Raw genomic sequence first — 141186 nt, forward strand, 5'->3', positions numbered from 1 at the left:
TATATAAACCTGGGAGAACAGGCCAAGTGTGGAAGAGCAATGGGAGCCACTGGGACCTTCTTGGACACTCACAGAGGTGCTGGTCCAGGCTTGGAGGGAGCAGATGGGTGAAAAAATGGGTTCACCTGGAGCTTGAATCATCATGGAGATAAATGTATATGGTGGCTTCTCCTGACAATTTTTAAATTGCTTCTTAGGAATCGTTGGCTCTCCATGAAGCATTTTTCCATGGAAAAAACTGCTCTTCTGGACCTTCGTTTCACAAAACTGATATTTGTGGCCCTCACAGTATGTATCATTTCAACTTTCAGAATACATATCCAGACAGGTAAGTTAGAAGCTGGGATTTGATTTGAAAATATTTTAAATTTTAAAACTTTTCTAACTTATACAAGAAAACTGTGTGTGAATTCAAAGTAAAAACCCTTGACCCTGTAAACAATAATAGCAGCTCTTTGGGGATATTGAATATGATGAGAAGGTGAACCCAAGGTCTAGAACCATGCTGTGTGCTGCTGTGTGGAAGGTGAGGGGAGTCGGGAGGGGGAGGGGAGTGGGCCACATGAACAATAATGGGGGTTTGACCTGTTTTCAGGAGTCTCTCTTTCCCTCACTAGGGATAAAAGAAATAATGCAGAATTTTAGTAAGGTCTTTTTTTGCCTTTAATATATTTCAGTATGTTGTTTTTTTGTTTTTGTTTTTAAAATTTTTTGGGGCTACAGCCGTGTGGCTTGTGGGATCTTGTGGGATCTTAGTTTCCTCACCAGGGATTGAACCTGCGCCCTCTGCAATGAAAGTGAGGAGTCCTAACCACTGGACTGCCAAGGAATTCCCACTGTGTTTCTTTTTGATACTGCCTCTCCCTCTCCCTTACTGAAATACTGCATTTGAAAATGAATCTTTCCTGCCTTATTTTATCTTACTTTCCACGGCTGCTCTCTGCCCTCTGTTGGCAAGTTGTTTTGGACCTGTCTTGTGTGCAGGAGACATTCACATATAAGTCAAAACCTTTTTCTGCAAGTCAGGTTGGTTAAGCAGAGAGAAGACTGGAAGGTGTTTTGTTTCTCTGGAATCCTATAGGCTTGTCAGTCTTGGTGTAGAGGCACAGTCTTGGTGTAGAGCAAACCGGAGGGTCCAGAGTTAGCTGTGAAATCAGGGAGGTTACAAGTTCAGTACTGAACTGGGAGTTTGTTTGGGGCATCAGGGCTTGACATGGAGATTGGCATGAGCCTGAATCCCATGTCAATCTCAGAACTCAGCAAGGGTCTTGAGGCTCCTTTGGCCTGAGTGTGACAGGCCTCAGGACTTCTTTGCACTAAGGAAGAGGGCAACTTGGAAACTACCATAGCTTCTAGCAGCTAGCTAACTGATGCTCCACAGTTTAGTTCCGGATCAGATATGAGGTGTTTGGGCTGGCCCTGTCCCAGAAGAAATTATTGATGGTGTCTGTGAAGTAGTGGGAGGCATTACCAACTCTACAGAGATAAAGTTGGCTCCTAGCTGGGTGCTGCTCAGGCCAGCAGGACCTTTAGGTTTCCCAGGCTTTGTATGGGTAGCAGTAGGGCCACCAAATTCAGACAAAATCTTATTGTCCATATCAGTGAGGATAATTAGATAGTTGGAATATATAGATAATCAATCTCATTTATCTAATATTTTCAGCCTCTCCCTACAAATAAACCAACAAAACAAAAAACTTTCATTGGATGTTAATAAGAAACAGCATTAAGTGATTAACTTTTATTTCCCTGACCTTTCCCACTTTCTAGTCTTAGTGGCCAGTTGGAAGGAAGAGGGAAGGGGCAAGATGCTTGAAATGACATGTCATGCATTTAAACTTATCTGGGGAGTCTGGGCAACAGTGGTGTCTGGTCCTCACTTGGGTCTGCAGGTGTTCCAGAGAGACTTTTCTGGGTCTTTAGTGGCCATTACACTCTAAGCACAGCCTCACATGGTAAATTCCTTGAGTCAGCAGAATATCTGTACAGAGCCCCACCTTAGAGACCAGGAAACCTGGATTCTAGTCTCTGCTCTGCTATTAAAAAGCCATGTAGGATTGGGGGACAGGGGCGGGGGAGGACGCTTATGGGACTTCCCTCTCTGAGACTCAGTTTTCAATTATCTTTAAATGAGGGGAGTGAACAATATTACTTATAAGATTCCTCCTAGCCCTGAAATTCTGTGATTCTGGCAGAGATTGTGTCATTTGGATTTGCTTCTCTCATTAAACTGTGTGTAGTTGCTTGAAAAGTATTATTTGGTGGATTGGGTCTGAAGTTAGAGCCATGTCTTTTTCAGGTTGTCCCATCACCCTTTTGACTGGTCTATATCCTTCTTTTCCTTGCTCAGATAGGACGAAATTTCTTTACATTAACAGTGTCAGGAGCTGGAACTGGAGTTAATCCATCTGTGTTAAAGAAAGAGCTGCCCTAAGGTTTCCATTTCTACCAGGTTGAGGGCAAGAGACGTTGTTGGGGGGCTGGCCTTTGGCCTCTGTGCCCCAGGGATTCCAATTGTATGCTCCTCAAAGGTAAGTCTGTATCATTCAGCTTTTTGTATTCACCCCCATAGCTTGTGCAAGGCAGCCAGTGTTCAATAAAGAAGTATCGTACCTAAGAATAAAATGGCATTGTCCTTAATTTCCCCCAAAACCACTAGGTGTCGCCTTCATCTCAGAGAAATTACGCCCCTCCACTCCCTGCCCGCCCACCCTCCTCCCTCTACTCCAGCTTTCTCAGCTTCTTGGCACTCTGATTTCTGGAGAAGTGGCTTGAAGCAGGAGACAAACTGTGGCTCTTGGCAGGGGGAGGAGAATGGGTTTATGTGCATCTCCTTTATGACAATTTGAGGAAAACTCCCTAAGGTCCCGTGCAGCCCCTCCCAGCAACCATGAGATCATCCCTCACGAGCTGTTCCTCGGGATCAGATCAGCACTCCAGATATGGGGTGTCTGGGGTGAGCCTTCTAGGATGGAAACTTGGGAGTGGGGTGAAACCCAAGGGGGCCACAATGGGCTTCCACTGCTGGGGAAACGTTTTGCTTAATCAGTCTTTGAGCCTTTATCAGGTGCAAGCCCAGGCTGTGCAGGAAGACAAAAGAGAGAAGAGGCTGCTCTGGGCTCCCACCCTGGAGCAGATGGTGTGGTGGGAGCCCAGTGGGCTATGGTGGCCTCTGAGGACACGGAAGGGCACAGAGGGGGCGTGGGGACAGGAAGAGGGAGATTGGAGGGTTGAGTCCTAAGGAAGAAGGAGACTCATGGACTTCGTAAGGACTCAGGAAAAATCGGTCACCGGAGCGCCTTGGTCCCGGAGGGGCTTATCTTCCAGGGAGCAGGCATGTCTTACTGGTGAAGGACGGAGAGGTTCCCGTCAATGAGAGGGGTGGTATCGTTTACTAGGTGGAGGACAAGTGAGGATACCAAATATGTGGGGATCCCTGACTGTTTCCTGGAGGCTGGAGTGTTTGAGGGATTCAGGGGAGTTAAGAAAGGATACGCGAGGGGTGGGTAGGGAGGCCCTGGGCTCGTGGGAGTGTGTGAGATGGAGAGCGCGCGGCGGGGTGGCCCAGGGGCCTGGGGGAGACGGGGTAGGCCTTAAAGTGAGGGGACGCCCGGAACCTCGCCGGCCTGAGAGGCCCTTGCGCGGAGCCCCCGGGCTGTCGCCGGGTGGGTTGGAGACCTGGGAGGTCCCCGGGCGCCCGGGTGGGAGTGGGGAATCGGGAGCGGGGAAGACAGCAGGCGCCGGAGGGTGGGGCCGGGCGGGGGAGGAGGAGGGGCTGCGGGGAGGGGGCGGGGAAGGCGCGGGGCGGGGGCGGGGGCGGGCGGCCTGCCTGCCCGGGGAGTCACACTCTGCAGCCGCCGGCGCAGCGAGCGGAGACGGCCGGGCCGCGGCAACCTGACCTGGACGAGCGGCGCGCCCGGGGGCCCAGGCGGGGGGCGGGAGGAAGCGCGGGGCAGCGCCGGCCGCCCGGGCCCAGGAGAAGCGGAGCAGAGAGGAGCGGGGACACGGGCGGGGCCGCCGCAGCTCCGGATGGGACCAGCGCCCTGGGCCCGTTAGTCCAAGCAGGAGCTTCGGGAGAAGCCTTCACAGGGAGATTTACCCCTGCCTTGCCTTCTCCTCCGGCCCAGGCCTCGCTTCGCTGCCCGCCTGCCCATGGTCCCAGTCCTTCCGCCGCGCCGGCCCCCTCCCACCTTATCCCCTTGGTCCTTCTTTTCGCAGCTCTCTGCCCTCCTAGCCCTTTCAGCGGTGAGGTCCCCCCAGGCCTTCTCTTTGTACCAGCCTCCCCACCCCCTCCACCCCATCCCAGTCTCGGATCCCCTTTTCCTTCTCAGCTTTAGATTCATCAGACGACTTCACCTCTCACTCTCCCCATCCCAGTCACAGGCCCCCTTGGTCCCTCCCTCCTCCTGCCACCCTACTCTTAGCCCTCCTCCGTCCCTGCCCTAGGCTGGTGGACCCACTCCTTACCCACTCCCCGGGGCTTCCTCCCACCTCCTCCTCCCCGATTCCTGCCACTTTCTGTATCCCAGCCTACCTAGCTTATCCTCATTTCTCTCCCTGGCGGCCTTCCCCAGGTTCCAGGCTGGGCGGTGCTTGTGGCTCCCCCGTAGGCCAGAGTGGCCCCAGGTTCTGGGGGTGGTGGGGCCGCTGCTTTCTCCCCATGGCACTGCCATCACTCCTGCTGGTGGTGGCAGCCCTGGCAGGTGGGGTGCGTCCTCCAGGGGCGCGGAACCTGACGCTGGCGGTGGTGCTGCCAGAACACAACCTCAGCTATGCCTGGGCCTGGCCACGGGTGGGTCCCGCTGTGGCACTCGCTGTGGAGGCGCTGGGCCGGGCGCTGCCCGTGGACCTACGGTTCGTCAGCTCTGAACTAGATGGCGCCTGCTCTGAGTACCTGGCCCCGCTGCGCGCTGTGGACCTCAAGCTCTACCACGATCCCGACCTTCTGTTGGGCCCCGGTTGCGTGTACCCCGCTGCCTCTGTGGCCCGCTTTGCCTCACATTGGCGCCTTCCCCTGCTGACTGCGGGTGCTGTGGCCTCTGGTTTTGCGGCTAAGAATGAGCATTATCGTACCCTGGTGCGCACTGGTCCCTCTGCTCCCAAGCTGGGTGAGTTTGTAGTGACGCTACATGGGCACTTCAATTGGACTGCCCGTGCTGCCTTGCTGTATCTGGATGCTCGCACAGATGACCGGCCTCACTACTTCACCATCGAGGGCGTCTTTGAGGCCCTGCAGGGCAGCAACCTCAGTGTGCAGCACCAGGTGTATGCCCGTGAGCCGGGGGGCCCTGAGCAGGCCACCCACTTCATCCGGGCCAACGGGCGCAGTGAGTGTGGCCCGGGCTACTTAGGGTCAGGGGAGGAGGGTCGCTGTGTCCCTGGAGCTGAGCGCTGGGAAGCTGTAGATGGAGATAGCCGTGGAGGAGACGAATGTGGTGGTTGGGATCAAGAAACACGTGTGGATGGAGCCCCTGGGAGGGGCTAAGGCGCTATGTTGGGGGGCTTGTGGATGTCACAGACAGATGTGAACAAGGAGTAAGATGGCCTGAGGGGAGAAGCTTGTGTCGGGGAGAGTGTGGGATTGGGGGAAGTTGAATTTGGGGAGCAGTGTGAGTTCCCTGGAGTAGTGAATGTGGTTGATGGTCACTCCAAAATGTGTGCCTGTCTGTGAGCAGAGACTTCTCAGACTGGGCCGCCAATACCCCTTGGTGGCATAAAAAGCGTGAAGACTCCATAAATGGGCTTTGCGGTGCAGCTGATTAGGTTGGGAAAGACAGGTAAAGCTCACACTGAGAGAAATTCTGAGCAGTCAGTGCCTTTGAGCTTAGGGAAAGACAGGGCAGAGTGGGGGAGTGAGGAGGGCTGGGGGGCGAGCAGCAGGCAGGGCTCTGGGAAGAGGAGGGGCTTGAAGGATAGCTCCCTTCCTCTGGGGTCTGGAATCAGCCTCTGACTTCTGCCAGATGGTCCATACGGTCCCAGGGTACTTATGACACAGACTCCAAGGGGGGAGGGATGGGGAACATCTGCCGGGTGGTTGATAGATTAGGCCCTCTCTTCCTCGCTGAAGATGGAAATGCAGATGGTCAGAGAGGGGGCTGTTTAGGGTCCTGGATGCTTTCTCAGAGTGCCCCTCTGTCATGTACCTGCTCCCAGTTGTGTATATCTGTGGCCCTCTGGAGATGCTGCATGAGATCCTGCTTCAGGCCCAGAGGGAGAACCTGACCAACGGAGATTATGTCTTCTTTTACCTGGATGTCTTTGGGGAGAGTCTCCGTGCGGGCCCCACGCGCTCCACAGGCCGGCCCTGGCAGGACAATCGCACCTGGGAACAGGCTGAGGCCCTCAGAGAAGCTTTTCAGGTATCATTTGAGCAAAACTTGAAGGGAGGGGGGAGAGGAGCTTTTTTGGGAATTCTCTGTCTCTCACAAGACCCCACAGAAACCCCAGCAAGAGGGCAAGAATTGTGAACCCCAGGGGTGAAATGGATGGAGGCTTTCCAAGTCTAGTCTCACCTTTGTGGCTCCTTCTCAGTGTGTCTTCCAAGGCTACCTCCCAAGATCCTGGAACACTGACTTTTCCTAAGTACCAATGGTAGATATACCGTGGGGTTGGGGGAAAGTTCAGGAAAAGATCTAGACCCCGCCCCTGGGAGGGCTTCCACCCTTTCTGGAGAGGCGAGGCATGATTGTGGTGCAGTTAGATACAAGTACAAGAAAGGATGTGATGATGTGTCCTGGAACAGACACTAAGAACTTGAGTGGTTCAGAGGAGAGAGTCACTGTGGGCTGGGTTTAGGGAAAGCTTTTATAAAGGAAGCAAGACTCTATGGTGACTTTAAAGGTAGATGTCATATTCCTAGTCAGAGTGGGTGAGAGGATGCAGGCAGCTGGAGCAAAGAAAAAAAGATGGGAATGGACATGTTTGGGGATCCAAGAAGATACTGACCTGACAAGAAAGAATGGCTCACTTGGAGCAGATTATAGGAAATAATGCTGCAGAGGTAGATTCAGATTAAGGAGAGCTCTGAACCTAAGAATGAGGCGCTTGGACTTGAATGGTGGGGTCTTCGAGGTGTTTTTGTGACGAGAAATATACTGACAGAACTCAGGTTGGATTAGAAGAGGAGGAGACAGTGAGGCCACCTGCAATAGGTTAGAAGGCGGTACGGAGGTATGGACTTGAACTATGGTGATGATAGCAGGAATGAAAAGAGATGGATATGAGAAACAGTTTGTAGGGAAAATTGACATGACTGTCTTCACTTCTCTGCTCAAAACTTTCAATGACTTATTTCCTACAGAATAAAGTCCTGACTCCTTATCATGACATTTAAGATTTTATACAGTCCTCAACCCACTTTTAAAATCTTACCTCCCAGTACTGCTGAGTACTCCAGCCGGCTAGACCTCGCTCAGACCTGCTACCTCGGGCCTCCCTGCCCCCCTGCCTTTGGGGTCTTTGCTGCTTTTGTCCACAGTGGTCTTCCTCCCCTTACCCCAAATCTCTCCCTCTCAAAATCATACCCATGGATTGCTCCCCGATTCTCCCACCAATTTTTCACTTACTTATGTACATAAGTACTTTTTAAAACTTATTTACGCATACCCCCTTCTTATCCCAAAAAGGATTTGAGGTGGCATATAGGATAACCTTAAGGTCTTTTCAACCCTGAGATTCTTTGACTCTAAGTAGATGTGTATAAGGGCTGGACTTGGGTGGCCACCTTCTCCAATGAGTAAGGTTTTATGTGGCTGTGATTATGTATTTGGTAGTGTCTGACTGTGAATGACATATCTGTTTGCATGCCTGAGTATGAGTCTGTGACCGTCACACTTGAACATGGGCAGTGGCAGGACAGGTTTTGTTGCTGCTGAACTTTTGCCTTAAAACGACCTTCTCACCTTTGTGTGTCTGGATAATGCTTGTGTATTCTGTAATACTCAGATCAGTTATTTTCCCTTCTAGGAAACATCCCTGAATCCTCAGGTTGGACTGAATTTCGCACTCTTGTGCCTATCTCTATCTGCTCTAGAACTTACAACATTATTCAGTGAATGTTTGATTCATCTGAAGACTGACTCATTCTGTTAGTGTTTACTGAGCACCTGTTATGTCCTAGTCACTGTGCGAGGTGCTAGTATACAGCAGAGAACATACCAGATGTCCCTGCCTTTTGGAGCCTACATTTAGTAGAACAGACAGAGATAAACAAGCAATAGTTACAAACATAGAACAAACTGTGATGTGTTACTTTAAAAAAAAAAAAAAAGCATAGTGTGGTATGAGAGGAGAGTATCAGGGGGATTGTGCTTTAGCTAGTGTGGTCAAGCAGTGTCTCTCTAACCCTCCCAGATGGGAAGACTCCACAGTCTTCTGGGCCATACTCTCTTTGTGGAGGGAACACCTCTCTTCTTGTGGGAGAATTCCTACCAGCCAAGGGGCCCCAGCACTTAGGGTAGGAGGAGGAGGGATCTAGTCTGCTAACAATTAGTTACATACAGTTGACTCTTGTACACTGGGGGGGGTTAGGGGCACCCACCCTCCATGCAATCGAAAATCTGGGTATAACTTTACAGTCAGGCTTCCCTCTTGGAGGTTCCATCCACATCTGTGGATTCAACCAACCGTAGATCACATAGTACCATGGTCTGCGTTTATTGAAAAAAATCTGCATATCAGTGGACCCATGCAGTTCAAACCCAAGTTTTTCAAGGGTGAACTGTAAATTAATTCTCAGCTCTCCCACTCACTGTAGGCATTATTCAGACAGAAAAACAAAGAGGGAGATTTTGCTACAATATAAGAGAAGGGGCAGTCGAGAATATGCTGAGGGGAAAATCAAAGGGAAGTTGTGTGGTCAGCTCCAGACAAGGATGAAAGAGCAGAGAACCCACACCCCGGAGATACCTGGCCCACTGGGGTCCCAGACCAGGCCAGCCTGGAAAAGGTGGCAGCAGAGGTGAGGAGTCCCTGATATAGATGCCCACAGCCTTTCCAGGAGGGTGTCGTGCCCAAGGAAGGGGTCCCAGCTCATGTTGGATACTAGCTATTGGGGGAGAGGACTCTAAAATTAAGTATGTTGCTATGATTTTTCTCCCTCATTGAACCATAGCCGCTTGAGGGCAGGGATCATGCTTGTCTTTGTATTCTGTGTGCCTAGCACGTTTGCTGAGTTGAATCAAGGTGTGTGTTGGGAAGAGGGGGGACGGGGTTAGGAATTCATTTAGACAAGAGTAGAGCTGGCAGGTACTGTAAACCAAGATGATCAACCAGGAAAGGGAAGAATAAGTAGATACGGTGGAACTAACCAAATGACTAGGCTCTAAGGATCCAAAGTCTCTGTCTGGACATTTGAGGACATTCTACAGGGTCAGAAACCCAGGCAGAAGCCACAACCTAGGTGACCAGCATGAGACTGGGTTACAGATGGGGGACACCAGCGGCTAGAATGGAAGTAAGCAGTAAACCAAGGGCCGTGTAAGGCAGCATCTCTTGTGGAGACCATTCTGTTAATTTAGGCCACTGTTGACAGCGCCTCCTGCGGCAGCCAGAGTGGGTCTGGTTGTGGGTGGGCCCACAGGCAGAGCCAGGCATCTGCTGCCCTTGCACATTTCCCAGGTGCCCTCCTGGCTTCCACCCACTACTGTACCCATTTTGGCAGCCTTTGCTTTTTTTTTTTTTTTTTTCCGTCTGGGGTCCCCTGTGGAATGGGACACAGTTACCTACCTTTACCTTCTCTCTAGCCCCTGAGCAAGAACAGAAATTCTTTGGAAGTTCTTCTGCTTCTCTCTCTTTTTTTTAGTAGCTAGTAACCACAGCAAAACAGAGTCGAGCATAGCAGTTCTCAAAGTGTGGTCTTGGGATCCTGGGGCCCCCTGGAATCCTTTTAGGGGGACCATGAGGGCAAAACTATTTTTAAAATAATACTAAGGTGTTATTTGCCTCCGTCACTCTCATTCTTCCATGATTGTACAGTGGAGTTTTCCAGAGGTTATGTGACGTGTGATGATGTCATCATTCCGGCAGCTATAGGAGGTGTGCTTGTGTATTCTTGTGTTTTAAAACTTTGTCAGTTTTAATTTCTAATATGGTAAATATTGATAGATGTAATCCAAACAAACAAAAGCTCCTTGGGGTCCTCAATAATTTCTAGTAGCGTAAAGGGGTCATGAGACCAGAAAGATTGAGAACTGCTAGTCTAGCAAAGAAACAAACCTAGACCCACCGTGTGTGGCACCCCGACATATGTGGCCCCTGAAATCATTGCAGAGACTGGATATGGCCTCAAGGTGGACATCTGGGCAGCTGGTGTAATCACTTACATCCTGCTCTGTGGTTTCCCTCCATTCCGTGGAAGCGGTGATGACCAGGAGGTGCTTTTTGATCAGATTTTGATGGGGCAAGTGGACTTCCCTTCTCCGTACTGGGATAACGTTTCTGATTCTGCAAAGGAGCTCATTACCATGATGCTGATGGTGGATGTAGATCAGCGATTTTCAGCCGTGCAGGTCCTCGAACATCCCTGGGTTAATCCCCTAATTCAATCCTCCTTACCATCGTGTGACTTTCATTGTGGAAAAGATGACTCATTGCGTCCTTCCATTTCACAATTCTGGACCTCTTTTAGTAACCAATGCCCCTGATGCCCTTGACAATGCAATGCAGTGTGGTGGGAAGACCACAGAGTTCCAACCTATTTCAGGCCTGACTTAGCCATTTTCTAGCCTCGTGACCTTAAGCAAATTTTTTAACCTTGCAGAGCCTCAGTTTGCTCATCTTCAAAATGGGAAAAAATACTTTTTAAAAAGCATTGAAAACCTATTATCAACCTTTATAATGAAATAGAAATTGTGTGAAGCCTGATCTTTTCAAGTTTTTTTTTTTTTTTTTTTTTTGCGGTATGCGGGCCTCTCACTGTTGGTTCCTCTCCCGTTGCGGAGCACAGGCTCCGGACGTGCAGGCTCAGCGGCCATGGCTCATGGGCCTAGCCGCTCCGCGGCATGTGGGATCCTCCCGGACCGGGGCACAAACCCGTGTCCCCTGCATCAGCAGGCGGACTGTCAACCACTGCGCCACCAGGGAAGCCCCTCAAGTTTTTAAACTAACTTTTTACATTTTCTGTCAACCATATCCTACCCTTCTATTTTTCTTTTATTCTTTGAATAGGTGTTACTGAACGAACCCTTCCAGCCCCACCCTCAGTCTCCCTCTCCTTTTTAATTCTGCCTGACAGTGGGAGAGTATTAGCAGTGTGTGATCAAGCATCCAAATGCTCCAGTAAGAATAATTACATCATGAAGTAGACTCCAGTCTAATATAATCAATGTGTATTAGAAACTGACTTCATTATTTCCTACCTGGAATGAATTGATCTATAATAGATCGTAAGTGATATATCTAGTATGTCTATGGTACTTTCTGTGACAGGAATGAAAACAACTGGTAGAAACGGCTAGTTTTATTTTTTTAAATTTTTAAAATTTTTAATTTTTTTAAAGAATCCATTTTATTTATTATATTTATTTTTTGGTTGCATTGGGCCTTCGTTGCTGCACATGGGCTTTCTGTAGTTGTGGCGAGGGGGGGCTACTCCTCGTTGCGGTGTGCGGGTTTCTCATTGTGGTGGCTTCTCTTGTTGCGGAGCACGGGCTCTAGGCACATGGGCTTCAGTAGTTGTGGCATGCGGGCTCAGCAGTTGTGGCTCGCGGGATCTAGAGCACAGGCTCAGTAGTTGTGGTGCACGGGCTTAGTTGCTCCGCGGCATGTGGGATCTTCCCCGACCAGGGATCGAACCTGTGTCCCCGGCCTTGGCAGGTGGATTCCTAACCACTGCGCCACCAGGGAAGTCCCCAAATGACTGGTTTTAATCTCTCATTTCACAAAGTCACGTTTCACAAAATATATTGATCTGAAGTCTTTCCCCAAAGTTGCAGTGCCAGTTTCCTGACGAAGGCAGAGGCTGGTCTCAGTGATTGTGGAGGCCTGAGGTGGAGGCAGAGGCCAAGAAGCGGGAAGTGTGTGAGGCCAGTGGGCCAGTGGGAGCCAGTCAGGCATCCCAGTGAAAGACAGAGACTTGCTGACTGTGGCCAGTGAGAAGTGTGCATGACTGAGACCATGTGTGCCACTGGCTTATCTATGAGATGTCTGTGGGCATGTGACTGTTTGTTTTCCTTGTGACTCATGATGTGTGGGACTATGCCAGTATGCAGGACGGTGCTGCATATGGTGGGTGTTCCATGCACATTAAAGGAGCCGGCTCATGGCTTTTTACAGATGGAATCACTCTCTCAAAGTATTTCCCCCAGTTGTCATAGGACCTGAAATCTCTAATTCACTGGGAGTAGGCACCGTGCTCAAGTGGCCCAAATGAAAATGTAAACATTTTACTGATAACATTAGCAGTAATTAACACCAGGGAGAGGAGCTGTTGCTCAGTGTTGTCCTTGCCAGTAAACAGGTACCCAGAAAGGATGGGACAGAGGAACTGTGAGTGTCATGGCAGCCCTGCTGGGAGGCCTGGGTGGTAGTAGGGGCTTCAGGACGATGAGGAGCCCAGTTTGGGGGATGGAGTTGACTTCATCTATTTCCCAGTCTCCACCTTCCCAGAACCATCCTATCTATCTATCTTGTATGGAGGTGTGCCACCTGCTCTCCCCAGAGTATTAAACACACACACACACACACACACACACACACAGTTTAGTATCCTCTCGGCCTTCAGAGTCACCCATGTACATTTTATATCATGTATATTTCAGCAAGTTTCCCTGTCCTGCTTCCTCTCTTCCCCTAATGCCCATCTTGAATCATTTCCACTCTCCCATGTGCTGTTGGTACAGATGGTATTGGTCATCACATACCGAGAACCCCCGAATCCTGAGTATCAGGAATTCCAGAATCGTCTTCTGATAAGAGCTCGGGAAGACTTTGGTGTGGAGCTGGCCCCTTCCCTCGTAAGTAGATCTCTCTTTCCCCGAGAATCAGGCCAGGCTTTGAGGAAAGCCTCTTCTCCCTAACTCAGAGTCAAGCCTTGGCCATGGAGCCAGCCCTACTTTGGGGGCTGTCCACTTCCATTCAGGATTTTCTCTTCTACCTTAGTGTTCAGTGAGGTAGGGATGGCACCTTAGGAATGAGAGGAGGGAAGAAAGCAAACCAGAACGAGGAGAGGTAGAAGGAGACCCCAGAGATGGAAAAGGGGGCTGGGGAGGGGGCCTGGCAGGACCTTTGGAGAGCACTGCTGAAGTTAACCACCCCCAGATGAACCTCATTGCTGGCTGCTTCTACGATGGGATCCTGCTATATGCTGAAGTCCTGAATGAGACAATACAGGAAGGAGGCACCCGGGAAGATGGACTTCGAATTGTCGAGAAGATGCAAGGAAGAAGATACCATGGTAATGGAGAGGGTCAGTTGGAGGCCAGAGTGCTGCTGTCACGCTCAGGAGTGGAGTGGGCAGAAGAAAACACAGACACCAGGGGCAGGAGGGAGAGTTAGTAGGGGTCAGAGAACATGGCAGAGGTGGACACATGTTAAGAATGGGGGCAGGGTCAGACCGTGAGGTGACTGGAGGGATTGGGAGGATAGGAGAGGGGCCTAGGGTAGATCTCAAAGTAAGGGGTACTCCTTTCTGTCTTAGGTGTAACTGGACTGGTTGTTATGGACAAGAACAATGACCGGGAGACTGATTTTGTCCTGTGGGCCATGGGAGACCTGGATTCTGGGGACTTTCAGGTGATGGGGGACGAGGCAGGGAGGAGAGTGGGGGGCCTGCAAACCCAGCTTTCAGGGGGTCAACGGGGGCAGAATCACAGGTTCTAGAGGCAGGGACTTATTTCCTCTGCTGGAGCTGCATGGTGGGTGGGCGGTAGGATGGGGAGAAAAGCACCCAAATAGCTGGGTTTGGGGGGAGGAGGCTGGTGGGAGCAGGCCTGTGGGCCCTGTTTTCTCCTTCCTCACAGCCTGCAGCCCACTACTCGGGAGCCGAAAAGCAGATTTGGTGGACAGGACGGCCCATCCCCTGGGTGAAGGGAGCCCCCCCCTTGGACAATCCCCCCTGTGCCTTTGACTTGGACGACCCATCCTGTGATAAAAGTGGGTGTGTGCAGGGACTGGGAGCAATCCTTCCTCCCTTGACTTTCCATTCTTTCGCCTCCTCCTCACGGGCTCCCCCACCCTTAGCTCTATATCCCCTCTTCTCCTATGCCCCCTGCCTGCTTCTTTACCTCTAGAGATCTGTCTGCTCCCTGCACCTAAGAGCACCCCCGCTCCCCGTTCACAGCACCACACACAGTCTTTCTCAGGGCCCCCTCTCCCTTCAGCCCCACTTTCCACTCTGGCAATTGTGGCGCTGGGCACAGGAATCACCTTCATCATGTTTGGCGTTTCCAGCTTCCTCATTTTCCGGTGAGTTCTGGGCTTTCTGCTGACCTACTCCCTCCCTCCCGTTTCCACACAGCCTTCTGGCTGAGGCCAGGAGGCCCCTAGAACATGGGGGAGGGAATGCATCCCTCTCTCTCAGTCCTGTGTCTGGGGTGTGACAACTGCAGCTTCAGGAGCTGCCGGGAAGTCTCTGCAGCCCCGCTGTTGGCTTCTGGGGTGGTAGGATTGGGCTTGCCAGTCAACTGAGGTGTGCAGTCCTTACAGAAAACTGATGCTGGAGAAAGAGCTGGCTAGCATGTTGTGGCGCATTCGCTGGGAGGAGCTGCAATTTGGCAATTCAGAGCGATACCATAAAGGTGCAGGCAGTCGCCTCACACTGTCGCTGGTGAGCCCTCGTCTCAGCTGTCCCTCTGCTTCCCTCTGAGTGCCTGTCCTTTCGTACCCTGGACCTTTCCCAGCACATCAGCCTGTAATGATAGCACCTGCACTACCACCACCATCTAATGTTCCTTTCATCCTTCCGCCTCCATGTTGCCCTTGGCCCCAGCGGGGATCCAGTTACGGCTCGCTCATGACAGCCCATGGGAAATACCAGATCTTTGCCAACACCGGTCACTTCAAGGTGAACATTCGTCCACTTGTTCTGGTCCCCACCATTTCATCCTGTCTCATCCGCATCTGTCACCTCTTCCCGTGACCCTCTGCTCCTCATAACCCTCCTCTCTCTGTCCAGCTGAGATCCTGGTTGCTCCCACAGTTCTCCAGTCTTTCCCAGCACCCAGAGACCCTTTCTGATATTAATGTCCCTCTTCCCCTTTCACTCCCACCATCAGGGAAATGTTGTTGCCATCAAACATGTGAATAAGAAGCGCATTGAGCTGACCCGGCAGGTTCTGTTTGAACTCAAACATGTAAGTCGTGGTGTATGGGTTGAGGGCCAGGGGCAAATAAGAATGGGGAAGGGGAAGGCGAAGGGGAAGGGGAGGACTAGGGAATAGTAAAATTGGCTAGGAGGGCAATGGGTTTATTTATAAATGATTTCAAGTTGTAAGTACAATTAAGAGAAAGGTCCTCTCATGTAGTGGTAGATTTCTGTATCTAATTTTTAGCTCTTTCAATTCTCTTTTTCTTCCTTTTTTTTTTTTTTTTCTAGATGAGAGATGTTCAGTTCAACCATCTCACTCGCTTCATTGGCGCCTGCATAGACCCTCCCAACATTTGCATCGTCACCGAGTATTGTCCTCGTGGGAGTTTACAGGTGAGGGATATAGGTGGGGATTATAGGTGCAGGGGAGATAGGCCCAGAGTTACACTGACTGTGCAGGTAATAGTGGGGCTAGGAAAGTCACATAATCTATTCCATGTCACTTACCAGGATATTCTGGAAAATGATAGCATCAACTTGGATTGGATGTTTCGTTATTCACTCATTAATGACCTTGTTAAGGTGAGTCTTCCCCACTCCTCCCTGAGTTCATCCACTTTAAAATGCCTCCCTCTTTCTATCTTTGCTTATGGTTTCTCTTCCTAGTCTAAAAATTCCATCTCTCCATTTCCCCTTATTCTTAAGGTTGGATAATAATGGGTAAACAATGGATTTGGGGCTTTTAATTGGGGGGAATGAGTTTTATCTGCCACAAAGAGTCCTGTACTTGTAGAGAACTTTTGTCTTCCTGCCCAATCTCAAATCTCAGATCTCAAATATCTCAAATCTCTCTCCGTCATCTTTTCTTTTTCCTCCAAGAGTTTATATTAAAATCTCTTAGAAAGGAAAAATTAATGGGGTCTCCAAACATATTTATCTTCTGTTTTTTTTCCTCATCATTTACTCTCTAACCGATATTTGGCGTATCTGCTCTTTTGTTCAGAAAAACTGAAATTCGAAATGAACATTTATTAGTAAAACTAAGAGAAGCCAAGGAAAATTACACTAAATGTTTGGTATCTTCTAATATACTAGGTTTCAGCTATTTTCAAGTGACCCAGAGGTCTGTGGATTTGTGGAGGCATAAATTTGAATCTTGCACAGGTGGGACAGGTGTTTAGAAGCAAGTCCCCTAGCCAGTGAGCTAGCCTCGTGGATCACCTGTACCACACCTGGAGCTGGCTTTGGTTTTTCTGCATAGTTTTCAAGAGGTTATTTAAAAAATTTTGTGTGTGTGTGTTAAAGTTTGCCATCAAATCAGAGATAAAATATTAGGTAAAGTTGATGTGGTGCTCAGCTGGAGGTGTGATGATAAATGTAAGGAAAACATGACTCTTGAGAGAACAGTGATTTGATGGAAAGGTGATTTAGAACAAAGCCAGGAGCCTAATATCTGTATTCACGAGTTTGGAGATTCCCAGAGGTTTGTTGATATCAAGATGAAACGAATAAAAAGGAAGAGTTCACAGAGATTAGAGTTTTGAGTTGTTTAAGCCCAGAGCTAAACATTTAAAGGAGGTTAGCATACAGGACACTGTATCCTTTTTCTGTTCCACCTGAACTGACTTCCCAGGGGAAGCACCACTCTGCCTTCTTAGGACCTGCCTTAGAGTCCCTCACAGGCAAACTTTCTCTCCTCTCTGGCCCCAGGGGGGCCAGAAGTTTCAGGCTTCTGCATTGGCTTGGTAGCTACCTCCTACCTTTGTCCAGTTCCCAGGTTTTTCTAATTTACTATTTTCTCCACTTTCTCTCTGGCCCGACATCCCCTGTAGTAGATCGCTTTCCTCCTCCATCTCGACTTGCCTGCCTATACATGGTTGTATGTTAAAGTTTACAACTGGCTAGTCTTCCTTGGTGCATCCAGGTACTCTTGATACCTGGATCTCAAGCCATGTCTTCCTGAGTAGTGGCCAAGCATTTGAGGCCACCATGGGTGTTGTATTCTTGGAGTTCACCCTCAGAGTTCTGATCCCGTCATTACTCAGAAGACAGACCGCCCCTTTCCAGGGTAATAACTGATAGCTCCCCTTGTCCTTCTTCTTCTTTTTTTTTTTTTTTTGCGGTACGTGGGCCTCTCACTGTTGTGGCCTCTCCCGTTGCGGAGCACAGGCTCCGGACGCGCAGGCTCAGCGGCCATGGCTCACGGGCCCAGCCGCTCTGCAGCATGTGGGATCTTCCCGGACCGGGGCACGAACCCATGTCCCCTGCATCGGCAGGCGGACTCTCAACCACTGAGCCACCAGGGAAGCCCTGTCCTTCCTCTTAAGCATGTCTCCTATCCCTGGTGCCTGGGTGCCGATATACTGCTTAAGGTACCAGGAAGAGACGACTCTCCTATTTTGCCTGCTTCCTGGGGTGGAAACTGTACGAAGGATGCATTCCAAAATTAGCTTATTGTTTTTATGGTCTGAAGATCTTTAGACAGCTAGCTAATGCCCATCTCACGGAGAGGGGGTATCCCAAGCTAGATATGATCCAATCCCATGACTTGATCTGTATCCTGCAGGGCATGGCCTTTCTCCATAACAGCATTATTGCATCCCATGGGAGTCTCAAGTCCTCCAACTGTGTGGTGGATAGTCGTTTTGTGCTCAAAATCACAGACTATGGCCTGGCCAGCTTCCGATCAACTGCTGAACCTGATGACAACCACGCCCTCTATGCCAGTGAGGCCTTCCCCCACAACCTGCTTTTACATTGCCCCCCTGGCCCTGATCATTTCCACCTAGGGAGGGTGGGAGAGGGAGACGGAGTGACAGTAATATGGCGAGCATTATGGGAATGAGGCCAGGTGGGCTTGGGGATTCCCTTTTTGAGGACCTGGCCAGCCTGTTCCCTCTTTTCAGAGAAGCTGTGGACTGCCCCAGAACTGCTCATTGGGAACCCCTTGCCAACCACAGGCATGCAGAAGGCCGATGTCTATAGCTTTGGGATAATCTTACAGGAGATAGCACTTCGCAGTGGTCCTTTCTACTTGGAGGGCCTGGACCTAAGCCCCAAAGGTGAGAGTCAATCTACTACCCAGAGCCTCCTCTACTTGGGGGACCTGTTCTTCATCCAAACCCTTTATCACCCTCAGAGATTGTCCAGAAGGTCCGAAATGGTCAGCGGCCTTATTTCCGGCCAAGCATTGACCGGACCCAACTGAACGAAGAGCTGGTTTTGCTGATGGAGCGGTGTTGGGCCCAGGACGCAGCTGAGCGACCAGACTTTGGACAGATTAAGGGCTTCATTCGCCGCTTTAACAAGTGAGAGGGCACTACGGTGCAGGAGCTCCCCGGGGCTAGCAGACTCATCAGTCTTAGTGGATGAGGTGGGGTTGATGGGGCCGAGAGGGTGGGTTGGGTAGAAAGCCCTGGGAGTCTTGAGCATCTTGGAGCAGGTACCCTATCCTGGCCTCCTTCCAGGGAGGGTGGCACCAGCATACTGGACAACCTCCTATTGCGCATGGAGCAGTATGCCAACAACCTGGAGAAGCTGGTGGAGGAACGCACACAGGCCTACCTGGAGGAGAAACGCAAGGCTGAGGCTCTGCTCTACCAAATTCTACCCCAGTGAGACTTCTGTCCCCCTTCCTGAATTTTCCTTTGGTATCCTTCTGGTTTCTGCCTAATCAAGCTCCTGAGAACTCACTTCCCAACCCTTAGAATGCTGCTTTGTTACATCTTGCTACCATGAGCCCATTCTGGCTCTAGACCGTGTGTTTTCATTCTGTCTCCAAATGAGTTATGCTGCCTTCTTCCTGGCTTCCCATCCCTTCTTTTTAGGACACTGCTCTACCAGACCTTTGCTCCAGCAAGTGTATGTAGAACAATCCCAATTTGAGACGTTTAGCCCGCATCCCCAGGGATCCCCTTTCCAACCCCACACCACTTGTACACCTTACCTTGCCCTGGACTGTCATGCCTTCCCAGCCACCTTCCTTCTCCTCCACCAGGCTCAGCTTTCATGTTAGAACTCATCTCTGCTCCAGCCATACACTCCTTTCTTCTCTCTCGCCCTCCCACCCTCTTTCTCTGAGTTTGGCTCAAACTGTACCTTTGCTTCCTAGTTCAGTGGCAGAGCAGTTAAAACGGGGAGAGACCGTACAGGCCGAGGCCTTTGACAGCGTTACCATCTACTTCAGTGACATCGTTGGCTTCACAGCTTTGTCAGCAGAGAGCACCCCCATGCAGGTGAGAGCCAGGTGAGGGGCAGAGGGTGGGGTAGAGACTTGCTGGAGCTTCACTGGGGCATAGAGATCCTTGATAATAGGGAAGATTAGCTTGGTCTGTAGTTTCCATATCTTGTTATGGCTTGTGTGTTAAGAATTCTTAGAAAGTTGGACACGAGTCTTAAGGCCTCTACTTTCCCATCCCTGTTAGGTGGTGACACTTCTTAATGATCTGTATACCTGCTTTGATGCCATAATTGACAACTTTGACGTCTACAAGGTGAGAGCTGGGGCTGCCCTTACACTGACACACTTTTAAAACCCAGTCTCCCCGAATCCCACATGCCTTACCTGTTCCAGGGTCAGTTTTCCTGCCTGGGTCTCCAGTATCCTAGAGCTAGAGTACCCTTTGTAGACAAATGAGGCTCTGGCACTGTAATTGTACATTCCCGTCTAATCTCTTGTGAATCCTTAAGGCTTCCCTAATCGGAACCATCACAAGATCTAACCTGTCTGCCACTTTTTGCCTGGGGGTATAGGCATAGCCTAGTCATCTTTTCTCTTTTCTTCATCCACTCCAGACATGGAGGAATCATACAGGATGTGGGTATAGAATGATTTATTGGGGTGAGGGACAAGCTATGTAGTGAAAGCTTTTTGTTGAAGTCATTGAGTTGGCACAGGGTAGGCTTTATTGTGCTTGGGAGTAAAAATGATCAGGCTTTGTGACCAACCGTGTGGCCTTGGGCAAGTAACAGAAGCTCCCTGAGCCTCAGATGTTTTATCTGTATGATAGGAATGATAAATTTATTGTGGAAAATGCCTAATATTGTGCAGGTAATAATATTTATTACCCACTCCTGTCCCTTCCCTTTGGACTTACTCTGCCATCTCTGTTATTACTGTAACAAAGAACTCCCATAAACCCTTTACTTGCATTCACCAATTGTTTATATTTTCCCCCATTTGCTTTATTTTAAAAAAATCTATGTATCCATATATTATTTTCTGAACCTTTTGCAAGTAAGTTTCAGACACAGTGCCCCCTTTTTCAGAAAAATAAATTTATTTTATTTTTAGCTGCGTTGGGTCTTTGTTGCACGCGGGCTTTCTCTAGTTGTGGTGAGCGGGGGCTGCTCTTTGTTGTGGTGCACGTTGCAGTGGCTTCTCTTGTTGCGGAGCACGGGCTCTAGGCGCGTGGGCTTCAGTAGTTGTGGCTCATGGGCTCTAGAGCACAGGCTCAGTAGTTGTGGCGCGCGGGCTTAGTTGCTTCCCGGCATGTGGGATCTTCCCGCACCAGGGCTCGAACCCGTGTCCCCTGCATTGGCAGGCAGATTCTTAACCACTAGGCCACCAGGGAAGCCCCACAGTGCCCCTTTATCCCTAAACAGGTCAGTGTGTAGTTCCTAAAAACAAGGACCTTCTCTTACACAGCTTCAGTACAATTAACGAAGCCAAGTGCCTGCTTTCTTACCTTTTGACACTTTAGGCTGTCTGAGGCTCATTTCATTGGGCCTTGTTGACCTCCCCACCAGCTTCTGTGCCCTTCAGGGCAGCCCTGTTGTCTTGCTTCCCATTTCCTGACAGCAGAGCCTATTTGACCATGTCCTGTTGCAGACAGGGTGTCCATTCAGCAGACATTTGTAGAGTATTCGCCAGGTGCTGGGGTGGGCAGGAGGATTTACAGATTCCCTTGACTTCCCCTTCTCCCAGATTCTCAGGACCATGGCACTTATTTTCTAGTCAATGTTCTGGCCCCCAGGCTGTCAGGATGACTCATAGTGGTACCCAGCTTGTCTCCTTCTGCCCTTCCCCATCCCCACTGATACAGATAGAGGTGACCTTTTCATCCCCCTCTCAATCAGGTAGAGACGATTGGAGATGCCTACATGGTGGTATCTGGTCTCCCAGGCAGAAATGGTCAGCGCCATGCCCCGGAAATTGCTCGTATGGCCCTGGCATTACTGGATGCAGTTTCTTCCTTCCGCATCCGCCACCGACCCCATGACCAGCTGAGGCTACGCATAGGGGTCCACACGGGTAAGGCCGACTCTCACTCCTGTCCTCATATCAACTTTTCCCAGGCTCTCCCAACCTATTTCTTCTCATAGGGCCCGTCTGTGCTGGGGTCGTTGGCCTGAAGATGCCCCGCTACTGTCTTTTTGGAGACACAGTGAACACTGCTTCCCGAATGGAGTCTAATGGTCAAGGTGAGACATCAGCCCTCAACCCCAGCTTCAGCCTCAACCTGTGTTGGCCTTTTCTTCTTTTCAGAGTTCCTCCAGATCTCATTCTGAGAGACCACAGTTCCTGACTGCCCCATCCTTGGACATATTTTGGTTCTAGTGCATGTGCCCTGGGAAGACTGAGACCCTCCTGAGGGATGGTGGTTGGGTAAAGCTCTCTCCGATGCTGCCAGTTCTTTGGTTGCCTTTTCTTTGATTCTTCTTTCCATCATTTCCCCTATCCCACCCCAGCCCTTAAGATTCATGTCTCCTCTACCACCAAGGATGCCCTGGATGAGCTAGGATGCTTCCAGCTAGAGCTTCGAGGGGATGTGGAGATGAAGGTGATGGCAGGCCATGGGGAGGGAGTCATGGAATGGGAGATGAACACAAGTATGGGGTTTGCAGGGGGAAGGGAGGGAGATATGAGGAATAACATAGAAGAATCTGAATTATCTCTACTTCTCCGCTTCCAGGGAAAAGGAAAGATGCGAACTTACTGGCTCCTAGGAGAGCAGAAAGGACCTGCTGGGCTCCTGTAAACCCCACTTCTTCCCAACTCAGACAATCCCCTGCTGCTGGTACCCGGGTGGGCAGTGGCCATCATCTCTCCACATAGCAGAAGTGGACATTGTCACATGAGATGGAAACCAACATGCAAAAAACCCCCAATTTATATGGAAGTTGCTGCCCTTTGCAGCCCAGCCTTGTATATATACCTGTCCCTCTCTGGCCTGGTTCCCCTCCTCCCTACCTTCTGTAAATATCTGTATCTAAACCAGAATATTTTGGCCAAATATAAAACAAACAAAAACAGTCATGGTGACATAGCCTGTTAGGGGCAACTCCAAGGAAAGGTTATGGGGTATGGACACAGTAACTCACAGAATCACTGAATGAGCAGTCTCAGGATGAGAGAGAACCCTTTTTATGTAAAGAGCCCCTTCACCAAGTACAGACCGAATTCACTTCCTCCCCGTCTCTTCAGTACAGACAGAAGGAGATTCCATATTCCACATCTACTTCCCTCCTCGACCCTTAGACAGGAGTAGTTCTACCCCTTCCTCCACCACCCTGCCCTCCTCCCTGATGGCCAAGGGAAGATATTTTTCCCAATTGGTGGGAATAATTCTCGGGTTCATAGGGCAAGGGCTGCCCTAGAGACAAAGGTACTGGTGTTGAGAAGCTGCAGTTCTTCCGGAATGGCGTGTCCAGAGTCCTGATGTTACTGACACCCTGGAGGAGTGCCAGAATGAGGACAGAGCCCTCTCTCCACCAAGCCAGGACCGAACAGCCTCTTCCCGTCCTTCTCCCCCACTCCCAACACCTGGGCACCCTCACACACCTGTAGCTGTGGTGCCCTCTGTAGCCAGAAGGTTTCAGGCTGTTCCTTACGGTAGTCGTGAGGCTGTGAGGGACAGATACTGAATATCTTGCCCTGGAGCTCCCTCTCTCAACCTCTGGGCCTGCTGCTTTCCCACAGCCTGTCAGGGCTCAGCTGTACAAGTGGGGTGGGATGGGTTCTCACCTTTGTTGGGGCAGGAGGCCCTGATTGCACCAGCTCCTTTCCGTAGTCGTGGTGTGTCATAGACTCGACCTCAGAGTCCTTCCTTGTGGGTTCCTGCTCTGCCTGCACCTCTTTACTGCATTGGCCTGGGGGGCATCAAGGCCATATTCTCCCGACTTTTGTCCTCCCCCTCCCCTTTCCCCTTCACCCAGCCTCTCACCAGATCTGGTGGTGCAAGAACATCTCCAGCATGGCTTCACGCTTCCCTGTGGGAGGTCAGGGAATGGACAGAGTGGGGGAGTCTGGTTAAGAAACAGGCCCAGAAGAAAAAAAAATTGGGGAAAAGGAAGAAAAACTGAGCTTTGCCCTTACACTCATCAGACATTCCTCTCTTTTCTTCTCTGCTAGACTCACTCTGGCCCATTCTCTCATGTTTCATACCTCGAATTGGCTGAGAGTGTTTTCCTGGGGGCTGGTATGAGTCTTTCTGGGTGGTGCTGGAGCACATGGGTGACTGTGGCTCCAGGGTCAGCAGTCCCCGGTGTCCGTGCCGGAAAAACAAACTCTCAGAGCCATCCTGCATGCTTGGGACTTGATCCAGGTGGTTGGTGGCTCTCTGTGGGCCCCAAGTTGAGTGACCATGATATCCTTTCTGGTACCCACCCTCATCAACTGGGGGCAGCCTTCAAGAAAAGGGAGCAGGTTAAAACCTTAATACCTCCTCCTCCCAGTTGTAGAGATGGCACTGGCCCCGTGGCCGTGTTTCATTGAGAACCTTACTTGTCCCTTCAACCTCAGGGGGCTTCCACAGCCCTTGGGCACCAGGTTCTGAGACTTTCAAAAATTTCCAGGGTTGTTTCTGAGGCTCCCAGTGGCTGTGGTGACTCCAGGAGGCATAATTAGGGAGCAGATCTGCCCTGGGTTTTCTGAAGCCCGAAGGAGCAGAGAAGCTGAAACCAGGGCCCTGGCCAGAGCCTGGCCTATGCCTAGAATCAGCGGCAGGACCAGGACCAGTGCCTCGACCAGAGCCGTCGCCAGGACCTTGACCAGAGCCACTGCCAGAACCAGAACTGGAGCCAGGCCCAGGGTCAGAGCTGAAGCCAAGACCAGGGCTAGAGCTGGAGCCAGGAACAGGGCCAGAGCTGGAGCCAGGAACAGGACCACGGCTAGAACTAAGGTCATTTGCAGTATAGGGATTCCAAGCAATATGGGAAACAGAGACAGGCTCAAAGCCAAGTCTCCCGTGGCCTATCTTGTGGGTAAATCTGGGTCCAGTGTAGCGCTCCCCAAGAAGACTTTCAGAGGAGGGCTCCATGAGAAGGCTCCGTTCAGAGTAGGGCGCTGGGGTCTTTGTAGATAATGCAGCTGCTTTGGCAGTGGAGGCGGCTGCAGTGGCTGCAGCAGCTGCTGAAGCTTCTGCGGTTGCAGCTTCCAGGGCTGACCTATGACGGCCATCCCAAGAAGGAAAGGGATCCGAAATAGACCCTAGTCCTTCGGAGCTGGGCTGTACGTCTAAAGATCTGAAAAAAAGTGAAAGCGGCAAAGTTGTCAGAAGCGCAGCAAAGCGAGTCTATTAACCTTCCTTGTCCCCTAAGCCTGCAGCCAGAGCTGTGCCTCTCACCGCGACCGTGATCCCTCGGTAGACTCCGTGGTCTCCATCTTCAGACGCCAGCTACCGGGTTGCCATAGAGACGGCAAATCATTCCAGGAGACTGCGCAGAACCAGAGCTGGGCTGACGGGGAGGGTGGGGGTGGAGGCAAGGTCTCTGCGGGGCGGAAGTCTTGCACTTGGCGTAGTTTGGGAAGTCTGCCTTCCGTCCGGCCTCCCTTCCGCTTCAGCCCGGCTTTTACGGTTCCGCTGGCCTAAGGCCTCGCCCTCCATACCTAAGCAGGACTTACTGAGGCTTTCTAAAGGTGGTTCTTTGCATTGAACAGGCACAGAGCTGTTATATCAGATGAAAGCCTACTTGGTAGGTTTTTGCAGGGGCAACAGTAGTTCATTCTCAAAAGTGGGGGCATCTTTTCAAAAATTTTAAGGATGAAAAGACATCAGACAACAGCTTAAAAGCAAAATGGTGAGACATGGGAATTAGTCAAAGGGTAGCGATTTTTTTGGTGATTATTTCTCTTTCAATAAAAGGCCTTCACACTGACAATCCTCCTTCCAGCCCCCCTTAGAACATGGCTTGGCATCTGAATTGAGCAAGTCTTGGGATTCAGTCTCTTCCTATTCATTCAGGCTTATTCCTACTGCTACTTTTCTAGAGGCCTGACCCAGGTAGACCATGAGTCCTGAGCTCACAGATACATAGGCAAATGCTCCTTTAACTACAGGATGGGCCTCCTTAGTGTCTCAGACCATAGTCAAGGGTGATCATAGTCTTGAATCAGTTTTCTTTCCTATTTGTGGTATAAATCTTTATATATTTAAGACAGGGATCCAGAATTGAGGGAGAGCAAGTTTATTAGCATTACAGGGTGCCATTTTTCCCCACCCCCATCCAAGCATCCAAGTCTGAGGTCCTTGGTCATTTGGTAGGTTCAACCTGGAGGCCACTGGAGCTGTCGGCCCCCAAGTACGTGAATGTGAAGGTGATACACAGATTGTGCACCCAGCTTCCCATCGTTGATCACTGAAATGGAGCTTGGGTTAGGGGGTCAGGATCATGGGAAAGGTCAAAGAATGAAGATCATACCGAGGGGTAGGTATGAGAATTCATAGGTGAGGGGCTCAAGGGCCAAACGTCACTCACCAAGTCGGTATCCATCTCCCAGCCCCTCAGCCTTTGCTGTCTTCTTGGCCACAAGGAGAAGGTGTCCTAGAAGCTACAGGGAAAGGGGAAGGAGACATGTGGCTTCATTTACAGGGAGCAAACTTTCTAGCTGAGTACAGGGCTCCCCCAGCCAGACCCTGGCCCTTTTCTTCCCACCTGTTGGTCTTCTTCTTCAGCCTGGCTAATGCGAGGAATGGGCTTCTTAGGAATGACGAGAAAGTGCACAGGAGCCTGAGGAGCCACATCACGGAATACGAGACACTGGGAGCAGTGACAGGCCAGAGGCCACCATGTTATTTCAACAGGCTGGATGGTATTTATGAAATTCCTAAGGGGATGGGTCCTAAGGGCGCCCCACCTGCTGGTCCTCATATAGAATGTCAGCTGGGAGGCTTCGATCCAGGATCCGGGAGAAGATGGTTGGGGCTGCCCCCCCAGGAGCTGCCTGCTGGGCCTTGGCCACTTCATTCCCATCAGTCACAGCTGCAACTCCTCGGACCTGAAGGTGGGTCAGACACACCCAAGGGAGAAAGCTGGCAATACCTGTCTCATGTACTTAGTTGGGGCTGGCAGAGGCTGGCCATTAACTTCACCCTTCTAAGAACCTATTAGTGGTTCCCACTCAAAGGGAAAGTTCCTCAATTTCAGAGCATCAGCAGCAGAGAGTAGGGCCAGATAGTGCTGGGCCTGGTTAGATAACAGGCAGATTTCACTGTAGGATTCAGCAGTGCAATTGATTCCTGCTCCTAAAGCGCTGAGGAAATCTAGCACGGTTCAGGGGAAAGGATCCAGAATGAGAACCTGGAGGCTTAGGTCCAAGTTCCTATTTTACTATTGAATTACCTTAGATAAATCCCTTCTCTCGGCTTCAAATATAAACGGGGTGGTTTGCATCATCTCTTAAGACTACTTGGAGCTCTTTCCATTTACTCTCACCTTGTTAATGTTTCCATTTACTTCCATTACTTGTTTTCTGATCTTTAAGCCGTGTTAACTATCTTATCCAGGTTTTAATACAATTGCCCTGTTTGACACAAAGGTGTCTGGGTGTCACATCTGACCTCTTACTGTGAATTTTCACTCCAGTCCCCTGAATCGGTGGAGGGTGGAGTTCAGTTGAGTGAACACAACCCCAGCCCCTGGGGATTGAGGGTAGGTAAGTCCCAGTTTCCCAGGGACTGAGAGAAGGCTGAAGTCAGAGGTGTCACATTGTGGGGAAAAGGGACGGAATGAATCTGACCCCTTGAGTCGCTCTGGCAAACAGGAAGAAGAAGGGGAGTTAGCATTAGTGCTCAGTAGAAAGCCAGGAGTCTGACGGGGCAGAAGACTGGCTCCCAGGAGAAAAAGCTCATGTCCCGCAGGGGGCACTGAGGAGCTGCCCAGAGTAGGCGTTCGGTCGGCTGGGAGATAGCAGCAGACGCTGCACTGACCCTGTGTCGACCTCGGTGCCCGGGCCTGTGCAGGGCGTCGTTCATCGCCGGTTCGTTTCTCTCGCGGGGAGGCTTTAAGAGATGCTGCCGTGACCACCAGTCCGACCTCACCGCACAGCCCTGGAGCCTGCACTTCGGGAGGGGCAAGGTTCCCGGCCGGGCGCTCGGGCTCCGGCCCCGCGAGGCCGCAGGGCTGCGCAGGCCGGGGGTAGCCGGGGAGGAACGCGCCCCCCGGCCCTGGAGGGCGTCAGAGCCCGCGGGACCCCTTCCTCGCCCCACGGCCACCTCTCACCTGCGCCCCCCGCGGCCCCGCTACCGCCACCGCCCGGCGCGCCACGCAGAGACCGGCGGCCAGCACCGTGGCTGCCGCCATCTTCCCCTCGGCCGCGGGAACCGCCCACCCCGGCCAGCGCTCGGACTCTGCGGCCCGCTGAGGTGGGGAGGCGGGGAGCCGGTGAGCGGCGGCCATTGGCTCCGCCCGCGGCCGGGAGCGAATCCCATCATCCCATTGGGTCACGCTTCTGGGCCCGGCACGCCACTGGCTCCGCCGCCACGGTAGAGGCGGGATCTTTTCATTCCATTGGCTTCTTGTGCCAACTCGAGGGCGAATTTTCTACTCCTTTGGCTTCGTCCTCTAGTCAGAGTGAAAGTTCCTTTACGATTGGATCCCCTCGCTAGTTGCGCTGTGAGATAGTTTCTCACTCCATTGGAAGGATTGAGAGACCTGGAGGTGGGATTTTCCTCCAATTGGCTCACAAGACAAGGCCGGCCCAGCTCAGGTTGCGGCTCGGGGGGCGGGGGGTAGTGGGGCTTTTATCGTATTGGCTCCTCCTATTCGGGTCGGGCCCCTAATGGTGGGCTGGGAGGAAGGGGGCGGTGCTCCGTCACCTGCCGCGCCGAGGCTCGGAGGTTGTGGACCCTTTCATTGCCTTGGTCAGGAGGAGGGCGGGGTTCGGAGAGGGGCCGCTCCGCGCTTATTGGCCCCAGGAACCACCACTACCCCTGGAATTCCAGGCAGTAGGAGTCCCGGAAGAAAGAGGCGGGTGGAGGTCGCCGGGCGGTTGGCCTGAAGGTGAATGGGCACGGGTTTTGTTTTGTTTTTTAACTGGTGGGATAGATACGCAGCATTTTCCCCACAAGGACAGTTTCAGCCCCTTGACCATTTCAAAGATGTTAACTTACTCATCTGAGGGCAGTTCCTCCTTAGTTTATGTGCTTGTTAAAATATTCCAAGACTAAAGATTCTGCAGTTTGTTATCGGGGCGATTTTTGCATTTGTCTTTTCCTTTTTTTTTTTTTTTTTTTAACGGGCGGGGACAGGAGTGTCCTGTCTTTGCTGCACGACTAATAAGCAAAGGAATATGTGTCCAATGTTCTTTCCTAATCAGAAAAAGTATGGGATACGGTTAGCTCCGTGCCTGGCATTTTCAGTGAGCCGGGCGAGTTTGAAGGACAAGGGAAATGTATTACAGCTAGGTTACAAGTATATTTCGTTCTGCTGGAATATATATTTTTTGACATCAGAAACATAGGGTCACAAAATGCTAATGTACTCACACAAGGAAAGTTTTAGTCTGAGGTTTAACACAGGGGAAAAGTCACCACCGTATCGTTAGTTTTTTGTTTTTTGTTTTTTTTTTAGCACATGGCCTGACATATATAGGTGCTCAATAATTATTTGTGGAATGAATAACATTTGGCGTTTTCTTTCACTTCCTTTTCCATAATATATAATACATATGTATTATATATTCTTATTCTTCCATTTACAGTCAACTTCCTATATTATTACATAGTCTATGTAAATATACTTTGTAATGGCTGCATAATACTTTCTTGAATGAGTTTATCACAGTAACCATCCTTTATTGACTATTAGCTGAGTTGGTTTTAGTGAGTGGTCATCATGGTGCTAATTGCATAATAACCAGTAATGGGAAATTCTACTTCTGGAGATAGTAATGATTTCTTTTGAATAGCCATATTATTGTTAGAGAGTCCTTTCTCCTCCGAAGGACAGACATTTGACCCTGTGGTTTCCCCCAGGAGTTCTAGCAGTCAAAGTTGCATACCTTTCCTTGAAATAATAGAGGGCCTCCCTAAACGTGAGGAGATGTACACTGGCCTTTTCAGTGCCCTGGAGGCTGCCATTGTCCGTGTGCCTCTGGGACAGCAGCAGCCCCTAGAGCTGCCCTGGCGAAGGGCAAGAGATAAAAGGTGCTGGGAAGAGGAAACCAGCCAGGAGCGGTAGGTGAGTACAGAACACTTTGAAACTGGTTATTTCTTCGGATTCTCATAGAGGCAGGTAGCACAGAGGTTATCCTATTTTATAGATCCAGAAACAGAGGCCCTGAGAGGGAAAGTGACTTGTCTAAGATCACAGAGCTCATTAGTGTCAGAAACTCCTATTCCCCATAAGAATCACCAATGGGCTTCCTAGTCACTCCCCAACACTCACTGATTCTGGCCCCTAGCCCACAGTCTTCTCCACTCCAGGCTCTTGTGATCACTTGCAGCTGCTCTCATCTGAAAGCTGCAGCACTCTGTGCGTTCTGGCCACTGTCTCCTGTACTTTGATCCCTACCACTACGTCTGCTACTGGACTTAATGAGACTTCTGTTCCTTTGACTGTTCCATTTTTCAATCTGTCAATTGCTTCCTGGCTTCACTTTCCTATTTGTATGGTCAGCTCCCTCCACATCCTCAAGCCTTCTTTTGCATTATTTTCCTGATCATCCTCCCTGATACCCTTCCCGTCACCACCCATTAATCTAAATATTTTGCTTCTCTGCTTCTCTAACTAGGTTCCTGCTTCCAACTATACCTGAATCCCTAACTGCCCACCGATCAGGTTTTTCTCCAGTTTCCCTCATTAGCCTTCCCAAACCTTCACCTCTCTTCCTGTCTCCTACCCCCCACTCTTATCCCTCTCCTCCCCCACCAGCAACTGACCTTGTCTCCTACTTCACTGGGGAACTTCCACCAGATCCTACTCCGTGCAGCTCAGTGAAGGCCCCATCCTTCCTTCCATCCTTTCTTCCATCCTCCTTCCTCCTCCTCCTGGTCTCAAGAAGTGGTGTTTTTCCTGTCCAGAGTGAATCCCTTCACTTCCACCTTCACCCCATCCTCTCCTTCCATCTTTGGGATGTGGCTTCACCAGGCATCTCTCTTTCTCTTCTGTACCCTTCAAGGTCTTTTTCTCTACTGGCCCCTCCCTTTTTCCTAAATACAAAATGCTTCCTTGACCCCACATCCCCCTGTAGATATTGTCTGACTTCTTCCCTGCTCTTTTCATCTAAGTTTCTTAAAGAAATTCCTTCACACTCACTGCTGTTTGGTCCGCTGCACCACTGAAGCTGCACCCTCTGAAGTCACCAAAGACCTTCTGATCTCAAAATCCGATGGACACTCTTCAGTCTTTGTCTTACTGGAGCCCCTACCTGTGTCTAACGTCACTGCTCCTTCTTGAGATCCCCTCCCTCCTTGGCTTCCTTGAAGCCACTCTCTCCTCCTGATGCCAGAGCTAGCAGTTTGAACGTGGGTGCAGTGGAGGCAGATGGCTGGATCCAGCCTCTCTCCTGCCTGGTGGCTCTCTCTCACCCTCTGTGGGTGCCAACTCCAAGGTCCTACCTTGTGTCTACCCCGGGCCGGTCTCTATCTGCCTCATACAGAGCCAGCCAGATTCCAGTGGCTTTCCCTTTATTGCTGATCTGGGCCAGGCTCACAGAGGCCTGCACCTGGTGTTGACAGTGTCTGTCCCTGGAGGAGGGAAGAGCAGAGGTGAAAGGGTCAGGTACAGGGGTCAGATATGGGGCCAGGCTGGACACTGCATGGGCTAGGGAGCCCAGGGGGACTAGGGTGGGAGCTGGGATGGCCAGAGGGCCCCTTCTTGTGGAGGGCCTCGAAGTCAGAGTTGTTGATGATGGCTTCTCGGAGGGTAGGCATCTCTGCGAAAGGTACATAATCTGCTCCTGGGGGTGGAAACCAGTGCGGGTATGGGATGCAGGAGGGAGGGGTGAAGTAGTCCTGGATGGGATGGTGGAGGGCAGGAGTGCCGTCCTGCCTGGCCTTCTTATTACAGACCCTGGAGTGGGCCCCTACCCCAGGTTGCCCCCTCACCGTGAGGCCTCCCTCCTCGCTGCCGGGTCTCCTCAGTCTCAAAGTCTCATGTTCTTCCCAGCGCCAGTCTCAGGCCGCACAGAGGAAATTAGACTCAAAGCAGTTGCACCAACAGCCTGGGGCAAGGGGGCAGCCAAGAAAAGTATAGGGTATTGGGGCTTCCCCAGGGGCTGACTACATTCTCAGCTCTTCCTCACCAACCACAAGCCCAAGTCTCTCCTCCCAGCTCCCCATCTGCATCCCCAAACTATTTGCAACCTATCCCGATCCATGCCCACCCCTGCACTCCCCTTGCTCTGGAAGGTACCTTTGACCCTGCAGGAATGGGGCCTGGTAGCTGCGTGGTCTTCATGGCTGTGTTTGCAGTGACATTGGGCTCTCCAAGCCCTGGGGTCAAAGGTGGCCCGCCTCTTGAGCCAGAACTAACCCACCTCCTCTGGGCGTGATGGGATAAAGCAGAACATGAGGCAGCGGCACTGGCCCACATTGCAGGGCACGGATATGTCTGTGAGGAGGGGGATGGATGGTAGGGTTAGACCAGCACCTGACAGGGCCTGGCTTTCCCATGTCAACCCCCTCCCCCAAACGAACACACACACACACACACACGCACACACACACACTTGCTCTCATACATCCCAACACATGACAGAGGACGGTTATCACTCCACACCTGAGATGATCTGGTGCTCTCTCAACAAGTGTCCACAAAAGCACTTGGACTTATCCCCAATCCGGAAACAGTCCCATAGATAATGGGGGCAGCGCCAGCCAATATAGAGACCTGGGTGTGGAGGGATTGAGTAATAAGGAAAAGTAAGGAGAAAAAATAGCCTAAGCTCCCCCCAAGGCGTTCTCAGCTCTCCCCCCATGTGTATCTATCTCTACCCACGAGTCCTCATCCCTACCCCTTTAGACTTTTTTCTTCAACGTTTGCTCATCACCCCACAAGTGTCTTCAGATCCCTCCCCACCCTAGGATCCATTCCACCTGTGTCAGCCTGTCAGAGGGAACAGAAGATGGTCTTCAGTGCCGAGCAGGAAGATTATATGTAAAATTTTGTTTGACGATGAACATGTATCTCGCTGAGTTCTCTGTGACTGTGGGATTCTCATCTCCTCCCCTCCCAACATTAGAGTCCACCTTTGTTCTGTTTCATTGAAGTGTCTAAGGTGAGGGAAAGGGAAGATGATGGGCCAGGTGCAGAGTAGATGGTGGGGACTGGCTCCTAAGGAGCGTAGTATTGAAGGGACCTGAAGAGGAGGAGGAGGGTGGGCAGCCTTGGTGCCAGGAGGTAGGAGGAGGGCTTCTCTCACTTCTGCAGGTTGGCACCTTCATACTTCCCTTCTGCGCTCCTGGTGTTACTGAACTAATACCCTCTGTGAACTTGAGAAGGGCTGCCTATGGCTCTCCAAGGGTCAGGAGAAAGGGGGAGGCCAGAAGTCATGAGTGGTGAAAAGCAAAAATATAAGCTTGTGAGGCTAAGAAAGGAGGCATGGAAAGGAAGGTGAGGCTAAGACGTATCCCTGAGAGCAGGCACCAGCAAGAGGCCACCACCCTTGAGATCTGAAACTGTCTGGCTTCACGGTCAGTCTCACCACAAGGCAAGGGTGGTGCTGAGTAAATGTGGGAGGAGAACCAGAGCATTTCCCACTCAAGAGTTTCTCATCCTCTGTGAGAGCTGAGAGTATCCCAACTTCGAGCCAAGAGTCCTGAGTTCCCAAGGAGTGGGGCCTTTAGCTCTAGGACTCTTATCCCCATTTAAAGTTTCCAGTGAACTGTCACCTCCACCAGAAAGTTGTCCCTGACTTCCCCTGTCTGTCTAGGGGCCCTTCCTCTTGCCTTCTGTGGCTCTCATTCTACTCCTATCACAGTACAATGCATTATAATGGACTGTTCACTTGTATTCTCGTTAGACCGTGAGTTCCTCCAAGGAAGGGTCAGTCTTTTCATCGATGTCCTAACACAGGACCTGGCACAGAATAGGTGCTCAGAGAATATAGATGCTTGACTGAATAAGTGAGTGAGCAAATTCCTTTAGGAGGGAAGAGAGACTCCATATTCCAGGCAAAGCCCTGAAATTCCATAAGGAGAATGAGAAAGAGTTAGTGTCCTCTGGTCTTTGACTCTGGCCAGGACCACAATCCACAATTCTGTGCCTGTCAAACTAGATTTTCTTGTCTTTCCCCTGGTCTCTTAGGATCTTAAGCCTGTCCAGATGTGGCTTTTGGCTTTGATGCTTCTGACTTGATACTGCCAGCCTGTGGTATTAGTGCCCCATTACAACAGGGAAGCTTGGTTCAAAGGGCATATTTTAGGCCGAGTCACAATGCGGGTGGGCAGGGGCCAGGATTCCACTAGAGGAATTCTGAACTCTGTTCAGAGTAGCAGGATACAGTGCAGGAACAGGTGAGGTGCAGAGGTGAACAAGTGTTAGTGCCCATAGATCAAGGCCTAGCCTGAGGGCCTGGGAGAGTCAAATTTAAGCACTGATGTGGGAGTCATTGCCCACCTTTCAGGTGAAGAAGACTGAAGTTTGAACCAGGGGAATGGCAATTATACCTCAGACACTACTTGAGGGGCTGCAGTGATGACAGCCTTTTTTTTTTTTTTTTTTAACTTTTGGCCACACCATGCAGCATGCGGGATCTTAGTTCCCTGACCAGGGATTGAACCCGTGCCCCCTGCATTGGAAGTGCGGAGTCTTAACCACTGGACCACCAGTGGTGACAGCCACTGACAGCCTTTTAATGGAGTTCCACCAAGGGGACTAAGGCCTTTTGCCATATCAGAGCAACAAGTCACCTGGAAACTGTCCAGGGTCCTGGGCCATCTCTGCCTTAGGATCTGTTTGGTGCAGGGTATCTGAGCCTTCGTTCAGCCACCTGTTCCTGCCTGGCTTTATATGAATATCCCCACTTTTTGTCTGCATCCATCCTCATCTACCTTGGCCTACCTGCCTGCTCCCCTCCCAGATTCCAGGCAGGTGGCATTGCCATTTCCACAAGGGCTATCCATTGAACGGGCAGGTTCCTAGATCCTGTTGGATGGGAGGATGGCCATGGGCCTGTCACCAGCCCCTGAAAGGCTGCCTGGGCTCACCTGTTTGGATGGCATTCAGGGCTGCCTCCTTCTCCCACTGGAAAAGATAATTCACCTGAGCACCAAACTTCCCTTTGTGCATTGCCTTAGTCACTTCCACCAGGTCTGCCTGCTCAGCAGGGACCACTGGGTGGACGGTGTAACCTGGGGAGGAAGGGGCTGAGTAATTAAGGGGAAGTGAGGAGGCCCTAATACTAAGAGAAGGGGCCAGGTCAGAGAGTAACTCAATCTCCTCCTCCTGGGGCAGGTCAAAGACAGTGATGAGAAAGGGGGAAAGGGCAGGAGCAATTACGGCTGACTCCTTTCTTCCCTTTCTTCTTGCCCAGCTGGTGTTCAGGCTGAGCTGCGTGAGCGGTGCTGTCAGTGGCATCGACCCCTTTCTCTCCCTCTTCTTCCTCTTCCCCATCTTTTGCAGATGTGTCCAGGTGGACCTGGGCTGGAAGGCCCGAAAGGGAGTGCTTTGGAACGCTCTCAGATTCAGAGGTCTGGACAGACCTCCTTGTCCATGAGCCTTCACTGGAGGAAGACTCAGAGAAGGCTTCCTTCAGGTAATCAGAGGAAGACAGAAAGACACAGTTTAGTGATGAGGTCTGAAAAGTAAGGTGTTTCTCTGGGACCTTGGAGATGTGAGTCTCCAGCTGGGTCTCAGGGGTAGGGGTCTCCAAAGGGACCTCAGAGGCAGAGTGTTCTAAAGGAATCTCAGAGATGGAAGGCTCCAAAGGGGTTTCAGAGGTGTGGGTCTCTAAGGAATCTGGGAAATGGATGGCACCAGATGAGATTCAGAGGCAAGGAGCTCTAAAGGGGTTTCAGAGAGGGCAGGCTCTAAGGGGATTTCAGGGATAGTGGGCTCCTGTGAGTCCTCAGCAGAGGGGTCCTTTGAAGAAAGGCTCTCTTCCGCATCCATGGTGGTATGAGGCTCTTCTGTGACCTTGTCTGCTTCCATCTAGTGGTAGAATAGGGTACATGTTTCATTAGGTTGGGGTTGGAGGGTCTCAAGTCAGGATTCACAGGGGGCTATGGAATTAGGATAAAGTTTTCAGTGTACCTGAGATATAAGGGGGAAGCCAGATGAGCTCTGGGCCAGGGTATGGTGCTAGGAGCTTCACCCATGTGCCTAGACCCCATATCGCATACTGAAAGGCTGAAGCAGTCAGAATCCCATCAGTAGATGGTAGCAGAGGAGGGGTCCTAACATAGCATCTTGGCTGGTCCAAGAGCAGGGTTCTGGGCATAACTTAGGACCATGGAGGTCAGGCTGTGGAGTTCTAGAGACTGGGAAGACCAAGCCAAAGTGGGGGTTTGCTTCCAAGAGTGCAGGAGGATGCCATGACCACAGTCTAGTTTTGTCTAGGGACCCCTCCCCCACCCCTTGGTGATGTCATTAATGTTCAAGGCTTCAGCTACTTCCAGCTGTATGCTGATGACACCTGATGACTCCTAAATCCATATTTCCAGCTCAGACCTTTTTAAACCCCTGTACTTCACAGTCATACCCAACTGTCTGCTGGACATTGCTAAATGGATGTCCCACAGGGCATCAAAACTGAACTCTGAGAATTATCCTAGAATTCTCCTTTCCCCTCAGCCTACATCTTAAAATGGGCACCAAGGACTATATTTCCTATCTTCTAAATATTCCCCCAATCCATTCTCTCTTCTCCTTTCTCTCCAATTTTGTTCAAGTTCTCATCATTTTCTACCTGGATTATGTAATAACTTTGCCCCTCTGCTGCCTTCCCCAGCATATTAATCCACTTTCCCATTCTTTCATTGATTTAGGTAACTTTTACAAAGAGCCTAATCTTAACACTTTTACTCAGGTACTGGACTCAGTTGAAAGAACCTGGGAAGAAGACAGGTTAACCAAAATGACAATACCAACGAGTTGGTGTTGTGCTGGGGTAAGCCCAGGATGCTGTGGGGAGTGGGGTGTGCCTAATTTATCTTGGAAGGATGTCTAAAAGGGGTCAGTCCACCTTAATGACCCAGGCGAGACTTTTCTAAAATGCAAACCCAACAACGGCATTCCCTTGCTTAAAAATTAACACTCAGTGACTCAGCCTAAGTATTAGGTCCAAATTTCTTGGCCCTGACATTCAAGGCCTGTCATCATTTGCAACACTGCCTAAGGATTCCAGCCTTACCTTCCCCTGGTCTCTACCTTTGTCCATGCTCCAGAAATACTATATTTATCATTTCTTAAATTCATCAGGGCCTTTCCAAAGGGAAGTTTGTGTCAGAAAGCAGGGGGAGAGTAGGATGATGGCGAGGAAGATGGCCAGACATTCAGCAAGAGGATAAAGGGGCTTGAGGGTGAAGAACCAGAGGATAGGAGGAGAGGAAAGGGAAAAGGGGAGGAGGGAACTGAGTGGAGAAACATGGGGGAGGGAGAGGATAAGGATGAAAAGTAGAGAATGGGAGGGGGTTGGACTGAGGTGGGAAGGGACAGGAAGGTATTAGGAGGGAATGGAACGAGGATTTGGAAGAGGGGCCTTTTGAGAGACTACATACCTCTGGGCTTTGTCTCGGCTGTTACAAGTCCTTAGGTCAGGAACTTGTCTGTAGCCGGGAAGGGGAAGTATTGGCCCCGAGGGAGAGAAGGCGCTTGAGGTTGTGGACGAGCCCTGGCTGCAGGTGCTGTGTGCTGAGAGGCCTTGCCTGCAAGTCACAACTTGAGGAGGGGACTTGGACACCTGCAGAAAATCGCAAAGGAGCTCTGGCCAGTTCTGAAGAAGGGTGGGAGGGGTAGGGACGAGAGGATCCGGGGCCGATGAGGAAGGGGCTTGACTGAAGCCTCTGGAACCCTGGCCGGGAGTGGAGGATCCGTCACCAGGGCAACCGGAACGCCTAGTAGTCTCCGTGGCAACAGTAGTCTGGTCACCTCCTCGGTGAGTGAGGTCTCCTGAGGGGTCTGCATTTGACCCGGAGGGGACAAACCTAGAGGGTCACTTCTTTTAATGGGGTTTTGCCGGATCTCTGTGAGTGGTTTTGCGGGATCTTTGTAAGACTCTGTGAGGGTCTCTGGGTAGGGTCTGCAGACATCTGTGGGGACGTCCGTGGGTGTCTGGGTTTATGAAGGCCTCTGTAGGGTTCCTATGAGATGTCTGTGGGGTGGTCAGTGGGGGCTGTGAGAATCTGATGGGGGCATCTGGGCTCCGCGGTTGGGGAGAGAAAGGCGGGGACTCTGGTAGCTGGAGCTGGGGCGGAGTCTGTCGTCGAGCCCAGCAGGGCCAAGTTAGAGACCAATAGAATAGGGCCGGGGGCGGGCTTTAGTAAGAAGGACCAATCGAACTAATCGGGGGGCGGAGCGTCATACGACGTTAGGCTGAGGCCGCCGCCGCGGGGCCTGGTTATCGCCCGTCCAGCGCAGCCCGGAGTCGCCCAGGCCTGAACTCCTACCGAGGTCCCCGGCCTGGCCCCAGCAGGCTCGACCCCGGCCCCGGGCCCGCGAGGACACCGGAGGTCACCCCCCGGGGGTGGGAGCGGAGCCGCGGGTCAGCTCTGCGAGCGCCCGCGCTGGCCTGTCCGGCCCCGCCCCTGCCCCGGGCCATGGCCCAGTCCTTGTCCCGGTCCCTTTTCCTATCCCGATTCGGGCCTTGGCCCCCGACCCCGCCCTCGCCCCGCTTTCCACATAGGTTCCAGCTACGGCCTGGGTCCCAGCGAATGCCCAGATCCGGGTCCCAGCTCAGGCCCCCACTCCAGTCCCTGGCCTGGCCCCCATCCCAGCGCCTGCCCCTGTTTCACCTCCTTTCCCAAATCCCAGCCCAGCCCTTGTCCCAGACCCATTCTCAAAATTTGCTTAAGCCCGGGGCCCAACCCTTGCCCCTCGTCCAGTCCCCATCACAGTCCCTCCTTCTATCACATCCCCTACCCTTGCATAAGTCCCAATGCCCAGCCCAGCCCAACTCTTTATCCCAGTCTTTGCCCTCATCTCTGTGTTTACCCAGGTCTCTCCCACCACCCAGCCCTCTCTTTCATACCCTGCCCCTCTCGCAGCCTCGACTCAGGTCTGGGCTCCAGCTGCCGTCAGCCTTACTGCTGCTGTTGCTGTTGTCTTTCCTTGGCCCAGGGGCTGGTGAGTGCAGAAGCAGGAAAGACCGAGGCAGGGATGGGGTTCTGGCAGGGAGGGGTGGACTGGAGGGATTCAGGAGAGGTGGGACCTGGGCAACTAGATCACTGGGGAAGAAGTGGAGAGAAATAAGAAGTCTTGCATAATTGAGAGGAACTGGCAGGGTCAGAAGAGTGGTAGCTGTGGGCTTGAGGCTCAGCAGGTGGCTGACAGAGACTGCAAGGCTTCCTTTTTTGCGGTCCATCTGGACTCCACTCTGACTCTTGTTTTTCCAAGAAAGTCTTGAGTGCTTTGCACCTGCTCATGAAGTTTGGTGGGGGAGACATAGTCCCTCAGCAGAGAGCCTCTAGTCCAGTGTGGGAAGATTTGGCCTAAACCTTTGAGGAACTGGGCATGCCTTAAAACAGGGTTAAGAAAGCAGTTTTGAAAATAACATGCAGCAAATAACAAAAAAACATGGACATGGGTTAGTTGCCATTATAATGAGTTTTCTTCTTGTAACGAGTTTCATTCATTGGAGTTTCATTCCAAATAAGCTTGATTTGCTTAGGAATAATTCCTGACACTTTTAAAGCAGGGTTGAAACTCGGAGACTATCTTACAGATGGGGAAACTGAGGCTCAGCAAGAGATCAATTTGCCCAAGATCATACAGCTTGTCAGTGGCAGTGTGGGGCTAGAAAAAGATTTCCTCATTCCTACCCTATACTGGTGTTTTTTGTTTTAGTTTCTGTTTTTTATTTTCATTGCAGTATGTGCCCAATAGGAAAACAGATCCAAGTGCAGAAAGGCTCAAAGCACAACCTGTCCTCTCCCCTGTCTTCCCACAAGGGGGCTTCATCCACAAACTATCCTCACTTGTCAGTTGTCAGCCCAGGGCCACCATCCAGTGAGGGAGTGATTCAGACAGGAGAGGGAGATAGCCAACTTCCTAATGGGTGGAATGTGGGAGGGTGGGGGGTCCTGGCCATAGGATATGTGCTGTAAAGATGGCCCCATAATAAAGGGTCATCATGGCCCCAACCCCCAGCCATCTCTGGCGGGTGGCACTCTAGAGGTGATGGGGATGTGCTTGAGGAAGTCTTTGGCAATAACAAGTAGCAGAGCAGCTGGGGGTGGAGGGGCTGCGTTTCAGTGAGCTCTGGGGCCCTTGTTCAGTGTACAAGCTTGAGGAGATCAATGCACACCAAAGGTCACTTCCCCTGCAGAGATGTGCAAGCTCTATGTGGATGCACACTGGTATCTGGGCACTTATGCGTCTGTGTGTGTACCTGAGGGATCTGTGGGAATGCTGGGCATGTGCAGTGTGTGTATATGCTTGTGTGTTGGTAAGTGTAGGCGCATGTCTGCTGTGTGCATGTGAGCCTGTGTGTCCTTAGTGCCTGTGTTACTGTGGGAGGGGGAGGTACATGTTGTGGCCCATGCATGTTCCTCTTTAGCTCTTCTTGCCCCTCCTGCAGACAGATCACTGAAGCGTCACCTCCAAGGGGATAGTTCCCTGTTGGAGGCAGTGTTGGGTGCCTCCCACAACATACATGAGTAATCCATCTGCCCCCAGCCAGATTCCTTGAGGGGCTCAGTGTTGGTTACTGCTCAGTGTTGATTACTGCTGCTGGTAGATCAGGCACTCAGCAGAGGCAGAAGGCAGGTCAGTTTTTCAGTTTGAGTGAGGGGGAGTCCATTCTGTCAAGCCCAATTCATAGCTTCTGTCCCTGCCACCCCAGCATCTTTGTTTATGAGCCCATTGAGCAGACACTGGGCTGACTAAGAGAGGAGGGTGATTGACAGCCACAGAGCTGTAGAAAGTTGAAAGATGTGGATTAAAGCATGATTGCCCAGAAGCAGTTTCTGGTGCTTTGGGAGGATTATAATGAGGGTGAAAATGAGCACTGACTAGGTCCCACAGCAGGCAGGGCTGCCCTGAGTGCTGTTACTAGTCACTGGCCTGCAGGGGTGCTCTGTGACCTGGTGGTGATGAGAGGTTCCACCTGAGAGACTAGCACTGTCACAGGACCGTGATGGCACAGTCGGTCTCAACAAATCCTTGCGTCTTTTCCTTGGGCTTGTCTGACTGCAGTTGCATAACCCAGGCATGCCTTGCCATTACAAGAAATAGCCTTTTGTTCTACTGAGTGCTGTCACTAGAAGGGCCAGCCTCAGCCCGTGTGTATGCATGCATGCGTGTATGTGTGTGTGTGTGTGTGTTTTTCAGGAGGTGATGGAGAATCACTCTAGCCTCATCTGGAAGCACTGGCGCATCCAAGGCAGGTTCATCTGAGCTTGGTTAGGGCCTTACTTGTGCTTCCTCTGGGACACAGCTCCGTAGGTCCTGGTGAAACCCAAAACCAAAGCTTGGAGTGAATGGGGCTGTGGATGCTTTCTCAAACATCTGCCCTCTAGGCTCCTCCCAGCATCCCCAGCTTCTTTTACTCCCTTTTCCCACCAGGCTATTCTGTGACTTCTGTAGCCCCTAGCCACTTCAGGGTGGCTTAACTAGTCCCCCAGTTCTCCAGGCCATGCCCTGTTCCTTTAATCACAGGGCTCTTTGTGCACGTCTGTCTGTTGTTTCCTAAAGGTCATTAGCTGCTTTCATCACCAGCTCTCTGAGAATCTGCACTGGGGGCCTGGCCAGCATTTCTTCTAACAGTAGCAATGACCCATCTGATGACCCGTACCTGGTACCAGCTTTGAGGAGAAGGAGCCCTTCCCTAATTCCAGCAGCGGGTGCTCCACTGCTCTGCTTTCCTGTAACAATAGTATCCGGGCCATTCAGCTCTTAGCTTTCTGCCTCCCAGTTGTCACAGCCAGGGCTCCTAGGAAACCTTTCTTGCTCATCCCTTGGTTCATTTCCCTTCATCCCTCTTTGATACATCACCACTGCCCTGTGAGTGCTGCTCTGTGAGCCTCTCTGGTTCCTGAGCGGTGCTCAGCTTGCAAGGTGGCAGGCCTTCCTTGTTGACAGTTGAGAGTGACCATGTGGCCTGAACTGCACAGACTAGTCCTTGGGTATAACCGTAGCTTTTGAAGAGCACAGGCCAGTCTAGGGCTAGTGACCTCCACCTATATAGGACGGCTCTCTGCAGGGTGACTCAAGGTTGCTGAAGTTCAGTAGGGCCAACCTTGATCCGTGTTCCCTCCTTCAGCAGCCTCCTTTTCCAGATGCTTCTTTCTCTGTTATTTCAAATGCCTCATTTTTGGAGTCACATCTCCCATCTCCAGAGGGGGACACTCTCAGAATAGGCAAGGCCTGTGGGTATTTCCTACGGGGCTGAAAACTCTGCTTCAAGTTTTCCCCTACCCACTGCCCCTACTCTTGTTCTGAAGCTGCTTGAGTTCCCAACCTTCTCATCTGTCCTGGGGGCATCCTTCTGGGCTTCGCTGGGGCTGGTCTTAAGTCTCCAAAACAGTCAGATTCCCCAGAGCTTTGCCTGTCATTTGGGGCCCTCTTCTATCCGACTGAGCCGCTGGGTTCTTTGCATTGTTACGGCAGTCCTGGTCCCTATGTGTTTGCTTGGTAGCTGCTTACACCAGACTTTCCTGCTCACTGGGCTCTGCTCCTAACAGCCATGATCAGGTATCTTGGCATTTCGGCTACAGAGGGCCGCTTTCTCCCCACCTCCCACCCCAGCCTCGTCTGGATATGAATATTCCCAGGTGGTTTGAGATTCCACTGGCTTACCAGTTGACTGCCTCACTGGGCCTCCCTCCAGGAAGCGCCCCCAGCCCCTCCTTCTGAATCCCAGAGACCCTGCTGGCTCTCCTTTCCTCCTCTCCCTGGGGCTCTTGTGGTGGCCTGCCAGCTCCTGTCCTTGCCTCTGCCACCCAAGCAGGCCCCTTGCAGCCTCACCACATTTTCCCCTCCCCTCTGCCGCCCTGAGCCAGTATACAGACAGCTCTTGTGAAGCTTCTGAGAGTTTTTATTGCTCCTGACCACAGGGGAACAGAAAGGGGAAGAAAATAAACAAGGCAGTTTCACAGTTCCATGCTGACTCCCAAGCCCACAGGTGGAGTTCCAGGCTGCTCAGTAGCCTAAGAGTCCATGCCAGCACACACACACACACACACACACACACACACACACGCACGCACGCACGCACACACATGCACACAAACACATGCGCGTACACGCACGCACGCGTGTGCACCATCCACAGCCGTTTTGTTAGGCTTGGTAAGAGGAGAACAAAGGCTCCTAAGTGAGGGGCAGCTGTGGGGTCCTCAAAAGGGTCCTGGTTTTGCATGCAGACAGATCAAGGTTTGAATCCTCAGTTTGGTCTAGCGTTAAGCCTCAGTTTCCTTATCCGTAAAGAGAGGTCATTTTTCCCAAGGTCACTGTGAGGTTGAAAGCAAATGATGGCGAGGGCAGCATGAGACCCAGTTCCCGGGCAGAGGAGAGCCTTTGTTGAGTCGGTGCTGTGGGTGAGGCAGCTTGGTGTGCCTGGGGCTTGCTGGGAATGGCCTGTCCTACTTTGCTCCTTTCTCTTCCGCCTGCTCCCCAGGAGGCCTCTTCCTGACTGACTACTCCACCTGCTCACCCCGCAAGCTGAGTCCCTTCCGCTCCTTCGCCAGCACCGAGCTCTTCCACTTCCATGTTCCCGAAGACACATTCCTGGCCGTGTGGAACCTCATCATCTTCAAAGAGCAGGGGGGAACCTTTGGGGACCACTGCCCAGACCAAAGTGTGACTGTGTGAGCGTCTGAGTTAACCTCCTGACCCCCGCTTCCAACCCCAGGCCACTTTCCAAAGGAAAATGCCAGTTTAGGAGTATCTAAGCTGACCTCCTGACCCTGACCCCTGACCCTTGTCCGGATTGAAGTGTGACTGGCTGAGGGCCAAGACCTCTGTCTCCTGACCATTCCTGGCTACTGTGTGACTGTTTGAGCGCCCGAGCTGATCTTTTGCCCCTTATGTTCTGACCCCTGACCTGGAACCACTTTGTTGTGTGGGTCGGTAGAGGGAATCCACTTGTTTTACTGGTGATAAATGACAGTTCTCCTTTCTTTCCCCCGTTTTCCATGTCCCACCCCAATGCCTGCTTTCCTCTTCTCTTCATTCTGGTCCCCCAGGTATTTCCGTTCTGGGGCACCCCCTGTCATCAATCCCCTGCACACACACTTCCCAGGGGACACGGCTGTGCCTGGGGTTTTCTCACTGACTCTCAGCTGGACACTTCCCAACCGCACCTCTGGCATCTTTAACGTCAGCAGCCCCTTACCTGGGGACTGGTTCTTGGCTGCCCACCTGCCCCGGACCCACGGCCACATCTCTGTCAAGGTGGGTTGATACTGTCCAGGGTAGGAGGGGCCAGAGCTGCTTCTCCACCTCTGGGCTACCTGGCACACCAGGCTTGTGCCAGGGTGGGCAACAGCATAAGGGTGGCTGGCGTGGGGCATAGCTAGAGGTCAGCAGGTCACCTGGTGGGTCAAGACTAGTCTTGTTCTACGTTTTGGTTGGTGATAGCCCCGCGGACTCTTGTAGGCTTTAGCCCAGTCGTTAGTCCATTTGGGAGTATACGTTCCTCTTCTATCATAATTTTAGCTCCTGACACCTTATGGAAGACAGTAAGAGAATACTCTGGGGCAGGGAAGCCTTTTCCTGTTAAGAAGCGGCTTTGGGCGACTGGCATCCAACCTGAGTGTTGACGCTCTTTCCCCCAAACATCGGCAGTGATTTCATAGAGCAGAGTTTGTTAAAGTCTCCAGTGTTGTAGGGTTGAGGTCAAGCTGCTTCTCCATTCTGGTTTGGAGGGGAAGGAAATGCTGCAGAGTTTTCCTGCCACTCCCAGGCACTGGGCAGGCTAGACCTCTTCATTACTGTGAGAGGACCTGAAGGTTTCTTGCTCCTGTCCACTGGTGGGAAGGGGGGTGGGATGCGGTGGCCATGTCAGAGTGGGATGGCCACGGGTGTGGGGTCAGTGGTAACGGCAAAGGGCCAAGCGTGAGCTGAGCAGGATTTAAAGAACAGGACGTGAAAACAAGAAAGTGAGTAGGGTTTGGCCACTGAGAATTGGGAGGGGCAGAAATTCCCAGTCAGGTGAGGATTTGACCTGGCCATCTCTCTCCAGGGTGAGTTCCTTGAGGGCAGGGGCCCCGGACTGTGTCAGACTCCCCTCTCCTCCTCCTGCTGAGGCCCAGCATTCAGAGGTGTTATAATGCTTTTGAATGAGCTGAGAATTACACAGGGACAAGTGTATGGGCACTGCTGTTGTCAGAGATGGGAACTCAGGCTGAGGGAGCATCTCGAGGCCTCAGTGATAGGCCAGTTTTTCCTGAGAGTGATGTACGGGAGAACCTCCTCTGCAGGCCTGGGAGCCCTCTGGGTGAGAGCATGTTGTGAACTTGCCCGGAAGTGGCTCTGGGTTCTAGGTTCTTGACTCCCATCAGAACCAAGCGTTCTTCTATTAGGAGGAATGTCTTCTTAGGTCTTTGGCCAAATCCCAAAGAGCCTGTTCCTGGTCCCAGCTCTGATTCTTGACTCTCTTTGTGAGAAGAGAAAATCTTTCTGAAGCCCTGCTGTAGTTATCCAACAACCTTTCTGACTGAGCAGGAGGAACCTGGCGCCTAGGCCTGGGCTGGGATTATGGGAGCTGAAGCCTGGTTAGGAGAGGTCAGAACCAGGCTTGACGTGCCCATTTGCATCTAGATATAGTGAGTGGGGCCTGGGGAACTTGGTACTGCAAGCTGGAGCCCTACCCCGTAGAGATCCCTGGGGTGTGGTGAGATTAGAGAGAAGAGGGCACAGTTACCCCTTGCCTGTGACTGGCAGCCATGTGTGGACCCCATGAGGGATGGAGCTCTCCAGTCAGGCCTGTTCCAGAGGTTGGGGGGCAAGATCTTCTTTGTGTTTCCTCTAAGAATTTGATTATCTTCTGGAATCTTATATGGGGCTGTAGGAATTCTTAAGTTCTCTGGTTAATTCCCTAGAATCAAGCCTATGGCTGGGTTGTCCAGAGCATTTCTCCAGGGCTCCGTCTTCTCGGCTTGCCTCCTCCTCATCCCATCGTCCTGACTTCCTATAAGGCTTGGCCAACACAGGAAGTTATTGTGGGTTCAGGGATGTCCTTGGGTGGGGACTGAACGGTCCCAGCGTAAGAAGGCAGCAATGTTCCTCAGCTTTGGGGATGAGTTCAGGCCTCCCTTCAGACCTTAGTCTTTGAGCACCTGCTTTGTCCCAGGCCTTGGGTTGGATGCTAGGGACACAGATAAATAAGATGTATACTAGTGAGATACAGGAGGTATTTTAAGAGGACAAACTCAGGAGAGGTGGATAACTCAGCTTGGTAGTGTGGTGGGGAGTTGGTTTTAGGAAACTGTTAGGAAGTGAGACCTGCTGTTGAGAAAGCAGGGAAGGGCATTCCAGGTGGTGGGAGTAGCATGGGCTAAAGCTTAGAAGGGAGAACTGAAGTGGTTCAGTGTGGGGCAGTCGTTGGGGTGAGTGAGGGAGCTGGAGGGGTGAACAGAGGCCAGATCAGGAAGGGCCTAGAAGTTTGAACTTTATCCCGAGAGTGAGAGGGAGCCTTAAGAGGTTGTAAAAGGGAAGTGACTTATCTGGTCCAGGCCACTCTCCTGGGCTGTGGTCCCACACTTCTGCTGGCCTCTGTGTGTATTATTCACTACTGTATTCCTAGCGCCCAGCACAGAGCCTGGAACATGGTGGGGGCTTGGCAAATTTTTGTTGCCCTTCTGCCATCTTCTCAAACTCATGTTTCCAAAACTGATCTCATTTCTCCTCCTTTCCTTTTCTCCTTCTTTCTGTCAGCCTCTTCTGTCTTGACCTGTGCCCTCTATCTCCTTACCTTTCCTGTGTGGCGCATGTGTTCCTCCTGTGGTGTCCAGCTGCCAGTCTGCCCTGAAGGGCTGCCCTTTGGCTTGTGGGTAACATCTGGCACCCAAATGGCTTATTAGGGGAAGTTCTCCAAATGTCTGGGGCACAGTTCTCCTCGAATGCTTCCTCTTCCCAGCTCCAAGATTTGAAAGTAAGTGAAAGCAGATAAAAGAATGAAAACAACAATAAGGAAAGAAATGGAGCAGATTGTACAGAAGAAAGGATTCAGTTGAATCCACCCGCTAGGACCAAGTGTGGCTCAGTATCTCAGCTGAAGTGGTTCAAATCTGCTAACAGTCTTCCTTCTGTTCTTCATCCTCCTTCTAAATTATTATATTTGTATTTCAAATAGGTAATATATGCACCTGGTACAACATTCGAAAGGTACAAAAGGCATACAGTGAAAAGTAAGTCTTCCTCTTCCCTTTGTCCCCTTTCAGTCCCCACGTTTCCTCTCCAGAGCTAACTAGTAACTAGCTGTTACCTAGTTCCTTATATTACTCTTTCCTTCTTGAAACATTTTCTCCTCTTGTCCTTGGTGACTTTACAGAACTGTCCGGTTTTCCTCCTGCCCACCGCCCACTCCTCTGTCTCCTTTCCTGGCTTCTCCTCTGCTTGATCTCTTCACGTGTGGTACCCCAAAGCTTGGTCCTGGGACAACTCCTTTTTATTTCTTCATTCTCTTGCTAGGTGTCTCCAGCACAACAGTTTTAAATACCACCTATAAGTTCATGTCTTCCAGGTGTATTAAGTGAGTCCAAATTTCTTTGAATCTCAAACTTTATATCTAGTGACTTACTTGACATCTCTGATTGGATGTCTAAGACCAGTCTCAAACTTAGCAAGTACATATCCAAACAAAGCCTCAAGTCAAAATCTCTTTAATTCCTATTTCACTTCTCCCAGTCTAAGCCTCTTTGTTCTCTAATCTTCTTCTCAGTAAATGGCACTGCCATTCACCAGTTGCTCAAGCCCCAAATTTAGGTGTCATACTTGATTCTTCTTTTTCCCTTACTTCCCCACAACTAATCCATAAAGAAAAAGTATTGTTGACTCTACTTCTAAAGGATGCCCTGGATGCATCTACTTCTGTTTCCACTCTTAGCACACCTTCGCTTAGTCGTCTGCTGGGCCACCACAGTCATCTCCTAGGTGGTCTCCCTGCTTCCACTCTTGCCCCCTGCCGTCTCTCCAGTTCTCACCTACTTCCATGTTGATTGGTGCTAGCTAACTGTGGGCCGGGGCTGTGCTGAGTGCTGGAGTATTCCCACAGAGAAGGCCAAGATCTTTGGGCATCTTCAGTCTGCAGGCCTCACCCAGAGGCTCAGGCCTTACTAAAGAAACTCAGCCCACCTATACTAGGATAGTCTAGGCATCAATCTAAGGCCTTCCACCCCAGCTTCTTTCAGATTGCTTCTCACTCTCCTCCTCACGTTTGGCCCTCCTGGTCCCTCAAGCTGCCTTGCTTTGGCTCTGTTCCTTCCAAGACCGCTGATGTTGACTGAGTTTGGATTTTCTCACTTGGCTTCTGCCGTGGGAGCTCTTGAGGACCTGACTTCTGGTGCCCTTTCTGTGGTTCCATTACAGGATGAAGGTCCCTGCTGCACCTTCCCTGGTCTCCACTGACTGAATGCTCCCGTCCACAATAAGGGAGGTGTTAGACATGCACATTATACAGTTTAAGGAAGGAGCACATCTTAAATAGAGAGGTCATGTCCACTGATCTTTTAGTTAGGGCAACAGCAAGCAAAACGTGGAAGAAAGTGTTTCTTCCCTTTGGACTGTATAGTAAGGACAGGGGCTGTCTCCCGAGTGTGAGTCCCCACCCTTAGGACTTATTCATCACAAGATTATTGCGGTGGTGATTCCTACGTTAGGAAGTGGGGTTGATGAGATAACTCGTGAGACTATTTCTGGTCCTTAGGGCTTGACACGAAAGATGAGGGACATCTGCTTTGGATATCAGAGATGGAGGTCTCTGAGCAACGAGGTGGGTTCAGGAGCTCTTTGAAGGGACCTCTTTTTGACACCTGTTCTTTAACTCAACAGATATTTTCTAGCACCTAGTATGTGCCAGGTGGTGTGCTAGGTATTGGGGGTGCAGTGATGCAAAAGGTACAGGAAAATTCCAGGCAGAGGGTAAGGAGATATTCCAGCCTGGCATCCATCAAGGCCCCCTTCCAACCTTGTGGAGCTTTGCTACAAGTCAGCAAACAAACAAACAGACAAAACAAAAAAAAGTCAGCAAACAAGCCTTGGCTGGCTTTTTCCGTGGCATGGAACTCAGTGGGATGTCAAAGCCTGGAATTCTTGTCCCAGGTCAAGGCTAATGGTATGTCTCGGTCAGAATAACCACATAAGTGAACAGTGGCCTCTAGTTTATTGGGCCAGCATAAGACCATTTGTCCAGAAGATGAGAGAAGCCTAATCAGGAGCCCCCCTCCCCAGAACTGCTAGAATCGAGGGCCCAGAGAGCTGCAAATGCCACAGAAGAGGAGCCGGAATTAATGGGCCCATCCTCACTGGAGATGCTGCAGGGCCAGAGTGGTGTCCCCCCAAGTAGAGAAGTGTTAGGGATTTTATCCAGAAGAGTAGCTTGGGGAGATGTGGTGGTTCTCCTCCAGTGGCAGAGGAAACCCAGACTGAGGCAGGAGGAGCAGATGTATCTGTGGGCCCCTGAGGCAGAGCGGTGGTTGGGGGACAGAAGATAGGCTTTGGCTTCATACAGGTCAGAGCTGCCCCCAGCTGGGTTGATTCGCTTATTCATTCATTTATTCAGCAAACATTCATCTGTGAGGGGTGCACTTTACTTTAGGCTCTGTGTCTGGGGGAACAAAATAAGACCAGGTTCCTGTTCTCAAGTTACCTGTAGTCTGGAGGTCCCTTGGGAGGCAGAGTGGCTCTTCCCTGGGGGTGTTAAAGCAGAGGCTGGACAAGCACTTGGGAGGGGCAGGTGGACAATAAAGGAAATTAAAGATTCGGATGGCGGAAGCGGGGAGGTTTGGACTGGAAGCCTTTAAGGGGCTTTCTAGTGCCCTTCGAGTGCTAGTGTTCTACGTTCCTGAGGGCTTGGTGGGGGAATGAGGTGGTTTGAAATTACCTTGAGGGGCTGTCCAGGAATGCTCAGGAGGAGGGGTTACTGGAGGAGGGGTAGGGAAGGCCTGACTGTCAGGAGGGGCCCAGTTTTGAGTCCCTAAACCTCAGTCAATGCTGAGGATCCCAGCAGATCCTGCAGACCTAGGAGGGACCCAGAGCTTAGAGGACTGTGGTCACAGCCCCAGAAGCAGGAGGGCCAGAGGAGGTTTGTCCTCCGCCTCAGCAGGCTGTTCACCTTCTTTTAGTAGCACCTCGCTCTCCCCTCCTGCCACCCCTGCTTGTTTCTCAGGGTCTCCAGGATGAGTGTCAGTACCTCCTTCAGCCGCAGCTGATTGTCCGGCGTTTGTTGGACGTGGCTGTGCTGGTGCCTGGGCGACCCTCCGAGCAGACCCTCTCCCTCCACAATCGCTCAGCCCTGTACAAGTAAGTCAGATACTGCCCCACACCGGGCCCTTCCCGTGTGTCTTCCCCAGCCTCAGCCTACCTGCTGATCTTCCTCTCCCTCTGGCCAGCCTGGACTGCTGAGCCACCCAGACTCTCAGGGCGGCTCCCACCCCTGCCTCCCCCTCTCCCAGCACAGAGGGGAAGGCCCGAAAAGGCCTCCGGTTCTTCCGTCCCCCACCCCTCCCTTCTTCCCAGTGTCTCCCTCATCCTGTGTCCCTCTCACCTCTCTGTACCCTGTCTTTTCTCACCTCCAACCTCCCCCCTGCCCAGGGTCTTTGTGCCCAGCTTCACTTACAGGGTTTCAGCGCAGCTGGTATGCGTGGGGGGCCGTGGGGCATCCACCTGCCCCCTGACGCTGCGCCTACGTCCCAAGGCCCCACCCCTGCACAACTCAAGCTCTGTGGCCTGTGGAGGTGCCTCGGTATGCCAACTGGAGCTGGCACTGCCCCCCTGGGGGCACTGGGTCTACGTGCGTGTGGAGACACCATCCCGGGGCCCTGTCAGGACCGTCTGCTTCCAGCTGTGCGTGCGGTTGCAAGGTCAGAAGCCCCACACCGGCTCCAGCCACCCAGCTTGTGTCGACTTCTGTGGCTGGGAGGAGGCAGGCACAGTGGCTGTGTTCACTGGTCCTCGGCCACGTCCCTACGACCTCCCCGGCCCAGCCCAGGCTCCTTTACTCGCCAAAGCCCTCCCACTTGGAGCTTCAAGTCATTGGAAGACCTTCAGATCTCTTCTTGGTACCTGACTTGGGGCTCACTAAGGGACCTCATTACTCTCCTTGATTTAATCTCTCAGTGTCCTGGCGTAGGCAGGGGACAGCTAGGACTTCTGGGACATGGTCCTTGCCAAAGCCCTTGCAAGTCAGTGAGAGGGTCCATCACCTGTTTCAGCAGTGTCCTCACTGCCCTTGGGGCGGGAGAGATGACCTTGAGTCCCTCCAACATGACATTCCATTAGCTGTGACCACTAGGAAGCCCCTGGACCCTGTCCTGTGACCTTAGATGCCAGACGCCAAAGGGACATTCGATTCCAGTTCTTAGCCTCCCCACCCTTTGTTATACCCTGTGGGGCTTAAGATCCGGTGTGTGGTGGGGCTGCAGGGCTGTGAGGGCGGCAGGCCCCAGCTCTGATTTCCTCTGCCCCACAGAGTGCCCACAGCCCAGCCTGTCCCGTGCCCTGGTCCCCGGAGCTGCCATGAACATGCCCCAGTCACTGGGCAACCAGCCACTGCCCCCAGAGCTGTCATCCCTCGGGGCCCCTGCCGAGGGGCCCGGGGCCACATCCCCACCTGAGCACTGCTGGCCAGTGCGCCCGACGCTGCGCAATGAGCTGGACACCTTCTCCGTCCACTTCTACGTCTTCTTTGGCCCCAGCGTGGCCCTCCCCCCTGAACGCCCAGCCGTGTTTGCCCTGAGGCTGCTGCCAGTGCTGGACAGCGGAGGCGTCCTCAGCCTGGAGCTCCAGCTCAACGTGGTACTATTTGTGGAGAGCAGGGAGGTCGCCCTTTGGGGGAACCCGAAGGGGAAGGTGTCGGGGTGAAGGGGCCCTTACCTCCTCCAGGAAGCCTATCTAGGTTGCTTTCACCTTTCATGGTTAGAGACCATGCCTCAGCCCAATTCTGGTCAACAAACATGCCCTGAGGATTTACTACACATGGTCTGGGTCAGCCAGGGCAGCTGAGCGGTCTGGATTTTCCCAGTTTTATAGGCTTACCTGCCACTCACTAAGGGCCTCTCTCTATGGCAGGTGTTTACTTTTTCTTGCTTATCTCCTGTGATGGGGAGCTCACCACCTCTTGAGGCCACTCTGATTGCTAGAGGCATTCTTGGCATTCCATCAAAGTCTGCCTCCATGGATTTTTACCCACTGACCTTTGTTTTGCCCCAGAAGCTATATCCAGTAGTCTACCCCGTCCTTCTTTTTTTTTTTTAATAGACATTTTTCAGAGCAGTTTTAGGCTTACAGAAAATTGAGGAAAGTACAGAGAGTTCCCCTCTTTCCCCACACAGTGTCCCCTATTACTCACGTCTTGCATTAGTGTGGTACATTTGTTGCATCCCTATCCAATTTTAACAGCCCTTTGGATGCCTCTCAGCCTCGCCAAAGCTGAACAGCCTCAGCATCTTAGAGTTCTCATCCTCTGCTGTCTCCTCTGGTCATACTTCTGGTCATCATGCCTCTGAAATAAGTGATCCAAGGTGGTCTGACCTGGGTGGCAGGCAGCATTTGTGCAGCCTGAGATCAAGTTACCTCTTTCAGCTGCTGCCTCACACTGTGGGATCACCTGAGGCTTGTGGTGGACTAAGACCTCTGGATCTTTTTCCTTTTCTTCCTTTTTTTCCTTCAAAACAATTGTATACATTTACTTTTTTATTATAAAAATAATAGGATCACATATAAAGGCTTTGGAAAATAGAGGAAGACATCTCCATAACACAACTGCTTAGCTTTTTGGTATATGTCCTCCTAGTCCTTATCCACGTTAACTGATGTGTTTATCTAGTTGTAACCAAGGACCATGCACATTTTCATGCCCTGAGCTTGGTTCATGTGAACTGCTGCCAATTCCTATCTCAGATTTTTGCAGCACACTTTTTAACCTGAGTGGAAGAATTTATGTCCATCTTTGAGGCATTGCCTAACACTGGTTTGGACCTTGCCTCTTCACTGCTTTGTGTAATTCACACACTTGAAAAGCTGGCCTTCTAAACCTCTTGGTCATTATTTCCAGCACTGAACAAGACTGGGCTGAGGGCAGAGCCCCGTGTCAGGCCATTGGCAACTGTCTTGGGTTGGCGTTGATCTAATTATTTATCTACTGTTCCCTCAGTCAAAAATCCTTTTAACTTTACTATCCCTCAGCTCTGGGGCAGGGATCATTTTCCTATCACCCACCTGAGACCTGGTCTGTGTCTTAAGGTGGTATTTTATGGGACATGGCTCAGAACTTCCTAGTGATCCTGCTGGTCAGGACAGAGTTGACTCTTCAACCCCAAGATGTTCCTTATTTTCATACTCAAATTCTCTGACTGTGTTCTGGCTAAGACTGTATATGTTTTGTGTTTGCTTATTGCCATGCCTTTGGGCAATGACAGTGAAGTCTTGATTTGACCTTGAAACTATAGAGCCTATGTTACAGACCAGCCCCACCCATACTGATTCTTCCTCAGTATCCTGAGAGGAGAGGCCCACCTCCTTTGCTGCTTTGCCCTTTCTCTGCATTCTTGTCTATTTTCTCTAAAAGGCATCTGCTTACATTCCAGCCATCTGCATGCTATGACACTGCTGCACACCTCAGACAGCCTGTTCTATTTATTCTGAAAGGTATATTGGCACACCTATTCTGATCTTTTCCTCAAGTATTTTGATGTTTTCCCTTGGATCAAAAACTGGACATTTGGCTCAGAGAACTGCATACCTAGAGAACATTTTTTCTTTGGCTCCCACCAGAATGGCTTTTGCTGAAAAATACTTTGGCATATGGCCCTGGGCTTGCATTGAGGGAAGTTATGAACAAGTTGTATGAAATTCACTCTCGCAGCTAAGGATAGGGGGTGGGGCAGCACACAGTGCTTCTTTGATGTGAATTTAACTGAGAACCACCCTTTTGGGTGCAGTGCTTCTCCTGAGACTCTAACTTTTATCTTGTGGACTCACAAATGTGGTAACTCACGTTTCCTTCTTTGCTTTGGTTGCTTGGAAGTCAGCAAATACATGGCCCACATCTAGGGACAGATTTGTAAATTTCCCTCATGTATTTATTTTATCCTGTTATATGTATTTAATAAGCTGCCTCAAATCCTTCTTGAATGAGATGAGCTTATGGCATCCTGTTACCTTTATTCTTGTAGACAACCCTTTCCCTTTACTCCTGTGGATACCCAGTTTCTTTTAATCCCAGCCAGCTTGCTACATTTAATCCCGTAGGCCTTCTATTACCACTGCTCAGTACCTAGAATTATTTCAGCTGAGGAAGAGTGCATTTCTTTACATGCCTCCCGCCTTCAAGGCCCAGGTGAAGATGTGAAGATGACTGACGAACCTTACAATCACCTTTGTTTCCAACTAGTGTCTACATCCAGCAACAGTGGTCTTCCCCTTCCCCCCATCAAGCTAGATAGGACTGAAAAAGTGGGTGTTGTCTCTTGCCTGGACAGAATTTAAACAATTCTTCCCAAAGAAAGGATTCAGAAGTGGCCTTGCCTTCTCATCAGTCTTTGAAAGATCTCTGCTCTGGAAGATCTGGTGTTTCCCAGTTTTTCTGTTGTAAGAACGAGGAGGTGAGGGGTGGGGAGGGTGCTTCCGTGTGGAGAGCACCTGCAGGAACGGGGTGTCCAGTGAGGGCCTGGAGGGGTTTCTGGGGAGAGGTTAAGAGGTGGAGGAGTCTGGCGGGGGGCGCTGGTGGGAGGACTTAGAGGGTGTGGCCGCCTCATCTTTATACCCGCCCTGCCCAGAGCTCCCTGCGCCAGGAAAATGTGACAGTGTTCGGATGCCTGACCCACGAGGTGCCCTTGAGCCTGGGGGATGCAGCAATGACTTGTTCCAAAGGTGGAGTGAGGAACCGGGGAAGGAGGGGGCGCTGGAAGTCGGGGGCAGGGGGGTGGGTATGGAGGAAGGATGGGCTACGGCGTCTGGGAACTGGGGGCAGGCGGGTGAGGGTTCTTTAGGTCCTGACCCCACACTGACTCCTCCCTTCTCCCCTCAGAGTCCCTGGCCGGCTTCCTCCTCACGGTCAGTGCCACCTCCCGAGTGGCCAGGCTGCGAATCCCGTTCCCGCAGACGGGCACCTGGTTCCTGACCCTGCGCTCCCTGTGCGGGGTGGGGCCTCGGTGAGCGGGGCGGGGCGGGGCGCGGCCGGGCGCGGCGGGGCGGGGCGCGGCTGCGCCAGGGCCCGGTTGATTGGCAGTTTGTGCGCAGGTTCGTGAGGTGTCGGAACGCGACGGCCGAGGTGCGGTTGCGCACTTTCCTTTCCCCGTGCGTGGACGACTGCGGGCCCTACGGCCAGTGCAAGCTGCTGCGCACGCACAACTACCTGTACGCGGCCTGCGAGTGCAAGGCCGGTGAGCCGGCTGGGCTGGCGAGGGACCCCACACGGGGCGGTCGGGAGGGAGGCGGCAGCCTGAGTAGCCGGGTTTGAGGGGGGGCGGAGTCAGGGTGGGACCAGCCTCCTCTGGCATTGGCGTCGGGCTTGAGCAGAGGCCGCCAGCGGAAGTGTCCGCTGAAGCCCGGGCTGCCTTCTCATCTCTTCCACCCTGTGTCCCTCCCATCCGCAGGCTGGCGGGGATGGGGCTGCACCGACAGTGCGGATGCGCTCACCTACGGATTCCAGCTTCTGTCCACGTTACTGCTCTGCCTGAGCAACCTCATGTTTTTGCCCCCCGTGGTCCTGGCCATTCGGAGCCGATATGTGCTGGAAGCGGCTGTCTACACCTTCACCATGTTCTTCTCCACGGTATGCGGTGGCATCTGTGTCCTCACCGAGTCCTTATCCATGGTGGTGGGTGAGAGTCTACATGTCCACCACGGGGTATGGGGATGTCTACACCTTCATGGTAGAGAATGTCTCCTCTTCACTGTACAGCAGTGCTTCCTGACCGCTTCATATCATGGCATGCGAACATGATAATTTATATAAGGCACATTGGGATATATGAGCAAGGCTGTTTGCGACTTAAGATAACAGTCACTGGAGACAGTGTGGGGTCTCCAGCGACCCGCACCCTGCCTGTCCACTCTAAGGGCTGAGGGGACCTTTACCTCAACACACTGGCTGAGAAACTCTGACCTACAGTTTGGAATTGTGTCTGTACAATTCCCCTGAGATGCTACATCTAGGGATCTTTTCATCTCATCCCTGGGCTCTTGGTATCTTGTGATGTACAGTGCCTGCCTATGAGCACTGCAAACATCTTAGATGGATTTAGACTTTTCCACATGTCTTAGCAACAAGGATATCACAAAAACCAATACATGCCTCTCTGTTGTCCAGTATTAATAGATCAGACATATATCCAAATTACAAAAATCCTACTTATCATCTAGGAGAAAGTGGGGGGCAAATGTCCTGAAACTGAGTCATGTTCTAGGGTCCTGGTTGTTTCTCCACAGGTGAGGAACAGTGGGCTGTAACCGAGCCATGTAGCAGGACCTTGGCCACTTAAGCTGCATGAGAACAGCACACCTCAGTTTTGTTTGGTCCCCTTTTTAGACCTGCTCTGACAATGCCCCACTCTGTTTTTATATTCAACATTGTTTCTCTCTCTCTCTCTTTTTTTTAGTTTCCAGATCCTTTTTATATTGTTGCTCACCAAATCCTCTAGCAACAGCTCTTTCACCAGCGCACTCTTGGTTATGTGCAGATCTAATGTGGTTCGCAATTAGTAAGAACACCTAAGTGTGTCAGGAGCCTGGAGCGTGTGAGGAGAGCATATCCATTCTCCTGCACTTCACAAAGCATCCTAGGCATTGGCTCCAGGGTATTCAGTATCAGATGACGTCTTATCTTCTGGATTTGATGGCATATCACCCTGAAAAGAAAAGACCTTCCCCTAGTAGGAACACTGGGGGAGTCGAAAGTGCCTGGCACCACATGCAGTGCTTCCACTTTCTTAAATAAGGCAGTAAGCAAATGATCAAGGAGAAGGTACTGGCTCTGAGGTGTTGCCTAAAGTCCTGCTCTAACTCCTGTTCTTTTTCCACACGTGCCAAAGTGTAGAGCTACTTGTGATTCATTTTTCACAGGCAGGTTTCCTGTTGTCACTCTTTCCTGTTCTTTATTTAGTTTAGACTTATTTCATTCCTCAGCAGTCTCCATTTAAGGACCCATCGGTCATATTGCAGGTATCAGCACCAGCATAGTAGGCGACAGTCTTCTTCCTTGCCTTCAAATCCAGGACAGTCTACACCTGGGAGTAGTGTGTCAGTTCCTACCCAGGGCCTGGGAGCAGACAGTAGCTTTGTTCTTCAGGAGTTTAAAATGCAAAATGTAAATAAGTAAAAAAAAAAAAGCAAAACAGAGCAAGCCACAAACCCAGCACTTGATTTTGTATATAGCGGACAGTTCAGATAACTATAACAGAAAAACAACATCTACTGAATACATGCTGTGTGTCAGACACTGCTCATCGAATCCTCCCCATAGCACTGTAATAATAGGTATTGCTATTATTATTCCTTTTTTGCAGATGAGGAAAGTTTAAATACTTTGCCTAAGTCCTGAGGTGAGTGGTAGAACCAAACTTTTCACTCAGCCTGCCTCCAGATCCCTCTCATGTAATCACTGAGCTGTAGTGTTCCCCTTGCATAGGGCAGTGAGCGTGCATTGATACATTTCTAACCTGACTTCAGTTTCTCAGAAGTCCTGGAGTATGTAGAAATACTAACGACCTCACTTTAGTAGTTTTCAAATTCTTAAAAGATAAAAAGAGCCAATCAAAAGGTCAGGAAATATAACCAAACCAAATACAAGAAATCACAGGGAAAATATATCAGACATTGCGGTTGTGCACCTCTGACTCATACAGTTCAAGCCACATGTCCTTCACAGTGCTAGGGGAGTCCTCATAATTGGATCCCAAAAGACCCAGGCAGAGCTGACATCCTGGGGCCCCTGCAGCCTTCCTTGCTGATTGCTGAGATCCTGGCTGCAAGCCCACCTCCTCATTACCTCTTCAGTTCCTCACACCAGCACAAGTAATTCTCAGTGGCCCTTGGCAAAATCCCATGACTGTTCCCAAGAGGAAACGGAAGCAGAAAATAAGAGAACAGCAGGAAGTTTCATTCTATCCCGAGTACAAATATTCTAATCTTTGTATGGATTGAATATATTTGTATCTTCAATTTTAAATTCTGTAGTGCCAGGATTCTCTGTTTTGGAGTGTTAGACAAACTGTATAGTTACGTTATAAAAGTATAAAATTGCACAGAGAAAAACAATTTAGGATAATTTTCCAAAATTACCTTGTAAGTAAAGAAATGTCCAAAGCTGAGGAAGGTGTCAAATTAGATTATACTAATAGAAGCTAGTTAGTAGTCTGAATTTCTTTTCTTAAATCCCCTAATCTTTCTGTGTTATTTCTACCACTTCTATTTATTGCTGATGACAAAAGGAATACTAATCTAAAAATTAGTCCACAATTTTCAGTGAGACAACAATAGTGCAATATATATATATATAATTTTTTTTTGCATAAGGGAAAGTTTATTAGTGTGGGGATATTCTCCCATGAATATACATGGCATAAAGTATAAGATAACTATAAGGTGACTAAAATTTACTGGGCACATACTGTGTGCCAAACATATAGGAGAGTATTCCAGACTTTCAGGGTAGAGTTTCCCAGGTGCCACTATAACTCAGCCTTCAGTAGCCCACTCCAACTTTCGGTTGAGCCAGTTGCTTCTAGGTGATGGGTAAATGGTTACACCAGTGAAATCTATGGTGGTGAGCAATTTGCTTTACCTCATTTACTACAAATTGTGCCTCCTGGTTAAAGATGGTGCTGAATGGGTGCCATGGCAATCGATAATGGATCCTGCTCCATGAATAGTAAAGCAGGCTGAAGCACTGCAGGCAGAAGAGACAAACATATGCCTAGAATATATGATGACAAGATGCTGTCTCCTCCGGGTTGAGGAGTTTCAATGAAGCAAGCTGCCACAGGTTGTTGGCGGGTTTCCCTAGCAAAGTGTGCCCCGGGATGGACTTTACTGATGGCATTTTTGGACATTCAGCAGTGACAGTAGCCAGATCAGGATTGGTGAAATGTAGATTGTGTTGTTTACCTCCCACTGCAGTTTTATTTATTTTTATTTATTATTTATTTATTTATTTTGGCTGCACCAGGCCTTAGTTGCGGCATGCAGGATCTTTGTTGCGGCATGCGGACTTCTTAGTTGCGGCATGTATGTGGGATCTAGTTCCCTGACCAGGGATGGACCCAGGCGCCCCTGCACTGGGAGCACGGAGTCTTACCCACTGGACCACCAGGAAAGTCCCCACACTGCAGTTTTAATTTAACTCTACCCCTAAGGGTTTTCTACAACCTTAATCTCTTTGACCTTCTAGTATACTTGTAGAATAATCAGTCATAGAAGATTAGAGAGATGATATCCCCCAAAACCTCTCCACTCCAGAGATGATCTCTCCATTATTCCCCACTCTTTTTTTTCAATGTAGAAATTCCTAGGAGGAAATCAACCTTCAATTAATTATTTTCTTAGATGTGTCTTCAATGTTAGGTGATTCAGCGTTGCTTTTTTCTGCTGGTATTTATCCTCTCTTATCTGAGATTGAAAAATTTATTACAAATCCCTCTTCCAGAAGTGTTTCGGCATTTCCTTCTATATACCTGAAAGTCAGGCATATGAAACAAGCGCTTGGTGAAGTGTGAAAGGTAAAATTAATGCTTTAAAATAAAATCCAAATCATAAAACAGTATTGGGTAATTTAGTGAGCAGTAGTACATATATCCGGTCTTGGAGGTAGAGAAATAGAAAAAGGCCAAAATATTGATTTGTTTAGGAACCAAATTAGTTCCCAATTAATCACATATAAGAGAAAGAATTAAAAAATAAACCTTTGAGGCATATTCAAACATTAATTCTAATACTGATATGGACCCACATGAAAAGTCCAAGTTTCCCAGTAAGAACTCATTTTCTCTATTTAATGATATAAAAGAGGGATTTATGTCCCCAAACTTATTGAACGCTCTGAAAAGCCTGGGATACTCACTTAAAACATGATAATTCCAGAGCAGTCTCTTCCTGAAGGGACAACATTCTTTACCTCCAAAGTGAAGGGAAAGAAAGAGGATAGGTACACAAGTTTAAGACTTGGCAGTTTAAAATGCGAAGGAATCAAACCCAAGGTTTCCCAGTGTCAATTAATATCCCTGAGTTTTCTTTTTCATTTTTCGTTTTCTAAACTCCTAGCTTGTCCCTGCCGTTACGTTATTCACCCTTTCCCCTCTGTTGGTTGAAGTTACACATTTTGCAATTTGAATGACTGGATGAAATCTTCAACAGGTTCAAAAGAAACATTAGCAATTTCTTTCTCATCCTTTGTCTCTCAAGACTAAACTTTTGAGTCTGTTTTCCCATCCTGTTGGTGGCAGCTCTGCATCTGGGCTGGCTTCTGTCAGCTTTCACAGAAGACCTACTTCAGTTTCTCACCTGCTTTCCCTAAGGTCGCTGCTGTTTCAGTGAGGTTGGGGTGTCATGGTTTGTGCTATGAGTTCGGGATATAGTGCTCCTTTTCCCTGAACTCTTCCTCCTGACCTCGCCTCCACCTTCTCGTTCTCAGCTCTGACTCATTCAAACAGGAGACTAGGTACTCCCATTTTCATTTTCCCCAGAAGTTACTGAGACCCCATGCTGCCAGTGAGTGAAATTGTGATATTGCTCCGCTCTCTCTCTCCTCAGCTGTGGGCTGGATATCCCTGCCCTCTCCCTACCCACACCCAGAGCCATGCCTCTGGAGGCCTGGATACCTGTCTCACTGAGGTCTGTAAGGCTGTCTCTCTTTTGGGCTCAGAGCCCTTGTGACGTAGGGTTGCCTTTTGATAGAATGATGAAGAAACTGATGTGGGCTGAAAGTAGTGCCTAAAGGGTCCCTCCAGTCAGTGATCAAGCCACTTCAAAGGCTACCTTTGGATGGTACAGCACAACCTTCCTGCCCCAGCTTCGGTTCAGCCTGATGCATTTCAGCCCAATCCTGGCAACTACACTGAGTTGTTTCTCCTATCAAGAGGTGCTCTCAGTAGCCATGGCTCCCTGAGGACCTGGGGTAAAGTGCAGGGGACAGAGGTCAAACAGATTGATTCACAGAATCTTAAGAGACTTTTTTGATCCCCTAAAATCTGCTGGCGTGTCTCAAACTCAGCTCCAATGAGTAGACTTTGGTCAAGTTTACATAGGTCAAAACCTTTTTCTTTCGCATTATAGCTTCATAATTTTTCTTAACCCTGCTTTCATTACCATAATAACCCATTCTTCCTGACACGGAGCAGGGGCAATGTTGGGAGATGGGAGAAGTGAGCATGCCACTGTGATGGTTGTTCTCGGTCAGAGCTGTTAGTCTTCAGAGACCTTGCCCAGTCTCTTTTCTTTGGGTGGGCTCGTAAGGCACATGATATAGAAGGAAGCGTGTTCCTGCATCTCCGCACCAGATATTCTTGAAACCATCCATGGCCTTAGTGTTTAGCATCAATAAGTACTCAAATTACCTAAATTCTACACAGAAGTTCAAAGAAAGGTGACAGCAAATGTTCCAAGACAAAATAAACTTGAACTCAGGTAATCCCTGGGTCACTGTTTTCACAATAAGGGAATGCAGGCTGCCAGAGGTCCTGATAGCATTATCCAGCGGGGCACAGGGATTGCGACCACAGACCCAAGGGCTGATAGCAGAGCTTGGTTCCTTAATTGGAGTACCAGTATAGCTTGTTCCAGTTCCACTTGTGTCCCCTGCCCCCCACCTTTAAGCTCCTCAATACCCTATTCTTTACTGTGTTCCCCACAGTGTAGGGTAGGTGAGCACTGTCCCTTCCCTATGTTCTTCCCGTGCTGTAAGGTGCCATGCTCTTTTCCATGGCTTTAGGGACTGCCTTTTTTCTTACTGTCCCCCCGCCTTTCCCCCATGGCATTGGGTGGGAGAGGATGCAGAGGACCAATCAGTGCAAGGTCTGAAGGTGAAGCATAACTCAGAGTCTGAGCTAACAGACAGGGCTTGGGGTCTGGATTGGCCAAGAGGCCAGATTCCAGCCTCAGAGCTTGGGCCAGGATTACAGGTGGGACCCACACGAGCACAAGGGGATACAGGCAAGGATTGGCCTCAGCTTGAGAGACCTGGATCCCTTGGCTTGGTGCTCCCACAGCACATTCCAGAAGCAGGAAGATTAGGAAGGTGAGGACGAGGGTCAGGGCTGCCAGATACGTACAGCCTAAGACACAGACCGGGCCTCCCTACCACATTCTTTTCAGGGGTGGGGAGTTGGGCATTTCCCAGTTCTGCTCAGTCTGTGCCCTCTGACCTCCACTTTTCTGACAGCAGCACGCCACCCCTATGGCCTCTTTCTCCAGTTTTGTAGACCTGGACCTGCCTCAAGTTCTCTCAATGCCTGTCCTCTCTTCCTCCAGTTCTACCATGCCTGTGACCAGCCAGGCATTGTGGTTTTCTGCGTCATGGACTACGACGTGCTGCAGTTCTGTGACTTCCTGGGCTCTTTAATGTCCGTGTGGGTCACTGTCATTGCCATGGCTCGCTTACAGCCTGTGGTCAAGCAGGTCAGTCCAGAGTGGGCCCTGGGGGACAACCATAGCCAAAGTCTACTTGAAATCCACTTCCCGATCTCTCCTGGGGGCATTGCCAAGTGCCTCTCGCCATCCCGGCCCAGCCCCTGGAGACCTCTTTCTCTAGGTGCTGTACTTGCTGGGGGCTATGCTGCTGTCCATGGCTCTGCAGCTTGACCGGCATGGACTCTGGAACCTGCTTGGACCCAGTCTCTTTGCCCTGGGGATCTTGGCCACAGCCTGGGTAAGGTTGGGAGGGCTGGAGGTGGGGAGGTCCCAGCAGGACTTGGGTGCAGGGACTTGGGTATCTGGTTCCCAGTTTAAGGTGGGCTTGGACCATGTCGTCATCACTGTGCTGCTCACAGCGCTGCACTCCAGTCTTGGCAAATGCCTTCAGGTCACCACCAGGGCTCAGGGGAAGCCTGAGAGTGACCAGCAGTGGCTTGGGTTCCAAGGCCTCTCGTTTCTGAGCCCCACTTCTCTGCCTCCCCCAGACAGTACGCAGCGTCCGCCGCCGGCACTGCTACCCGCCCACGTGGCGCCGCTGGCTTTTCTACCTGTGCCCAGGCAGCCTTATCGCGGGCAGTGCCATCCTGCTCTATGCTTTTGTGGAGACCCGAGACAACTACTTCTACATTCACAGCATTTGGCATATGCTCATCGCTGGCAGTGTGGGCTTCTTGCTGCCCCCTCGTGCCAAGACTGACCGCCAGGTCCCATCTGGAGCCCGGGCCCGGGGCTGTGGTTACCAGCTGTGCATCAATGAGCAGGAGGAGCTGGGCCTTGTGGGCCCAGGAGGGGCCACTGTTAGCAGCATCTGTGCCAGCTGAGAGGGGCTTTGGGCTGCCCTTGGGGAACGTGAACTCTTGCCTGGGTCAGAGAGCCCTACCTTGGGTTCTTCCTGGGAGCATGGAGTCCTCCCAGGGATAAGAGACAAGTTGTATTTCTTGAGGACATGGAGTCTTTCTTAAGGACACGGAACTCTTTCAGGGACCTGGCACACTTCCCGAGGGCCTGGAGTCCTCCTGCATCTTCAGGACTGGAGCCCGTGCAGGGCCACAGAGCCCCCTCAGGACCAAGGAGTCCCTCCGAGGGGTGTGGAGCCCTTCCCAGGGTATGGAACCCTCCCGAGGACATGGATTCCTTCCCTGGGAGACCAGGCCCTCTTAGGACATGGCGTCGTTCCTAAGGAAACGGAGTCCATCCTGGGGAAGCTGAGTCTCCAGATCTTCCCAGCAGCTCAGCAACTCTGGGCTCAGGCTTCCTTCCCAGAGGCAGCATCTGGGCTGGGCTGTGCTGGGAGGGGGATGCAGGACAGATGGGGCTGGGACTGGGGCTGCGGTGGCTGGTATCCTGAGTTGATGCAGGTGGAGTCTGGTGTGTCTCCAATGAAGTATTTGCTGGTTCTGTGCTGCCTTTTTTTTCCTGAGGGAAAGGGTGTGGGGAGGGGAGGGAAAGAGGGACCCTGAGACAATCAACGGGTGACGGAGCCCAGCTGGCGTGAGCTGCTGGAGCTACTGTCTGAGGCTTTTGCCCCATTGTGTCAGGCTGCAGCAGCTGGGAGTAGGGAGTTGTGTGAGTGTGTGTGTGTGTGTGTACTTGCTGAGATGATTTCAATCAGTGAGACCTCCCTTGTGGTGCCCACACCCAATAGGGAAGGAGGCTAAGGGCTCAGGAAATTGGACTAGTGGGTACAAGTCTCAGGTGTGCAAGAAATATCACAAGAATGTAACTTCTGTTTTGAGTCTCCATTTTGCCTGAGTGCCAGAAACATAATCTTTTGTCATTTTGGGATTTCTTCTCTTTCCACAAAGGTCACAGCTGAGTCCCGAGGGTCTTATGTAACGCTGAGATATTGCGAGGATGTCCTCCCTGGTCACCAGGGTCCATGTGGCGCCCCTGAGATTTCCATCATCCCACCTGGTCCCCAGTCAGTGGTACAAGCAGGCCATCCCAGAGTGGTTTCTTGTCCCCATCTGTGTAACCCTTTCAGTCCTGAGGCTCTCCACCACTTCTGTGCTACATGCAAAGACATGTGAGACCTTGGCTACCCAGAAGCACCTTGAAGCCATTTCTACCCTGGGGTCCTGCTCTGCATTTTACTTGACCAACAATGCATGAGTTGCTCCAGTTTTCACACCCTGCAAACCTGTCCAGGGGCTTGGTCTGGGGAGTGGGGCTCAGGGCCCCTCCCTTTTGGGGCCCTCCTATGCCAGTGCTCTCACTACATCCCCTCCTCCTTGCTTTTTCCTTTCCCTAGCTTAGGGAATCTTTTATTAATCTGGAGGTGGGGACACCTACTTTTTCTTACATTTTTCTCCCAAATATTTTGTTTATGCCTTAAGTCTTTTATGTTCTCTTTAGAGCCTAGGCTTTTGAAACTCAGATGCCAGGAAAACATCTCTTTGTTCTCTGCTTTCTGCAATCACATCTCTCCCTTCGGGCACTGAGCAGAGTGTGATGTGAGAAGATCACGTCTCACATCACATTCACCAATTAAATGGTGAGAAGGAAGGAGAGGTGTGGGCTAGGTGTCTGTTCCTGTATCAGAAATATTATTCCACAGAAATCACTAGGACACATGAGCCCAAATAGCTGGAATTCAGGACACAGCAGAGTACAGAAGGCACTGAAGAGAGAGACAGAGCTAAGACAGACCCCACCCAGCTAGGAGGGATCAGAAGGGGTTTTCTGGAAGCCGGGTGGCATGGAGGGCAGTGAGTGAGAGTTGAATGAGTTTCCATAATGCCAAGATGTTGGGAGAGTGTTCTCTCTGGTCACCAGTGTCCATATCACATTCCTCCCCTGAGATTTCCATCATCCCATCTGGTCCCCAAGCAGGAAAGCACTTAGAACACTTAGTATAGTGCCTAGCCTGGTATGTGGTAAGTCTCCAATATATGTTAGCTAAAGGTCAGGTGTTTGGACATGGGAGGCAACAGCAAGGGGGAGACAGGGGCAGGAAAGACTGATCTCTACTGGGGAACTGGGACTAGTCAGGGTGTCGGGACCTGCAGAGTGTGTGTGTGTGTGGAGTTAGGGCAGAGGCAAGCAGCCAGTGATGAGGCTGGGCAGTGCTGGGCAACACTGAGGCTCACGGCCGGCTGGCGTGTGCAGCTGACAGGAGCGAGGCTGTGGGGCACAGGATGGGGAGGGGGTTTAGTCAGGGCCAGCTTGTGGGGTCCTCGAATGCCCCACTGAAGACCTCACAGTTCATCCTGAGAGCTCTGGGGAGCCATCCAGGGGTTTCAGTCGGGAGAGTGACAGGATCACATGTACTTTTCTAAAAGATCCCTCTGGATGCCCCTTGGAGGAGAGATTGGGAGGAACAAGACTGAAATCTTAAGGCCAGACAGGAGGCTGGTGTAAAGATGCAGGCAGTGATGCTGAGAGCGCCCCATGGCTCTGCCGGGGGGAGGAGCAGAGGGGTGATTGTGAGCTCGTCTGTGGCAGGATCAGTGGGACTTGGTGCTGAGTTTCTGAGCTGGAGATTCCAGACCCGCAGCCCTCACTGTAGGCTAATGAAGGCCTGGCCTGCTAGCCTGCAGAGCCCCGGCCTCCCTCACCTGGAGGTCCATCTCCTGCCCCACACCTTCCTGGTGGCCTCCGTCACTTCCTTGTTCCTCAGGCTGTAGATGACGGGGTTCAGCATGGGCGTGACCACAGCATAGAGGACCGTGGAGGCCTCATCAGAGATGCGGGCCTCCTTGCTCCTGCGTTTCATATACATGAAGATGACGGTGCCATAGAAAAGCAGCACCACAGCCAGGTGCGCCGAGCAGGTGGAGAAGGCTTTGTGGCGTCCAGCGGTTGAGGACACCCTCAGGATGGTGGCCAGGATAAGCATGTAGGACAGGCAGATGAACGCCAGGGGCACGGGCAGTAGCAGGATGGCACCCACCCACAGAAAGACCTCGTTGACTGACGTATCACCGCACGCCAGCTTCCGCACTGCCAGGATTTCGCAGGTGAAGTGACTGACCACACGGTGGCCACAGAAGGGCAGCCTCATGGTGATGACTGTCTCAGTCACTGACTTGAAGAAACAAGAGTACCCAGGCGGCTCCCGCCAGCAGCAAGCAGAGCCGGTGGCTCATCAGCACAGGGTACCTGAGTGGCCGGCAGATGGCCAGGTAGCGATCATAGGCCATGATGGCGAGCAGCAGACACTCTGGAGCCCGTGGACAGGCTCAGACACATCTGCATTGCGCAGCCAAGAAAGGAGATGGTCTTTTGGGCCGACAGGAGGTGGACCAGCATCAGGGGCACAAAGGTGGACTGTAGCAGATAAACAAGATGGAGAGGTTGCCCAGGAAGAAGTACATGGGCATGTACAGGTGGACGTCCAGCACGCTCACTGCCACGATGGCCGTATTCCCCAGCAGGGTCACCAGGTACATGGCTGAGCACAGAGGGAAGAGCAGGTGCTCCAAGGCTGGGTAGCCCAAAAATCCTTTCAGAAAGAAATCAGAAACCTCTGTCTGTTGACCAGCTCCATACTGCAGGGCCTTGGAGGGCACAGCTGGGAGGCAGGGAAAGAGGGTGCAGGGTGGCGGGGAGCCCACAAAGTCTCTTTAGGGATGAGGTGTATTGTTAGGGTCCTTTCCAGCTCTGACACACTCTCTCTCTGTGACTTTGGGCAGTCCCCATTCTTCTAGGCTGCGATTTATCCATGTGAAAAATGAGGATTGATGTGGATCAGAATTTCCCTAAGAGTATTCATGGAAATGTTAGTAGGCAATCTGAAAAATCAATTTGAAACAACGTTGGGTTAATCAAAAGTAAATAATATACTGCAGGACTTCTCAGAGCCTTTAATGCCCCACTGTGATTTGTGACTTTCTGAAAGCAGTGTAGAGTATGTAATTCCCAGACTTATTTGACCATAGATCCCCCTTCTACAGAACACCCATTAACCTCCTGCAAATAAGTATTCTACCAACATAGTCTGGGAAGCAACGGGCTGGATCAAAGGTCCTCAAATCTTAGGATCACTTGGAAAGTTTGTTAAAACAGATTTCTGGGCTCTGTCCCCAGAGTTTCTAACTCATTAAGTCTGAGTGATGCTGCTGCTGTTGGCCAAGGGACCACACTTTGAGAATCACTGGGCTAGGTGGTCTCTGAGGGTCCTCCTGGCTTTCAGGAAGCCTCTGAGCTACCTTACACCGTTCCCACTGTTGGGGATGCCCTTCTTTCTCCCTCAGCCTGCAGAAATCTGACTTATCTCTGCAGGTCATCTCTGGTCTCCACGCATGAAGCACACATTGTGCCTCGCATTGGAGAGGCTCCTGGCCTCTGAGCCTACCAGAGCGCTTGTCCACCTGTCCCCCCATAGGGCCTGCTTCATCGGCTACTGTGTGTGGATTGACCTTCAGAATCTGCCTCCATCGTGTGTTTTTGAGCAAAAATTTGATAGATCTTTTGGCCCTGCCCCAAACCTCCTGTTTTCTCTGAACCTGAGCCAGGCCTGCTTTGACTTCATGTACTTCTAGGCATCAGCGTGGAATATGCCCTGAGAGGTCAACTCGTTGGAGCTCCCATTGTGCAGGTAGGGAAACTGAGGCCACACAGCAGATCCCTGGCAAGGCGAGTCTAGAATCCAATCCTCCCAACAACATGACAGCTGTACCATGCTCAGAGCAGATGTTTTGCCTCTGTTAAAACCCAAATCTTGGTTGGTCTTTTACCGCACTGGATGGACATCTTTCTCCCAAGTTCCCAACCTTCCCCTAATCTTCTCACCAGCTAAGGAGCATGACTTAACCTTTCCTTGGTGTTTCGGGCACTTGGCACTATGTCACTAAACCCTGGGATGCACTGCCCAAGCCTGGGTCTGAGGCCCAGGGATACCTGGAGAGACTCCGTATCAGGAAGGATTTTGTGACGCTTCGAGTGGCCTGAAGGCACAAAGAAAAGAAGAAAAGTTATGTCTAAGGGAGTAATGCGCTTCCTGTCACCAGAGGCGTGCAAACAGAAGCAGGATGAGGCTCAGGTGGGAACTGGAGAGGAGTTCTGCCTGGGAATGTTCGGGATCCAGTGTCCTGGGGGCACACGTGTTCTCATTCATTCCCCTAATACCTAGCACAATGCCTGGCATATGGTAGGAACTCAATCACTTCTTGATTCTGAAAAATGGGAGGACTAAGAGAAGGAAATCATCTGCTACAAGGGAGGCGTGGACAGGAATTGGAGCTTAACCCAGCCAGCCCACAGGGGTGCCACCCCTCTCCCCTCTTCACCCAGATTCTGAAGGCCAAGTTGAAGGCCCCAGCCTGGCCACAAACAACTTCTTCCTGCCTTGCTGCCACTTCCTGGGGCTAAGACAACTTGGGAGTGAGCAACTGGCTGCCAGATACGAGCTGTTCCTAGCCTGGATGACACATGGCCGAGCTGGGAGGGGTCTTGCAGATCCGCAAGGCCACTCCCATGTTATATACGGGGGAAGTGAAGCTCAGAGAGGGAAAGAGGCTTGCCCAGCACTGCACAGTGAGTTAGAGGGGGAAGCCAAGGCTCCAGGAATTCCCCTGGGGCTCCTGACTCCCAGCCCCTTCCTCTGCCCCCATTTTCCCATTTTTTCACTTACCTTCAGGCTCTTCCAGATCCATGTCCCTTGTTCCCTGGAAAAAGTTGCAGAGACCAGGAACCTTCTCTGGCTGGAACTAGGAGAAAACAGGTCAAAGAAGCAGGTCTGAGCCTCCTGTATCCAGGGAACCCCGGTGGGCAGGACCCAGAGTTTCACACTGATTCAGCTTTCCAAACTAAGAAGACATGCCTAGGCTTTTGTAGAATTCAGCAAAGTGCTTGCAACTTGATAGACTAACGTGGAGCTTTTAGAATTTTGTGGAAGTAGACAAAGTACTTAGAATTCAGTGGAGTTCTTTGAAAATGTGTCAGGTTTGGTAGAATTAGGAAATTCTGGTGGGCTCAAGGCTGAACAGGGTGCCCGATAGTTTACTATGGGCAGCCAGGGACCGCCCGACCTGGGCAGCTCCCAGCCCATGCCAGCTGACAGCCTCCCGGGAAGCAGGCACCTTTCAAAGCTCCCTGCGCCAAGGGACTGCACCATCCCCAAGGCAATTTAGAGGGAGAAGAGGAAATGCGCCCAGCTTAGAAACTTTGGGGTGCTTCAGGGATGATGTCCCAAAGACCCAATTACACAGAGTCTACTTAGAAATCTTAATTGGTGTGGGAAAGTTGGAGAAGGTGGCTCAGGGCCAGGGATCCACCCTCAGAGGTCAGTCCCCAGCCAGCGCAGGCCAAGAATGTTTACAGGATCAATAAATGAATGAATGGATGGATGCACAATTAAAGCAATGCATAAGCAATTCTCAGGTGAATACATTTAAAGAGAAAGGAATGAGTGAGTGAACAAATGATAGGCAGGGTTGCTTTCCAGGAGGGTTAGAGGTTTTGGCTCAACTCTCATAGGGATCTTAAGAAAATGCAAAATCTGGAAAGAGTGTAACAGGGGAGGGAACTGGAGGGAGAGAGAATTACAGAAGAGCAGAGCAGGGGCGTCCTCACAGGCCATCCCGACCAGCCCTCTATGGACAGGAAAACTGCCCTAGAGTGAAGCAGCTGGCTCAGGTCACCTAATGAGGCAGAGACATGGCCCTGGATTTGTCTGCACTTGAATCGTTTGTCCCTCAGTCAATGCAAAACAGGTCATCCCGGGTCAGTTAGTGATCGGGTGCCTCTCACCTCCACCCACCCCTTTTCCCAACCCTCAAAACAGTCATCGTGGTGGATTCTCCTTGAGGTTCCTTCTAGTTTTCTGACTCCACGCCTCTGCGGGCTTAAGGACATCTTTATCAAATAGGGTAATTTTTATTTTGAAACTGGGTATTGTCATTGCTGTTGGATTTTTAACTATTTTAAAATTAATTTTATTAGCTTTTTATTTATTTGTACAAATTGTACATATAGAACATTCTCGTAAAAAATACAAAGAATGCAGAAGTATATAGTGTTAAAGTGACACTCCGTTTTCATGTCCCCTCCTCCCCACTCCCCAGAGGTGACCAGTGTTATTAGTTTTATGTATGTCTATCAGGTACTTTTCTGGTCTTTCATATCTGCATATCTACACATAGAAATAGATTTTGTGATCATGCGTAAGGTTGGCTTTTTAGCAGGCTCTTTTGTTGCAGTCTTACTGAAGATAAGTGATATACAACGGCACACATTTAAATCATATAATTTGATAAATTTTAACATATGTATACAGTCATGAAACCATCACCACAAACAAGATTGTGAGTTTATCTGTCATCAGCAAAGTTTCCTCACGCCCCTTGGTAATCCATTCCTCCCTCCCCCAAGCAGGCCATCACTGACCTGCTTTCTGTAAATATAGATCACTTGCATTTTCTAGCATTTTACATACATGGGATTATACAGAATGTACTCTTTTAAAATATGGCTTCCTTTAAAAAAATATGGCTTCCTTTACTCAGTGTAATTATCTTGAGGGTCATTCATGTTGTGTGTATCAATAGCTCTTTTCTAAAATAACATCTTTATTGAGCTATAATTCAAAGTCATACCGTTTCCCCATTTAAAGTGTACAATTCAATAGTTTTTGTTATGTTTACAGAGTTGTGCAACCATCATCACAATCAGTTTTAGCACATTTTTATCACTTCCAAGAGAAACTCTGTACCCATTAACAGTGACTCTCCGTTTCCCCTCAAGCTTCCTCTGGCCCTAGGCAACCACTAATCTACTTTCTCTCTCTATAATTCTATTCTGGTCATTTTATATAAATGGAATCATATGATATGTGTCCCTTCGTGACTGGTTTCTTTCACATAGCATGTTTTTAAGGTTGACCTATATTGTAGCATGTATCAGTACTGAATTTCTCTTAATTGCTAGATAAAATTCCACGGTATGTATGTCTTTTTCCATTTGGGCTGCTGTAACAGAATACCATAGACTGGGCAGGTTAATAAAGAACATAAATTTATTTTTCATAGTTTTAGAGGCTGGGAAGTTTAAAATCAAGGCTCAGGTAGATTTGGTGTCTGGTGAGAGCCCACTTCCTGGTTCTTGGACTACCGTGTTCTAGCTGTGTCCTCACATGACAGAAGGGGTGAGGGAGCTCTCGGGGGTCTATTTAATTTAATTTAATTTAAATTAAGTTAAATTTTATTTTTTGGCATTCTCTTATTGGTGTTCTTTCTTAAAAAATTTATTTGATTGAAGTATAGTTGATTTACAATGTTGTGTTAATTTCTACTGTATAGCAAAGTTGTGTTAGTGTCTGGTGTACAGCAAAGTGATTCAGTTATACATATATATAATAGTTTGCATCTGCTAATCCCAAGCTCCCACTCCATCCCTACCGCTCCCTCTCTTTGCAGTCACAAGTCTGTTCTCTATGTCTGTGAGTCTGTTTCTGTTTTGAAGATAAGTTCATTTGTGTCATATTTTAGATTCCACATATAAGTGATATTATATGGTATTTGTTTTTCTGGCTTACTTCTCTTAGTATGATAATCTCTAGGTCCATCCATGTTGCTGCAAATGGCATTATTTCATTCTTTTTTATGGCTGAGTAGTATTCCATTACATATATGTACCATATCTTCTTTATCCATTCATCTGTCTGTGGACATTTGGGTTATTTCCATATCTTGGCTATTGTAAATTGTGCTGCAATGAACATTGGGATCTTTTTGAATTATAGTTTTTTCCAGATATGTGCCCAGCAGTGGGATTGCAGGATCATATGGCAGCTCTGTTTTAAGTTTTTTGAGGAAACTGTTTTCCATAGTGGCTGTACCAGTTTACATTTCTGGGGTCTATTTTATAAGGGCACTAATCCCATTCGTGAGGGCTCAACCCTTACGACTTAATCATCTCCCAAAGACCCCACCTCCTAATATCACATTAGGGGTTAGGGTTTCAACATATGAATATTTGGGGGACACAAACATTGTCTATGGCAATGGATATTTTAATTTATGCATTCATCATTTGATGGACATTTGAGTTTCCACTTTTTTTTTTTTTTTAGAATAATTCTTTATTTATTTTATTTATTTTTGGCTGTGTTGAGTCTTCGTTTCTGTGCGAGGGCTTTCTCCAGTTGTGGCAAGCGGGGACCACTCTTCATCGCAGTGCGCGGGCCTCACTGTCACGGCCTCTCTTGTTGCGGAGCACAGGCTCCAGACATGCAGGCTCAGTAATTGTGGCTCACGGGCCTAGTTGCTCCGCGGCATGTGGGATCCTCCCAGACCAGGGCTCGAACCCGTGTCCTCTGCACTGGCAGGCAGATTCTCAACCACTGCGCCACCAGGGAAGCCCCTGAGTTTCCACTTTTTGACTGTTATGGATAATACTGCTATGAACATTCATGTACAAGTTTTTGTGGGGACATATGTTTTCACTTCCCTTGGGTACATACCTAAGAGTGGAATTGCTGGGTCATATGATAACTCTATGCTTAGCCTTTTGAGGAATTACCAGACTGTTTTCCAAAATGGCTGCACCATTTCATATTCCATCAGCAATGTATGAGGGTTCCAATTTCTCCGAAACCTAACCAACGCTTGTTATTATCTGCCTTTTTGATTATAGCCATCCTAGTGGATGTGATCTCATGGTGGTTTGCATTTTCTTTTTTTTTTTTTTTTTTTTTGCGGTACGCGGGCCTCTCACTGTTGTGGCCTCTCCCATTGTGGAGCACAGGCTCCGGACGCGCAGGCTCAGCGGCCATGGCTCACGGGTCCAGCCGCTCTGCGGCATGGGGGATCTTCCCGGACCGGGGCACGAACCCGTGTCCCCTGCATCGGCAGGCGGACTCCCAACCACTGCGCCACCAGGGAAGCCCCAACATTTTCTTGATGACAAGTGATACTGAGCATTTTTCGTGTGCTTATTGACCATTTATATATCTTTTTTGGAGAAATGGTTATTCAGATCCTTTGCTCATTTTAAAATTGGGTTATTTGTCTTTTCATTATTGTCTACTCTTTTCAAGAGCACGTTTAGGATTAACTTCTCCTCACTGTTTCAAATAGAGTCAGTTCCGTTGAGGGAGAGCTTTGAAATTTTCTCTTCTTATAGACTGCCTCTTCCCCTGAACTAAGTCTCTGAGCCACTGCTGGGTGAGGGGTAGTAGCCTCTGGTCTTCTCAACTTGTCTCTCCCAGTGCCCTGAAAGCTGGGGTGGGTGAGATTGGAGCAAGTATTCTCTGGCTGCTGCATCTGGGGTAGAGCCTCCACCCTATGAGTGGAGACTCAGGGGAGGAAGGGAGCCCCCAATTTCTCAGCTGCACTGACCATAAATTTAGCCTCTGTGACTCAGAGTTGGAGGGGATGAGAAATACTGGTGGCCTGCCTGCCCCAAGATAAATGTTTTCTATGCATTTTGAAAAAATGTGTATCCTGCTGTTATCGGGTGAAGTGTTCTATAAATATCAGTTATGTCAATTTTATTGAGAGTGTTGTTCAAATCTTCTGTATTTTTACTCATTTTCTCTTTACTTGTTTTTTCAATTATTGACGGAGAGGTGATGAAATCTATGGCTGCAGTTAGAGATTTGTCTATTCTCTTCTGTCAGTTTTTGCTTCATGTAGTTTGAAGCGCTGTCATTAAATACAGGAACTTTTACTATTGTTACAGCTTCTTGATGAATTGACCCCTTTGGCATTTTCAAATGATCCTCTTTATCACTGTTAATATTCTTTAAAATCTACTTCATATGCTATCACTATAGATTTGGGTCTTTAAAAATTTAATCTGACAACCTCTGCCTTTTAATTGGGATGTTTACACCATTTACATTTAAAATGACTATGGAAGATGTAGAGAACAAGCGCATGGATACCAAGGAGGAAAAGAGGGGTTGGGATGAATTGGGAGATTGGGATTGACGTACATACACTAATATGTATAAAATAACTAATGAGAACCTGCTGTATAGCACAGGGAACTCCACTGTACAGTAGAAACTAACACAACATTGCAAAACAACTATACTCCAGTTAAAAAAAAATAAAATGACTATGAATATGGTTGGGTTTAATCTTCCATCTTGCTGTTTATTTTCTATTGCCCCACCTGTTATTTTTTTCCATTTTAATTTTGTTCTGTATTCTTTTGGATTAATTGAGTATTCGTTATGATTTCATTTTATCACCTGTATTGGCATACTAGTTATTTATTTTTAGTGGTTGCTTTAAGTATAACCTATCAGTTTAGCTTTCATTAATATTGTACCTCTTCACCAACAGAGTATAAACCTTTTAACAGTACACTTTTATTTCCCCCCTCTTGGGCTTTGAGCTATTGTTGTCCTATATTTTCATTCCACTTATGTTATATATCCTGTAATACCTTATTACTTTTGCTTCAAATAGTGAACTATTTTTAAAAGAAGTTTAAAATTTAGAGGAGAAATTCTTTTATATTTATTCACATATTTTACTCTTTTTTTTTTTTTTTTTTTTTTTTTTTTGCGGTACGCGGGCCTCTCACTGTTGTGGCCTCTCCCGTTGCGGAGCACAGACTCCGGACGCGCAGGCTCAGCGGCCATGGCTCACGGGCCCAGCCGCTCCGCGGCATGCGGGATCTTCCCGGACCGGGGCACGAACCCGTGTCCCCTGCCTCGGCAGGCGGACTCTCAACCACTGCGCCACCAGGGAAGCCCCACATATTTTACTCTTAATTGCTTTGTGTAGATCTAGATTTCTTTCTGGTATCACTTTTCTTTTACCTGAAGGAATTCTTTTAACATTCTTGTAGATATGGTCTAATGGTGATAAAGTCTCTCAGCTTCTGTATGTCTGAAAACATTTTTATTTTGCCTTCATTTTTGAGAGGTAGTCTCACTTAGTATATGATTCTGACAGTATTCCCCCCACCCTCCTCCGTATTTTAAAGATGTTTCACTACTGTCTGGCTTGCATTATTTCTAACAAGAAATCTACCTCCATTCTTATGTTTGTTCCTCTGCATAATATGTCTTTTTCTTTGGCTGCTTTTAATATTTTTCTTTATCATTAGTTTTAAGCAATTTGACTATGATATGCCTTGGTGTAGTTGTTTTCATGTTTCTTCTACTTGAGGCTTGTTGAGATTTTTGGATCTGTGGATTTGTAGTTTTCATCATATTTGAAAATTTTTCAACCATTGTTTTCTCACATTATTTTTTCTGTCCACCATTCCTTTTCTTGGGATTCCAATTGTACTTATATTAGGGCACTTGAAGTTTTCCCAAAGCTCACTGATGCTCTGCTCTTTCTTTTCTTTTTCTTTTTTTTTTTTTTCGGTCGCACCACACAGCTTGTGGGATCTTAGTTCCCCAACCAGGGACTGAACCCTAGCCTTCGGCAGTGAGATCGTGGAGTCCTAACCACTGGACCACCAGGGAATTCCCAGTTCTTTCTTTTCTTTTTCAGTTTTTTCCCCTCTATGTTTCATTCTAGATAGTTTCTATTGCTCTCTCATCAAGTTTACCAATATTTTCTTCTGCAAGCTCTGGTCTGCCATTAATCCCATCCAATGTATTTTTATTTAAAAAAAAAACCTTTAAAATGTTTTAGGTTGGCAGGAGAATTCCAAGATAGTACATAGATTTCCTGTATACCCTTCACCAAGCTTTCTCTAATGTAAACACCTTATATAAATGTAGTGCATCTATGAAAACTAAGAAATTAGTATTTTTACAACACTATTAATTAAACTAAGGCTTTATTCAAATTTCACCAGTTTTCCCACTAATGTCATTTTTCTCTTTCTGGGGCCAATCAAGGGTACCTGTTGCACTTAGTCATCCAATGTATTTTTTAATCTCAGAAATTGTATTTTTCATCTTTAAAAGTTCTATTTGGGTCTTTAAAAAAATTCTGTCTTTCCTTAATGTGTGAAGCTTGCTTTTAAATAAATTACAATATAGACATTTACAGTGTAGACCTTTCAATATACTTGTTTCTTTTAAGATGGTACTTAATAGTCTACTGTATAAATATACTAAAGCTTATTTGACCATTTTCTGTTTTAAATATTTAGGTTATATTCTAATGTGTTTTTCTTTCGCCATGCAAACAATCTGCAAAGAATATGATTTTATGCAGCTCTTTGATACACACACAGATATTTCTCTAGGATAGCTGTCTTGATAGGGAATTAATTATTGGATCAAAAGTGTAATTACTTAAATTTTTGAAAGATGCAACCAAATTGCCCTCAGAAGTGCTGTCTTTTTTTTTTTTAACATCTTTATTGGAGTATAATTGTTTTACAGTGGTGTGTTAGTTTCTGCTTTATAACAAAGTGAATCAGCTATACATATACATATATCCCCATATCTCTTACCTCTTGCATCTCCCTCCCTCCCACCCTCCGTATCCCACCCCCGGTGGTCACAAAGCACCGAGCTGAGCTGATCTCCCTGTGCTATGCGGCTGCTTCCCACTAGCTATCTACTTTACGTTTGGTAGTGTATATATGTCCATGCCACTCTCTCACTTTGTCCCAGCTTACCCTTCCCCCTCCCTGTATCCTCAAGTCCATTCTCTAGTAGGTCTGCGTCTTTATTCCCGTCTTGCCCCTAGGTTCTTCATGACCCTTTTTTTTTTTTTAGATTCCATATATATGTGTTAGCATACGATATTTCTTTTTCTCTTTCTGACTTCACTCTGTATGGCAGACTCTATGTCCATCCACCTCACTACAAATAACTCGATTTTGTTTCTTTTTATGGCTGAGTAATATTCCATTGTATATACGTGCCACATCTTGTTTATCCATTCATCTGTTGATGGACACTTAGGTTGCTTCCATGTCCTGGCTATTGTAAATAGAGCTGCAATGAACATTGTGGTACATGTCTCTTTCTGAATTATGTTTTTCTCAGGGTATATGCCCAGGAGTGGGATTGCTGGGTCATAAGGTAATTCTATTTTTAGTTTTTTAAGGAACCTCCATACTGTTCTCCATAGTGGCTGTATAAATTTACATTACCACCAAAAGTGCAAGAGGGTTCCCTTTTCTCCACACCCTCTCCAGCATTTATTGTTTGTAGATTTTTTTGACGATGACCATTCTGACCGGTGTGAGATGATATCTCATTGTAGTTTTGATTTGCATTTCTCTACTGGTTAATGATGTTGAGCATTCTTTCATGTGTTTGTTGGCAATCTGTATATCTTCTTTGGAGAAATGTCTATTTAGGTCTTCTGCCCATTTTTGGAAGAAATGCTGTCTTAATTTAAATCTCCAAGTGTGCAACAGTACTAATTTCTCAATACCCTGACAGATGGTGTGTGTTATCAGCCTTTTATATTTTCTGTTACGATGGATGAAAATGGATACCATATTGTTTTATTTTGCCTTTATCTGATTACTAATAAGGTTAGGTATGATTTCATGCTTCAATTTTTGCTGTTAATTTTTTTCCTTTTGTTAATTGTCTTGATACTTTATGCCCATTCTTCTAATTTTGAAGAATACTGATTTTCTAAGAGTCCCTTATGTATTCTCTATGATATTCCTTTGCCTATTATATGTGTGGCAAATATTTCCTGTCATTTGGCCTTTTACAAAAAGGTGCCTTTTTGTTACATAGAAGTTTGTTTAGGGTGCCTTTTGTTACATAGAAGTTTAATGATTTGGGGTAATTAAATTTCTCTCTCCTTCATTTTTCCAAAGTTTTAAATATATTTTCCTTTCTGTACTTTATTCTAGTACTTTTTAAAAGTTTTGTTTTTTAATTTCACTCTTATTTTATCTGGATTTATTTATTTATTTATCTATTTATTTATTAGCAAGATAGGGTAAGTTTATTTACTTGCCTCAACAGAATTTATTGTAAAGGTAATCCTTTTCTCAGTATTTAAAAATACCATCTTTATCAATACTAATTTCTCAAATATTTATGAGTCTCTTTCTAGACTTACTGTTATGTTCTAAAGAAATTTTTATTGTCTTTTACTGTCCTCATACACACTATTTTATTTGGTTACTGTAGATCTGTAGAGTGTATTGATATCCACTAGGACAAATTCCCTCTTACTAGCCTTTTCAGTAATATCTTGGCTATTTTTTTATTTATTTATCTATTTATTTATTTTTGGCTGCGTTGGGTCTTCATTGCTGTGCGCAGGCTTTCTCTAGTTGCGGTGAGTGGGGGCTACTCTTCGTTGTGGTGCACGGGCTTCTCATTGTGGTGTGGTGGCTTCTCTTGTTGCGGAGCACGAGCTCTAGGCACACGGGCTTCAGTAGTTGTGGCTCGCGGGCTCTAGAGTGCAGGCTCAGTAGTTGTGGCGCACGGGCTTAGTTGCTCCACGGCATGTGGGATCTTCCTGGACCAGGGCTTAAACCTGTGTCCCCTGCATTGGCAGGCGGATTCTTAACCACTGGGCCACCAGGGAAGCCCATCTTGGCTATTGCAAATTTTCTTTTCCAGAAAAAATTTGCAATCAGCTTGTCAAATTTCATAAAAATTCTTCTGAGATTTTGCCTTTAATTTATCGACTAATTTGGGGGCAGAATTGACATTTTTGTAAAATCAAGTTTTCCCATTCAGAAACATTGTCTTTCCATTAATCCAGGTCTTTTACTATGTCCTGATCACATAGCTCTCTCCTAACATGTTAATTAAGTGCTTTTCATCGATATATTTCCCATGTTGAACTCCCTTTGTATTTCTGGGATAAACCCTTCTTCCTCATGGTGTTTCATTCTTGTTGGTGCAGGATTGATTTGGGGTGAGCTGAAGGGTTCCAGCTCCTGGGCTCCACCTGGTGGGCACTAGGCCATTCTTCAGGGCTTTTGGGGATGGGTGTTGAAATAGCTGTGAGGCCCTGAATTCCAGGGCTCAGGCCTAGGCAGATCCCTATGGCAGCAGGATGATAGATCTAGGAATCTGGTAGACATAAAATGTGTGTGCCCCAGCTATGTGACTCTCTATCCTGCCACCTTGCGCTCTACTAGTTTCTTATTGCTCAGAGACCCTGAGAGAAGAGACCAAATGTGTATTAAAACAGTCTATATTCTCTCAGAATCCAGCAGTCTGTTCCCTGACATGTCCTTTCTCTAAGCTTTATATTTATCTTTATGTTGTTTTCGATGAGGGTAAACCCTCAAATACAATTTCATTTTTATGAATCTGGATGGCTTTTCATATCAACAGACTTATAAATCAGAAAACTATGTCCCAACTTTGGTCCGGAAAGTAAGCTCTTGAGTCTTTGGCGCCAGCCTAGTTTGGAGCACAGAAGTTGTTTAGAGATCTCACTGAGAGTTGTCGAAAATAGAACTTGTGTATGTTTAAATGAAAATAAATTCTTAACAGCGGTGAAAAATCAGTGAAGGTGAAACCACACTCCCTCTTGGGTGGGACTCGAAGCCAGCCAAAACTCAGACTGGGACTCAAACCCATGGGCTTGGACTTGAAACCACCCACGCCTCAGATTGGGGCTTGAACCCACAATCCCTGACTTAGGAGGGGACTCAAACCCGCTGTCTTTTAATTGAAACCTCTCACCTGATGTCAGGACTTACTGAAGCTCAGGTCTTTTTATCTCAGTGGAGAAAGAATTCCACCACAGGCAAAGTGGCAGGCAAAGAATGAATTTATTAACATAGGATGCTTTTGAGAAATGCAAGCGGGTAGGCGAGAAGACTCTGCCCTGAGGACTGAGAGGGCTTTATTTTTATAAACAAAGGAAAAGTGGGAAGGGGGAGAAGACCACCTTCTTTCTTATTTTTGGGCAAATGTCAAGGCTTACATCGTTAGTTCCTCCTTTGTCCTATACTGGTTAAACCGGGACTGTCAGGGCACTATTTAAATCATATGTGTATTAGTAAAAGGGTGGTAACATATACTAAAATATGATAATTCATCTCAGGTTTCAGTATAATGTCCCCTTTCACCTATATTTCTGTCTTGACTACATGTAGAAATGCTACTCTTCAAGGACTATTAACTCCCTGACTTCTTGTAACAAGATTCAGACCCCATATCTACGGTCTTGTGGTCCCCCCAGTCATCTCCCACCCCCCACCCCCCACCCCCATGGCATGCGGAATCTTAGTTCCCTGACCAGGTATTGAACCTGTGTCCCCTGGAGTGGAAGCGTGGAGCCCTAACCACTGGATTGCCAGGGAATTCCCTATTGTCTTGTGTTTTAACTATCTGGGTTTGTGGCTTGAGTGTGTCTGGCGCTTGTAGGCACCTGGTCTTCTTTCAAGGTAGTGTAGATTGTTGCTAGGTTACTGGATGTTTTTTCTTGAGTGGTCATTAGCTTACAACAGTCTCCCAAACTCCCTAAAATTCTCTTCCTGTCTTTAATTAGTGGGATTTCTTTTCTTTTCTTTTTTTCTTAATTTATTTTTTGGCTGCGTTGCGTCTTCATTGCTGTGCGCAGGCTTTCTCTAGTTGTGGTGAGCGGGGGCTACTCTTCATTGCGGTGCATGGGCTTCTCATTGCGGTGGCTTCTCTTGTTGTGGAGCACGGGCTCTAGGCACACGGGCTTCAGTAGTTGTGGCACACAGGCTCAGTAGTTGTGGCGCACAGGCTTAGATCTTCCCGGACCAGGGATCGAACCCATGTCCCCTGAATTGGCAGGCAGATTCTTAACCACTGAGCCATCAGGGAAGTCCCCTAGTGGGATTTCTAACCTGACTAAGTATCCTACTCTATCCCTATCAAGAGTGCCACCAGCAGACCAGAAATGTGGAGGAACTTCTGAAAAATGGTAAGCAAATGAGGTTAGATTGCTAGAGGAAACCACAGCTAAACAAAGTAAGAAAGGGATTACTGCAATAAAGGGAGTGGTCTGGGGGGCAAGCTCAGCTCAGAGGCAACAGTTACAAGGAGCAGGAGGAAGGGCCTGAGACCAGCATCCAGATGACTGGTAGGGACTCTAATTAGCAGCAAGTGGGCAGGTCCAGGTAGTGGGCATCAGAGATAGTTGCCCTCAGACTGAGTCAGTAATTGTTAATTCTTGGACGGGAGACTAAGAGAAGTTCCTGGAGGGATGGGGGAGCCACCAATCCCAGACGATATCCTCTCAGTAACACCTCCAGCCTCTACATCATGATTCCTGGAGATGGTAAATGGAAACTGAATCCACAGACAGACCAATAGGGAATCTTAAATAAGAAGATGAACCTACCATGTGGAATTATATGGTATTTGTCTTTTTGTGACTGGCTTATTTCACTTAGCATAATGCCCTCAAGGTTCATCCATGCTGTAACATAATGTAGAATTTCCTTATTAAGGCTGAGTAATCTTCCATTGTATGTATGTACCACATTTTATGTATCCATTCTTTGCTTAATGGACTCTTGGGTTGTTTCCACGTTTTAGCTGTTGTGAATACTGCTGCTATGAACATGGTGTACAGATATATCTTTGAGACCTTGCTTTCATTTTTGGGGGTTATACCCTAGAAATGGAATGCTAGATTGTATGGTAATTCTTTTAAATTTTTTTTAAAAATTACGCTATTTTCCACAGTGGCTGTACCTTTTTATATACCCACCAATAGTGCACAAAGATTCTAATTTTCTACATCCTCACCAACACTTTTTTTTTTTTGATAGTAGCCATCCTAATGTGTGCGAGGTGGTATCTCATTGTAGTTTGGATTTGCATTTCCCTAATGATTAGTAATATTGAGCATCTTTTTATGTGCTTATTGGCCATTTGTGTATCTTCTTTGGAGAAATGTCTATTCAAGTACTTTGTCCCTTTTTGGATCAGATTGTGGGTTTGTTGTTGAGTTTTAGAAGTTCTCTGTATATTCTGGATATTAATCCCTTATCATATATATAATTTGCAAATATTTTATCACATTCTGTGGGTTGCCTTTTTACATGGATAGTGTCTTTTGATGCACAAAAGTTTAAAAAACTTTTTATGGAGTCTAATTTGTCTATTTTTCTTTTGTTGGGCTTCCCTGGTGGCGCAGTGGTTGAGAGTCCGCCTGCCGATGCAGGGGACACGGGTTCGTGCCCCGGTCCGGGAAGATCCCACATGCCGCGGAGTGGCTGGGCCCGTGAGCCATGGCCGCTGAGTCTGCACGTACGGAGCCTGTGCTCCACAACGGGAGAGGCCACAACAGTGAGAGGCCCGCGTACCACAAAAAAAAAAAAAAAAAAAAAAAAAAGAGCACGTTTAGGATTAACTTCTCCTCACTGTTTCAAATAGAGTCAGTTCCGTTGAGGGAGAGCTTTGAAATTTTCTCTTCTTATAGACTGCCTCTTCCCCTGAACTAAGTCTCTGAGCCACTGCTGGGTGAGGGGTAGTAGCCTCTGGTCTTCTCAACTTGTCTCTCCCAGTGCCCTGAAAGCTGGGGTGGGTGAGATTGGAGCAAGTATTCTCTGGCTGCTGCATCTGGGGTAGAGCCTCCACCCTATGAGTGGAGACTCAGGGGAGGAAGGGAGCCCCCAATTTCTCAGCTGCACTGACCATAAATTTAGCCTCTGTGACTCAGAGTTGGAGGGGATGAGAAATACTGGTGGCCTGCCTGCCCCAAGATAAATGTTTTCTATGCATTTTGAAAAAATGTGTATCCTGCTGTTATCGGGTGAAGTGTTCTATAAATATCAGTTATGTCAATTTTATTGAGAGTGTTGTTCAAATCTTCTGTATTTTTACTCATTTTCTCTTTACTTGTTTTTTCAATTATTGACGGAGAGGTGATGAAATCTATGGCTGCAGTTAGAGATTTGTCTATTCTCTTCTGTCAGTTTTTGCTTCATGTAGTTTGAAGCGCTGTCATTAAATACAGGAACTTTTACTATTGTTACAGCTTCTTGATGAATTGACCCCTTTGGCATTTTCAAATGATCCTCTTTATCACTGTTAATATTCTTTAAAATCTACTTCATATGCTATCACTATAGATTTGGGTCTTTAAAAATTTAATCTGACAACCTCTGCCTTTTAATTGGGATGTTTACACCATTTACATTTAAAATGACTATGGAAGATGTAGAGAACAAGCGCATGGATACCAAGGAGGAAAAGAGGGGTTGGGATGAATTGGGAGATTGGGATTGACGTACATACACTAATATGTATAAAATAACTAATGAGAACCTGCTGTATAGCACAGGGAACTCCACTGTACAGTAGAAACTAACACAACATTGCAAAACAACTATACTCCAGTTAAAAAAAAATAAAATGACTATGAATATGGTTGGGTTTAATCTTCCATCTTGCTGTTTATTTTCTATTGCCCCACCTGTTATTTTTTTCCATTTTAATTTTGTTCTGTATTCTTTTGGATTAATTGAGTATTCGTTATGATTTCATTTTATCACCTGTATTGGCATACTAGTTATTTATTTTTAGTGGTTGCTTTAAGTATAACCTATCAGTTTAGCTTTCATTAATATTGTACCTCTTCACCAACAGAGTATAAACCTTTTAACAGTACACTTTTATTTCCCCCCTCTTGGGCTTTGAGCTATTGTTGTCCTATATTTTCATTCCACTTATGTTATATATCCTGTAATACCTTATTACTTTTGCTTCAAATAGTGAACTATTTTTAAAAGAAGTTTAAAATTTAGAGGAGAAATTCTTTTATATTTATTCACATATTTTACTCTTTTTTTTTTTTTTTTTTTTTTTTTTTTGCGGTACGCGGGCCTCTCACTGTTGTGGCCTCTCCCGTTGCGGAGCACAGACTCCGGACGCGCAGGCTCAGCGGCCATGGCTCACGGGCCCAGCCGCTCCGCGGCATGCGGGATCTTCCCGGACCGGGGCACGAACCCGTGTCCCCTGCCTCGGCAGGCGGACTCTCAACCACTGCGCCACCAGGGAAGCCCCACATATTTTACTCTTAATTGCTTTGTGTAGATCTAGATTTCTTTCTGGTATCACTTTTCTTTTACCTGAAGGAATTCTTTTAACATTCTTGTAGATATGGTCTAATGGTGATAAAGTCTCTCAGCTTCTGTATGTCTGAAAACATTTTTATTTTGCCTTCATTTTTGAGAGGTAGTCTCACTTAGTATATGATTCTGACAGTATTCCCCCCACCCTCCTCCGTATTTTAAAGATGTTTCACTACTGTCTGGCTTGCATTATTTCTAACAAGAAATCTACCTCCATTCTTATGTTTGTTCCTCTGCATAATATGTCTTTTTCTTTGGCTGCTTTTAATATTTTTCTTTATCATTAGTTTTAAGCAATTTGACTATGATATGCCTTGGTGTAGTTGTTTTCATGTTTCTTCTACTTGAGGCTTGTTGAGATTTTTGGATCTGTGGATTTGTAGTTTTCATCATATTTGAAAATTTTTCAACCATTGTTTTCTCACATTATTTTTTCTGTCCACCATTCCTTTTCTTGGGATTCCAATTGTACTTATATTAGGGCACTTGAAGTTTTCCCAAAGCTCACTGATGCTCTGCTCTTTCTTTTCTTTTTCTTTTTTTTTTTTTTCGGTCGCACCACACAGCTTGTGGGATCTTAGTTCCCCAACCAGGGACTGAACCCTAGCCTTCGGCAGTGAGATCGTGGAGTCCTAACCACTGGACCACCAGGGAATTCCCAGTTCTTTCTTTTCTTTTTCAGTTTTTTCCCCTCTATGTTTCATTCTAGATAGTTTCTATTGCTCTCTCATCAAGTTTACCAATATTTTCTTCTGCAAGCTCTGGTCTGCCATTAATCCCATCCAATGTATTTTTATTTAAAAAAAAAACCTTTAAAATGTTTTAGGTTGGCAGGAGAATTCCAAGATAGTACATAGATTTCCTGTATACCCTTCACCAAGCTTTCTCTAATGTAAACACCTTATATAAATGTAGTGCATCTATGAAAACTAAGAAATTAGTATTTTTACAACACTATTAATTAAACTAAGGCTTTATTCAAATTTCACCAGTTTTCCCACTAATGTCATTTTTCTCTTTCTGGGGCCAATCAAGGGTACCTGTTGCACTTAGTCATCCAATGTATTTTTTAATCTCAGAAATTGTATTTTTCATCTTTAAAAGTTCTATTTGGGTCTTTAAAAAAATTCTGTCTTTCCTTAATGTGTGAAGCTTGCTTTTAAATAAATTACAATATAGACATTTACAGTGTAGACCTTTCAATATACTTGTTTCTTTTAAGATGGTACTTAATAGTCTACTGTATAAATATACTAAAGCTTATTTGACCATTTTCTGTTTTAAATATTTAGGTTATATTCTAATGTGTTTTTCTTTCGCCATGCAAACAATCTGCAAAGAATATGATTTTATGCAGCTCTTTGATACACACACAGATATTTCTCTAGGATAGCTGTCTTGATAGGGAATTAATTATTGGATCAAAAGTGTAATTACTTAAATTTTTGAAAGATGCAACCAAATTGCCCTCAGAAGTGCTGTCTTTTTTTTTTTTAACATCTTTATTGGAGTATAATTGTTTTACAGTGGTGTGTTAGTTTCTGCTTTATAACAAAGTGAATCAGCTATACATATACATATATCCCCATATCTCTTACCTCTTGCATCTCCCTCCCTCCCACCCTCCGTATCCCACCCCCGGTGGTCACAAAGCACCGAGCTGAGCTGATCTCCCTGTGCTATGCGGCTGCTTCCCACTAGCTATCTACTTTACGTTTGGTAGTGTATATATGTCCATGCCACTCTCTCACTTTGTCCCAGCTTACCCTTCCCCCTCCCTGTATCCTCAAGTCCATTCTCTAGTAGGTCTGCGTCTTTATTCCCGTCTTGCCCCTAGGTTCTTCATGACCCTTTTTTTTTTTTTAGATTCCATATATATGTGTTAGCATACGATATTTCTTTTTCTCTTTCTGACTTCACTCTGTATGGCAGACTCTATGTCCATCCACCTCACTACAAATAACTCGATTTTGTTTCTTTTTATGGCTGAGTAATATTCCATTGTATATACGTGCCACATCTTGTTTATCCATTCATCTGTTGATGGACACTTAGGTTGCTTCCATGTCCTGGCTATTGTAAATAGAGCTGCAATGAACATTGTGGTACATGTCTCTTTCTGAATTATGTTTTTCTCAGGGTATATGCCCAGGAGTGGGATTGCTGGGTCATAAGGTAATTCTATTTTTAGTTTTTTAAGGAACCTCCATACTGTTCTCCATAGTGGCTGTATAAATTTACATTACCACCAAAAGTGCAAGAGGGTTCCCTTTTCTCCACACCCTCTCCAGCATTTATTGTTTGTAGATTTTTTTGACGATGACCATTCTGACCGGTGTGAGATGATATCTCATTGTAGTTTTGATTTGCATTTCTCTACTGGTTAATGATGTTGAGCATTCTTTCATGTGTTTGTTGGCAATCTGTATATCTTCTTTGGAGAAATGTCTATTTAGGTCTTCTGCCCATTTTTGGAAGAAATGCTGTCTTAATTTAAATCTCCAAGTGTGCAACAGTACTAATTTCTCAATACCCTGACAGATGGTGTGTGTTATCAGCCTTTTATATTTTCTGTTACGATGGATGAAAATGGATACCATATTGTTTTATTTTGCCTTTATCTGATTACTAATAAGGTTAGGTATGATTTCATGCTTCAATTTTTGCTGTTAATTTTTTTCCTTTTGTTAATTGTCTTGATACTTTATGCCCATTCTTCTAATTTTGAAGAATACTGATTTTCTAAGAGTCCCTTATGTATTCTCTATGATATTCCTTTGCCTATTATATGTGTGGCAAATATTTCCTGTCATTTGGCCTTTTACAAAAAGGTGCCTTTTTGTTACATAGAAGTTTGTTTAGGGTGCCTTTTGTTACATAGAAGTTTAATGATTTGGGGTAATTAAATTTCTCTCTCCTTCATTTTTCCAAAGTTTTAAATATATTTTCCTTTCTGTACTTTATTCTAGTACTTTTTAAAAGTTTTGTTTTTTAATTTCACTCTTATTTTATCTGGATTTATTTATTTATTTATCTATTTATTTATTAGCAAGATAGGGTAAGTTTATTTACTTGCCTCAACAGAATTTATTGTAAAGGTAATCCTTTTCTCAGTATTTAAAAATACCATCTTTATCAATACTAATTTCTCAAATATTTATGAGTCTCTTTCTAGACTTACTGTTATGTTCTAAAGAAATTTTTATTGTCTTTTACTGTCCTCATACACACTATTTTATTTGGTTACTGTAGATCTGTAGAGTGTATTGATATCCACTAGGACAAATTCCCTCTTACTAGCCTTTTCAGTAATATCTTGGCTATTTTTTTATTTATTTATCTATTTATTTATTTTTGGCTGCGTTGGGTCTTCATTGCTGTGCGCAGGCTTTCTCTAGTTGCGGTGAGTGGGGGCTACTCTTCGTTGTGGTGCACGGGCTTCTCATTGTGGTGTGGTGGCTTCTCTTGTTGCGGAGCACGAGCTCTAGGCACACGGGCTTCAGTAGTTGTGGCTCGCGGGCTCTAGAGTGCAGGCTCAGTAGTTGTGGCGCACGGGCTTAGTTGCTCCACGGCATGTGGGATCTTCCTGGACCAGGGCTTAAACCTGTGTCCCCTGCATTGGCAGGCGGATTCTTAACCACTGGGCCACCAGGGAAGCCCATCTTGGCTATTGCAAATTTTCTTTTCCAGAAAAAATTTGCAATCAGCTTGTCAAATTTCATAAAAATTCTTCTGAGATTTTGCCTTTAATTTATCGACTAATTTGGGGGCAGAATTGACATTTTTGTAAAATCAAGTTTTCCCATTCAGAAACATTGTCTTTCCATTAATCCAGGTCTTTTACTATGTCCTGATCACATAGCTCTCTCCTAACATGTTAATTAAGTGCTTTTCATCGATATATTTCCCATGTTGAACTCCCTTTGTATTTCTGGGATAAACCCTTCTTCCTCATGGTGTTTCATTCTTGTTGGTGCAGGATTGATTTGGGGTGAGCTGAAGGGTTCCAGCTCCTGGGCTCCACCTGGTGGGCACTAGGCCATTCTTCAGGGCTTTTGGGGATGGGTGTTGAAATAGCTGTGAGGCCCTGAATTCCAGGGCTCAGGCCTAGGCAGATCCCTATGGCAGCAGGATGATAGATCTAGGAATCTGGTAGACATAAAATGTGTGTGCCCCAGCTATGTGACTCTCTATCCTGCCACCTTGCGCTCTACTAGTTTCTTATTGCTCAGAGACCCTGAGAGAAGAGACCAAATGTGTATTAAAACAGTCTATATTCTCTCAGAATCCAGCAGTCTGTTCCCTGACATGTCCTTTCTCTAAGCTTTATATTTATCTTTATGTTGTTTTCGATGAGGGTAAACCCTCAAATACAATTTCATTTTTATGAATCTGGATGGCTTTTCATATCAACAGACTTATAAATCAGAAAACTATGTCCCAACTTTGGTCCGGAAAGTAAGCTCTTGAGTCTTTGGCGCCAGCCTAGTTTGGAGCACAGAAGTTGTTTAGAGATCTCACTGAGAGTTGTCGAAAATAGAACTTGTGTATGTTTAAATGAAAATAAATTCTTAACAGCGGTGAAAAATCAGTGAAGGTGAAACCACACTCCCTCTTGGGTGGGACTCGAAGCCAGCCAAAACTCAGACTGGGACTCAAACCCATGGGCTTGGACTTGAAACCACCCACGCCTCAGATTGGGGCTTGAACCCACAATCCCTGACTTAGGAGGGGACTCAAACCCGCTGTCTTTTAATTGAAACCTCTCACCTGATGTCAGGACTTACTGAAGCTCAGGTCTTTTTATCTCAGTGGAGAAAGAATTCCACCACAGGCAAAGTGGCAGGCAAAGAATGAATTTATTAACATAGGATGCTTTTGAGAAATGCAAGCGGGTAGGCGAGAAGACTCTGCCCTGAGGACTGAGAGGGCTTTATTTTTATAAACAAAGGAAAAGTGGGAAGGGGGAGAAGACCACCTTCTTTCTTATTTTTGGGCAAATGTCAAGGCTTACATCGTTAGTTCCTCCTTTGTCCTATACTGGTTAAACCGGGACTGTCAGGGCACTATTTAAATCATATGTGTATTAGTAAAAGGGTGGTAACATATACTAAAATATGATAATTCATCTCAGGTTTCAGTATAATGTCCCCTTTCACCTATATTTCTGTCTTGACTACATGTAGAAATGCTACTCTTCAAGGACTATTAACTCCCTGACTTCTTGTAACAAGATTCAGACCCCATATCTACGGTCTTGTGGTCCCCCCAGTCATCTCCCACCCCCCACCCCCATGGCATGCGGAATCTTAGTTCCCTGACCAGGTATTGAACCTGTGTCCCCTGGAGTGGAAGCGTGGAGCCCTAACCACTGGATTGCCAGGGAATTCCCTATTGTCTTGTGTTTTAACTATCTGGGTTTGTGGCTTGAGTGTGTCTGGCGCTTGTAGGCACCTGGTCTTCTTTCAAGGTAGTGTAGATTGTTGCTAGGTTACTGGATGTTTTTTCTTGAGTGGTCATTAGCTTACAACAGTCTCCCAAACTCCCTAAAATTCTCTTCCTGTCTTTAATTAGTGGGATTTCTTTTCTTTTCTTTTTTTCTTAATTTATTTTTTGGCTGCGTTGCGTCTTCATTGCTGTGCGCAGGCTTTCTCTAGTTGTGGTGAGCGGGGGCTACTCTTCATTGCGGTGCATGGGCTTCTCATTGCGGTGGCTTCTCTTGTTGTGGAGCACGGGCTCTAGGCACACGGGCTTCAGTAGTTGTGGCACACAGGCTCAGTAGTTGTGGCGCACAGGCTTAGATCTTCCCGGACCAGGGATCGAACCCATGTCCCCTGAATTGGCAGGCAGATTCTTAACCACTGAGCCATCAGGGAAGTCCCCTAGTGGGATTTCTAACCTGACTAAGTATCCTACTCTATCCCTATCAAGAGTGCCACCAGCAGACCAGAAATGTGGAGGAACTTCTGAAAAATGGTAAGCAAATGAGGTTAGATTGCTAGAGGAAACCACAGCTAAACAAAGTAAGAAAGGGATTACTGCAATAAAGGGAGTGGTCTGGGGGGCAAGCTCAGCTCAGAGGCAACAGTTACAAGGAGCAGGAGGAAGGGCCTGAGACCAGCATCCAGATGACTGGTAGGGACTCTAATTAGCAGCAAGTGGGCAGGTCCAGGTAGTGGGCATCAGAGATAGTTGCCCTCAGACTGAGTCAGTAATTGTTAATTCTTGGACGGGAGACTAAGAGAAGTTCCTGGAGGGATGGGGGAGCCACCAATCCCAGACGATATCCTCTCAGTAACACCTCCAGCCTCTACATCATGATTCCTGGAGATGGTAAATGGAAACTGAATCCACAGACAGACCAATAGGGAATCTTAAATAAGAAGATGAACCTACCATGTGGAATTATATGGTATTTGTCTTTTTGTGACTGGCTTATTTCACTTAGCATAATGCCCTCAAGGTTCATCCATGCTGTAACATAATGTAGAATTTCCTTATTAAGGCTGAGTAATCTTCCATTGTATGTATGTACCACATTTTATGTATCCATTCTTTGCTTAATGGACTCTTGGGTTGTTTCCACGTTTTAGCTGTTGTGAATACTGCTGCTATGAACATGGTGTACAGATATATCTTTGAGACCTTGCTTTCATTTTTGGGGGTTATACCCTAGAAATGGAATGCTAGATTGTATGGTAATTCTTTTAAATTTTTTTTAAAAATTACGCTATTTTCCACAGTGGCTGTACCTTTTTATATACCCACCAATAGTGCACAAAGATTCTAATTTTCTACATCCTCACCAACACTTTTTTTTTTTTGATAGTAGCCATCCTAATGTGTGCGAGGTGGTATCTCATTGTAGTTTGGATTTGCATTTCCCTAATGATTAGTAATATTGAGCATCTTTTTATGTGCTTATTGGCCATTTGTGTATCTTCTTTGGAGAAATGTCTATTCAAGTACTTTGTCCCTTTTTGGATCAGATTGTGGGTTTGTTGTTGAGTTTTAGAAGTTCTCTGTATATTCTGGATATTAATCCCTTATCATATATATAATTTGCAAATATTTTATCACATTCTGTGGGTTGCCTTTTTACATGGATAGTGTCTTTTGATGCACAAAAGTTTAAAAAACTTTTTATGGAGTCTAATTTGTCTATTTTTCTTTTGTTATCTGTGCCCTTGGGGTCATATGTAAGAAATCATTGCCAAATTCAATGTCCTGAAGCTTTTGTCCTATGTTTTCTCCTAAAATTTTTATTGTTTTAGGTCTTACATTTAGGTCCTTGATCCATTTTGAGTTAATTTTTATATATGGTGTTAAGTAAGGGTCCAACTTCATTCTTTGCGTGTGGATATCCAGTTTTCCCAGTACCATTTGTTGAAAAGGCCATCCTTTCCCCATTGAACGGTCTTGGCACTCTTGTCAAAAATCATTTGACCATATATGTGAGGGTTTATTTCAGGGCTCTCTATTCTATTCCATTGGTCCATATATCTGTCTTAATGCCAATACCACACTGTTTTGATCACTGTAACTTAGTAGTAAGTTTTGAAATCAGGAAGTGTGAGTCCCCCAGTTTTGTTCTTTTTCAAGATTGTTTTGGCTATTTGGGGTCCCTTGAGGTTCCATATGAATTTTAGGATGAGTTTTTCTATTTCTGCAAAAAAAGTCATTGGGATTTCGGTACAAATTGCATTGAATCTGTAGATTGCTTTGGGTAGTATCGACATTTATACTCTATTAAGTCTTCCAATCCATGAACATGGGAAGTGTTTCCATTTATTTATGTCTTCTATAGTTTTTGTCAGCAGTGTTTTTTAGTTTTTATTGTACAAGTCTTTCACCTCCTTGGTTAATTCCTAAGTATTTTATTTTATTCTTTGATGCTATTGTAAATGGAATTGCTTTTGTAATTTCCTTTCAGATTGTTCACTGTTCATGTATAGAAATGCAACAGATTTTTGTGTGTTGACTTTGTATCCTGGTACTTTCCTGAGTTCATTTATTAATTCAAACAGCTTTTTTTGTGTGTGGAGTCTTTAGGATTTTCTACATATAAGATCATATCATCTGCAAAGAGAGATAATTTTACTTCTTCCTTTTCAGTTTGGATGCCTTTTATTTCTTTTTCTTATTTATTTATTTCTTTTTCTTATTTCTTTTTTTCTATTTCTTACTTCTAATCGCTCTGACTAGAACTTTCAGTACCATGTTAAATAAAAGTGGTTAAAGCAAGCATCCTTGCCTTGTTACCGATCTTAGAGGAAAAGCTTTCAGTCTTTCACCACTGAGTATGATGCTTACTGTGGGTTTTTCACATGTGATAATTATATTAAAGTAGTTTCCTTCTGTTCCTGTTTTTTTTTTTTTTTTTTTTTTTTTTTTGCGGTACGCGGGCCTCTCACTGTTGTGGCCTCTTCCGTTGTGGGGCACAGGCTCCGGACGCGCAGGCTCAGCCACCATGGCTCACGGGCCCAGCCGCTCCGCGGCACGTGGGATCCTCCCAGACCGGGGCACGAACCCGTGTCCCCTGCATCGGCAGGCGGACTCTCAACCACTGCGCCACCAGGGAAGCCCCTCTGTTTCTATTTTGTTGAGTGTTTTTTATCATGAAAGGGCGTTGAATTTTGTCAAATGCTTTTTCTGCATCAATTGAGATAATCCTGTAGTTTTGTCCTTTATTTTGTTGACATGGTGTATTACACTGATTCGTTTTCATATATTGAACAATCCTTGCATTCTAGGAATAAATCTGACTTGGTCATGGTGTATAATACTTTTCATGTGCTGTTGAATTCAGTTTGCTAGTATTTTTACTGAGGATTTTTGCTTCTATGTTCATCAGAGATATTGGCCTGTAGTTTTCTTTTCTTGTGGTGACTTTGTCTGGCTTTGGTATCTGGGTGATGCTAACCTTATAAAATGAGTCTCTAAGTGTTCCTTCTTCTATTTGGGTTTTTTTTTTTTTTTTTTTTGGAAGAGATTAAGAAGGATTGGTTTTAATTCTTCTTTGAGTGTTTGGTAGAATTCACCTGTGAAGCCAACTGGACCTGGGCTTTCTTTGTTGGGAGGTTTTTGGTTACTGATTCAATCTCCTTATTTGTTATTGGTCTGTTCAGGCTTTTTAATTTCTTCCTAATTTTGGTAGGTTGTGTGTTTCTAGGAGTATATCCATTTCTTTTAGGTTATTCAATTTGTTGTGTATAATCGTTCACAATAACCCCTTATAATCCTTTTTATTTCTGTGTCATCTCTTGTAATGTCTCCTCTTTCATTTCTGATTTTATTTATTTGAGTCTTTTCTTAGTTTTGCTAAGGGTTTGTCAATTTTGCTTATTTTTTAAAGCTAAGTCCTGGTTTTGTTGATTTTTTCTATTGTTTTTCTATTCTCTATTTGATTTATTTCTGCCTAATCTTCATTATTTTCTTTTTCTGCTAACTTTGGCCTTCCTTTTTCTCATTTTTTAAGTTCATTAAATTTCAGATTTTCTTTTTTTTCTAATATAAATGCTCTTTTCATTTCACTCCACAAGTTTTAATATATACTATTTTTGTTTTTGTCTGGTTCTAAATAATTTCTAATTTTCACTATTATTATTTCTAGTTATTATAGAAGTATATTTCTTAATTTCCAAGCAAATGGAAGTTTTTTGATAAATCTTCTAATTTTTAAAATTGATCTCAGCTTGATTCTAATTTAATTTCATTATAGTCAGCAAATGTGGTGTATATGATATATGTTATTTAAAATTTTTTGAGATTTGCTTTATGACCTACTCTCTGGACATTTTTAATAAATATTATCTGTGTGCTTGAAAATAATGTGTCTTCTCTGTTGAGGGCAGTGTTTCTATATATGTCCATTTTATCAAGTTTTATAATTACTTTGTTCAAATCTAAATCCTTATGGATTGTTTTGTCTGCTTCATTTCTCACTTACTTAAAGATATGTGCTAGAATCTTTCTCTTTATTATCAATTTATCAAATTCTGCTTACAGTTCTATAAATTTTTGCTGTATATATTTTGAGACTATATTGTTAGGTACATATAAGACTAGAATTGGTATATCCTTCTGATGAAAATAATCTTTTATGTGTATATAGAGATCTTCTTTATCTCTAGTAATCCTTTTTGCTTTAAAATTTTACTTTTCTATTATTTATTTATTTAAAAAATAAATTTATATTTATTTATTTATGGCCGTGTTGGGTCTTTGTTGCTGTGCATGGGCTTTCTCTAGTTGTGGCAAGTGGGGGCTACTCTTCATTGTGGTGCGCAGGCTTCTCATTGTGGTGGCTTCTCTTGTTTCAGAGCATGGGCTCTAGGCGCATGGGCTTCAGTAGTTTTGGCACGAGGGCTCAGTAGTTGTGGCTAACAGACTCTAGAGAGCAGGTTCAGTAGTTGTGGCACACGGGCTTAGTTGCTCCGTGGCATATGGGATCTCCTGGACCAGGGCTTGAACCCATGTCCCCTGCATTGGCAGGCAGATTCTTACACTGTGCCACCAGGGAAGTCCTACTATTCTATTATTAATATTATTATACCATCTTTCTTTTGCTTAGCATTTAAAAAAAATATTATTTATTTATTCATTTTTTATTTTGGGCTGTGTTGGGTCTTCGTTGCTGTGCGCGGGCATTCTCTCGCTGCGGCGAGTGGGGGCTACTCTTTGTTGTGGTGTGGGCTTCTTATTGTGGTGGCTTCTCTTGTTATGGAGCACGGGCTCTAGGTACGCAGGCTTCAGTAGTTGTGTCATGTGGGCTCAGTAGTTGTGGCTCGCAGGCTTAGTTGCTCCGCGGCATGTGGGATCTTTCCTGACCAGGGCTCAAACCCCTGTCCCCTGCACTGGCAGGTGGATTCTTAACTACTGCACCACCAGGGAAGACCTTGCTTAGCATTTGATTGACAAATCTTTTTATATCCTTTGCTTTCAACTTTTCTATAACCTTTTTTTAGACTTTTATAGTAAATAGTATTACTATACATAGCTTTAAAATTTAAAAAAAAATGGGCAGGAAGGAAGAGGAATGAAGCCCAAGGCCGATAACTTCAAGTATCTAGTTGCCAGGGGCTCATGACATCAGGCCTTGAGACAGGGAATCAATCTCAAAACATCCCACTCCACCCTATCCCTGACCCTAATCCTTCTCTCTTTCTCAGGAACCTCATTTCATGAGTCACTCCTCTCCCCTTGTGACTCCCCTGAGAACATAAAGCTTAATCTTCTTGTATCTTTAAAATAAAACCTTCTTTGACATAATTTCCTCCTCCAGCTGCTGCCTCATCTCTCTCCTCCCTTCACTGACAAGTTTCTCAAAAAGTTATTCTTGCCTGTTCTTCCACTCAGTGGCTCATTCCAGATACCTGGGAGTTATACTTGGCTCCTCCTTCTCCTTAATTCTCCTCATCAAAAAGTTAGAATGTCCTCTTAATTCCATCTCAAAAATATACTTTAAATCTGTTCCACCTGTTCCTCTCCCTGATACTGCCTTGATGCAGGCACCCATCATCTCTTGCCTGGGCTTTTGCACCTTCTTCTAAGAAGGGATTTCTGAACCTCTCATAAGGTGGCTTTGATTCCCCCTCTCCCTCTGAACCCTTACACCTTTACCTATTCCTCAACTAAGGCCTTCTGAGGTCTGTGGAATGTTGACATTCCATGTCCTTCAACTTGAGGTATGTGGGATACCCATCCACACTCTCCATCTCCCATAGCTCCAGCCCCTAAGATTGGACCAAAGGGATGACTCATTTTCACTGGGCACCATTCCCAGAAATGCTCTGTTCCTGTGGCATTTAGGGCCTGATGCTGGAGGGTGGTGCCCTGAGCTCTGGAGACAGGCTCTCAGAAGGCTGATTAGGCTAGGCTAATTGAACACTGCCGTTGGCAGTCTTTATAGCCAGACAGGTTTCCTGCTGGGAGCCAAGCCCTTGGGTGTCCCTGACTGTCCCAGCTGTTTTCCTACCCTTAAGGAGATATGAATTGGATTATGTGATTCAGTACCCCAAGAAGTTCCTTGTTCTTGCCTCCACAGAAATAATGGTGCTGCCTTCTCTGGGTTGGAGAACAGGCCTCAAAGTCCTCATCCAGAAGACAGAAACAGGTGTGTCATTCTTCCTCTACTTTGGGTTTCTCAACAGGTCCCCTACTCGTGTTTTGGACAGGAAAATTCTTCCTGGACTACCCCTGTCATTGTGGGATGTTTACCATCCCTGGCTCCTGCAAGTGAAGTGCTGATCCCTCTCCCCAATCAACCTGACAAACTCAAATACCCCCACATATTTCCAAATGTTCTCCAGGAAGATTCTATCCCCAGGTCTAATCCAAAAGGTACCAAGTGGATACCTACAAGCAAGGAATTCACTGAGATTCCTAAGATGCTGAAATCCTCTGATGTTTTCAGATCTGTCTTGGCTTGTCCCCAGGACCTAGACCTTCAGCTCTCTGAGGCTGTGAGTGTGTTTGATTCAGCACAGGGCTTGGTCCAGAGCAGGTGTGAGTGAACAAAGGACCAGGACTGGTGGTGACTGGATGCTCTAGAGGGCTCTGTTCAGTAGAAACATAACTCAAGCTGGGTATGTAATTTAAATGTGTAGCAGGATAAAAAATGTAAAAAGAAACAGGTGAAATTAATTTCAAGAATGTATTTTATTTAACCCAATATATCAAAATGATCGTTTCGACATGTAAAAAAGATAAAAATGAATAATGAGATATTTTCCATTCTTTTGTGTACTAAGTTTTTGACATCTAAATTACACATATAGAACCTCTCAACTCAGACTAGCCACAGTTTATGTGCTCAGTAGCCATGTGACTAAGTAGCTACCATATGGGACAGCACTAGAAAACCCTATTCTCCTACTGCCCCCCAACTATTGCTTAATTTCCCCTGCTTCCAACATTGTTTTGTGTGTGTGAAAAATTTCGAACATGTAGAAAGGCTGAAAAAATTGTAGAGTAAATAGCCATGTACTTAAAATCTAGTGTCCACAGTTGTTAATCATTCCCTATATTTGCTTTATCACACATCAATCCATCTATCCAACCATCTTATTTTTTGATTATTGCCTATTGTTTTCCCCTTGGCTACACCACGTGGGATTGAACCCGTGCCCCCTGCAGTGGAAGCATGGAGTCTTAACAACTGTACCACCAGGGAAGTCCTGATTATTGCCTACTTTTAAGAAGACCTTTTGATTGACTGATTGATTGGTTCAGGATAGGTTGGAAAGCCACTCAGGAACCTATTATGTCTTTGAACATTTCACTACAAAAGCCTGACTAGGAGCTTTTCAAATTTTTAGGGCAAAGGTCCTTGAAAGACTCTTCCTTTTTTCTCTCCATCATCCTCTCATGTCCTCCTTTTCCTTTCCTGTGGATTCTCAGAGGTATGATTTCTGTTTCTGAGGGAGACATCATGCCTTCATGGGTTCCATCTCTCAGTCTAGCAGAGTGTTGCCAGAGGTTGAGGTGGGCTTTGGGGTCAGACAGGCCTGGGCTTGATTCTGGCTCCACCACTTCCTAGCTATGTGACCCACAGCAAGTGTGTTAACTCTGTAAGCCTCATATATAATGTGGGGATAATGGAGTTTTTGTGAGGTTTAGGTGAGGTAAGTTTGTAAAGTGTAAGTATTGTAGCAGTTATTAAAATAGTAGCTTGGGGAGGAAAGGGAAAGGAGTTTATTGCTTATGAATGACCCTCTCCTTTGCACTTTTCTGGGGCCTTGAGAACACTTAGGTTCCAGAATTTACCAGGTACATGGTAATCGCTTATACTTCTGTCTCCCATCCAAGATAACAAGCTCCTAGAGGACAAGGACTGTGTCTTTCTTCTCCCTAGCCTCAGCACCAAACACAGGGCCTGGTTAAATAGATGTTAGTTAGGGACTTCCCTGGTGGTCCAGTGGTTAAGAATCCATCTTGCAATGCAGGGGACGCTGGTTTGATCCCTGGTTGGGGAACTAAGATCCCACGTAATACGGGGCAACTAAGGCCCTGCGCCACAACTAGAGAGAAGCCTACATGCCGCAACGAAAGATCCTTCTTGCCGCAACTAAGACCCGTCTCAGCCAATAACTAAATAAATAGTTTTGAAAAAAGATGTTAAATAGATGAGTATAATTCTACATGTCACAATTACAGTAGTTCCCCCCTGCCCCAATCTGTGGTGTTCCTTTCTGCAGTTTCAGTTACCTGTGGTCAACCGAGGTCCAAAAATATTAAATGGCAAGTTCCAGAAATAATTCATATGTTTTAAATTGCATGCTGTTCTGAGTTAAGATGATGAAATCTTGCACTCTCCAGCTCCGTCCTGCCCAGAACCACTAGGCACTTAGTGGCTGTCTAGGCTATCAGATTGAATGTCAGGGGATGGCAGTGCTTGTGATTAAGTAACACTTATTTTACTTAATAATGGCCTCAAAGTGCAAGAGTAGTGATGCTGGCAATTCAGATGTACCAAAGAGAAACCATAAAGTGCTTCCTTTAAGTGAAAAGGTGAAAGTTCTTCTTAATAAAGAAAGAAAAAAATCGTATGCTGAGGTTGCTGAGATCTATGACATGGATGAATTTTCTGTCTGTGAAATTGTGAAGAAAGAAAAAGAAATCACCTGGAGCAAATGATCCTCCCTCTGACGTATTGTCAGGTCAGTGGTAGCCTTACGCTACATCACAATACCTGCGTCATTCATCTCACTTCATCTCATCATGTAGGCATTGTGTCATCTCCCATCATCACAAGAAGATGGGTGAGTGCAGAACAATAAGACATTTTGAGAGAGAGAGAGAGAGAGGGAGAGAGAGGGAGCACATTCACATAACTTTTATTACAGTATATTGTTACAGTTCTATTTTATTATTAGCTATTGTTAATCCCTTACTGTGCCTAATTTATGAATTAAACTTTATCATAGGTATAAATGTTTAGGAGAAAACATAGTCTATATAGGGTTCATTACTATCCATGGTTTCAGGCATCTACTGGGGGTCTTAGAACATATCCTCCTCGTGGGTGGTCGGGGAGGGACTACTGAAAGCATGGACACTTATCAGTCAAATCCATTTCACCTGCCTTCACTAAGCAAGGTCATTTAAGGACTTGCACGTTCTCCAGGCAGCAAATTGCCTAAACAAGATGTTTGCCCGAGCTGTTTTCCAGGAACTTGAAGTCAGCTGTGTCTAGTTCAAGCTGAGCCAGTTAAGACTGGGTAGGACCACTGACCCTCCAACTGGGTGTCTGTTCAGTGACCTTTTGACGTCAGAGGGCTGAAAACTCCACCCTTAGATCGTGCTAAGCATCTCCATTTTTGACCGTGCAGAACCTGTAGCTTAGTTATGCCTGAGCAGAATGATGATGACCACACGTTTTCCCAATCACCTTTCCCTGCGCTTGCCATGCTCCCCACGCCCCCTAAGCCTCAGACCACCCTGCTGCTTTATTCTTTATCCCATAAATACCCTGAGCCCTTTGCCTTCTGGGAGGCACATCTGAGACTTGTTCTCTGGTCTCCTTGCTTGGCTGCCTTGTAAACAAACCACTCGTTGCTGCAAATCTCGGCATCTCAGCATTTTCACTTGCTGCACGTTGGGCAAAACAAACCTGGTTCGGTAATACTATTGTTTTTCTGTTTTTTAAGAATAGAAATGTATTCTCTCACAGTTCTGGAGGCTGGGAGTTCAAAATTAAAGTGACAGCACAGCTGAGCTCCCTCTGAAACCTGTAGAGGAGAATCCATCTTGCCTCTCCCACTTCTGGTGGCTGGTTGGTGATCCGTGGTGTTCCTCGGCTCACGGTGTAGCACGTCAGTTTCTGCCTCCCTGGTCACAGGGCGTTCATCTCTGTGTCTCTTTTGCTCGTATAAAGACACCAGTCATATTGGGTTAATGGCCCACCCTTCTCCAGGATAATCTCATCTTTGCTAATTATATCTGCCATGACCCTGTTTCTTTCTTTCTTTTTTTAAAAAAATATGAGTGAGGAAGCACTACTTTATTTTTATTTTTTGGCTGTGCCACTCAGCTTATGGGATTTTAGTTCCCTGACCAGGGATCGAACCCAGGCCTTCGACAGTGAGAGTGAGAAATCCTGACCCCTGGACTGCCGGGGAATTCCTGATCCTATTTCCAAATAAGGTCACGTTCTGAGGTACTGTGGGTTAGGGCTCCAACATATCATCTTTGAGGGACACAGTTCAACCCATAAGACTCAGGGTTGCTTCCTAGTCCTCTGTCAGTTCCCTTAGCCCTGCCCCTAGCTCTTCAAAGTATCTTTTCATTGAAACTTCTTCAATTACCCCTTTGTGTATGCTCTGAAGTGGATCTTTGCTCTGACCCTTACAAGCTGTGTGATCTTGGGTAAGACACTTAACCTCTCTGAGCCATGGTTTCTTCACCTCTAAAGTGGAAATAATTTTCATACCCGCTTTATCTACTTTACTGTGTTGCTGAAAGCTCTTTATAAACCAAAAAGGCCCATAGCACTGACTGGGGTCATAATCATCCTGTGTGTGTTGCAAGATACAGTTGGGAAAGGGCTGTATCTAGACCAGAGAGACCCAACCCCCGGGCTGCGGACCAGTACCGGTCCATGGCCTGTTAGGAACCAGGCCTCAGAGCAGGAGGTTGAGTGGTGGGCAGGTGAGCGAGCGAAGCTGCGTGTGCCGCTCCCCATGCTCCCCACTGCTGGCATCACCACCTGAACCATCCACCCCCACACCGCGTCCGTGGAAAAACTGTCTTCCACAAAACCGGTCCCTGGTGCCCAAAAGGTTGGGGAGCGCTGGTCTAGACTGTTCTCTTTGATCTAAACCAAACCTAGTACCACATGCCAATACATGCCAAATAAACCCTTCTTAATGTTGTCAGTGATGTATCTCGTGCATCCTGGCCTGGCCTTGAGAAGCTGAACACTGAACTGCGTCTCAGAATACAATTTATCCTGGGCCATTTTAAAAAATTTCTGATACTTTATTTTAAATTTTTTTAATTTTAATTTTTTGTTGAGGTATACTTGTACAATATTATATGTTTCAGGTGTACAACATAGTGATTCACAATTTTTAAAGGTTGCTACTGTATCTTTATTTTTTTTAAAGAATTGAACCACCTCTTTTTTAAAAATATTAATTAATTAATTAATTTAGGCTGCGCCGGGTCTTAGTTATGGCACACGGGATCTTCGTTGCAGCATGCATACAGGATCTAGTTCCCCAACCAGGGATCGAACCCAGGCCCCCTGCACTGGGAGCGCGGAATCTTACCCACTGGACCACCAAGGAAGTCCCCCTAATGTATCTTTAGATAGTCATTTCAGAAAGTTAGAGCTTTGGAAAGGCAGAGAGGAAAGAACCTGAGATTCAATGTCTCCAATCTTTCCCTCGTTGTGCATAAGGGGAAACTGAGACGCAAGAAAATTTACTACGTTGACTTACATATGCACATCTAAAAGCCCGTGGGCACGCTATTTGGGGGGTTGGGGTGGGGAAAAGCTCCCTTTGTATTAATGAGCTCCCACACACCCCTGAGGATAGCCAATTTGGTACACTTCTTCCACTTTTGGGCATCTTTAAGCTGACACCAATCGAGTTTATGATTCTGGAGTCTGGCTGCCCTCATCTTTGGTGAATGAGATGGGTCACTTGGCCAGGATTCAGAACTATTCTGTTTGGGTGGGCTCGGTTTCTGAATACTTTTCAAAAGCTATAACTTTTGTTGCTTTCATTATTCTACAAGTAACATGTTTATGGCTGAAATTTTAAAAATATAGGTTGCCAAAAATAAAAGTTGATCCCCTATAACCCTATCAGAGGGGAGCACTGTTACGACACTGGGAGCAACTCAGCCCTTTGCCTGTGTGTGTTTACAGTTGTAACGTGAACATTCCCAGCACTAACTGCCCCGAATGCACAAATGGGGTCACATTTTCATGAATTCCCAGATTTTATAGCCCATATTTCCCATCCAAATAACATCAGTGTCTCAGTTTATCCATCTCTGACCCATCCTTCTGCAGTCTATTCATTTGTTTTGGGAGTTCCCCAGGGGCTGCCTCACAAATTCCATACTTCTTTCTCTTTCTTCTCTATCCTTTCTCCTTTCCATCATCACGTGGGGCCAGAAGAGACCAGGCTTCCCCTGGCCCTGGATATCATGGCCTTTATCTTCCTGAGAGCTTCAAACCTCTGCTACTCAGCTGTCACCAGTGGGACAGAGTGGCTTTCTGCACTATGAGGTAACTCCACGGGCTGCGTCCTCAGCTTGGTTGTCCATTCAGTAGTAAGTCCCCTACGCATGAACGAGTTCCGTTCCGAGAGCACATTTGTAAGTCCAATTTTTTGTAAGTCCAACAGAGTTAGCCTAGTTAGTTAGTACAAATCAGCTATATAGGACTGTACTGTAATAGGTTTATAATACTTTTCACGCAAATAATATGTAAAAAACAAACAAAAAAATAAAGAACTTTTTTTTTTTTTTTTCCCCAGTACGCGGGCCTCTCACTGTTGTGGCCTCTCCCGTTGCGGAGCACAGGCTCCGGACGCGCAGGCTCAGTGGCCATGGCTCCGGGCCCAGCCGCTCCGCAGCATGTGGGATCTTCCCGGACCAGGGCACGAACCCGTGTCCCCTGTATCGGCAGGCAGACTCCCAACCACTGCGCCACCAGGGAGGCCCTAAAGAACATTTTTAATCTTACAGTACTGTACCTTGAGAAGTACAGTAGTACAGTACAAGAGCTGGCATACAGAGGCTGGCATTGAGTAAACCGGCAAGAAGAGTTACTGACTGGAGGAGGGAGAGGAGGTGGGAGATGGTAGGGCTGAAGGATCGTCAGCAATAGGAGACGGAGGGCAAGCTGCAATTTCACTCATGCCTGACATTGATGGAACGTACGTTCGCATCTTTGAAATTTCACAACTTGAAATTTCATATGTAGGGGACTTACTGTATGTTGAAAGGGGGAGAAAAAAGGATTTAGAAGATCCTCTCAGGAAAACAGCTTGACTTGCAAGACAAAAGCCTACTTTAAGTGTCAAAAGATTGCATAGTAGCTCCTCTTTGTACTCTTTCTGTAATAATTCAAATCTCTCTCCAGATGGATGCCCTAGATGAACTAGGAAGAAGCTCACATATTTAGAAAGGCAAAATAAAACAGCGCGTTAATACTTCGAGAAAATTACCTTTATCACATTTAACAATAAATTCAACAGATGCCTGTAAATATTGATCACGTGATTAGTATTCACTGAGCTTTGCACGACTTATGATAGGTGCTCTTCCTGGTCAGACACACATGCGTCATTCCAGTTACTCAGGTTTTCCTTCATGGCCCTCAGCAACATGGTGTCTTTTTTCTGCCCATTAGTACCCTTGTTTATGCCTCGACATTTTATAATTTTTGCTGCCAATTTTACTGATATATTTATTCTATTATGTTTTTGAATTTGTTATTGCTATTACATAGGAAAGTCACTGCTTTTTATATTTTTATTTAAAATTTTTCTTCACTGAACTCTTGTTAGTGTGAATAGTTTTCCAGCAAATTCTTTTAAGTTTTCTAGATATGCAATTATTGGGTTAGTCAAAAGGTTCGTTTGGTTTTTTCCATATGATGGCTCTAGTAGCACTTTGTTGCCTCTAACTTCATTCAAAACAATTTTGTTAGATTGTATTGTGACAGCTGTCATATCAGCATGCATTTTAGAAAAACTTATCAAAATTGGTGAATTTTTGTGCAACCATTTTAATATTGAAAATGGAAGAAAACAACATTTTTGGCATATTATGCTTTATTAGTTCAAGAAAGGGAAAAGTGCAACTGAAATGCAGAAAAAAAATTTGTGCAGTGTGTGGAGAAGGTGCTGTGACTGATCAAATGTGTCCAAAGTGGTTTGCAAAGTTTCGTGCTGGAGATTTCTCGCTGGATGATGCTCCATGGTCAGGTAGACCAGTTGAAGTTGATAGTGATCAAATTGAGATATTAACTGAGAACAATTAGTGTTATACCATGCAGGAGGTAGCCAACACACTCAAAATATCCAAATCAAATGTTGAAAATCGTTTGCACCAGCTTGGTTATATTAATCCGTTTGAGGTTTGGGTTCCACATAAATTAAGCAAAATGAACCTTCTTTTTGTTTTTTTAAAATCCACCTGTTTTATTTATTTATTTGTTTGTTTGTTTTCACATCTTTGTTGGATTATAAATGCTTTAAAATGTTGTGTTAGTTTCTGCTGTACAACAAAGTGAATCAGCGATATGTATACATATATCCCCATATCCCCTCCCTCTTGAGCCTCCCTCCCACCCTTCCTATCCCATCCCTCTAGGTCATCACAAAGTATCTCCTTGTGCTATGCAGCAGCTTCCCACTAGCGATCCATTTTACATTTGGTGGTGTATATATGTCAGTGCTACTCTCTCACTTCATCCCAGCTTCCCCTTCCCTCCTGTGCTCGCAAGTCCATTCTCTGTGTCTGAGTCTTTATTCCTGTCCTGTCACTAGGTTCATCAGTACTGCTTTTTAAAATTCCATATATATGTGTTAGCATACGGTATTTCTTTTTCTCTTTCTCACTTACTTCACTCTGTATGACAGACTCTATGTCCATCCACCTCACTACAGATAACTTGATTTCATTTCTTTTTATGGCTGAGTAATATTCCATTGTATATACGTGCCACATCTTGTTTATCCATTCATCTGTTGATGGACACTTAGGTTGCTTCCATGTCCTGGCTGTTGTAAATAGAGCTGCAATGAACATTGTGGTACATGTCTCTTTTTGAATTATGGTTTTCTCAGGGTATGTGCCAAGTAGCAGGATTGCTGGGTCATATGGTAGTTCTATTTTTAGTTTTTTAAGGAATCTCCATACTGTCTGTATAAATTTACATTCGCATCAACAGTGCAGGAGGGTTCCCTTTTCTCCACACCCTCTCCAGCATTTATTGTTTCTAGATTTTTTTATTTTTATTTTTATTTTTTTGTGGTACACGGGCCTCTCACTGTTGTGGCCTCTCCCGTTGCGGAGCACAGGCTCCGGACGCGCAGGCTCAGCGGCCATGGCTCACGGGCCCAGTTGCTCCGCGGCATGTGGGATCTTCCCGGACTGGGACCCGAACCCGTGTCCCCTGCATCGGCAGGCGGACTCTCAACCACTGCGCCACCAGGGAAGCCCTGGGGAGCTATAACTTTTGACAGGTCCGAATACAAAACTGATTTATTTACAGTGTCACCGCTAGGTGGTGCCACCAATTAGTGAAAACAATGGTTGCTGTCATGGGACAACCGAAAACCATTTGCAGCCCGTACAAGCACAAGTTTGTGAGCTTGTAGGGAACTTGTGTGCACTTGTGTATAAGTGTGTGCACACACAACTCTTGGTGCATGAGTTTTCTCTCAGTGCAATGTTGGTTTACAAGGGTACACATGTGTGCAAGTCCATGCAGAGGTCTGTGCACCCTGGAGAGCATGGGCATGAAGCTAATGATATGAACTCCAAAAGTCTTGACCCATCAGCCGTATGTACTGTCTGGAACTCTGGCCCCTCATCTTGGAAGGCTGCTTGTGGAGCATGCAGAAGCCCCGACCCTAAGGGAGAAATACAGTGACAACGCCACAGGACAGCTTTTCTGAGGCAGGGAATCCCTAGACACAGCCACACATCCTCTAAGGTCATCAGTCCTGCAAGCCCTCCAAGGAGGTCTCAGTCACTTGTGATGTCCTGGAGGACCGTGGTCTCAACACCTTCCCGAGTGCCCAAAGCTTCAAATCAAATGCCTACCTTGGGATTGTATCTTCTGTCCAGATGGGGAGTGACTCTGCACTTAAGAAAATAAATGTGTGTGTATGTGTGTGTAGGATGGGGGAGCTCCCCCAATTCCCTGCTCCCCCCAAAGTCATCCAAATCCTCACACCCTTTCCCTGTTATCTCTGTGGACGGTCCTCAGCTGATCTCAGCTCTCACTCTGGAGCCCCCCTCATTCCAAGAATCGTGCTGTCTTGACTATTTGCTGTCTAGAATAGCCCACAAAGCTGGGGTACCTTAGGCAAGTCCCCTCCCTCAGTTTCTCTGGCTCTCAGTGAGGGCTGGGTCTGTGTGAGTCCAAGAGGCCCTAGTGCTAACTGGAGTTCTTCCAGTTGCAGGGCCTTGCCCCCCTCCCGTGGCTGGTGTGGGGTGGGAGTCTCCTTGGAGAAGCTCCCAAGAAGGAGAAAGTTCTGTTTGGCTTCCTCCTCCTTCCAGCACACTTCCCTCCTTAACAGGCCCCCAGGGAAGGCAGCTGGGCTCGCAGGGCTCTAGAAGCCACAGGAGGGAGTTCTCACTTGAGCATCATTAAAAGTACAAGTGGCTTCCTCCCTCCATGCCCCCCACCCCAGGGTGAAAGCCCCAGGACTCATTAGACCCGCTGCCCCCAGAGCCCAATTTGGTTGAAGGGAATGCTTGGCTTTTCCATCCAGAGGAGCTTTGCCCTAAGGGTTTGGGGCTTCCCTGAGAGAGCTCATCTCAGATTGAGGTCAGAGAGGGAAGGTCCCCAGAGGTCACCTCTTGCCCTGGCACTTTTCCAGTGGAGGAAACAGCCTGCAGGGGAGGGGCTTGTCCAAGGTCCCACAGAGGTGGGCTCACTGTGGAGGGCCCCCCGGTGTCCGTGGTCTCGGGATGGAGATGCAGAGCTGGGTCTTTGGGGAGGCCCTGCAGCGTGTGAGGAAGAGCTGTGAGAACAGTCCAACAGGCCCACAGCAGAAGGGGCTGCCCAGGGAGATAGTGGGCGCCCATCCCTGGACGTGTGGGTGGGACGGGTAAGTGCTTGTCTAGATGAACAGAGGATTCAGGACCAGGATGGGGAGAGGGATCGGAAACTGCTCAGGTCCTGCCTCCTCTGTAAATTCTCCCCCAGGCAGGAATGGCGTGTCACAACTGCTGGGCAGGGAGGCTGGGGTGGAGCGAGGGCCTGCCATTTATGGCCAGTTGAGCCTGTTGGTTGGAAGCCAGGAGGCTGGCACTGGGGCCTCTCTGACCTCAGCGGCCTCCTCCCTGCCTCCTGCAGCCCTGGGCTAACACCCAGACCCTCTTAGCTCCCAGATCCAGCAGGACCGAGGATGCAGAGACCGTTGTTCAGCTTCCCTGGATGATAAAACCCTGCCTGTGGGGCCTGCCTGAGCTCCTGAAGTGTGGGACAATTGCACGATAGAACCTGACTAGTCCAGGAGGCCTCTGTGGGCTGCAGGACAGGGAGCCGCAGACTCTCAGATGGCACGAGGTCTCCCAAGTCAACTGGTCCAAACTCCACTGCCTTAATATCAGTGGCAAACGTGTCAGGATCTGGTTTAAGTGCCTTATAAATCTTAACTCCTTGAATCCTCAGAAAACCCTATGAGGAAATATGCTCTAGTGAGCCATTTTACAGATGAGGAAACTGAGGCACGGAGAGTTTAGGAAACTTGTGCACAATCACAGGGCAAGTGAGTCATGTGGTTCGAGAACCCATGTGCTGTGCTCTCTCTAAGAGAGGAGGAAGCCCAGGGAGAGGACAGAGCTGGCCCAGTCACTTGGCCTAACAGCAGGATTGGGGGCCTAGACTCTTATCTCCAGCCTCCGGCCTCTCCCCACCCCGCAGCCCTTCCTTTCAGCTCCTCTGTCCCAACCAAGCCTCGCTGTTGGCCTCCCCAGAGCTAACAGCGGCCAGGCCTCCCCTTGGCTGGCAGCTCCAGCCCAGAGAGGCTGCACCCGCATTCCCTGGCTGCTCTCCAGCCCACAGGAGCTGAGAAAACAAAGTCCAGTGACTGTGAGGGCTGAGCAGAGGCTGCCGAAGGGGAGGAAGCAGCGAGGAGCCACCGAGCGGAGGCTGCTGTCAACTCCCAGATGCTGGGCCTCCTGGGGAGCACGACCCTCGTGGGCTTGATCATAGGCGCTGCTGTGGCTATTCTGCTGCTGCTGCTGCTGGCCGCCTGCTTGTACTGTAGACAGGAGGAGCCTGACGTGGAGAGGAGCCACCCTGCTGCAAGGAGAAACCGAGTCCGGTGGGCCCAGCCTCCGATCTCCTCAGGCCGGGGCCACCTGGGACGCTTGCACCATTTCCGTTATTCTGGCCGTGTGCCTCACATGCCCCATGCGACCCTCCATCACCACCATCACCTCACCCACCACCATGCCCACCGTGCCCACCACGCCCACCAGGCCCAGCGAGGCCACCGCTGATGCCTGAATGGCAGCCTGCCCCACCATCGCCAGGATGCGGGGACCCCGAGGTTCCCGTGCAGAAGGGCACCTCTCAGCGGTGAACGTCGGGACCTGCTTGGGCTTCATTCGCCTACTGTGCCCCGCCGGTGTGCTACGGAGGCGGAGAACTGAAGAGCACCAGGGGTGGCCCTGCGCACACCGGAGGGTGATGGGGCTGAGAGCAGGGGTGGTGGTGGTCCTTCGGGGGCGGACGCCACCTTGTGACTGTAAGTCCCAACGGGCACCAGAAGTGACGGCCAGTCTGGTGCAGGTGCACAGGGGTGTGGGGATGCACAGAAGGTGTACCCTGCTCTCTCCGAACAGCCAGGCCTCTGGCCAGGGCGGTAGCTGGGAGGCGCCCTGGTAACGCCCTTTCATTTGCAGAAGGCAGTTTGAGGCTGCACAGTCAAGTCAATGGTGCCTTAATACAAGAAAATAAAAACCACTAAGAAGCTTTTGTGAAGAGGCTCTTGATTGTAACTCAAGTGGGAGGGAGGGAGCGGCCAGCCCTGTGTCTGCCTCGCCCTGGACCTTCCTCTCCGGTGGGAACGAATGCCTGGTGCGGGCCCTGCAGCGGGGGTGATTGGGCGGCTCTGCAGGGCTCCGAGGACAGTAGGTGAGAAGGCCTGGGGCCTGAGCTCTGATGAGGGGGAGGTTAGGGTTTGCAGGCAGCCCTGACCAGACAGGGCTCAGAGAGAGGAGGAGCGGCAGTCCAGGCTGGCCCCTGGGCTCTACCTCCAGGGCTCTCTTCAGTCCTTCTCTAGGGCAGACTGCGCTCTGGAACTGCAGAAGCCCCCTTGCATGGGCTGTGCTGAATGTTTCTTTGGTAACTGGGTCAGGGTTTCTTATCCAGGCCTTGAGTCTCCAGCCAGCCTGACCCCTCCCGTGCTTGGGTGTAGCTGGCGCTGTGTCTGGGAGGGAGGGTGTGGTGCTGGGTGGCCTTGGGGGAGTGCTCACCTCAAGGGAGTCTCAGTTTCCTCTTCCCTAAAATGGGATAGATGACAGAAACTTCTTGCCAAAGCCTGGAGACCTGTTCCCAAATACCCCAGAACAGCTGATGGAATTCCAAAGTGAGGAAGGAAATCTTGTACTGAGGCCTTTCCTGAGGAAGGAAGTCCTGTGAGCCAGGGTGGGAAGTGGAGGGGGAGAGGCTTGGGGGCCAGGCCAGGTGGTGGGGAGGGGCTGGAGAACAGGCCAGAAAGTCCGGGGCCTGATGACTGACTCACTGGAACAGAATGTCCTGTTTCTTTTCTATTTCCTGGTGGATTCTCTGTGAGGGCTGGGATGGGAAGGGGTGGAAGGGGGAGAGGGAGGCCAATTCACACTGAGAGCTGGACTAGACGGCAGGCTTGGGAAAGTGGATCAGGGTCTACGGTGCCTTTTGAACCCGCCTCCCCTCGCCTCCCCCGCCTCCCCCTACGGCTGCCCCTAGCTCATCCCCATCCTGGACTCCTGCCGCAGGCCCTCCGGGATGCCTACCTCCAGCCCTGCCCCTTTGTGAAGCGTCCCCACACTGTAGCCTCCTCACTGCCCTTGGAACAAAGTCTCTGCCTCCTGGTTGGCCATTCAAGGCCCCCTGGTCTCTTTCGTGCCTACCCGTGTGCCTTTTGTCCTATCCGCACTGCTGCACCTTCCCTTCTCTGTGTCTTTGCCCAAGATGAATCTGTTACTCACTCCTATGGGTTTCCAATGTATTATTATTGTTGTTGTTGTTGTTATCGTTATTTCTGTTGGCACACTGAACACACTCTCTTTCCCTAGAGATTTACGGCAAGATTCAAAGGCCCCTGCCTTCATAGGTCTGAGAACTCTTTGAGGGCTCCCCACCGCCCAGGGTGTGACCAGTCCACACAACAGATGCTCAGGAAGGATTCCCAGAGCCTCATGCTCTCTAGGAAAGTAAATGTGCTTGGAATAACCACTGCCAGAAGCTTGGGGCTTCAGGGACACCAGGTATAGCAGTAGGACCCTGCAAGGATTAGGCCGTTGAGCTCCTGGGGCCTTGCTGAGGGAGCTTGTGTTCCTACCCTATCTCCCCAGTGTTGGGGGTGTGTGGAGGTCTGTAGCCTGCTAGCTTGGACCATGCCCCCCATCCCTCTGCAGAGCCCCATGTCAGCCTTGGCTGGCCTGTCTTTCCTAAGTGTGGCTTCGAGCATCCTCTGGGAGAACCAGGATGCCTGCCATCACCTTTTCCCTTGTTAATATAAGTGGGATGTATGGGGGACTTTCCCTGGTGGTCCAGTGGTTAAGACTCTGAGCTTCCACTGTAAGGGGTACAGGTTCGATCACTAGTGGGGGAATTAATATACCACATGCCACGTGGTAAGGCCAAAAGAAAAAAAATATGTATATATGTATATGGAATGTACGGGGCGTGGTCTTTCTTCTGACCAGTAGACAGTGATGGATGCTGGGAGGACAGATGTGTGTCTAAGTGGTAGACATCTTTGGGAGCCCCATTGCGTCTGGGGCTCATAGGCAGGGACTGTCTATCATAGGATTACAAAAGTCACAAGAAGAGAAAATACCTGGAATAAACCCTTAGGACAAGCAGTTCCCCTGGTGCCCTCCATCTCCCAAACTGACTAATTGATTTTGGTAATTCAGTCTGAAACCACAGGCCCCACAGTATGGTTTATCATGTTTCCTGTCTCCTGCTTCTGGTCGCCCCAGCTAATACAAATAATTCAAAGTGTCCAGCTTTCTGTCATAGCCCCCGCTGGCTCTGGGCTCCCCTTGTGTGTGGGTGTCCGGTCATCTTAGAAAAGGGAAGAGAGAGAATTTAGCAGGGTATCATTTACTCCGAATTGTCACTCTCCCATTCTGTGTGTAGGCAGTTTTCTACAACTAGTACCAAAGAAAGTTCACTGGGCCTTGGAGAAATTGAAAAGGACCCAGGCTGTGTGACCCTGGGCTAGGCCTTGGCCCTCTCTGGGCCTTTGCACTCTGATCAGTAAAACTGTAGAAGGAGGCACTTGCTCTGTGAACTGGTGGTACCTAGAGAGAGCATCGAACTAAGAGGAAAGGGAGGAAGCCCCTCCTAGACTATTTGGTACTCTAGTTATCACTACTAACCAGCAGTAGGCCTTGGGCAGGGCATTTAACCTCTGTGACTATGGGCACTGTTATCTCTGAAATGGAGATAATATCACTTCGCAATGTTGCTGGAACCATGATACTAGACAGTGCCTGACTGTGTCTAGTACCTGGAATTATTGTTTCTCACAATACCTTTTCTCCAAGGTTGGGTAAAGTGAGGCTAATAACCCAGTCTACTTTCCGGAAGTGGTGGTGGTCTCAGGAGGTGTTGGCTGTGGAAGGGCTGTGACCGAGTGACAGTCAGGATGGAGCCCCTTCTTGCAGACTTACTCGTGGCCTGGGCCTGGCTCACCCCCTCCCCTGAGCCGGTGAAGTGGAGACCCTGGCAGGGAGCAGGGCTGGAGTGGCATGGGTGTGCATGGGGGTTGAGGTGGGGTGAGTGCAGTCACCAAGGGAGCCGGCAGCTGTGCGGGTCCTGGGCCCTCACTCACAATTGGAGGAAGGAATGCAGGAAGTGCTCACAGCCGCTCAGACATCTCAGAGCCTCGTCCCAGGCAGGACCAAGGCTGCGGTACCCTGGGAATGAGTGTGCCATGGCCTGGCCCCTGGGGTGGCCACCGGGCCAGGAGCCCACGGCACTGCGTACAGCCAGAGCTGTCCCTCGCGGAGCCTAGGGTAAGTTTTCACGGCACGAGCAGGCAGCGAGGAGGGCTGCGGGGAGGCTGGAGCACAAGCCTGGGGAGAGGGACTAAGGAGCCCACAGTAGTTACTGAAGGGCTCAGATATCCCGCCGGGAGCATGACCTGCCTTATCTCAACAGCACTCTCCCAGCCCGTGCAGAAAAGGAGGCCAAATGAAAGGGCACTTGTTTCCCAGCAGCACTCCCTGCATCTGGCCCAGAGCTGCCGTTGCCTCCTCCCCACTTTTGTCCCTGCCCCCAGCACAGGGCCAGGGGTTCGAGAGGCAGCAGATAGGCTGATTCAAGGACTGGCCCAAGGTTCCTGCAGGGGAGGAGCCTGGGCTCATCTCGGATCCACAGGATGGGGAGTATTTTGTCTTTTGTCTGAGTGTAAAAACACTCGTGAACTCCATATACGTCATCAGAGGGCCGGGTTAGTGAGGCTCCCTCTGAGCAAAGTCTTCTGCCTTCTCCTTCCAGCCCTCTGCATCCAGGGAGTCTTGAGCTCACATCTTTCAGGACAGCACTTCTTCCAGAGCTGCCAGGGGAGTTGCCCATGGCTCTTAGAAACCTGGCCTGAGGCTTAGAAAACAGTGACAGAGACCCCCTGAGCCATGTGGGGCACCCAACGGCCCAGAGGGGGCACCAGCCAGGGCCTCAGACCGGTATCTTCTTAGAAGACCACCGGAAGAGGAGCTGGAGGAGCAAGGGTACCTGCCATCACCAAGAGCCCCTCGCTTCGGATGGGGAGCTAAGGTCCGAGACGCATCCCGGGTTGCTTAGTGGGTCAGTGGCCAAACGGGGCCATGGAAACGGCAGTGATTGGAATGGTGGCCGTACTATTTGTGGTCACTGTGGCCATCACCTGCATCCTCTGCTGTTTCAGCTGTGACTCAAGGACCCAGGATTCTCAGGGGGACCCACGCCCCAGCTTCACAGTGGCCACGTTTCGCCAGGAGGCTTCTGAGGCTTCTCTCTCCATGGGGCCAGGTCACCATGCCCAGCCAGTGGCGGGTGTCCGGGACTTCTAGACTTTCATGTGAGACCTACCAGCCCCCAGGATTTGCTCTGCTGGTGGTCAGACTCATCTACCCCCCAGCAAGCCTTCTCTGATGACCCACTCCTTCAAGCCTGTCATTCCTGTCCTTCCCTGCCTGTATCCAGAAAACACCCTGTCCCATCCCATCCCAGCTTGCCATGGCCTCCAGTCTGGGAGATCCATGGTGATGGGACCAGGTGGGAGTCAGCTCTGACCCCTGAGAGCTCAGCTGGACCCAACCCACAGGATGGGGCATAGGAGAGGTCCGGAGCTTGAGTGACTGGGCAGAGTTGGATGGCATGGTGGGCCAGCTCTTCTGAGCTTCACGGTGAACTGAAATATCACTGGACTTTATTGTGAACAGAGTGTTGGTTAACTCAAGTTATCCCAGGATGCCTATGAAACTGGTTCTATTGCCACCAGAGGAAGCAGCGCCCTCAGTGGACAGTTTTACAAACCACTTCTTATCTGTTCCTCTAATTGAGTCATTTTGCTACTTGCCTGTGCATATCCTGCAGAGCCCACCCCTGAGATCTGCCTCCTACCCGTTACCCGAAATCAGCCCTGAAATTCTGAAACCAAAGGGCTGCTTCCTGGAAACTGGCTATTTATTTTATAATTGAAAATGCATATCCTTTTATGGGTCTCCCAAGAATCAGTGTTGGGGAATCACAAAAGGAAACAGAAGAGAAAAATAGAGTCACAGAAAGTACAAGATGTTTTATTAACAGGAAAGCCAGAAAGAAGACTTGGAAACATATTTTGAATGAGACTTTATTACTATATTCTTATAGGTCACTTCTATTCTTAGAGACTTTAAGTGACTTGGGTCACTCAGGAATGACAGAAAAATGATAGAACTCCAAATGACAGAACTGAAAGTTAATTTCAAATAAGTTAAAATGTTATGTTATATTGACAGTATGTAACAAAGCTCTTGTTTGCATCACAAATAAATAGATGTTCAGCTTTTTGGTTTTTTTTTGCGGTACGTACGCGGCCTCTCACTGTTGTGGCCTCTCCCGTTGCGGAGCACAGGCTCCGGACGCACAGGCTCAGCGGCCATGGCTCACGGGCCCAGCCGTTCCACGGCATGTGGGATCTTCCCAGACCGGGGCACGAACCCGTGTCCCGTGCATCGGCAGGCGGACTCTCAACCACTGCGCCACCAGGGAAGCCCAGATGCTCAGTTTTTATTTATAGAAAATCTGTTTTCTCTGTACCCATGAAACAAATGCCAGGCCATATTTAGCATATGGTTTGAAGGGTGCAGAATTCTGAGTCTCCTGACTCATGTCTCCAGCCAGCCCTGAAGGAATGACTCTCCCAGGACCTGCCTGTTGAAGGGGGCAGGACTGACCTTGAGAGGAGGTCTGGCCTCTTGAGGGTGCCCGGATGGGCCACTCTGGCCACGTGGCTGCCATAGGAAGGACTCTGCGCCAAGGAGGAGCAGCTAGGGAAGGGGCAGGAAGGTGGGGAGCGAGGTGGGCAGAGAAGTGTGGAGTAGGGTTACCCGATTTAGCAAATAAAAATACAGGACGTCCAGTTAATTCTAATTTCAGGTAGACAACAAATAAGTTTTGGTATGCATAGGTCCCATGCAGTATTTGGGACACACTTATACTAAAACATTACTCGTTGTCTATGTGAAGTTCATATTGAACTGGGTGTCTGGTATTTTTTCGGACAACCCTACGAGGGAGGGAGTGGTTCTCAGAGAGGGCGGGTCAGTTGGTTGAAAGCATCAGGGGGGCCAGCGAAGGTGAGCACCCAGAAGAGACCTTGGGTTAGGCAACGTGACAGTTGACAATGACCTTGGCGAGAACGGTTTGAGAGGAGTGAAGGGAGCAGCCCCACGGCTGTGTGCTTGTGCGTGGGCGCGTGCGTGCGCAGGGGCGGTGGAGGCAGTGGGAGCTGAGTCAGCAGGAGATCACAGCTGAAGATAATCTGAAGGGAAGCAGGGCGATGTATGGTGGCCAGAGGGAGAGTTTACTACTGGTCTTTATTTTATTTTTGCGGTACGCGGGCCTCTCACTGTTGGGGCCTCTCCCGTTGCGGAGCACAGGCTCCGGACGTGCAGGCTCAGCGGCCATGGCTCACGGGCCCAGCCGCTCCACGGCATGTGGGATCTTCCCGGACCGGGGCACGAACCCGTGTCCCCTGCATCGGCAGGCGGACTCTCAACCACTGCGCCACCAGGGAAGCCCCTACTACTGGTCTTTTTAAGAAGGGGAGGGAGGTTGAGCATATGGAAGGCCCGAAGGAGAAGGATTGCAGAGGGAGACACTGACAGTCGCCAACGAGGAAGGGACCCACGGAAGGGTGGGGCTGGGAGCTGGAGCACGCGGAGGGGGTCCGAGGGGTCAGGTCTGGATGGCAGGTGGGGGGCAGGGCAATGCTGCTGGGAAAGATGCTTGAGGCTATGGGTAGATGCTCATGTTGTGTGTGGGGCGCGTGGGGAAGGAGGGAGATGAGGGCATCATGCCAGATAGTCTGTTTTCTTGGTGAAGCAGGAGCATCTGCTCAGAGATGGGTCTAGGGGAGCTGGGGTCAAGGAGAGCCTGGAATGATGCCCCAGAGAAGGGAGGAGCAGCTCCTACAGTCCTGCTTTTCTTACGTGTGTGGAGTGTGTGGGGGCGAGAATGTGTGTGGTTTGGGTGCGGTGCGTGCGTGTGGCATCTGTGTGTGTGCGTTGTATGGTGTGAGTGTGTATGTTGTCAGGCGTGTTTGTGAGCATGCCGTGGTGTGTGTTGGCCTGACGTTCTCCTGCCATTCCTCCCAGTGCAGCCCATTGTGTAAGAAGAGGGAGGGGTTCTCTAACAGGCCAGCACGTAGCCCCTCTATCCCCAAGGGAGGAGGTGGCAGTGTAAGGACAGAGGCTAAGGCTGGCACCAGGAGGCTGGCAAAGCCGGGAGTGTTTACTTGGTGGCGGTGAGGGAAGAGGCTGCTCCAGGTCACCTGGAAGTCTGGGTGGAGCTGCACTTGAACCCCCAATCTCTCAGTCTCCAAATGCAGCATTCTCTCTGTTCATTCTGCTGATACTAGTTCTTACTTATTGGACTCCTACTGTGTGCCAGGCACTATGCTTTCTGCGTTTCATCTTGTCTTTGCTCACAGCGACCCCCTCATCTCCATTTTACAGTCGAGGGACCTGAGCCCCCGCTGTGGGTCGCTCTGGGCCAATGCGTCCCAGCGCTGCTAGAACCTGCAGACACAAAGTGAACCTGCCCTTTTCCTCTGTAAATGGGGGCTGCAAGTCTCAGCCGACCCATTTCATATCTTCAGGATGAAGGAAAGGCTGGAGCACCAAGGATCTGATTTGCCCTGGGTCTCCCTGTACAAGAGCCTTGCTCACACGTGACCCACCTGGATCTGTCTTTGAAGAAGGAAGAGGTCTTTGCCATATACAGTTCGAACAGGCAGCCCAGGAAACCTCACCCCAGATAACTCTGCCAAGGGTTGGACTGCTGGGTTAACAGACCTCAGCCCTGGGCTGCCCAGCCAAGGCCTCCCTGCAGAGGTATGGACTGTGCCTCTCCACGCCCAGGTCCACCCCAGGACAAAGGGGAGGGAGAACCCTGCTCCGCTCTGCCCAGCTCTGTCCCAGTGCTGCCCCCGCCGCTCACTGGCTGGGCCTCAGCCTGGGGCAGAGGAGGTGAGAATCCTGCCCCCTTGTCTAGAGGCCATGTGAGGGAGGGAAGAGCCTGGAAACCCAGCTGTCAGGAGCCCCTGCCCCTCCGCCTGCCCTTCCTCCACACTCCTGACCCTGCAAGCAGCTTGGTGTTTCTCTCTGGGACAGGCTGGATTCTGGAGTCAGGAGACCCTGAAATAACATGTTTTCCGGAAAAGTACCTTCCTTAAAGGAAACCACTTGTTCCAAGGAGTTGAAAAGGGCCATTGTGCTCTGCCAGTCCCCGCTCCCCTCAGGACAGGACACTTGAAAAGACACACACTGCTACACACACACACACACACACACACACACACACAGGCATTCAACACACACACACACACACACACACACACAGGCATTCATCCAGTGCATTTGTAAGAGTGAAAGGAGCAGACTAAACACCAATCAGAGGGGGGCCGGGCAAATCCTAGCAGAGACACAACATGACACTAGGCAGGTGTAAAAACAATGAGGTAAATTTAAACTCATTACCATGAAAGGGCATTTATCATATATCAGTAAGTAAAAAGTAGAGGGAATTGGAGAACTATAAACGTACCCTGTGGTAAAATTCTATTTCTGTTAAAATACACTTAGATGCATAGAAGAGGTTGTGGAGAGCTACATGCCCAGGTGTTAAGTAGTGATTGTCTCCAGGTGGGCGGGGGTGTTTGTGTGTTTCATGTTTTCCCTTTTTGTTTATCTCTATTTCCTGTAATAAATGGTTTGCTTTTGGATAAGAGAAAGCAAGAAACTTACAAAGGAAAAGAACAAAATTAATTTTTCTAAGTTATAAAATGAACCAACTCCAATCTGAGGAAGAGACATAAAAACCCAGTCAAACACAGACGTAGAAATGGTGACAAATTCTCAGGACCGACAGACAGACACACACATATTCTGCGTAATTCACAAGGTTGAGGTAGAAAAGACTGAGGAGTTGGGGGATGGTTGCTAAGTTTCTAGGAAATGCTGGGATCTGGATGTGAGGGTGACTGCAGGGACTTCAGGGCCTGAGGGTTGTGTTTGGGTGGGTTGGGGAGGGTAGAAGGAGTGTCCTGGGACTCAGCCTAGCGTGAGGGAGAGGCTTAGCTAGACGCACCTACCTTCTGCGTCCTGAGAGAACATATGGATCCTCATCCCTGGTCCCCAGTTCAGGCAAGGCTGAGAAACCTGCTAGGGCATCTCCCACCTCTGCTGCCTCCTGCCTCCGCCTCACACTGTTGTGGAGGGAGATAGCAGGGCCCACTGCTGGCAGGGGCTGCCCTGCCACCACTCATATTACACGGCAAAGGGAATTACAGTCGCTGATGGAATTCCACTGGCTCATCAACTGACCTTAAAATAAGATTATTCTGGATTGGGGCTTCCCTGGTGGCGCAGTGGTTAAGAATCCGCCTGTCAATGCAGGGGACACGGGTTCAAGTCCTGGTCTGGAAAGATCCCACATGCCGTGGAGCAACTGAGCCCGTGCACCACAGCTACTGAGCCTGCACTCTAGAGCCTGTGAGCCACAACTACTGAGCCCACGTGCCACAACTGCTGAGCCCACGTGCTGCAACAACTGAGCCTGCATGCTGAGAGCCCATGTTCTGCAACAAGAGAAGCCACCACGATGAGAAGCCTGCGCACCACAATGAAGAGTAGCTCCCTCTTGCCGCAACTAGAGAAAGCCCGTGCGCAGCGATGAAGGCCCAACGCAGCCAAAAATAAATCAATAAATCAATAAATAAAAAGATTATTCTGGATTATCCAGATGGGTCCAATGTAATCAAAAGGGTCCTTAAATGTGAAAGAGGGAAGCATGAAAGTCAGGTCAGAGTGATGTGAAGGCCACCAGCTAAGAAATGAGGGCAACCTCTGGAAGATGGAAAGGAAAAGACAAGGAAACAGACCTAGTGTCTCCAGGTAGGAACTCAGCCCTCTGACATGAATCCCAGTGAGTCCCATCTTGGACTCTGGCTCCAGAACTGTAAGATAGTACCTTTGTATTGTTTTAAGCCACTAAGTTTGTGGTAATTTGTTACAGCAGCAGAGTATCCTTGGCTCCGCCATTAGTGCTCACCAAGGCTGGAATTTGCCCATCAGGAATCCCTTTCCTGTCTGTCGAGGAACATGTAAGGTGGCATCTGAGGGGATGCAAGTATTAGAGCTGAAGAAGGAGGTTGGGCTCAGGGGATAGATGGGCTGGACTACTTTGTAGAAAAAGATGGGAATATAGAAATCATACTTCTCAGATGAGTAGGGTGAGAGTCACAACACGGTGACTGCCAGGCTGTGCTAGGTGTTATGCGACACGTATCTCCAGCGATCCCAGTCCTATCCTGTGGAAACAGCCATACAAGCACGCAAGGGTGTTCTTGCAGTTTTATTTTTGATAGCAAAATATTATAAAGATCCAAGTACCATCAACAGAGAAATATATAAACAAATTGTGGTACAGCCACAAATGGAATAATAGTCATTACAAAAATGTACTGACTTGGAAACTGCCTACTAAAAATAGAGAAAGAAAAGTAAGTTACAGAATGGTCTTATAAGAAGAAAGGGGGAGCAAATAAACAAATATCCTTTCTTCCTAAGGAAAAAAAAGAACCAAAAAACTCCTAAATTACACTTATGTGTATGTGTTTGTATAAACATAGAGGAAAGTCTGGAAGGATATGATTACCACTAGGGATAGGCTCGGAGGGAGAAGGAAACACTGTTTTCTTTATATTCTTCTGCATCGTTTGAATATATTTTAACAAGAATTTGTTGCTTTTTATTCCATGTAACATTATTTTTTAAAAAGACAGTACAAAGGTGAAAAAGAGCAAACTTTACTATTACTGTTGTTATTTGCAAAAAGAGCTCTCTGGGCGGAGGAATGCCAGAGGTCCACTTAGCAGGAACACTCTGGACACAGATGAACAAAATTGATTCCTTTTCCTGTGTGAGCTTAGCTGGGGAACGAGGTAACATGAATCCTGTGAGTGGAAAAGTGGAGTCATCCTAGCCCGCCTGGCCTTTTACAGATATGTGACCTGACGTTCTGTGAGGGACCTGACATTGCTCTAGACTGTATGGCAGTTCCAGACTGAAATACAACTTTCTGGCCCCCGTTTCAGTGAACTTGGAACTTCCTCAAAATTCAAACCCCCTTTTCATAATTCATAATTTTCATGTGAGGAATAAAAATGTCTGTGTTTTGCTGCCTGATCCCACTTTAAATCTGAGGTCTTGTTTATGTCTTGAAACCCCAGCTCTTAAAAGGAAGGGACACTGGCAGAGAGAGAGTCCTAGGAAAGTAGCCAGGGTGGGGCGTGGAGTCTGGGGTCCTTGCTCTTCCATCAGGCTCACAGCACAAGGGCTGGATCAGGTGTGTGGAAGTTCTCTTGTCTGTCCAGCACCTGAAACTCTACAAGGTGTCCCAGGTTTGCAAAGCTCTTCTGCAGCATCATCACAACTGTCTCCTGCGATATGCACGGGGACCCAGTGGAGTGGTATCGACCATAGTTTACAGATGAGAAAACTAAGACCTCGAGACACTAAAGTGATGAACCCCAAGCCATTCAGCAATTTGGTCACAAAGTTTAGGACAGAGTCACATCTCCTTATTCTCCCATCTCCTTCAGCCAGAGTTTCATTTTTATCTCCTTTATATCTTCTATTTCCAAGGTAGATTTTATTTGATTAAAAAAAGGTCTGCTGGGGCTTCCCTGGTGGCGCAGTGGTTGAGAGTCCGCCTGCCGATGCAGGGGACATGGGTTCGTGCCCTGGTCCGGGAGGATCCCACATGCCACGGAGCAGCTGGGCCCGTGAGCCATGGCTGCTGGGCCTGCGCGTCTGGAGCCTGTGCTCCGCAACAGGAGAGGCCGCAGCAGTGAGAGGCCCGCGTACCGCAAAAAAAAAAAAAAAAAAAGATCTGCTGCTTCAGAAAGTTTGAAAGTCAATGATCCAGAATGATGTTTTCAAATTCCCAACTGATACTAATGTTCAGCAGTCAGGGATGACAGATTGGAATTTCCAGGAATTCTTGGGAATTTCTGAAATCATAAATTATTATGCACTATTCATAACACTTATTTACATGCTTTTAAATAATGAGTGACGATAATAATAAACAGTGAATAATTTTCTGTGATAGAATGATGCTAAAAGTTTCAGAAGTTTTCCGTAAATAACATAGTTTTATAGTTTGTTATTATTATGAATCAATATATTATGGCAAGATTATTTCAATAACATGGAAAAATGATCTCTACCTAATACAGACATTGGATATAGAAAACGTTAAAAGGAAGGAAACATTAACCCCAAATAAATGCCAAACAAAATCACTTAAAATTGAAAGAGAATACCACAAACATTTGATATTTAAAAGTTATCATTTGAAAAATGAACTTTCAAAAGACAAAGAATTAATTGCTCCAACCTTAAAAAGACAAGAATTAAAGATAATCTTGATCTTTGCTTTGTGACAGGTATTCCAGACATAGAAAACTTTCATTTTGCATTGATGTTGGTTGAATTAAGAGTGTGTCCCAAACGTCTTCAAGTTGAGTATTAGGGTGCATGTTGCTTCATAGAAGCTCATTTCCTTTTTTAATTATTATTATTATTTTTGGTCTGCTTGCCTTAGTCTTGATTTTGCCATTGAATTTAATATTGCCCTTGCTGGTGGCTACTGCCTGGACCTGATTGGAGACCCCTGTTTTGTAGTCCTTACTTTACTGAAAGTTTGGAGAGGGTGGGATGTGAAAATGAATAGTGAGCAAATAAATCCAGCGCTTGGGTTAAAAAAAAAAAAATTGCTCTTGCCAATTCAGATTTTAGAGCAGTTTCTGATTTCATGTTGGAGTGTTCTACAACAACAATCACATCTTTTTCTTTTGCATCTCTTCTGTTAAGTATTTACAAAGAACTGTAGCCTATGGTGAATACTCAAATATTTGGAAATGCCAGCTACATTATTGGAAAGTTTTCATATAGTATTAATGTTCAGACCTGCTAGCAGTGTTAATAGCACTACACAGAATCACTTCTTGAAATTGCCAATATAAGGACTTATTTTGCTTCCAAAGTTTGTTATTTTTTTCTGACACCACTCATACGATTTGTATAAATATCCTATGTGTATGAACTTACTAATATTTATTTTATTTGTAGAAATGAGTTGCTGTTAGAAACAGACCAGGCTACAAGCACACACTTATAACCAGTGTGTTCTGGTAAACTGACTCCCTGGTGGGGAGAAAAGTCATAATATGTAGCTTTTGCCAATTTCTGAGGGGAGGTGTAAATATTCCCACTAGGGTCAATTTCAAGCTACCTACGTGATGTCACCGAGAGTCAGAAAGATATGCTCACAGCTGGCCGGCTCTCTCTCTCTCCTTTGTGAGCCAGCTCTACCCCACCACAGGCAAGACTGATTAGATTGTGACAACATCTCTCCTTCCTGCTCCCATTCCATTCTGGAACTGTCGACCTTAATTTTCCAATACATGCTTTTGCGTTTTCTACTCTTGCTTTCGATTTGGTATTAGTGGATTCCTTTGAACTAGTGAGATCTCTATGTTGATCATTAAGTTTTAATTCTCACACGGGAATAGTTCTCTCAGGTTTCTAGATTCCTCAACTTTTTTTTATTAGGATTTGGGGTTTGGAAAAACATAACATTTCTGAGAAATGCTGGGAAGGAATTCCTGCAGAGAAACACTAATCCAGAAAATCTGAGTGAAAACATCCCATTTGTTTAAATGATCATGATTCTACTGGGTATGTTTTCATTTGTCCCAATTTTGCCCACTGGTCATTGTCATTCATCTTATTTTAGGGCATTTTAGGTGTGGAGTCCTATACAGTTTCGTGTTAAGTTTAGTGATTTTCCAGAGAGGCTGATCACCAGGATTGATTAGTGATCACTTGACCTCTGTCTGATCTTGTACACGTGGCACAAGTTAGTCGTCAACATAGCTGGTTGTCTCCGACCTGTTTTCTCCTTCATTCTTTTTTTTTTTTTTTAATATTTATTCATTAATTTGGCTGCGCTCGGTCTTTGTTGCGGCATGTGGGGATCTTCGCTGTGGCTTGCAGGATATTTGCTGCGGCATACGGGATCCTTTTTTAGTTGTGGCATTTGGACTCTTAGTTGCGGCATGTGGGATCTAGTTCCCTGAGCAGGGATAGAATCCGGGCCGCCTGCATTGGAAGCGTGGAGTCTTAGCCACTGGACCACCAGGGAAGTCCCTCCCCTTCATTCTTATTCTTAGCACAAAAACAACACAGCCTCCCTTGGAGCTAGGAGTGGCCAACAAAGTGGGGTGCAATGTCTGGGAAATGTCCTTAAATAGGGAGGGCGTACTATTCTTTTCTTTTAATCACTCACAGCTAAAATGAATTAAATGGCAGACTAACCCATCTGTTCCTATGTAAAGCACAGACCACTAGCAAGAAAGTTAGAAAGGTCAGTAATGGAGTATGATCGACGGAAGAACTCAGCATTATTCAGTGACTCAGGAGGCCTGGGGGAGGAGATTTGACCTAGACGTGCAAATGATATAATTTGTAATGTAAGAGAACGTAGCCCCCTGGGTGCCTGCTGCCTGTCTGCCAACGTTGACGAGTAAGTAAAATTTTTTTTTTAATAGATCTTTACTGGAGTATAATTGCTTCACAATACGTGTTAGTTACTGTTGCACAACAAAGCAAATCAGCCATATGCACACACATGTCCCCTCCCTCTTGCGTCTCCCTCCCACCCTCCCTATCCCACCCCTCTAGGTCATCGCAAAGCATGGAGCTGATCTCCCTGTGCTATGCTGCTGCTTCCTACCAGCCAACTATTTACTGCTCTGAGTTGGTTAGCCTGGGGAAAGAAGTTTTCAGATTTCTAATCCTTCACAGGATTTTTTCAGGAATGTCTGTAATCTTAACTTTGTAGCAACCAGACTCCTGGAAGGCATAGAATGTACTTTATTGCTCCGCCAGCTGAGAGTATAAGTACTGGCTGAAGGAACAAGGGGATTCAGCCTAGGGAAGAGATCATGAGAGGTGAGCGCTGGGGATCTGAGAGCCACTTTCACACGTCAAAATAAAAAAGAGTTTAGGCTTCTTCATGGAGACCCCCCAGGCCAAAATCAGGACACATGGGTGGAGGCTGCCAATTTTACCCTTACTTAAAGAGAAACCTATCTAGCAGAGCTGGAAGGAGGTAGCGGAGGGGGCACCTCTCCACTGCTGGGAGTACTTAAGCCGAGGACACTCTATTGTAGAAAGAATGTTTCAGTTGAGCACCAGTTCCCAATTACCAGGCTATACACTAGTACCTGTCCACAAAGATTTCCAGGTCTCATTTTCCTATTGAAGAAAGAAAAAACAATGTGGAACATTTTTTTTAAAGCTAAATATTTGATATTTGAAGTACATTTCCTTTGTCCTGAGATTATGTTCTATTTTTTGTTAGATAGTAAGTGGTATTTGTTATTGTTGTTGTTTAACATCCTAACTCAACAAAATAAAATCTCAACAACTCCATGTAAGTCTCCATTAAAAATAAATTATATCTCTGTGAAATCTGGAAATCTGGTAACCCGCAAGGTGGATGAAATGACACCCAGGCTCTCTCTGACTTGACCTTTCAAGGAGCTGTAGTTTATGCTTGTGGCCACTAGATGCCACTCTTGTTTAGTTACAGCAGCTAGATAATTTCATGGTGCAACTAGAGAAGCCAGAAATGGGATCCACTTGTTTTACAGTAAATTAAACTTTATTAACAAAGTATTCATTTTTTCCATATATAGCTACTTTTTAATAAACACTGATTTTTATTAGTGTTTGAAAACAAAATTAATTTTCAAAGTTCAATTCTTAAAATTGAAATTATTACTTTCTTAAATGCTTTCTTTGAATAAAAGTCTCCAATAGTCTCAGAAATTTAGTGTACCTACAATAAACTGTTTCCCTTGATCAAGAGCCTTCTGTGAGCATCTCAACTGGCTGATGACTTTATTCATGAGAGCAGGGTCTCTGTCCTGTCCATTTTACAGAGCACACAGCATCTAGCACAATGTCATATTAATGTAATGATAATAATCTCCATTTGTCTGGTGGTTTACACTTTACCAAGCCCTTATAGTTTATTCCCTCTCAATGGTAGTTCAAGTTGCAGAGAATGACCTTTTCTTTGTTCTTCTTTGTTATAAGCCAAAGTGAATCTAATGCACATTCTTCACAATGAAACCTTTCTTCCTCACTTACTCATGCATTCATTCAACAAACATTTGTTGAGCACTTCTATGTGTTAAGCACTATACTGTGCCCTGTGCTGGGCACCATGTGTTAGTAATGAACACAGCAGATGAAGCCCCTTCCCCCATGGAGTGGACATTCACATGGGGAGACAGTAAACAAATGAAGAGATTACTTGTCAGGTGGTAATGAGTGTTATGGGGAAGAATAAAGTAGTAGGGGGAGGGAAAGCAATGGCAGGGTGTCCATCTTAGGTAGGTGAGAAGGTGTGCTTCATGCATATGCCTGAGTGATGTGACGGAGAGCAAAGTTTGGCAATCTGGACAAAGCACATTCCAGATTTTGTGGCAGAAGGGAGCTTGGAAGTTTGGTGTCAAGTAAGGAGCTTGGGAGGATGTCAGTGTGGCTGGAGGGAAGGGAAGGGAAGGAGGGGCGAGTGGTGGGAGATAAGGCTGCAGAGGTGGACAGGACATGGATTGTGTGGGAATTGGGATTTATTTTCCCAGTGTGACAGGATGCCATGGGTGGGTTTTGAGCTGGGGAGGAACGTGCTCTGAAACATGAAGAATGGGAAGCACGTGCACCTACTGAGTAGGCTCAATTTGTATATATTTTGAAGGAGGCAGACAGGACTCCCTGATACACTGGATGGAGAGGGTGAGGGAAAGAAGAGTCAAGGAAGATCCATAGGTTTTCAGCCTGAGCAACCAGGTGGGTGGTGATGCCCCATTTACTTATATGGGAAAAATTGGGGAAGGAGCAAGTTGGAAGAGGGGCACTGAGAAACTGAGAGTTCTATTCTGGACTTATTAAATTTGAGGATTCTACTGTACATCCAAGTAGAGATGTTGAGCAGGCAGGTGTTATTCTAGTCTGGACTTTGGAGGATGGGTTCAGGCTGGCAAAATTGCTCTGAGATCTATTCTTGTGGACCTCTGCTACCTGGGCAACTTAGGTACAATAGGAGCTATTTAACTTATTCTAATGGTACCTGGGAATTTAGCACGATCCCATAATATCTTCACTGAATTTCAGCTGGAATATTTAGTAAGTTTTACACCTACTGAAGCTGTCAGACATAAGACCAATATGTTTCAAAACATAGAAAGTGGGCTTCCCTGGTGGCACAGTGGTTAAGAATCCTCCTGCCAATGCAGGGGACACGGATTCAAGCTCTGGTCCGGGAAGATCCCACATGCCGTGGAGCAACTAAGCCCATGCACCACAACTACTGAGCATGCGTGCCACAACTGCTGAAGCCTGTGCTCCAAAACAAGAGAAACCGCCACAATGAGAAGCCCGCGCACTGCAACAAAGAGCAGCCCCCACTCACCGCTACTAGAGAAAGCCCGTGCGCAACAACGAAGACACAACACAGCCAAAAAAAAAAAAAATACAAAGCATATTTTGAAAAGTTAAAGATTACACTTTTCTGTTAAATTTACTTAACTAATTTAGAAGTTACTTTGCTTCTGAATGACAGTTGTATCAACTGGAGAGGGCTTTCCTTTGAGCACCTCCTGCTAGTGAGAGCAACAGGGATCAGATGATACCTGTTGAACCAGCAATCCCCTTCTAGAACTCAGTCCTAAGGAAAGCATTAAAAAAAATGAATCAAGTTTTCTCAACAAAAATGTTCATCTCATCGTCATTTACAAGAGAAACATTGTAAACATAGTGTCCACCAGTAAGTTGCATACTCAATAACTGGTGTAATAATGGAAATGGAAAATTATTCACACATCAAAAGATGTTAACAAAGGGTTTTTAGTAACACAGTAGAGCTGGTTATGATATAAAATTAGGTGAATCATAAGATATAAATGTGCACATACAATAATATTCTCAATCACATAAAAATGTGTATAAAAATGAACAATTAAAAATTGTAATAGGGCTTCCCTGGTGGCGCAGTGGTTGAGAATCTGCTGGCTAATGCAGGGGACACAGGTTCGAGCCCTGCTCTGGGAAGATCCCACATGCCGCAGAGCAACTAGGCCCGTGAGCCACAACTACTGAGCCTACGCATCTGGAGCCTGTGCTCTGCAACAAGAGAGGCCGCGACAGTGAGAGGCCCGCACACCGCGATGAAGAATGGCCCCCGCTTGCCACAACTAGAGAAAGCCCTCACACAGAAACTAAGACCCAACCCAGCCAAAAATAAATAAATAAATTAAGGAGCCAGATTAAAAAAAAATTGTAGTACATTAACTATACCACAATAAAACTGTAAAAAAAATTTTTTTTAATTAACAGAGGGAACTTATTTCAAACTTTTTAGAGCAGTTAACCCTAGGAGATCAAATTCCCTCTTATACTGCTTTGGTTTTGTCCAAACTTTCTACAATGGGCAAGTGTTATTTTGTGCTCTGAAAAAAAATCATCATTTGGATTGAAAATAATGAAAAAGAAATGGGAAAATGGAAAGAACTAGCTTTGGCCTGGGGATCAGGAGCTAAGGATTTGGATCCAGAGTCCTGGCTCACCCTTTGAGCAGGGCAGACTCCCTTCTTTCTCTGAGCCTCAGGTTTCTCACCTGCAGAATGTGGATAGGAATCCAGCCTGTCTCTCTCCTGGAGTAGATGTGAAGATCTAGCAATGATGCCAGCAAAGACGCTGATCCCAGAGGTAATTCAAAGTCTGGAATGTGAGTTGTGCTCTCCAAGGCTCTAGGGACGATGTCCTGCCTTCCCACGAGTGCAGAGTTAGTGGGAGAAGGTAACTGAAGGGGGAGAAGGTTCACAAACACAGCGGCTCCTCTGGGTACCCTGTTCTGGGCCCCAAGGAAGAAGGTCTTCAGTGTCCACTGGAAGTGAGCCTGATCCTGACTCATTCATGCCTTAGAGATTTGGTGGTTAAATGGGAGAGATCTCAGCAAGTATCTGATAATAATACTAATTTTATAGTTGTAGTTATTGAAAATTCCCAGTGTGTCAGGCACTGTGCTTGATGCCTTTTACTAATTTTGTTCATCAGTTCTACCCAACAAATATTTACTGTGCACATTCTATGTGTCCTACCTGTGCAGTTTGTGTTAACTCCATTTTTATGTGGCAAGATTTCCCCACTCCTTACTCCTTTATTAGGGCCCGTCACACACCGTCTCCCTTTTGGCGTGAGTGAGACATACCACACCAAGCTGGGATAACAGGAGTTCGCCTTTTTGTAACACAAGTCGAAGCACAGAAAGAGAGACTTTTGTGGCATAATAATACATACACGATATATTAAGGGTATATCAACTTATATGGTAGTCAAGCAACTTGCCTACATTTCCGCGGTTATTAAGTGATGGAGCTGGGAATGGAACCCAAGACTGTTTGTCTCTACAGCCTGTGCTACTTCACCTGTTTCTAGCCCATCCAGGGTGGAAGCTGTTCTCCCCAGCATCCTCTACTCAAGCTCTGCCCTCTGGATACCTCCTGAGTCAGGGCATCCCATTGGAAGGTTTTTTTTCCAGGATGAGCTGTAACTTCAATCCCCTCTTCCTGTCTCATGCCAGAGGAGCCTTCCCTGACCACTACCACACTAGGCTAGGTTAGGCAGCCCGTCCTGGGTTTCCAAAGTGTTCTGTACTCCTTCATGGTGAAACGGAGCAGGACCCTATGATACTCCCCCCACCTGCCCGCCACGTCCTCAGCCTGCCTTTAGTCCGTGGGAAAATATTTAGCCAAAGAATAAGTTTAATCAGAGAAGTGAGATAATGCAGAAACAGGAAAACAGTCAAAGGAGACCAAATAATAATAGTTTAGTCATAAGCATAGCCAAGGACTTTTAGTTCCTCCTTAAGGGCTATAGGTAATATTCTGAACCATATCCTGGGAGCTGTCTTGTAGATACTGAAGCCCCCATCAGGAGGAAGAAGTTAACTATGATGACCAGGCTGTAGCCATGACATAAGCTGCCACAATTCCAAGAATTGGCCTCAGGGAAATGGAAACAAACCGACAGTGGAACTGAAGATTAACTGTACCTAAAACAATCGAGATGACGCTGGTCAGACCACCAATGACCAATTTCAAGATGACTGTGAGAGCTGACTGTATTGTTTCTGCAGCATGTAGCCCCCTCCCTCTATCTATAAAAGCTCTTGCCCCTTGATTGTCAAGGGGGGAGTCAGCCTTTGGACAGGCGTCCGCCCTCCCCTCCAGTGGCCAGTCTCAAAAATAAAGCAACCTGTCCTTTCCTACCAAGGCTTGTCTCTAGAGAATTCGCTTTTGAGCGGCGAGCAGCCAGACCTGGGTTTGGTAACAATGGCACTCTCTGCACTTAGAACTCCTTCAGCGTTCATTTTCTCCTCTTGGCTCTAGCTCCATGGAAGCAGGGTCTTCCTTGCTACATTCACTGCTGTGCTGCTTGTCACTCGGGCTGTTTGCCTGATGTGGAGGAGGTAGACCCTAGGCACGGCCAGGTCACTACATGAGGATGAGTTCCCTGGAGGGTTGGCATCCTGGAAGGCCCCAGTCAAAGGACCCATAGAGTCCTCAGCCCTAAGCCCGTGGTGCTTGCTTTGGATTAGAGACACATGTGGTGGGATGGGTACTTAGGGAACACTGTAAGGATTAGTTTATTTCCATGGGCTTTGACGTTTTAGAGGTAATCGAATATTGTCAGTTATCTTTCAGGGCAAGAGAAAATGAAAAACAGTGAATGCAAAAGCAGGAGACGTTTAATCTTGTGAGCAAACTTGCCACGTGGATCCTAGATAGTAATGGGATTTTCTTAGAATTGCTAAAAAATTGCTGCTTTATCATTTTATCTGCTTTCTGCTTTTGTTTTTTGTGGTAAAGCTCCTGGTATTTGGCCAAAGGGATTGGAATTACAGGTAATGACCCCTAGGATTCAAGATGACTATGGAAGAGCAGCCAGGTGTGGGTGGTGGGTGACCAGCACAGGGATTTCAACCATATGGAACGGCTCTCACCTGATGTTTGTGGTCTGGTTCTTAGGGAAAGTGAGGACATAGGGGCTTATGGGAATTGTCATACTTACTGTCTGGGTAAAAGCCATCTCATGGCAAGGCTTGCCTTCTATGATAATTTTTATTTATTATTTTTATTTCTTTTTATTTTATACATTCAAAGATAAGAGGAAATTTAAATTTGCTATCTGGGGAGACTAAGAGGATAGATTTTTTTTTCCATCTTGAAAAGAATGTGTGTTTATTCTTCAAGAATAAAAGTTAGGTGCTTCCCTGGTGGCGCAGTGGTTGAGAATCTGCCTGCCAATGCAGGGGACACGGGTTCGAGCCCTGGTCTGGGAGGATCCCACATACCGCGGAGCAACTAGCCCCGTGAGCCACAACTACTGAGCCTGCGTGTCTGGAGCTTTTGCTCCGCAGCAAGAGAGGCCACGATAGTGAGAGGCCTGCACACCACGATGAAGAGTGGCCCCCGCTTGCCACAACTAGAGAAAGCCCTCGCACAGAAACGAAGACCCAACACAGCCAAAAATAGATAATTAATTAATTAATTAATTAATTTAAAAAAAAGAATAAAAGTTAGTTTCTAATTCCCTTATATTTTATTGCTATTTTCCATTTTTATTTTTTCTATCCATTATGAAAGTCGCACTCTTTACTTACGAAACTAAATTGATATCATTTTTTTTTTTTTTTTTTTTTTTTTGCGGTACGCGGGCCTCTCACTGTTGCGGCCTCTCCCGCTGTGGAGCACAGGCTCCGGACGCGCAGGCCCAGCGGCCATGGCTCACGGACCCAGCCACTCCGTGGCATGTGGGATCCTCCCGGACCGGGGCACGAACCCGTGTCCCCTGCATCAGCAGGCAGACTCGCAACCACTGTGCCACCAGGGAAGCCCCTGATACCATTTTTTACCGGGGTAAAGTATACACAACATAATATTTATGATTTTAAAGTGTACAGGTCAGTAGCGTTAAGTACCTTCACACTGTTGGGCAACCATCACCTCCATTCATCCGCAGAACTGTTTGCCTCCTCCCAAACTGTAGCTCTGTACCAGTTAAACACTATCTTCCCATTCCTCCCATCCTCAGCGCACCATTCTACTTTCTGTCTCTATGAATTTTAATACTCTAAGTACCTCGTATAAGTGAAATCATACACTATTTGCCTTTTTTGACTGGCTTATTTCACTTAGAATGTCTTCAGGTGTCATCCATGTTGTAGCATGTGTCAGAATTTTCTTCCTTTTTAAGTATAATATTCTGTTGAATGGATAATTTTTATTTAAAAAATTCTATTATGGCAAACTTCAAACATACATAAAAACACAAAGAATAGTATATTGGGCTCCTAGGTACCCATTATCCCAATGGAAGATTGTTTATTCCATTTATACTTCCACCCAGTCCACATCCTACCTTTGGAAGCTAATTCCAGAACTATCACTTAATCTGCAAACATTCCAGGATGTATTTAAAAGATAAGAACTTTTATTAAAAATGTAACCATTATCACAACACCCTGAAACATTGAACAATGATTCCCTAATATCATCAAATATCAAGTCATTATCCAAATTTCTTTATAATTTTAAATGTTTTAGTTGATTATATTTTCTCATATTTGTAACTGGCCATTTCAAGCCTCTAAAGATCTGGTGGTAGTAGAAGGGGTTTAGTTCTAAATCAAGGTAAATGCAATTTGAACTAATCAGGCTCCAGGTAAACTTCATGTACAGGTACTTGAAAGAATCTTTTCCTGGCTTGTCTGTTCCAAAGGATGTTTGCTTTCTTCTAAAAGCTCCGAGAGTAGTGAAGCAATTGTGTCTTTGCAGTTGAGCACCCCCAAAGATTTAGCCTTTTAATTATTTGTGCTCTCTGATTTGGATTTGGCCTCTTATGCCCTTCCCTAGGGAAATTTAGTAGTTTATAGTTTTGAGATAGGTAAGAGGACGGACTCTGGAATATACCTGGCGCTGTTAACTGCAACTTGAAATTGAAAAGGCTTATGAATGAAAAAGAAAAAGGAAATGAATGACGGATATTGGAGGATATTGTAAGACAGACTCAAGGATAAGGGTAAAATAAAGGGACTAGCTGAGCAATTCCTGTTATAAATGGTTGGCAGCAGTATTCCCTGGGGGAAGGGACAACATAAAAGAGGAGACTCAAGGCAGAATTTTTAGCAACAATCCAAGGTACAACTTTCTTCTTCTTGTTTTATATTAAATTAGGGCTGCCAGATAAAACATAGGTTGCCAGTAAAGCTTCAATTTCAGATAAACAGTGAATACTTTCTGAAGTATTATAAGTATGTCCCGAAGTGTCCTGGGTACTTTTGCCGTAAGCATTTTTGCTGTAGATATCTTTGCCACGGCATTTTCACCGCAATATTTTTGCCGCATCACTAATTGGCCGTAAGGCAATTTTGCCGTGAAAGAGAAAATAACGGGTTGACAGTTTTGGGTTTGACAGGTTGGTTAACTGGTTGAGATGTGTTAGCATTTCTTCCAGTTGGCGACATTATTGATGGCTTTATGGAGCTAACAGATGAGGATGGGATGATCTGCCCCCCCAGAGTTGGCTTCCAATTTTGAAACACACTAGGGTGGAAGAGAAAGAGACCTCGGAGTGTCTTGAAGGCATACCGTTGAACCCACACTTCCCACAGAACTTTGGAACGTCTATCAACAGACATGTGACAATGTGCCAAGAACAAACAACTGTGTAGAAGCTTTCATTATGCAATACAAACCTCGGTCACAAACGTGCACTCTAGTTATTGGGAACTAACACCTCTCTTTTAAGTTTATTTTTATTTTTATTCAAGTACAGTTGATTTACAATGTTGTGTTAGTTTCTGGTGTACAGCAAAGTGATTCAGATATATATGTATATGTATACATATATATATTTTTTCTTTTCCGTTATGGTTTATTACAGAACATTGAATATAGTTCCCTGTGCTGTACAGTAGGACCTTGTTATTTATCCATTCTGTATATAATAGTTTGCATCTGCTAACCCCAAACTCCCAATCCAACCCTCCCCACAACCCATCCCCTTGGCAACCACAAGTCTGTTCTCTATCTGTGAGTCTGTTTCTGGGAACTGACACCTCTCTTTTTGGCCTACTGCACCGCTTGTGGGATCCTAGTTCCCTGACCAGGGATTGAACCCCCGGCCCTCGGCAGTGAGAGCATGGAGTCCTAACAGCTGGATCTCCGGGGAATTCCCGACAGCTCTCTTAACAAGGGAACAAATTTTAGCAAAAAAGAGAAAGTGTGATGCTGAACAAGGAGAGGAATGAGCAAAGAAAAAAAAAAGGGCGGGAGGAGGGCGTATAAAATACTATGAATGAGAGACTCCGTGCTTAGGTACAATGCACAAATAAAGTCAGTTATTTGTGCATTATTGCCGTGAATCTATACACGTTTTAAATGTATTTAAATGTTTTGTATTTTGCAATAAAGTCTGTTTAATTTTGTTATTCATTTCTCATGCTTCATTATGTCCTTTTTAATGTTCGTTCCCCTTTTATTTTTCGTCCTTTTACGGCAAAATTGCCTTACGGCCAATTAGTGATGCGGGAAAACGCGAGAAAACGCGGGGAAAGGCGGGGAAAGGCTTGCGGCAAAGATGCTTCTGGCGAAAATACGTGACACGACCTGGGTACGTTGACATCTTTATACTAAAAAAAAGTATTCGTTGCTTATTTGAAATTCAAATTGAATTGGCCATTCTGTATTTTTATTTGCTAAATCTGGTAACTCGGCCCGTCAATGCGTAGGGACTCCACCTGTGAAACAGGGCTTTTGAGCTTTAGGCCCCTTAGTTTTGTTTCTTAGAGGATGGTTGATGGTTGAATTTTCATTTCTTTATTCAGTCTCCTTGTTCTGCATGTTCTACCTAATATTCATAGCTTTATATTTAAAAATTGACGTAGTTTACATTAGCACCAACAGAATATGAGTATTTATTTCTCTCTATCCTCTTCAACATCTAAGGCTATTGTTGGTCTTTTAGTTTCTGCTAATTTTCTGGACAAATGTTTGAGAATTGCTGGTTTAGAGCACTTCTTTTTTTTTTCTTTGAGGTACGCGGGCCTCCCACCGCTTCGGCCTCTCCTGTTGCGGAACACAGGCTCCGGACGCGCAGGCCTAGCAGCCACGGCCCACGGACCCAGCCGCCCCGCGGCACGTGGGATCCCCTCCGGACCGGGGCACAAACCCGCGTCCCCTGCATCGGTAGGCGGACCCCCAACCACTGCGCCACCAGGGAAGCCCTAGAGCACTTCTTAAATGAGACGAACGTTTCTTTTGTGACGCCTAGCATCAAGGTTTTAGTTAAAAAGAATTTTAAATTTTATTCTATATTGTAAAGAATTTTACAATAGGGCTTCCCTTGTGGTGCAGTGGTTGAGAGTCCGCCTGCCGATGCAGGGGACACGGGTTCGTGCCCCGGTCTGGGAAGATCCCACATGCCGCGGAGCGGCTGGGCCCGTGAGCCATGGCCGCTGAGCCTGCGCGTCCGGAACCTGTGCTCCGCAACGGGAGAGGCCACAACAGTGAGAGGCCCGCGTACCGCAAAAAAAAAAAAAAAAAAAAAAAGAATTTTACAATGAAATGTAATGACTTACAACACGTTAGCTGTTTTTAAATTCCAACAGTGGATTTTCCAGCTGCTTCCAAAAAAACTGATCTTTTCTGTGCATACTCAAGGCAACACTCAAGAATTTCAAATTAGCTTTAGCAAAATCAAATATTTATATTTAAAAAGAAAACATTTGAACTTAGAACTCGTTAAGATAAAAAAGTTAACAAGCTGAAGATGCCTTGTTAGTTAACGCCACTAATGGCAACATCTAGGTCAGATAAGTTATAGTGATTTAAAACAGCATTCCCACTAGCTTTGTGTAACCATATTTGTAATTATTGCCATAAGTGATTTAAAAAGTCCCGTAGTCTCTTTAGTCTACATTTCCACAAAAAGCTCTTGAAAGAACAAATTCTGCTCAGTTGTTTTTTCCTTTGCTTAAAAAAAAAAAAAGTGCCAGGAATCCCACCCCACCCTGCTGCTGGGTAACAGTCAATCATTTATTATTCCTGGATCAAACACAAGCATTCATGTCTAGGAAAACATTTTGCAATGAATGGGATCTTGGTCTCTACTAAAAACAAAAAATGGCTAAAAAGAGACTTCAATTTATTTTCAAATTCTATGGCTAAATTCCTATAATTCCTAACTGGTGAAAATATTGGCAAGCTACTAGATTTTACTTAGGATCAGATTTACTTCTTTGGTGTCTGCCCAGAGGAGCTATTGAGAGCTACTTGTGGCTAGCTTTTAAGAGACCAAATGGACCTCGAATGGAATGAATATTGACACTGATGTGCAATGCACAAGGAGAAGCAGAAGAAAGAATTGAATACTTTTATTTTTTGAATAACTAAGTATAACCAACTTTCACTTCAAAGTTTTAATATTTGGCAAACCAAAAAGGTTACTTCTCAAAATGACCAAACATAACAGAATCCTTTCTTTGCATTTTGATATTAAGCTGGGAGTTATATAGCTTATCAAAATTCTTATCTAATCAACTAATTCAGGCTCACCAAATACAGTCACTGTCAATCCCGACATACTCAGTGGTCTTCCTTTCCGTAAGCCTAATCAGACCTAAAGCTAATTAATCCCCCCAAAATAATCAGTTCCCCTCAAAGTGATCAAATCCCTTCCCCCAAGCATTCTCAATCATCTAGTCAACCACTAGCCATGATCTAGCAATCATCCATTAAATAAATGTCATTGTGGCAGGGACTGATAATCTTTCAATATCCATTTTTCATTTCCCCTTTCACTAATAGAAACCCCTAAATTTTAACTAAGCATCCGGCTTCCTGGCTAGACACTATATTTCCCACCATCCTTTGCATCTGGGCGTGTCCACGTGACTAAATCTGGCCAATGGGATTGAGTGGAAATGATGTTTTCAACTTCCAGGTCAAGTCCTTGAGAAAAAAACTGTCCACGCCTTCTCAGTCCCCCTTTCTTTCGGCTGGAATGTTTGGATTAAAGTAGTAAACTAGCTTTGATCAGTTGGATGAGGACAACAACATAGGGGAGAGTGGAGCAAAAAGAAAGAAGTGGGTCCCTGGATCACCTTGTAGAGCAGCATGACAGAAGTGCCAGTGAAGTCTCATGGTCATCCAGTCCAGATGCATGTAGGCCAAGGGTTGTTTCCTTACACCTACAGTCATGATGCAGTGTTCTCCTGTCCCACAGGTCAGATCTCAAGGTGTGGCCAACCACAGAGGGGTTTTGAAGGGCTCAGTACTTTCCAAGTCCTTGTCACTCAGATGCTGAAGCCTGTGATTAACCAGCAGAAAAAGAAGTTGGCCCCCAAGTACCCCTCTTGCAGTCTAGGAAGGTGAAGTCACCTAAGACTTCTGGTGAGAAGTCTTTCTGTTCCCTTAGAGGTGAGCATTTGTGAGAGACCAATGAGATACTTTAGAGTTATGGACTATTAAAACTGAACCTGGGTAGAGTAGAAGCCTTTAGCAAGACCTATGGGTCATAACTATAGACATTTAACATCTGTGGATGAGTCAAAATGTTATCAGTTCTCAATATTTTCAAATGGATGGTGAACTAGCTTCAGACACCTCTTTGTGGTTCCTGCCACCTCCTTGTGTGCCCTTGAGTTTGGTGAGATTGGTTTAATTATATCATTAGGCCCAACTGCCTCTTGAGACTTGGGATTTTCTGCCAGAACATTCAGTTGTGCGCTTTGAGGACTGTTTACAAGAGTTGGTGAAGTCGAACAGTGAAGTGTTTCATTAGAGGGGGAATCAATTCCGCTCCAAAGTCGTCTTTTTGCTCTTACACTAGGAACATTATTAGAGAATCAGAGGGTACTCAGAGACACTTAGTTAGAGCACAGTATATGGAGAAGACAAACTTTGCATAGATTGTCTCCTTGGACAGAGATGAAGGTGAAGTTTATAAAAACAAAATCTGCAGGTGATCTTTGTTTTTGGGTAAGTTCATTGGCTCCAAGGAAGGCAGTTTGTGCTTGAAAAGGGCTGACAGAGTTATGAGGAAAGGCAATTCTTAGTTGTATGTGGGTTTTTCTGAGAAGCCTTATGATTTCAGCTATAGTACGTTCGTCGTGTGTCCCTCTCTGTATCATAGCAGCCAGTGTCCTTCCATTGGTACCTGCATGATTTTTCTCATTGGAATTTCTTTGGGGAATTAATAATATGGGACTTTCATGATGGTGCTTTTGGACCCAAATTGAAACATAAACATATACATGTATGTCATGGCTGTTGATCCCTAGCTTACAGAAGGGGGCATGAAGCGAGCATACTGCCTTTGTTATAGGACTGTGTGGATCATCTGGCTGTGTGTTTGATGTAGTACAACACATGATGAGATCTTAGGCAGCCTGGATAGTAGGATAGGGAATTGTGATAACTATTATCAATACATTTCATCTTCTCTGAGAAACACAAAGTGAAGCTTTACTGTCATACTTGCTGGGAACATGTCCCAAAAGATGAAAGACTTTTTAATTATCTGGATCCAGTCAAAGAACCTGATTCCACATCCACACATATTGCTTATTATATTAGTTGTACACGACAAACCAGTATCCATAATCCATATCACAATTATGCTGCCCAGGTCCATCTCTGATGAACCTGAATGAGAATTAAAGGTGAAGAATGTGTTGATCACTTGATGAAGAAATTCGTAATGCCACATTAGCTAAACTTGATGTGTATTGCCCATAGTTCAGAGTCTTATGATAGCTATTTTATCATGGGCTAGCATTGTCCTGGCAATTGTGCGACCGGCTGGGAAACAGATACATACGGAGATAAAATTACTAAGAAACTATTTTGTCAACTCTTTAATTTTTTTCCCAATGTAGCTGAGTAAGTTTCTATAGACAAGGGGCTTTCTGGGAGTGAGTGGCAGCTCTTACATTAAAAACAATGTAATGCAGAATTAGAATTATGGAGGATTTTGTGGTAGAAACTGTTTATTGTTCCACAATGTCTGGTCATCTCTTCTTTCAGAATCAAAGAATCCCCAATTTTTAACTAGGTCACATGTTTGCACAGAATTAAGGCTGTATTTCTCAGCATCTCCTGCAATTAACTACAGCCACGTGACTAAGGCGAATGGATTGCAAATAGAATTGTAACATGACAGCTTCTAGAAACCTATCTTATAGGACAGCTGGCATATGCCCTTTGCGCCCTGTATTATTCAGGATTCTCCAGAGAAACAGAACCAATGGGAGATATTTATTTGTTTATTATGAGGAATTGGCTCACACAATTATGGAGCCTGGGAAGTCCCACAATCTGCTGTTTGCAGATCCTGGAGACTCAGTCTGAGTCCAAAGCCCTGAGAACCAGGGGAGCTGATGGTGTAAATCGCAGTCTGAGGCAGGATGAGATGGGATATCCCACTGAATTCCTCCTTCCTCCACCTTCTGTTCTATTTAGGCCCTCAACATATTGAATGATGCCCACCCTCATTGGGAAGGGCAGTAAACGTTATCAAGTTCGCAAATTCAAGTGCCAATCTCATTGGGAAACACTCTCACAGACACATCTAGAAACAATGTTTAATCTGAGCATTCCATGGTCAGTCAAGTTGACACATAAAATTAACCAGCACCCTCCCCTTCTTCTTTGTCATTCTTTCCATCCTACCACTTGTAATGTGGCATGAGAGCTGGAGCTCTAGCTGCCTTCTTGGACTATGAGGATAAGGACTACACCATTGTAATAAGAAAGCAGTAAACTAGAAGGAGGTGGAGTCTTTGAGGAACAGAGATTCCACAATATCCCTGGATTACCTACCCTGCAGATGTTTATACAAGACAGAGAAATGAGCTGCTATCTTGTGTAAGCATTACTAATGTGAGGCTCTGCTATATTTGATTAAACCTAATCTTCACTGATACAAAGCCTTATCTTTATGTTTACTTGATTCTTCATGGGCCTTAGTCAGTGGGTCTCTAGCCATTTCCTGTCAGTGTTAAGAGGCCAAACCTTGGTCCTTAGGATAACAAACTCAACATGTTACGAATAAGAACAGGTCCAATGAATCTCAAGGACTTAAATTTTCCAGCTGCTTCAGTTGGTTCTGAAGATAATAGCCACGAGCTCTATGAGGCAATGTGACTACATTTTTACTCTTCAGAGAGCATTGCTAATGCAAAAAGTATACCTATCCTTTGCTTAAGGTTGTCTATTCATTCATGAAAACCTTTCTACTAAGGGAAAAAAGTCAGTAGATGGAATAAATTTTCTAATGATTTTAATACGAAAAATTAGGATACTGATCCAAGATACCCTAAACAGTATTCACAGAAGAATATATTAATTGAACAATGAAAACAAGTTTATGTAATAAACAGCAGTTAGAAAGTAAATAAATAGAATTTATATGTAAAATGTAATATAATGAAGTTTACAGTACTTTCCAAGGGAGGAAGAAGGACTTGATAGTGTGTGGGGCTGGGGGAGAAGGGATTCTTTGGAAAGTGGAGTCTTCTTTCTGCCCTATTTTCTTCAACAATATTTCAGCATTTTGCGGGTTCGTGGTAATCTTGCATTCAAACTGCACTATAAATAAAATCATATCACAAAATACTTCTAGGGCAAAATAAAAATAAATACACAAATGCTTCAAAACATGTAAAAAATAGTGCATGTGCACAGCCCACTGAAGAGTCGCAGGAGGTACTGCCTCTTCATTCGTCTCGCTTGGCAACACGTTTGGGTTCATCCCTATGTGGCAAACAGCTCCTGTTTGTTCCATATGATATTCTCCAGCTAGAAACTGCTGTGCTGAGTAATAAGTTGGTGAGTGTGTCTTTGCCTGAAACCGAAAGTCAAAATATTCTTGTAGTATATGTCATTGGGTGAAAACATTGTTATTCTGAAAAAAAATTTTTTTTTAAATTAAAGGAGTCACTGTCTGAAAAGTGGAATAACCTTCAAAGCCATAATGGCAGCAAGTCATTACTGATTGGTCATTATGTGGGGTATGTGTATGGCTGGAGAGGAGGGGTCAGGAAGAGGCAGCAACTCGAATCTCTTTACAGGGGTCTTACACTTGGTAACAGTGAGCTAAGTCCTTATGAGGTGTGGTAAGAATGCCAAACTGCAGGCAAAACTGCCACATCTAGCCTTTTTGCCAGGGCTATGGGCCTAAAATCGCTCCTGTGTTTTCTTTCAGCCAGACTTGAGGGATGCAGGGTGTGTGTTCCCCCGTCTGGGAGAAAGAACGGGATAGTTCACCTGTACCTGTTTGCTCGCCTCCCCATTTTCCTGAAATCTCTTGAACGCCGGCTGGGTCTGTGCTCGCTCTTTTCCGGCTCTGAGCCCCACCGTAAACCTCGGTAAGTGCTGCTGGAGCCAAAAGGCATGGGCTGTGGAGTCAGACGAAGTTGGATTCAAATCCTGGCATTTCCTTCTCTGAACACTTTTAAGTCTTTCTTATTCACCTCCTCCCTCTTTCCCCCCAGACCTTCCTCTACCTTGCATTCTCCTCAAGTTGCATCGTATCAAGTTTTTTCTTCTCTAACTTCACTGTTACACGTGTTCAATCTGCCATCTTATCAGAAAGACTTTTTGTGCTGGACTCGACTCTCCTGGAGTGCTCTTGGCATGTTTTTGTTCCTCTGGCGGTTCACTCGCATCAGGAGACTTGTTTCTCTAGGTTCTGTTTACTCCTCTGGCTGCTGGGTGCTCTGCTGCTGGCGCTCTTTAGGCAGCTGCATCCTGGGAGTGGGCCAGGCACTGTAGTCTGCCCGTGTGCGTTAGGGTGTGAGACACTGGCCGCTTGTGAGTCCTTTAATAGGCCCCAAGCTGCCAAGGCAAGTAAAACTTGCATAATTCTCTACTCTGGGCCAGAGAGACAGACCCCTGGGCTCTTCCAGCGACCCTGACATGGAAGCAACAGCCCTGCCCCTCTGTGGTCCAGAAATTGCCCAAGCAGACTCTCTTAGGTACCACAGCGTTTCCTCTCTTTCTTGCCCCAACACGTGATGCTTGTCTCCAGGATCTCCTCCTTCAGAGGAGTAAAATTCCTTCACCACTTCCATCTTTTAGGACTCTCACATAGCCTCGGCA

General features: G+C 47.1%; 7 protein-coding genes across 14 annotated transcripts; 3 read left to right on the plus strand and 4 right to left on the minus strand.

Annotated features, from left to right (window-relative positions):
• Positions 1-4660: 4660 nt before the first annotated feature.
• Positions 4661-22457, plus strand: NPR2 (natriuretic peptide receptor 2; the record flags this gene model as incomplete). 3 transcript variants are annotated; one of them, XM_079706871.1, is made up of 22 exons in its annotated part: positions 4661-5327; positions 6154-6359; positions 12840-12953; positions 13258-13393; positions 13637-13731; positions 13959-14091; positions 14319-14403; positions 14635-14764; positions 14927-15001; positions 15213-15290; positions 15533-15637; positions 15755-15826; positions 17811-17970; positions 18151-18306; positions 18384-18552; positions 18712-18858; positions 19356-19479; positions 19669-19737; positions 21323-21497; positions 21569-21667; positions 21935-22026; positions 22159-22457. In XM_079706871.1, 22 exons carry the CDS (start codon positions 4661-4663, stop codon positions 22222-22224), a joined length of 3153 nt encoding a protein of 1050 aa, XP_079562997.1. In that variant the 3' UTR covers positions 22225-22457. The 3 variants fall into 3 exon arrangements, with proteins under 3 accessions (XP_079562997.1, XP_079562998.1, XP_079562999.1); XM_079706872.1 differs by having other exon boundaries at positions 14644-14764; XM_079706873.1 differs by lacking the exon at positions 14927-15001 and having other exon boundaries at positions 14644-14764.
• Positions 22458-22720: 263 nt separating this feature from the next.
• SPAG8 (sperm associated antigen 8) lies at positions 22721-24848 on the minus strand (the record flags this gene model as incomplete). The annotated part of the gene is made up of 7 exons (XM_079706676.1): positions 22721-22918; positions 23028-23090; positions 23211-23325; positions 23410-23455; positions 23631-23805; positions 23908-24709; positions 24811-24848. The coding sequence occupies 7 exons, from the start codon at positions 24846-24848 to the stop codon at positions 22721-22723; spliced, it is 1437 nt and encodes a 478-aa protein (XP_079562802.1).
• Positions 24849-25635: 787 nt separating this feature from the next.
• On the minus strand, positions 25636-27793 carry HINT2 (histidine triad nucleotide binding protein 2; the record flags this gene model as incomplete). 5 transcript variants are annotated; one of them, XM_079706528.1, is made up of 6 exons in its annotated part: positions 25636-25822; positions 25943-26015; positions 26120-26224; positions 26322-26462; positions 27394-27465; positions 27686-27793. In XM_079706528.1, the coding sequence occupies 6 exons, from the start codon at positions 27764-27766 to the stop codon at positions 25731-25733; spliced, it is 564 nt and encodes a 187-aa protein (XP_079562654.1). In that variant the 3' UTR covers positions 25636-25730. The 5 variants fall into 5 exon arrangements, with proteins under 5 accessions (XP_079562654.1, XP_079562656.1, XP_079562655.1 ...); XM_079706530.1 differs by having other exon boundaries at positions 25636-25833; XM_079706529.1 differs by lacking the exon at positions 27394-27465 and having other exon boundaries at positions 27686-27766.
• Positions 27794-31182: 3389 nt separating this feature from the next.
• Positions 31183-35557, minus strand: FAM221B (family with sequence similarity 221 member B; the record flags this gene model as incomplete). Its single annotated transcript, XM_079706677.1, is given in 10 exon segments — positions 31183-31364; positions 31513-31557; positions 31560-31581; positions 31585-31628; positions 31820-31934; positions 31938-32017; positions 32186-32296; positions 34615-34758; positions 34907-35359; positions 35362-35557. Coding segments are annotated over 10 exon segments (1392 nt in total).
• A 2606-nt stretch (positions 35558-38163) lies between these two features.
• TMEM8B (transmembrane protein 8B) lies at positions 38164-63736 on the plus strand (the record flags this gene model as incomplete). Of its 2 annotated transcripts, XM_079707104.1 has the most annotated exons (13): positions 38164-38689; positions 43182-43371; positions 43750-43957; positions 49893-50026; positions 50318-50586; positions 51195-51520; positions 54502-54595; positions 54753-54876; positions 54965-55107; positions 55321-55499; positions 62189-62335; positions 62469-62585; positions 62836-63736. In XM_079707104.1, 13 exons carry the CDS (start codon positions 38164-38166, stop codon positions 63169-63171), a joined length of 2793 nt encoding a protein of 930 aa, XP_079563230.1. In that variant the 3' UTR covers positions 63172-63736. The 2 variants fall into 2 exon arrangements, with proteins under 2 accessions (XP_079563230.1, XP_079563231.1); XM_079707105.1 differs by lacking the exons at positions 38164-38689; positions 43182-43371; positions 43750-43957; positions 49893-50026; positions 50318-50586 and having other exon boundaries at positions 51203-51520; positions 62840-63736.
• Positions 63737-65903: 2167 nt separating this feature from the next.
• OR13J1 (olfactory receptor family 13 subfamily J member 1) lies at positions 65904-66839 on the minus strand (the record flags this gene model as incomplete). The annotated part of the gene is given in 5 exon segments (XM_079705967.1): positions 65904-66389; positions 66391-66514; positions 66516-66619; positions 66625-66824; positions 66827-66839. Coding segments are annotated over 5 exon segments (927 nt in total).
• Positions 66840-112963: 46124 nt separating this feature from the next.
• On the plus strand, positions 112964-113188 carry SPAAR (small regulatory polypeptide of amino acid response; the record flags this gene model as incomplete). Its single annotated transcript, XM_079705968.1, has 1 exon — positions 112964-113188. The coding sequence occupies one exon, from the start codon at positions 112964-112966 to the stop codon at positions 113186-113188; it is 225 nt and encodes a 74-aa protein (XP_079562094.1).
• Between the last annotated feature and the right edge of the window lie 27998 nt (positions 113189-141186).

Source organism: Hyperoodon ampullatus (genome assembly GCF_949752795.1).
Source record: "Hyperoodon ampullatus genome assembly, chromosome: 6".
NCBI lineage: Eukaryota > Metazoa > Chordata > Mammalia > Artiodactyla > Ziphiidae > Hyperoodon > Hyperoodon ampullatus.